This window comes from Amblyomma americanum, chromosome 7, assembly GCF_052857255.1.
Source record: "Amblyomma americanum isolate KBUSLIRL-KWMA chromosome 7, ASM5285725v1, whole genome shotgun sequence".
Lineage (NCBI taxonomy): Eukaryota > Metazoa > Arthropoda > Arachnida > Ixodida > Ixodidae > Amblyomma > Amblyomma americanum.
In genome coordinates, this window is record NC_135503.1 from 45,685,408 (window position 1) to 45,807,303 (window position 121,896).

General features: G+C 46.7%; 7 protein-coding genes across 9 annotated transcripts in view; 4 read left to right on the forward strand and 3 right to left on the reverse strand.

The window, feature by feature from the left end:
* S2P (membrane-bound transcription factor site-2 protease) overlaps positions 1–4,357 on the reverse strand; it is a 7,318-nt gene extending 2,961 nt beyond the window's left edge. Inside the window, exons 1-6 of one of the 2 annotated variants that reach the window (XM_077632013.1) lie at positions 4,171–4,357; positions 3,779–4,051; positions 3,155–3,258; positions 1,591–1,837; positions 845–1,028; positions 692–753 (exon numbers count right to left, since the gene is read on the reverse strand). In XM_077632013.1, coding sequence (XP_077488139.1) covers positions 692–753; positions 845–1,028; positions 1,591–1,837; positions 3,155–3,258; positions 3,779–4,051; positions 4,171–4,239 — 939 coding nt within the window. In that variant the 5' untranslated portion in view covers positions 4,240–4,357. Of the gene's footprint in view, positions 1–691; positions 754–844; positions 1,029–1,590; positions 1,838–3,154; positions 3,259–3,442; positions 4,052–4,170 lie in introns of both variants that reach the window. The other variant, XM_077632014.1, reaches the window with a different exon arrangement.
* Positions 4,358–4,602: 245 nt separating this feature from the next.
* Positions 4,603–18,922, forward strand: eIF2gamma (eukaryotic translation initiation factor 2 subunit gamma). The gene is made up of 13 exons (XM_077632015.1): positions 4,603–4,756; positions 5,190–5,253; positions 5,372–5,433; positions 6,355–6,420; positions 8,467–8,588; positions 9,117–9,211; positions 9,802–9,960; positions 11,334–11,468; positions 12,580–12,674; positions 14,509–14,653; positions 16,615–16,784; positions 18,490–18,662; positions 18,775–18,922. The coding sequence occupies exons 1-13, from the start codon at positions 4,688–4,690 to the stop codon at positions 18,833–18,835; spliced, it is 1,416 nt and encodes a 471-aa protein (XP_077488141.1). The 5' UTR covers positions 4,603–4,687; the 3' UTR covers positions 18,836–18,922.
* Positions 18,923–24,400: 5,478 nt separating this feature from the next.
* LOC144099020 (uncharacterized) lies at positions 24,401–52,872 on the reverse strand. Of its 2 annotated transcripts, XM_077632018.1 has the most exons (6): positions 52,704–52,872; positions 36,043–36,115; positions 35,917–35,982; positions 33,516–33,537; positions 31,101–31,149; positions 24,401–26,118 (listed from the first exon to the last, which is right to left on the reverse strand). In XM_077632018.1, exons 1-5 carry the CDS (start codon positions 52,870–52,872, stop codon positions 31,123–31,125), a joined length of 357 nt encoding a protein of 118 aa, XP_077488144.1. In that variant the 3' UTR covers positions 24,401–26,118; positions 31,101–31,122. The 2 variants fall into 2 exon arrangements, with proteins under 2 accessions (XP_077488144.1, XP_077488143.1); XM_077632017.1 differs by lacking the exon at positions 33,516–33,537.
* A 128-nt stretch (positions 52,873–53,000) lies between these two features.
* On the forward strand, positions 53,001–80,083 carry LOC144099019 (uncharacterized). Its single transcript, XM_077632016.1, has 3 exons — positions 53,001–53,914; positions 71,841–71,989; positions 78,817–80,083. The coding sequence occupies exons 1-3, from the start codon at positions 53,226–53,228 to the stop codon at positions 79,008–79,010; spliced, it is 1,032 nt and encodes a 343-aa protein (XP_077488142.1). The 5' UTR covers positions 53,001–53,225; the 3' UTR covers positions 79,011–80,083.
* Positions 80,084–84,488: 4,405 nt separating this feature from the next.
* On the forward strand, positions 84,489–94,053 carry LOC144099022 (uncharacterized). Its single transcript, XM_077632019.1, has 7 exons — positions 84,489–84,580; positions 86,738–86,837; positions 88,287–88,374; positions 92,219–92,304; positions 93,051–93,155; positions 93,762–93,815; positions 93,922–94,053. The coding sequence occupies exons 2-7, from the start codon at positions 86,763–86,765 to the stop codon at positions 94,051–94,053; spliced, it is 540 nt and encodes a 179-aa protein (XP_077488145.1). The 5' UTR covers positions 84,489–84,580; positions 86,738–86,762.
* A 6,023-nt stretch (positions 94,054–100,076) lies between these two features.
* Positions 100,077–101,307, reverse strand: LOC144097088 (metalloendopeptidase OMA1, mitochondrial-like). Its single transcript, XM_077629877.1, has one exon. The coding sequence runs from the start codon at positions 101,137–101,139 to the stop codon at positions 100,090–100,092; it is 1,050 nt and encodes a 349-aa protein (XP_077486003.1). The 5' UTR covers positions 101,140–101,307; the 3' UTR covers positions 100,077–100,089.
* Positions 101,308–102,189: 882 nt separating this feature from the next.
* LOC144099026 (uncharacterized) lies at positions 102,190–121,262 on the forward strand. Its single transcript, XM_077632025.1, has 3 exons — positions 102,190–102,369; positions 116,741–117,087; positions 120,844–121,262. Exons 1-3 carry the CDS (start codon positions 102,256–102,258, stop codon positions 121,187–121,189), a joined length of 807 nt encoding a protein of 268 aa, XP_077488151.1. The 5' UTR covers positions 102,190–102,255; the 3' UTR covers positions 121,190–121,262.
* Positions 121,263–121,896: the final 634 nt, after the last annotated feature.

Consider the following 121,896-nt stretch of genomic DNA (forward strand, 5'->3'; position numbering starts at 1 on the left):
TACTAAAGCATTCTGCAATAAAAATAAATACATTATGAAATGCTGCATTTATAAATTTCAAGTGAAAAATTTGAAAATTGTGGCATCACGACTTTTATACTTCACAAATCCATGCCCTCTTGTATAGTCAAGTGATACAATATATGTCTAGATTGCAGAGAAGAGTGCCAATAAAGGATTGATGAGGTGTTGTTGTTAAAAGTGCACAATAATTTTTCACCGCCATTCACTCTCTTGCTCGTGTTGTGGTTAGGATAATTTTTAAGTGTGAACTATGTCTCTGCGAGAAGGGTAAAAATGTGCCTAATGCACCAAGCAGCCATGCTATCCTTACCAGACAAAATAAACGAGGCTTTAGCTATCACTAACAACTTAAATGACAGTAATGGCATCAAAACAACATGCAGCTATAAGGCAGGCTATGCTAACCCTTAAGTCAGGCACTGAAAGCACCATCAGAGACACTCGTAAAGCACAAAAAACTAAAACGAAATGTGCAACTGTGAGCTGAGGGCACCATTTTAATATTACTACGCTGTATAAATGATGAACTTCTGGAAATTTCTCAAGTGGTAATAGTAAAAGCTATGCTCAGTGCATCAAACATTGCCAGCAAAACGGCCTTCAGCTATACCAACCAATTACTAATCAGTAATTGATGCGCTCAGAAGCACTTTGTATCAACTCTTACTTTTGCTCCGAGTTCCATGTAGGTGAAGCAGAGGCTGTTGTTGGATTGTCCATGGCAGCAATCTTCATACAAGGGTCACAACAAGAAAAAAATATAAGTACAAGCATAGCAAAATTTACGTGTGCCACAGTGCAGGAGACCTGAGAGTGTTACCTTTTGGCGACCATGTGCCTTCAGATTCGACTAGGGATTTCTTCTGGCAGTATCCATGCTGTGGAAGTAGCAGTGTCTGAACCAAGCAAGCCTTCCAGGAATCTATATCCCTGACATCACAACCATCAATTCCAATGATGTGGTCTCCTGGTAGCAGGCCACCAGGGCCATGTGCACCAGATTCCTGAAAGGAAAGCAGAGCCTTGTGCTTTCACATCACTGTGAGTCACATGGAATCTCGACTTAGCAGCGGTTTACTGCTTTCCATTCAAAAATATAAAAGCCTGCCCTGCTTAGAAGCACTGAAGTGAAGATTTACTTCTTAACCCCTACAACTGTGGCTTGCAGAATTTGAACTTCAATTCTGTCAAAAGCCCAGCCTGCAATGAGCAATTTACAAATCCCTTTTCATTTATGTGCATACTTTGCCCCTCACAAACTATCATGTAGTTGTGTAGTTGCAACAATCAATACTGAGTTATTAGAGAGCACCTTCGAGAACAGTGAAAGGACAAAGGCAATAGTAGCACAAATACAAAAGTTAATTTCACAGTGCCCCTTAGTTGCCTTTATAACTTCACTACAACAAGCATAACAAACTTCATTTGTCTTTCTCTCTCCTATAGACCCCTTTCTCACTAGATGCTCATGTTGCTCGTTTTTCGCAGCAAAAAATCTGGTCATCAAAGCTAAACACAAATTCTGCATTCAAAGAAGAGACCAAGAACAAGACACTTTTCCATTACCTTGAGCACTGAGATCACTGATACACCAGCATTTTCAGCATAAAAAGGTGCCAACAGGAACTTGTTTCCAAAGAGAAGCAACAATGCCAGAAATGCAGCAACTATGTTGTGCCACACTCCTGCACAGTATATCTTCAACTGCCTCCATGGAGACAGCACTGAGAGCTGATCCTTCGGGAGGTCGACAAATGCTCCAGGAAATATTCCAAGTACGAATAAGCCACAGCCTTGGATCCTCACATTCTCCCTGGAAAGCAAGAGATTCACTTATGAACATCAGGCACATGTGCATTTCATTATGGAAGCAGATGACTAATAGTCTGCTGTTAGGTGATGCTTAAAAGGACACTTAGCACAAATAAAAGTTGGCCTAAATCAACTGATTGCAGCAGTTTAATGGCCAGTAGGTTACTTTAATTGAAAATGCAGCTAGAAAGGGCCAAAAGATGAACTACAGGTATTGCCACCACACTTAGTTTTCACAAGCAAACTGCAATGCCGCATACTTTTGTCATGGATCTCTGAGGCTACACCTTGCCACCATCCAATCCCACTTTGCGATCACAGAGTTCCTAATTCTCTCAACACCATCATCAACATCACATCATCAAGTAATGAGAAAAAAATATTCCTTTTCCTACTCCAAACTCTTCAGTAATAAATGCGTCTTTTCCTGACCAACAAACACCAGTAGAGCCATAAAGTATATTTTATGGTCTGTACTATATGGGGACTGTTTGGCTTTTAAAGCCAAACAATTGGAATTTGCTAAGACCAAGAATTAATTGGATGGAGTTTGCCCCAGTGTAAAGTAACAGGCACTTTGCAAGTCTGGGGGAAAGTGGGTTCAGAGCTTATTGCACAAAGCCATAGGTAAGCATTATCTATTTTGTCTGGGGATACATATAAAGCTGCTATGCCAATGCTGGTTCAAAACTGGTTTAATATACTGCGAGACTTTGACGGAAAGCTTACAAGTCTTTGCCATAAGTTTATGTAAGATATCAATGCAAAGTTAGATTAAAAGCAATGGCAACTTGAGAAAAAAGCATTGGATGCTGAAGCTGAAAAGAAAAAAAAACATTGCAAGCATTTACATCTCTTCAATGATCGGTGTTTCTTCTAATTTTCATGGCCGTCTTCAATCAGACAAGTTGTCATCAAACACTTGACTTCATTGAATGCTTAGGATCATATTAGTCATACTAAAAGCTGAGTTGAAGATTTTTCCAGGAGAAAACTCAATAGGAAGTGCAAATCTGCAAATGTGCCAAAAGTTGAAGACACCTCATTCTTTTGGTCCCACTTTATTACTGTGGTCTCCGAAAGCCAAGAAATACCCAGCAAAAAAAAAATTACCACACCACAGACGATGCGGCTAAAAGGAAGCAACATCACCGGAGTGGTACACTGAAAAGACTGCAATAAGTTGGCATTATCATAATGCGGATTCAAAGCATATCATGTTCTCATCTTCGCAAATGGCAAAACGCCAACCTTGTACGGCCTACCATCATATTAAACACTGAGAAAAGAGTATATGAGAAAGATGAAAAGAACATACCTCACAGCAGCCAAAGCATGACCAAATTCATGGAATATGCTGCATACAATTAATGTTGCAATGTAGTAGAAGATGTCAGATAATGGAAGATTGACACCTGGCAGCTGCAAATGAAGACGTGAAAGTGAGCTGTGGGCAGAGCAATACAGACCTCCATTGTAGTTGTCCTTTTATCTTACTAAGAACGCATACAGCAACACATGAAAACTTAGTTTCTTCAGCCGAGTTTAACTATATGTACGCTTTCAAAAACAGAACTAGAAAAAAAGAGGAGAGAAAGAAACATACTTGCATTTATTTGTACTGCGAGGTTTAGTCCTGCAAGAAACAAGTGAAGAAAGGCCTGAAGCTAAGTGAGGTGCGCATTTCAGCCTTATCTCGTCCTATGTTTTGTGATGTTTAGCAACAATGAGGAGACGGACTTTACGCATAACTATCAGCTCTCTATTTTTACTCTCTCAAATTGGAATTTTGACCTTTTTGTTTACACTTCTGTGTGGAGCAATAAAACTCTATCGGGGGTGTAGGTTCCTGCCCTTTACAAAGATCGAGCATAGTGACAGCACAACAACCGGCTAAGCTTGAGCCCTGTGGCACGATCGTGCATGAAATTGAGACACTTGCGCTAGGTTCAAGGACTTGAGCCTCTTGCGTCCCGGTAGCGGCACTTCGTAACATTCCTGAGGCAGTCTTCACGAGAACCCAAACTGCGGGCACGATGCATATAAGGCTCGTCACTGTTCCCGTGGTGAACCACCAGTGCAGAAAGCGCGGCTTTTTCCGTCCAATCTGGTGTACGACACGGTTGAACCGGGTGAAGTAGAACTGCACGCGGAGAAGCTTCAAGCTCATCCCGCTTCGCTCCAGCATGCTGACGTACGGGTACAGCAAGCATGACTGCAAATGTGCAAGAGAAAAAGAGAAGACAGTACATGCGACCAACCGGCGGCTTTATTTTTCACGCCACAGTTACTTCGGCACGCATCCTACAAGGGAAGCAGCGGCTATCTAATTACCTTGAAGACGTAGTCGGTAAAATTTACTGCCGTCCAGAACAATAGTACACATATTACGAATGGAATCATATTTGGAGGATGATGCAAGAACAACTCAGGTCGCAACTTATGCCCTCATCAACGGGAGTCGCCCATCTTCGACTCGTTGCCTGAGCAACATGACTCTTCGCAGGTTCGCAGTAAACATGCAGACTTTCTGCATTTTCTTTTTCAAATGAAGTGACTAGAACAAAAACTGCAACTAAAAAAGAAACAAATTATCATAGTGCATGTCACTATTTTTTTTTACAAACTTAAGTGATGTGTGATGCAAGTGGAAAGTAAACTAAAAAAAATTCTGTTCTTTTGACCTTGTTACGGGACTTGGTCTTTTCAGAGTAAAAAAAAAGAGCTTGTTTTTATAAATATTACAATATTAAGTTGTGCTACTTCTTTTTTTTAGACACGCACGGCGACGTGCCTTTTCTGCCTCTTCCACCTTTTCTTCTCGCACTCTTCTGCTATTCTCTTTTCCAAAATGGCGGGCGGCGAGTGTGCGAGACCTCAGGGGCAACCACATTTAATGAAACAGGACCTCGATAAACTAGTAAGTGGAAGCTCTACAGCTTGGTAATTGTGAGCTTACATCTCCGCCTTCTAGTATCAGGTGTGATTGCCTGTTCTTAGTTCCGCGATTAAGGCGCACGTGTCAAGTGCATGTTGCCGGCTTGCCAAATGTGTCATCTGCAATCCGGCGTTTTCCGTGATCATATGTTTTCATTCTCTGTCTCACATGTTTCTAGCCTACAAACACTTAATGTCTCTAATGTTGCTTTAAACTGAACTTCAGTCAAGCATCCCTTTATGGCTTAACTTAAACCAGTTTTGGTGGCTGAGTGTGGGTGCCTTGACCTGCGCCTATGTTGATGCCTGGCATTTAGGTCACGAATCATCTAACATGTTAGCACTGAAGCGGTTGTTGGACCCTTCTGGATCACTGTTTCCATTATGCGTTTCCTACATCCACCATACTCTTTCAGGATATCAACAAGTTGACGCCATTCACGCCCGAAGTTATCAGCAGACAGGCGACTATCAACATCGGTGCGTACGGTCCGCTGTCGTAATAATTTAGTGGCAGCTTGTCTAGTTTTTGTGCTTATTATTGATTGAGCAGGTAACTTGTGAAGGGCTTCTTAACACACGAGAAATTTTGTTACAGGAACTATTGGTCATGTAGCTCACGGTAAATCGACTGTGGTGAAGGCGATTTCTGGTGTACAGGTAAGAGATATAATTAGTTTGCCGCGTAGAGGTCGGATTTTTTTCTTATCGTTGTGGTAAACGTTTAGTGGACGGTAGTATAGAAAGTATGGTTGTTACCTACTGTGCCCACTGTGGCTTTTTCTAGCCCGAGCTCAGTTCACTCTCTGACTGCTTTGTGGCTTTTGGTTGCAGGCGAATTTTATAAAGGAGTAAAGAATGCTTCTCTGTTTTGCTGCAAGTATAAGTATGGGGACAGTACAGAATTTATTGATGTTTGCAGAGTAGTGCTATAATTGCATAATATTGTCAAGAGGAGGGGGGGGGGGGGGGGGTGGAGTGAGTGTCTCAGACCTCCCGCCAGTATTGACAATTGATTGTAGGTAGTGTAGGGACTGCATGAATCCGAAGCAGGCAACTATTTTCTATTCTTGTCAGGGGTGGTCGACATTTCTTCTCTATCGCTTCGAAAATTTCACTGTGATTTTTAAAGAAAGTAACAAACATTAGCACGTTTTCTAAAATTGTAAAAAGTCAGCAGCACTACCCAGAGGCTGGGATAAAAGCAGAAACTCGGGTCCTCACACCAGGAGTCAGTCCACAGCTGGCCTCTCTGCTCCAAGGCTACAGAACAACACGCAATGACAAGCACACTGGCAGAGCTCGAGGATCGCTTCTTTCAGATCCTTGCCATAAATTGAGCAAAAATACACTTTTAAAAATGAGTTCTCCCCTTCGTATGAAACGATGTGCAAAACAGGCTGCCAGCCACTTTCACTTTCTCCCCCCATTTCTCTCTGCACCTGTGCTGAAATCACCAGAGACCCCCTTTCAGTGGAGCCAGGCTTTCAAAACTGCATTAGTGCAAGCAAAGTTTAAAAAGCATATTTCGAGGTCTGCATGTTTCCCTTCGTTCAAAATTCTTTCTTCATTCTCGTGCAGACTGTCCGATTCAAGAATGAATTGGAACGTAACATCACAATCAAGCTTGGTTACGCTAATGCCAAGGTAAGTTATTCTGTATCTTCAGCCTCATATTTAGTATATTCCTCTTTGTCTTGCACTGCCACTGGTAGTAGTTTGTAGCTCAGTGACAACCACTGAGGCGTTAATATTTCGCCAGAGTAGTAACTTTAGTTCATTTCCAAATTGCACGAAATAACAAGGACAGAGGAAGGACGAGAAACACACACACGGCGCTTTCCCACTCTTCGTGTGTGTCTCCTCTTTTCTCTATCCTCGCCTAGTTTGAAAATGAATGAAATGCACCAACTAGCCCGCCAGAAGACACTTCTTGAATATATTTCTGGCTATCTTAAGTGGCTTAATTAGCATCAAGGGGCTCAGTGATAAAGAGAATAAAATTCAAAGTAAAGAAAGTACAAAATAAAAACAGCCACTTTCCTAGGCTAGGTGGCGATCACTACCATCCTGATTGAAAGAAATGCCATAGTATCTGTCTATAATTAACTATTTATGCATTGTTTATTAGTGTGTACACACCAGTAGCATGGTGGTAAATCCCTAGACCTTCTAGCACTTGTTGCAAATAAATAAAATAAGGTGTCAAAATATTTTATCTCCTGTTACAATATTGATGCAGCCTGTAGTGCTGTGTCTTGGAATGGTTACGATGTCCACACTTCATTGCCAGGTGCGATATTGTGTAGTTCGAACAGGACATCACTGTTTATGTAGTTAACAATTTCAACCACCACTGTCACAACAGTTTGTGATATTGTGACATACTGCTTGTATTCTAGATGGCCTGCTGTAATTATACCTTCAAAGGCTGGGGTTTCATGTGTAAACAGGACACAGCTACTTATTAATTCATGGACTTGCTCATGCCAGGGTGGCACTTTTGACCATGAGACATGCCAGAATGGAGGGGTTTGGGAGAGTTTCGACCACCTTGTTCTTTGACGTGTATAGAAGTCTCAGCACGCAAATGTTATTGCATTTTGCTTATGACTGCCAGCATCTTAATCATCTGTTTCCATAGATGCCATTTGTTATTTTTTTATCCCCTCTGAATTTTCATAATTTCTCTTGAACTGCTTTTCTGTGTGCTTCTCCAATGCATGCGTATTTCAGAATATTTAATTTTCTTCAAAGATCCCCAGGTGGTCGAAATTATTCCAGAGCCCTCCACTACCCCTCCACTACAGCACCTCTTTCTTCCTTTCTTCTTTCACTCCCTCCTTTATCCCTCCTCTTATGGGGGGTTCAGGTGTCCAATGATATAGGTTCAGGTGTCCAATGATATATGAGATGGATACTGCGCCATTTCCTTTCCCCAAAAACCAATTATTCACAGAAGACTACCCGGCATAAGTCTTTGCACTCTGTATATAGTACTACAAAGCCAGGCAGTGATGTCTCCAATGGCCTCTCACTGTTGCACTTTATGACCACGCTGTACACAACTTGAGAATTTGTACAGTTGGTGTGTTTCTTGTGCCCCCACCTCCTTTTTTTTTTTTGCAATTTGGTCCTGTAGTTATCAGCAAGTTTAGAAGCTCTCTGGTCAGGACATGATGCAATTTGTTTTAGTGCTCTACATTGGCTCACTTCTGTCCCTTTTGCTGTCTGTTGCTGGTGTTATACAAAACTATTCTGTCTGTGTTATGTATTATCGACTACAAATTAAGCGTTATGGGACATTCAAATGCCAGCACAAAAACACCAATATAGTGAGCGGCGGATAGGAAGTACAAATGCAGACCAGTATTGCTTTCGCAGTTTGCTCATCGCACTCTAGAACTGGTAATTAACAATGCAGGATTAAGTTTTTTCATTTGAGAGATTTTTATTTTGCTGTTCGCATTTATACGATCTGTTCATGTTTCAAATGACACCAGTGCAGCATTCCTCAGTTTACTGTGTGTTTCCAAGCTTTCTTAGCTTCAGATGCCGCATAGAGATGTGTTCTTGGCTGCTCACTCTGCTTTGTTGTGTTTTGCTAGAATATGCATGCGATAGTTGTGCGGGGCCTGGAACCTGTTTAATCTTGTAATAGTAAAAAAAAAAACGTCTGTGCCTGTTATGCAGATCTACAAATGCGACGACGAGAAGTGCATTCGTCCAGCATGCTATCGGTCGGCCGGCAGCAGCAAAGAAGACGACTTTCCTTGCGACCGACTTGGCTGCAACGGTCGGTTCAGGTTGCTGAGGTACGTTTTTCGAGTTGCTTGTGGCACGCTGCTTAGTGGTGTATGCACAAAACAAGTCAACAGCCACAAGGAACACCAAAAGCGCAAGGGGAATTTTTTTTAATGTGCACACAGTAATCTTTTTGCGAGCATATTCTTTAGTGTCTGCAAACTGTAACTGCTACATCAAAAGATTATGGTAATACATATGTGTTTTGCATTTTCTTTCACAAATGGCAGTGCTTTCACAGAGCTGCAGTTTAAAAGCCTATGATAATCAAACAAAATTTCAGCAGAGGTGCGAATCCGCATTTGTGCTAGCTTATTGCTGTTTTTCTTTTTGTCATGTATTTCAACCAGCCTGCAGGCATTGTGCATTATAAATAGATTGCATATAACAACTATTCATTACAGCATGCAGCATGACTGGCAGCTGCGTGTCATCAATGAAGTCTTAATTGTTAGTCGCTTTTTGAATTTTTACTTGTTAGTGTGTGAGTGCCTTTGATGAATAAGAATAGCCTTGTATAACTCCTATTCTGATTGCAGGCATGTCTCCTTTGTTGACTGTCCTGGCCACGACATTTTGATGGCCACCATGTTGAACGGTGCAGCTGTCATGGATGCTGCCTTGCTTCTGATTGGTTGGTTCCTTCCCACTATTCCTGTTCAGATAACTTGCCCCTTTCAAAGGCTACTGTCTGCAGACATGATAGTAAAATTATCTTTTGAAATGTTTTTGAAGGAAGTGTGTGCTCTTTCCTCAAGCTTACATTTCACTTTTCTTAGTTCGAATATTTAAGTTCTGTGATTTATGTAAGCGTGCTTCTCGTTGCTGTCTCATGCCTGTCTAATAGGGTAGTGTGCAAATGTACACAAAAATGAGTGAGAACATGTGTGATGGAAAGAAAAAAAACATTTGCTATTCCATTCATACACTTTGCTGAAATCCTTTGTTCAGGGTGAGGCTGCTTTGCCTTTACAAGTTTGCCCTTAATCTGCTTGATTTAAATAAGAATATAGCTGGCTGTGGGCAGGATAGTAGAAAGGAATGCTGGTTTTAATACTGCATATTATTTTATGTGAAGGCTTTTCTTTGTAAAACCGATCTCTGTAGGCACTGCTTTTAATTACATTTGGTTTCAAGCTTAACTGGAACATTGAAGAATATTGTACCTCTGAGTAAAAAAAAAACAAAACATGCCGTTTCTTTACCTCTTGTTTTCTTTGACAGCTGGCAATGAGTCATGCCCTCAGCCGCAGACTTCGGAGCATTTGGCAGCCATTGAAATCATGAAGCTGAAGCACATCTTGATCCTGCAGAACAAGATTGATCTTGTGAAGGAGTCACAGGCCAAGGAGCAGTACCAGCAGATCCTAAAGTTTGTGCAGGGTGTGTATTGCATCTCTTTGTTTCTGCGTCTCGCTGTCACTTTTCAGCACCAAGCAAAATTATTCGGGGTTGCATCACTCAAGCTAATGTAGACACAAAAACGTTCCTTCTCGTTTAGTGGTTTTCAAGCTACAGTATGGGGGCCCTTTGCAGTAATTAAAGGCTGGATATTCTAAAAGGTCTCGCTTTTAGTGAAATTATATTTCTTGGCTGGACAACTACACCCAATCAGCTGCTTTTTTTTTTTTAATTGAGCAAATGAACTTAAATGTGTCTATTCAGGGGCTCGTTTAATTTTAGAGAAATTTTTCAACATTGTAGTGTTACAGTGCATTGTAACAGTGCGTAAATAGCGAAGAGAGCCAGTGCAGTATTTCCTGCACTCCTCTCTCTCCTCTTGAACATACAGATGAAACAATCCTAGTTTGTGGCCGCAGCTAGTTACATAACTTGTTCCTTGTCATGCAACCAATAACCCTACCCCATTCTCCATTGCCCCTGAGTTGCCTTCATCAGTATACAGTAAATCACCAGTACTTTCATTTTTTTTTCTTAACCATTAAAAGAACACATTTAAAAGTGAGCATCGGAATTTATTGTGTAGATGCTTGTCACAGGCAGAAGTGAATATTGTAAAATAAAAGGAAAACTTTTGACATATCTTAGAACAGTAGTCGTCAGCTGTGAAGAAACTCCGTGTTAGAGAAACTCTGTGTTGGAGACACTCCGTGCTGGAGAAACTCTGTGCTGGAGAAACTCCGCGCTAGAGAAACTCCGCGCTGGAGAAAGTGAAGTGAATATTGTAAAATAAAAGGAAAACTTTTGACATATCTTAGAACAGTAATCGTCAGCTGTGAAGGGGTAGATGCTTGCTAAAATTCTGGATGGTCGTGTTCTTGTCAAAGACAGCCCTTTATTTTGCACTGAAATAATCTTCATTATTGTCATTAGTCACCAGTTAAACTGTAAGTTCCTGCCTGAACTGGTCATTTTCACTAGTTGTGATGTCACTGCTCTGGAAAAGCTCTCCCTGATGTGGATGTTTCCAGTGGAACCATAATCAATGTCCTGCACAATTTCTTCAAACTTCCCTCAGGTTTTTCTTTTTTTTTTTCTATCCTTGGCTAGTTGCAGGATAAATGCAGTTACAGTTAGAACCATTATGTTTTAATGTGTAGACAGTAATATGGAAGCAGTATTTATAAAATTATCCTTTTGTTTCAAACCCAATTACAACTTTCTGTAATTAGTAAATGTTACGTATTGACAGTCGGTGGTCAACAATACGGATCAAGATAAAGTGCTTAGAACTATTACGACATAGTTACTGCTTACTCAGCAGACTCAAGGTTGTTCTGTTCTCTGGCTTTCAGGAACTGTGGCTGAAGGTGCCCCTGTGGTCCCCATATCTGCACAGCTGAAGTACAACATTGAAGTTATTTGCGAGTACATTGTCAAGAAGATCCCTATGCCGCTGAGGGATTTTGTATCTGAGCCCCGCCTTATTGGTACGTTGCTGTTTATTTTTTATTTGCTCTTGGCATGCTTTTGCACATGCAATTATCTTTGAGCCTCAAGCCCACATGCTTTCGAAAAGGCGAAATCCCTACAAAGGCTGGCTGACGTGGCAGCACTTGTTGCTAATTGAAGGATAGACACACGCTGTAGAATAACAAAGCACGGGCAATCAGGCAACTTTTTTTGTGTTTCTAGTTTTGTGGATGTTGTGTCTGTTTCTGTGATGATGTGTCTCTCGTGCTTCGGTTGCTTTTGAGAATATGTAAGCTGTTTAAATGCTGCATGCAAAGCTGTTGCTGAGAGGTATATATTGCTGCACTGCCTGTGCGAGTCTCATGAGGCCGTTTTGCACTTTTAATGCCAGCACTTTGCTTTGCTGCATGTGCCATCAGCGTCAATCCAAAACGCGAACAGGAAAAGTGTTAACCGGCAAAACAAAAACGCCAAGATATTAGCTGCTGGAGAAGAAATACATGGTGGGCGTTTTAACACTTCCATGCAGCAGTCTTTATGCCGTCCAAGTGAAAATCAAACTCACTAATAGTCAGTCTGCCTCAATCAAGTAAAATCTGGCTTTGCTGCTTCCATTTCAACTGTCTTGTTCGTGTTTGATTCTGTGCTGGCATGCAATGAATTCTGATCGCAGCGGTCGCATTTCAGTGGAGGCGAAATTCTAGAGGCCTGTGTACCGTGCGATGTCAGCGCACTCTGAAGAACTCCATGTGGTGGAAATTATCCCCATCTCTCCACTACAGCGCCACTCATAGCCTGAGTTGCTTTGGGCCTTTAAACCCCATAAAACCAAACTAAGCCAACCAGATGTAGTTGCGTGTATTGATTTGCACCTGGGAGGGTGACCTGAAACACGAAGACGGCCGCTAGCCATTTTCTGATTGACTGTAGTACTATTATTTTTTTTTGAAGAGAATTCTTGTCTCTGATCTATTCGGGGATTCATTTCATATTAGTACCTATGTTGCGCACAAAACATGCCATGGTAGTCATGTTTATTATGTATTGTATTTTCTTGAAGGAAAATGGTGTCATGTTGCTTACTCCTCTGTTGTTTTTCTCTCCTTGTGCATTGTGATTTTTTGACAGTTATCAGATCATTCGACGTCAACAAGCCTGGCTGCGAAGTTGATGACCTCAAAGGAGGTGTTGCCGGAGGCTCCATCTTGAGGGGAGTCTTGAAGGTAGGCATCTTTGGGATATGTGAACAAGCAGTGCGATTTTAAAGCTTTATGTGATGTTAAGCAATAGCCATGCCTGGTTGTTTTTTCTTACTGAAATTCCAAGGAGCTGAGCCAATTGGAAAGACGTTTCTGCACACGCTTCTTAGCGGCTCTTTGGAAACTCCGTGGACTTGAGTGGCTGTTCAGAATAGGGCTGTTATTGTCGGTCATTTTATTTAGAGCAGTATAAGCAAGGCCCCTAGTTTCCCACGATTCCGCAAAAAATTACGGACTTAACCATTTTTCGTGGAATTATGTGTCAGCGGCCACTTTCTCCTTTGATGCTACTATTACGTAAATGAATATGACTGACAGTATGATGGAAGGGTACCTATTTTACTCTGTTTGCACGATTACAACACGAGGGGGTAGTCTGAGAACTCGGGAGAGTTTAAAAAAAGTATTTTTACGATTATAATGCAATCTCAAAACTATTCAGTCCAGTCATAACAGAAGGCCATCTCTCTCCAAAATAACACAGATGGCCTGCTAAAACGGAAGCTTCAGATATATTGATGTTGTTTAAGAGGCAATGCTTCTGTTGCGCGCGCCGCGATGGAGTGCAGCCAAGCCTTCAATACTTTAATCCAGGCAGCCTCCCACATAGCAGCAGCCGCCATCACCGCCATGCCACCGCTATTTGGCATCTTGAGCTGCTCAGTCTTGCTCCCGTTTTCCTTTCTTTGCTTTCCTTACTCCACTCAACTCTTTCAGTTGCATTCCTCTCTCAATGACCCTTGCTGCCTTTTATGTCCATCGTCACCTTAGCTGCACTTCTACGCTGCACGCTTTGCCCCAGTGTTATCGACAAGGCGACTTCTCCTGGTGGCTTTCAAGCCTGGTGTCGAAGCTCAATTTAGGTACCTTAGAATTTCATAAATTTTTTGTTCTGAGTTCACAGAACTAAAAATTTTCCTCTGCAGAAAATTTGGGGCCTTGAGACTTTGTGACATGCAAGCAACTCAGCAAATTGAGTGAGATTTCCCACTTGTTGGAGCCTTGTTGCTCTTACCGCTTTAGCCACCGTGGCCACTCAAAGCAGGATTTTTGCGCCGCGGTGGTAGAAATCGCGTGTTTTCGCTGGATTGTGAAACAGGCTTTAGGCATAAGTCTGTGTTTAATATATTGACCTGTAAGTTTTGTGGGTCAAAGAAAAAAAAATTATGCAGCTGTTATTAAGCTGCTTAATTAAACTGGCTTGACAGAGCTGCAAAGTGCAAGAGTTCACACCCCTTTGACGCTAGTTCAAAATTCACCCTTATATAGTTTTGGACTCATCTTGTGCTTCGCAAGTATGCTCTGGTACATTGACGCAGTTTTTTTTTACTGTAATCAAGCGTTCGATGAAACATCGTCTGGTCAGGTGGTGGCATAATGAAAAAGTATAGGGTCACTGACCAAGTCAAAGTTTAATGAAACATACTGACGTTTCAGAAGCCCTACGGCTTCCTTGTTCACAATGGGGAAGCCAGACAAAAAGCATGCGTTTATATCTAATTCAGAATGCGTCATAAGTTACTTTTTTTGGACTGCAGATCTGTGAGACACTGCCATTCACTTTGAAACAGTTATCATGCAATTCTTTTCGTTATTTGACAGTGTGAGTTTGAATTGAGTGACAGCGAAAAAGTTTTCTTAGCAGTAAACTGGCAAGACAAATATTGAATGGAGCTGTGCTGAACGTTCCTTAAGCTGTTTCTTTGCAGCCACAGCTACTGGCACAGTGCAGGCTCACAGTGTGACTTCATGTGCTAACAAGCTCTGTTTTTCTTTTTTTACGTCCTGGTGACATAAGGTTGGCCAGGAGATCGAGGTCCGGCCGGGCATTGTGTCGAAGGATGACGAAGGAAAACTGCTGTGCAAGCCCATCTTCTCCCGCATCCTCTCGCTCTGCACAGAGCAAAACGACCTCATGTACGCGGTGCCCGGTGGTCTCATTGGTGAGTCTATCCTGTTCTCTTTCCTGATTGTGTCTCACGGGTAGTAGTATCTCACATACGAACATTTCCAGCTCTTGTTTGGAAGACTGAACTCTGAAGTCTTATTTTTGTCTTTTTTTTCTTCCCCTGATTCCTTATTGTTATTTTTCTTTTTTGATTGAATGGTGGTTAGAACTCTTCTCTGATAGTACAGCACCCCACGATGTATGGTAGCAGGGATTTGAAATTCGTTAAACGTCTTTTGAAACCTGGATATCAGCTCTGGCTGAAATGAGGCCAACTGAGTCAACCTATTTTCCAAACAGTGTTACAAGATGCAATGCTTTGTTAATATGTGTGTATTGCTTCCAGGAGAAGCAGCTTAAAGGTGTAAATAGTGTGGTCAGAAGTCGGCCACCACGCAATACAGTCGAGACGAACGAGAGCTGCGCGACCGTCAAAATATACATTATTTCAATGGCACAAGATCACACGTATAACTAACGTCATTAAGCCCTGCTGATCGGTTACATCGAACAGACGGCGTAAACACGGTGCCGCGAAGCGAGATAACCTGCCTCCGACCCCTTTGTGCGCCCGGTGCGTGGCATGTTTTCCTGAGCCTCATCGCAGGTGAACTGCCCGCACCGTTTCGTGCCGCTTTCAAGCGAGCTACCCTTCCCCGCCGACACGCCTTCCAAGATCGCCCTCCCGCCCCTTCTCTCAACTGCGCTCCTTTCTCCTCACTCTCTTGCAAATCCACATGTAGCCTCCGCGATCAACCGCGCCGCCGCCGGTGCCGGTCGCGGAGGCCACGCTCCGTGAAGCAGGCCTTCCGTGGGAGCCAAGAGAGGGCTGCACTGATGCTCACGGACGCCCCTCATTGGTCTCTCCGCTGGCACTGTGCGTTTGTATCTTCAGCTTGACTGGCTTGATTGCCGCCTGTGCACGTTGCACGTTTACCCCATCGCGCGCTTTTGTCACTCTTGTTGCGGTGCGGGCTTTTCGTTGGCTTCGTTCCAATCTCGGGGCCCTAGTTTTAATTCGGGGTGGTGGACGGGAACACCGTGTCCATTTCCATTGTATTCAGCAGTAGAGAGGATGAAAGCGGTCTGGGCGGAGGTGACGGCCACTGGCGAGCCAGACATCTACCGCAAGGCCGGCTTCGTCGATGCCGAGCGTGATGCTTCGGAAGATGACCAGCCCGGCAACGATTTATGGCAGCGCGTCGTCGACTCCGACATGGGGGGTCATGACATTGGTTGGAATGATTTCATTTCTGTCGATAATGACGCCGACACCGCGGAACCATGCACAGACGAGGGCATCATTTCTGAAGTGCAGGACGAAAGGGACGCGGAGGAATCAGATGAGGGTGAAACTTTGGAGCCAGCACCCATAAGCGCGCCTATAGCAATGAGCAGCTACATAGAGAGCTTCAGACAACTTGTCTATGCTAAGGGCCTCGGCGATAGCATGCTTCTGCGTAAAATAAACTGGAAACCTCCCTCATCGGATCTGCGCTGCAAAAACAGACGTCCATAGCGGACTTTTTCCCAAAGAAACAATTTTTTGTTTTGACAAGCAACTGTCTTTAAAGCTGTGGTCCACTTACTACGAACTTCGGGATATAACGAACAGACACCGCGTGACGCTCATGTTCGTTATAAGCGGGCTCGACTGTAATGTCATGCTTGAATAGAAGCATTTCTTGGCCATAAACGTTGGTGGCGAGACCAGACAGCAGTGATCGACACTCAGTGCCAGTTACTGTGTGACACCTATCTTTCCTCTTTTTTTTTTTGAGAGGGCAGTACTGCCTTTTCAATCATAAGCTTACACAGACAGTGACTTCCTCAGCAGACTGTATGAGCTTTTTTAATAACTGCCATGGGAGTTGGAGGCTTGGATGAGCCAATGTTTAGTGACATGCAGGGCACCAGAGGGAGGGCCTTCCAGCATGTCCTTTTCTGCCTCTGCAGGTGTGGGCACCAAGATCGACCCAACACTGTCGCGAGCTGACCGCATGGTGGGCCAGGTTCTGGGAGCTGTGGGTGCCCTGCCGGACATCTACATCGAGTTGGAGATCTCATACTTCCTGTTGAGGCGGCTTCTGGGAGTTCGCACAGAGGGAGACAAGAAGGGTGCCAAGGTGCGGCAATGTGCAGACATCTTGTGCAGTGCTTTAGGAGGGGCATTTTGACTTGCATTTGTGATGTTTGTTTGCATAGTGCTCGTAGCACTGTTAGTTGGTGGAGCATGTGTTTGTGATTGCGTGAGTGCCATGCATTGCAGCTGTGCATATCACACAGCACATGCGTAAGGCGACAAAAACTTGAAAAAACTAAATCTTTATTTGTCTGAGATGCGGTGTAATTTGAAGTGTTGCTTTGACTGTCTTGACATTGTGTGTTTGTAGAATTGTCCTGCTTCCGATAATGTGGGCGTCGAGGTTAACGTCGTGTAATGGCATCGAAGTCTAAACAGCCAGCTGACACCATTGCTAGAGATAGTGCCCCTTTCGCTGGAAGCCCAATGGTGATAGCACTGCGTAACAACAAAACTGGAATTGCAGATTTAGGCAAACATTGTTTGGATTCGTATGCAGTATACTAGGTGGAAATTTGATGTGCTAAAATCTGGAAAAAAATCTTTATTATACGCATGTTTTTATGGTATGCACATAAAATTTTTCATTTTATAGCTTAGCGCCAATTGGTGTCATGGGATAACAGTGCTTTTTTTTGTGATCATGCTTTTCGTACTTTATTTTTGTGCTGAATTTTTCAAATATGCATCCACTCCAGCTTACCCAAATCAGCATTTTCATGTTATGGGGTAAACTTGCATACTTTTTACTTTAGTAATTTTCATACTTGCATTTCTTTGTAGATCAACTTTCTGTTGCATACAGGCTTGGGGTTCAACTCCAAGACCTGAATTCTTCCTTCGCATGACTGTGAAAGCCCGGACGTATTCTTTTGTATCGATGTGGAGCTCAGTTAAACTTCAATAAATGCGTCAAGCCAGCAGACCATTTAGTGCTTGAGATGGCCATTTCTTGGTTAAGGAGAATCCCAAAAGTGGAATAGATTTCTAATAAAGAAGGAAATACTCATTAGCATCCACCCAAGCGCAGCCGTAGGGCTACAAAGGAAAGCTTTACAAATTCCACAGAAACGTTGTAGTTGAAGAAAAATTTGTCCTGGTTGGGGAATCAAATCCTTGATCACTGCCTGTTCGGGGCAGTTGCTGTACCAACTAAGGAAACCAGGATGATTGGGAGATGATAGGGGGAAAGTAAATGATCAGCAACTCAAGTGTGAGCAGTGATAGGCCAATGTTTTAGGGGAATCCCAAAGGTGGAGTGGATTTCTAATAAGGGATCAATTCTTCATTAGCATTCTTCATTAGCCTACGCATATGGCTACAAAGGAAAGCTAATACAGCTCTTCCAGAAACCTCATAGTAGCAGAAAAGTTTGTCTTGGTTTGGGGATTGAACCCGGGGCCACATGGGTTTGATGTGCTTGGGTGGATGCTAATGAGTAAATACTGCCTTATTGCTAATCTACTCCACATTGGGTGATTTTCCTAGAATATTGGCCTATTGCTTTGGGTCTGCTCAATTGCAAATTGCTGTGTAATCTCATTAATTCAGGCTCACTTAATTCGAACATAGCACATAATAAAAGTGCTGTCCTTAATTTTAATTTTGTATAATTAAAAACTTTTTATCCTTTTCATGTTTGAATGCTAGGTGTTGACTGTACAATGAAAGCCTCAAATTAGCACTCCTACAGTAAGAGTGTGAACTTCTTGTACACTTCTGACCGTGGAAGCCTGTTGTGCATGCAGGTGCAAAAGCTGTCGAAGAACGAGGTGTTGATGGTGAACATTGGGTCACTGTCCACGGGAGGTCGCGTCCTGGCCGTCAAGGCTGACTTGGCAAAAATTAGCCTCACCAGCCCTGTGTGCACAGAGATTGGCGAAAAGATTGCCCTGAGTCGGCGTGTGGAGAAGCACTGGAGGTAAGGACGAAAGTATCATTTCATGCCCAACAAAAAAAACATTCTTTTAAAAGATCATTTTCAACTCTTAATGCCTTACATGCTTAGTGAGATGCTCATGTTTTGATTTCAGGTTGATTGGCTGGGGTCAGATCCGGCGGGGCATCACTGTGAAGCCAACTTCGCAAGAGTGAGATCAAACAAGCGGAGCGGCGCTTCACTATCAGTCGTATTATTTTCTTTGTTCACTAATAAATTGAAACGCCCATGTTGTTATTGTATTTAATGAAAGATTACTTATATGAATTCCAACTTATTAATTCAAGTTTTAGGATAATTCGAACTGTACAACTTTTTCCATAGCCTGTTAATTCGAACATGAGCTGGTGAGGCCACCTATAATTCGAACTGCACGTCACCCTGCCTGCTTGGCCTGGGCACGCGGCGAACCAAACAACGCTCTCGTGATGCTGCGCTGCCTCTTTGGATGAGCTGTGCAAAAGGTAAAATTGGCTAGGGAAGTGAGAGGCTGGATTGACGGGGAGGGACACACTCTTCATCTGCATGGAGACAGCAACCAGCTGCATGGCCTGCGAGATTTGTACCCGGCTGTTGCCTGTAACTGCTGATCTCGAAGGCCTTAGTGGCTTGCTTTGTTAGCGTTTGTTGTTGAGCGATCGGTGACACGACCAGCGGCGAGATGCCAATGTCTGTCAATGTCTGTAGGCACTAGTGCTGAAATGGCCACATCTAGGAGCCTCTTTCATGCAGCACACACAAAATTTAGGACTTCCATCAGGTTTTGTTCTTGGGGCTGCAAAACAAGTTTGCTTTCCCGCCTGTCCTTCAACAGCACCATCACCACTACCCGCCAAAGGCATGCAGAAAACAGCTTGTATGTTTGGTTAAGTGTGAGCACGAAGGCAAGGCTTTCTTTGCAAGCAGCAGATCTTTCTTGTTTCAAATGCCTCTAACTTTACTGTTTGTCTGCCGCCGAGTCTACTGGGTGGTGCTTTCAGGGCCTACTAAGAGGCGCTGCGGACAACTCGGTGCAATTTTTGTTGAGTAAAAAATCAGCTCTATGGCTCTTTCTGGCTGCGTTGATGTTTGTTTGGTAGCAAAAGACTCGTTTATCGTTGCAAAAATTAGTTTTAAAAATTTTCCTGACACTCTATTCAAAACCGTGACACCAAAAACGAAAGGAACCACCTGGGGGTAAGTGGTGGTATAGCCTGGCATCAAAGATCTGCACGCGAGAAACTGTCTCGTCACCACAATTTGCTTGCAAAAACAGCCAGTGGTGGCGATACCTGTGTTTCGCGATTTTTTCTAGCTTATAAAAACTCAATTTTCGGTGAGAGTTGTCTCTTTGGGGTTAAAAGGTGTTAATCTATTCATAGAGGTGGATTTCAGTTTGTCCTCAGTAACCCTTTCAATGATATTTAGAGCTGTGTGTATAGGGTTCAAGCCTTGTGAATTAGTGAAAAGAAAATGTATTTCAGTATTAAACTTATCCCAGTAAGTTTATTTTTGTGGTCTCTGCAGACTAATTCACTCTGGCCTTATATTAATTTGAATAATCACCCGCTTGCCTACTTTTTTCTTTTACTGTGCTCAGCCAGCAGCTGCCTTTGAAATTGCTCCCCATTACTTTCACGGAGCTGGTGGACCAGGCTAGAAGTGCAACTGGTTCACTCGTGTAGCATGCCAGGAGGCAGTTGTATAAATTTTGTAATAACCGCGAAAAAATTTTTGCAAAAACTTTAATGCTTAAAACAATTGGATTTAGTATTTGCAAGCTCATCCTAGCCACGTGGATGCAAAAATACCTAGTTCTTTAGCAGCACGGTTGCGGACTGTGGTCAGGTTCAGCCGTAAAGCTGTTCCTGATCGCAATGAACTTCGTATTTCATTGCGGATTGTGAACGTTGAATCTGGCAGGTGCAGGTCTGAATAGTGTCAATTCCTTGCTTCCGGGTGTTCTGTTGTGAGCAGATGAAGCTTTTCGCACTGCACTCTAAACACGAATATGCCTAAATGGGAGCGGTATCGTACGTATTGACACTGTTTCAAATAGTATTTGTGAGAGCTGGCAAGCTTCCATTGGCCACAGTCAGGAACAATACGTTGTGGGGGTAGTGCTGCGTTGAATGGCCAATTGTGCTACATGGTGCTTCAAAATCCAGCCTTCATTCACATTTGCGCCAAAAATGTCATTGAAAAATGTAGTCGGCTCTAATCGAAACTGAAGCCATGGCGCTTTCAAATGGCTGCACCCACCTTCTGTGACAGTGTCACAGAAAGTAGCGATATGAAAACATTCGAAATTTCGAATAGTTGATAAAATTTCTTTGATTTGAGTTGCAATGCGCATTTTCTATCTGAAGTGCCGAACGAATATTCGCAAATCACGGTTTTTCCTCCTGCCTTTGAACTTTTGGTCAAAAATAGTGACGTTTTTAAACGGTGTTGATTGCCTAGATATGCACGGTCTCGTGCTTGCCACATAAATGAACCTGCATTTTTCTCGTGTGGCCGATCGCCAGCACGCGCGGCAACGCTAGGCTTTGCATAAACGAAATTCGTTGATAAAATTCGAAATTCGTGGAAAGCTGCCACTGCAGCTCCACGCCCGTGGATCGGAAAACGATGTGCAGCACCACGCAGCACACCGACGCAGCCGAGAGGTTTGCCGTGAAAGGGCTGACGAAGAATGTGTACAAATGCCAGTGCTTCAACCGATTTCGATCTCCACCATATGCGACGTGCTCAGTAGTTGCGTGCAGAGGAGGGAATGGGCGAAGCTGCGCCATGCCTGCACTCCGTCGGTGTAATCGCGGTGACCACTTTCACCCCTGCGCAAATGTCTGTTGTAATGGTTCATTAGGGAGTATGAGACAAGATAAACCGAAAGGTTGAAACAAAACTTGTGGAGCTAAACACGAATACACCTATATGGGAGTAGAAAGGGTGTAATCTGTCCTCTACACTCTAAACATTAATACACCTCTATGGGAGTAAAAAAGAAGTAAGCTGTCTTCTAGCACAGTCCCTTTTACAAGGGAGTGCACCAGAGGACAGCTTACTCCCTTTTTACTCCTTTCTGTTTAGAGTGCAGCACCCTCCCTTTTATAAAAGGGAGTGTGCTAGAGGACAGTTTACTCCTCTCTGTTTAGACTGTAGGCTGCGGAAGTGCATTTCATAGAGCACTGCCTGTGCGATGTCGTGTGGTATAGTATAGAGACAGTACGAGAACAAGCCATGAGCAGTGTAAGTGGATGCATCTCAACACATTAAAGGTGGAACATACGTGGCATGTATGGCTACTCCGCAGTGAACCTTCATTAATGCCACAACCTTTCACGCTAGCTCTGGACGGGAGGCAGAGGAAGTAGCTATCGCTCCGGCCATTGCGGATCCCTGCACCAAAACTATTGTAAGCGACTCCAAGAGCACCGTTCAAAATTTTGCCAAAAACTGGTTAAGCACGCTCGCAGTGCGAATTCTGCGCAACCAAACTCTCGATCACAACGTCAATCTCGTGTCGCTTCCGGCTCACGCGGGTAACTCCGGAAACGAGGGGTCGACCGTCTAGGACCCCTCTCTCGGGAACGGATGCGCCCGCCGAGGCCCCTCGCTCGTACGTGGAGATCACAAACTTTGTCGAATTCTAACCCGGGAACTCAGGCTCAGTGCCTTAACCACTGAGCCACCGCGGCGGGTCACAATTTCTGGTTTTCATATATCAAACGAAAAAAAAAATCTGTTTTGGGGAAAAGAATTGGCGCAGTAACTATCTCACATATATATATATAGCATTTATGTTTCCGCAAGCATCTGAGTGCTTCACTGGGACCTTTATGGACTCTACTTTTATGGAATCAGAGCTCGGAGGCACGCCTTTGTTTCATTTTTTTAGTGCGCAACCTGCGTCAAGGTCGAACGCTCACGATGACGCACTAGTGCTTTCGCTTTCACAGCACGTAAGCTGTCTTAAGTGCCCTTTGAATTTTTTTGTTCTTGAATAGAAATCAATTTTGAGTGCTCGTGTGTTCGTCCTCATTGCTTTTGTTTTTAGACTAAATTGCTTGTGTTATTAGTGACAGCCTCGCAGTTTTCATAAGGAGGCAGACCTCGATACAGCGGTGAATGCGACGTCAGGGAACGGTGCGATATTTGAAGTTATAAATGCGGAGGACACAAAATGGGGAACGCAGAACTTCATCTGAGCCAGTTTCTCACTGCACGCTCAAGTCCTTAATTGTGTCTCACGTTTCTGTGTCTATGTCCTGAGCCCTTTGTGTCCAGTGTTGCGCAAGGTCTTCCAGCTTCAGGCATGTCAGTCCGCGATACCGAAAGGATTGAGGGGAATGGGCACTATTAACTGACTGTCTTTATTTAATTTTTCAACAACCTACGATTCAAAATACGGCTGAAAAGTAAAAAAGAAGGTTTGCGATAAATCCCAAACCCGCAACCTAAGCGATGGGAGGCCTTTCTCTCCATTTCAAGCATTGAGGACTAAAGACAGCTGGTTCAGCGGGCGCAGCAAACAGCTCAGGTCATAGGTCCCCTGGACTGTAGGGCCCCTCCCTGTTCGGGAGGCACAAAGCTCTTTACTGAATAATGTTTACCACCACTACCGCCATCACCACAAGCGCCGACACACATTAGTGCGTCATTAGCAATGTTACTCAAAAACTGAGCCTATCTTCATATGAAGCATAGAATTAACTATGCAGCATGGTGGAGTTTCCTTTTAATTTTTATCCTCTTTCTTCCTCTATATGCTCCGCTTGCACTGCGCTTAGTGACGCTGGGCGACGCTGTGATTGTGACTTGCTTTGATTCGCTAGTAGGTACACGCTACAGTGTTCTAGAAAGCCTTCCAGAACACTGTAGTACACGCATTCGTTATGTCGGGAAGACCTTGCTTGACCCACGGACTGACTCGACCTCCATCTTCACCTGCTGGCACGTTGGCGATGCCAAGATGTCAGGAAAAGGCTACCCGTGAAGCATGACGTGCTTAGAGCCATCAAAAAAATTCTCTGCAACTCTGCCTCAGTGTTCGACTCTTGAAATGTTTATATCGGTGTGCTCAGCAAACTTGGAGAAGACCAAATTCAAACATCCCACTTCGATGACCGCTGTACTGGCTCATATATAACGGATCAAAAAGGATAAGTTTCAAATGAGGTGCTGCATGGCCACTGTTGCTAGTGGTATAGTGTGGTCACGTGGTTACTGTTTTGTTCAATTTCACCTTCATTGCAGACAGACACGTCCTTGACAAACGTAAGTAGTAAGAGCTAACCCTCTTAAAACAGCTTTGGCAAAAGGTTCGCATGTGTTTCCAGCACAAGTTCGCGGGTGATTCTGGCCGTACTTTGATGGAGGCGAAATTTTAAAACGTCCGTTTGCCCTGACCTGGGTGTTCGTAAATCCAGCCCGGAGTACTCCATTGTATGGCGTGCCTCTGAGCCCATATAGTGCTTGTCTGGCATGCTAGAATCTCCTAATCATCCAGTGAATTTTTTTTTTGTCTCTTTGCATCATTCGTGGCTTCGGCTCAGGCATCACAAGATTTCGCATGCCTTCTGATGCTGCACTGAAAATTAAATGCACATATTCGCTGCCTCCCACATACACCGGTATACGGGCGCAGGCTCTTGTTTCTCCTCCAAGCAAAAATTGAAACACCGCATTGTTGACAAAAATGCAGGCAGTAAAAGCTTTATTCATGAGTTAGATACTTATACAGACTATAAAGCGTAGCTTTAAACATTGCGCACAAGAAGTATATACAGCACTCTCGGCTTTTCGTAACGAACACAACAAATCCGGCAGCAACGCGTGTGTAAAGCTCCCGAATTATTAGTGTGTATATTATAAAGCATCAGCATTCCGCAAGTGATGTCGAATAGCTGTCAAGCGGTTGTATAAAGAGCACTACCGAAATCGCGCGACATAGATCAACATCTTTCTTTCTTTTTTCTCTCTTTTGATGTCAGATGTTGCAAAGAGAGAGGTTAATGTATTTCTTGGAATAAGGTTGTGTGCATATAGAGGAATGGTGCCGTGACAACAAGGGTGTCTATGCACAAGTGCCTCTACTCCCTCCTGGCAACCTCACAGGAGCTACTGAGTACAAACAACACAAAACCAGCTCTATTACTAAAACCAAAAAAGAACGGTGCAGGGGAAAAAAGCAAAAAGGGAATTAAAACCTATGGCTAAGTTGTAATTCCGGTTTGCGATTGGTAAGCTCTCGTATTTGCTGACCAATAGTTATATCCGACGGAATAACGGGCTATACGCGGCCGCCAATTCGCGATTCTCTATCTCGCATACGATTTCTAAGACCTGTGAATCCGGCTCTCGACGGGCTGCCTTTGAAGCAGTAGCCAAAACAGTTTTTTGTTAACGGCACTCTAGTCGGCCTTTTCCACAAGATGTGGCGCCCTGTGGGGAGTGGTGAAAATTCGTCTGCTACTGATTGGAAACAAACGCACGTTGGAGGTGCAGGCGCGATCTGGTTCCACGAGGAGCCAGCTGCGCCTGCGAAATGGCAAGTGTGTACATGACAGCTGCCCATCTGTCGCATGCGCCTGTCACTAACATGAGCTGTGCAGTAGGAGCAGATGGTTTCATTTTCAACCAGATGGAGCTGTAGAAGAGGCGCGCATGCGCAGAGTGGCGTTGTGAAAATGGATTCGTCCCTTCCCTTACGGTCAGGGCGCTCGACTACTGATCCGGAGTTCCCGGGTTCGAACCCGACCGCGGCGGCTGCGTTTTTATGGAGGAAAAACGGTAAGGCGCCCGTGTACTGTGCGATGTCAGTGCACGTTAAAGATCCCCAGGTGGTCGAAATTATTCCGGAGCCCTCCACTACGGCACCTATTTTTCGTTTCTTCTTTCACTCCCTCCTTTATTCCTTCCCTTACGGCGCCGTTCAACGATATATGAGACAGATACTGCGCCATTTCCTTCCCCCAAAAACCAATTATATATATTCCCTTACGGCATGGTTCAGGTGTCCAACGATATATGAGACAGATACTGCGCCATTTCCTTTTCCCCAAAACCAATTAAAAAAAACTGAAGTTAGCTGACTGTCTCGCCGCTCGCGGTATCCGTATGATCTCTCCAGCACTGCTCGATACATGGATATGGTGAAGGTAGCAGGACACGCACTCGACCAGTTAATGTTTTGCCTGACAGACACCGCCACCTTCTTTTGGGTCCAAATTTAAGTTCCGAGTTTCGGAACTGTGCTACTAAAAAACTCTTGACACAAAGTGCACGCGATAGTACGGTAAGTTTCGTCTGGTAAGGATGGCCTTGGTTCTTCAATCCATCCATGCGCCTTGCGGGTCTACGGTTTCTTCTGTTGTGAAGTAGCGCACTCCATTATTTCGGTTATCTTCTCTATCAAACGCTTGCCGGCGTCTGAAGTGAGGAAACTCTCTATTGCCTGCGATAAAGACAAAATACAGGAAAGGAAGAAAGGGTAAAAAACATTTGTGTGCCCAAGCCCGGCCAAAACATGCACAAAACGCTAAAAACTATTGTACATTTTTAAGACGTTCAAGATGGCGTTATCAGGTGCTAGGCTAGCCCCGGTCAACTATCAACACCTGAGTCTTATGGTCAAGGATGCTGTGCCACTATCCTATAATTTTCCTTTTAAAAACTGCGCTTTATATACAGGGTATCGTGGGAACACTAAATAATTTTCAAAATACACTTTTTAAGGTCAAAAGATGGCTTTTGCGGCATAGGGTTACCAGTGTTGGCGGACGTCGGAAAACAACTGAATCATGTTAACTAGTAAGCTGGTTAGCTAAATTCTGGTAATTAACAGATAAGTGCCTCATTTCTATTAGATATTTTTGGGCGACCATTAGTAAGAGCCATATTTTAAAATTTCGAAAACTCGCACAGCAGGCGCACGATTTTCGAATTGCGCGAGGAGTGACCAAAATTTATTAAGCTGCAGCATTGACGGTAATTGCAGTTTCGAAATTATAAAAACTGATATGGCTGTTACTGGTGGTCAGGTATAAATATCTCTAACTGTGTGCCTTTCCGTAAAAGTTATAAAGTTCAAAACATCTTTTTTCCGACTTACTGGTTAACGTGATCCACCTCTTTTCTGGCATCCGCCAATACTGGTATTACTCTGCAACAAAAGCCTTTTTTTTTGCAGCTGGCTTCGCCTAACCAGAAACATAATTAGTCAGCTAACTGGTTAAATAATTCGCGCTCACTGCCCAAGTCAATGCCATTTAATGATGGGATCGAGCCTCTGTGGTCATTAGGACTTGATGCCAAAATGTTTCTGTGAATGGCAAGCTGCATGGACAGCTACGGAAGGCAATGAAGCAATCTCTACAATGACTGCCAAAAAAAGGCTAACTGCATCGCGACGTTCAAACTAAACATATCAGTCAACAACTGTGAGTACTTGAACACACGCCTTATAATGTATGTGCCCTGAGTAATTTCTTAAAAGACCTCAAGGATCATCATCATCCGTACCAAGATATTCCGGACAAGCACATTTTTCAACGGGAAGTTTCTGAACGCAATCTTTCTCTTGTATCCTAAGATTCCGCTATGACAATAAATATATAGGCAGATCTACCCTCGGGAGGCTTGCATTTTTTTTTTTTTTTTGCTAGCGTTGCTGCTGTCGTTTAAAACTATCCCCATTGGTTTTCTATGGCAGTCTACTCGATGTGAGCGATGGACAAAATATATAAAATAAAGATTTTGCTAGGTATTAAAAGAATAGACTGTTGCCTTTAATATTTCCATAACAGTACCTTACAATATTCCACATTTTCCTCACAATTAAAACTGATGTCCAAGGATCCTGGATTCGTTCTAGGACAAAGGCCTCTCCCATATCCCTCCACTTAACCCTGTACGAGATTCCATCTATTGCATGTGAAAATTAATATTAATAATTGGTTTTTGGGGAAAGGAAATAGCGCAGTATCTGTCTCATATATCGTTGGACACCTGAACTGCGCCGTCAAGGAAGGGATAAAGGAGGGAGTGAAAGAAGAAAGGAAGAAGAGGTGCCGAAGTGGAGGGCTCCGGAATAATTTCGACCACCTGGGGATCTTTAACGTGCACTGACATCGCACAGCACACGGGCGCCTTAGCATTTTTCCTCCATAAAAACGCAGCCGCCGCGGTCGGGTTCGAACCCAGGAACTCCGGATGAGTAGTTAATAATAATAATAATTGGTTTTGGGGGAAAGGAAATGGCGCAGTATCTGTCTCATATATCTTTGGACACCTGAACTGCGCCGTAAGGGAAGGGATAAAGGAGGGAGTGAAAGAAGAAAGGAAGAAGAGGTGCCGTAGTGGAGGGCTCCGGAATAATTTCGACCACCTGGGGATCTTTAACGTGCACTGACATCGCACAGCACACGGGCGCCTTAGCGTTTATCCTCCATAAAGACGCAGCCGCCGCGGTCGGGTTCGAACCCGGGAACTCCGAATCAGTAGTCGAGCGCCCTAACCACTGAGCCACCGCGGCGGGGCAGGATCAGTAATTGAAAATTGGTTTTTTGGGGTTTTGGGCAAAGGAAATGACGCAGTAGTCTCACATATCGGCGGACACCTGAACCGCGCCGTAAGGGAAGGGCATGCGTTAACGGAGATTTCAAGACAGCACAGTTATTTTTCAAGTAATATTAACGCTGCTATTCCAACTGTTTTCTCGAATAAGTAAAAAAATAAGCTGTGCAATAGGAGGACGTTTGGCTTGTCTGGACGGCCTTGTTGTATAGCTCCTCAATGTCATTTAACGATTCGGGGCCTCTGTGGTCATTCAAGTAAAGCATCAGTACCACTACAAATGATTTCTTCAATCTGTAATCGTTTATTGGTCGGTATCATGGTCATCTTGGGGCATATTTGCTTGACGCAATTTGAAAACGGCTTGCGCCGCGGTGGCTCAGTGGTTAGGGCGCTCGACTACTGATCCGGAGTTCCCGGGATCGAACCCGACCGCGGCGGCTGCGTTTTTATGGAGGAAAAACGCTAAGGCGCCCGTGTGCTGTGCGATGTCAGTGCACGTTGAAGATCCCTATGCATGTGGTCGAAATTATTCCGGAGCCCTCCACTACGGCACCTCTTTCTTCCTTTCTTCTTTCACTCCCTCCTTTATCCCTTACGGCGCGGTTCAGGTGTCCAACGATATGTGAGACAGATACTGCGCCATTTCCTTTCCCCCCCAAAAAAAACAATTATTATTGTGACGCTTCCAGCTTACGGCTCGAAGAAAAAGGAGCTGTGCAAAAGAGGCCTCGAAACGCCATCCAATATTGTTTGAGCAATATAAACAAGCTGGTATACCTGCATTCGGGTAATGAGAAGGCAGCGCAAAAATACGGATTTTTAAACCTGTATTCGGGTAATGAGAAGGCAGCGCAAAAATACGGATATTTAAAATGCCCGTTGTTTTACTTGAATGACCGTTCACCGCAGTTTATTAGCGTGGGTTATGTCCCCGATTAGCCCTCGCCAGCTTCAACTTCCGGCGCGGTTCAGGTGTCCGCCGATATATGAGACAGATACTGCGCCATTTCCTTTCCCCAAAAACCAATTATTATTATCAGCTGCAACTTCTTATATTCTGTACTGTTTTAGTAACAAGGCTTGGACTGACGTCGTATTTGGTAAAAGGAATGTGCTACATCAAACACCCGTCATAACTCTCTCCCTCTTTCTCCTTATCCGGATCCCTTTCCAAGTGTGGGGTAGCAGGTCAGTGCCGCATGCTCCTCTGATATTTCCTGCTATCAAAGCACACACACTCTCTCATTCTGACAGCTGCAAGCACCGGGCCTCTATCCGAGGACACCCGGCCGCGGTGTCCAGGCGAAATGCAAAAGGCGCCTGTGTGCTGGGCGGTGTTAGTGCACGTTAAAGATCCCCAGGTGGTCGAAATTATTCTGGAGCCTTCCACTATGGCACCTCTTTCTCTCTTCTTCTTTCCCCCACCTTCCTCTCTTCCTTCACGGTGCAGGTGTCCATCGAGAAGTGAGATAGTTATTCCCGCTTTCATTTCCTCAAATCCAAATTTTTTCTTTTTTTATTCTACCGGAGAATGCAAAACATTTGACATCGAAGCTGCTGGTGGCTTATTTAACTGTGGCGTGAGCAGCGCCATTGGAGTAGCACATGACATCGCCTCATGACGTGACGATGACCATCACGACTCACGAGACCGGTCGCATCACATCGCGTGACTGTGAAGTCGCCGTCACGTGGCATCACGTGACAGGGTAACAGCGCGTGACGCCACCGACGACGACGACGGGATCTCGCAGAACTACACCCATACAGCTATCGCAGGAAACACCCACACCAGCTGCGCTGCAAACACGCATTACCGCGTACGGTAATCGTCCTGCGAGTTTTTTTTTTTTTGCTAATAAGTGATCCCCCATAAGTCGGCAATTTGAAAACAAGGCGATACGGCCGTTGATGTTTGCTTTAAGCGAATTCTGGCCGGTTAGAAGCAGTTGGTGACTGAGGACGTCCTTATATCTGCATAAGCCTACAGTACCTTATTTTTGTGGTGTTTTTTTTTATTATTTCTCGCCTTTCGTCTGCATTCACAGGGGTAGTGCTATTCTTGTGCCCTTTGGCTCCGCATATCCAGTAACAACTAGCCTCCGTCGTTCGTTCTGCGTGGGTCTTTCGTTCGAGCTTCTGATACGCTTCTATCTCCCTTTAGGTGTTTCTCTGCAACGTTCGCCAGCAGTGCCAGCGAAGTCGCCTGCTGTGCTGATGACTGTCCGGAACTGCCTCTGCGATTTTTCTCAAAACTAAGCTCGTTTCGTGGGGCTGGCGCCGGGATCACTAACAAGGGAGGGGAGGATCCTCAAAGGGAATGGAAAGGTGAACAAAGGGGAAGGGAAAGGTGATAAAAAAAACCAGAAGGAGGCAGAGGTAATGTATCCCCCCCCCCCCCGCCTCCCTTCTTAAATCTCGCCCCCTGATCACAAGAGTAACAAATGTGTTTTGTATAGCTCTGTTGAGGTATACAATGAAGTTTGCCTTAGCGGTTACTCTCAATGCATTCTGATTGCGACACTGTAAGATGCTGCAATGGCTGCTGGCCTTGCAAGTGACCCTATAGATAGGGCTTCATGCGTCAAAGGTTAATCTGCACACAAAAGCAACGTGCACAATCGCGCAAAGACTCAAAATTGACAGGTATAATCGCTCTATGTTGTGCACAGGCAGGGTGTACCGCATCAGTGATAGCACACTTCCGTAAGGAACGAAGTGCAAAGCAGCAAAGCACTTGCACAGCAACGCACATCCTCACATTTCAGATGACTGAGGAAAAAAAAAAGATTTAGCAGCTTAAGACATTTTAGGTTAGAATGCAACTGCTATAGACTCTACTTTCGAGTAATTACATACCTTTCTAATTATATCGCTTATGTCACGATCCCCGGACCCAGGTTCGGACCTGCAAGCAGCGAAGACGTAAAGAATACGACGTCTAAGTTGTCTGTATACTGACCAACAAATTAGGAGTGTGCTATTATTCGAACTTTTCGAATAGCTAATCGAATAATCTCCTATTCGATTCGTCAAACGAATCAAATAGTGCATGTTCAAAAGTGCTCGAACCAAATCGAGTATGTTCAGTTTTCAAATACTTTTCGACTATGTGGCACGAAGTTCGAATAAGAAAAACTGCCAGCCTCTGGCCCTGTGCTTTGGCTATCGTCGTCTTCATCAACTTTCATCCGTGCGCGAGTCAGTCCAAACGCAAGAGCACGTGGGCATTTGGACCCCAAAAAGGTGCAAGGAAGCATCATATGGCGAGCATGCATGAGCAAGTCACACAGAGCGGCGGGAGATTTGAACCGCCGCAGCACGGTAACAAATAACTGAAGTTGTCATTGTGTAACTGAAATACAAGGCTCTAAACAAATCGGAGCCCACATGTTAAAGCATTCTCCGCATCAGTCGCATTGATTGGCCGTTGATTTTTTTTCACGAATATTTGCGCAAGTAGCGAATTTTCGCTATAATTTTCGATTCTATGCACTTCGGTTCTACCGCTATTAGATTCGTAATCAATTCCGTTTTTAGCTACAGCATTCGTATTCGATTCGGTACTTGAAATGATCGCACTACGCTACAACAAATACAATGCCGGGCACGCTCTCCTGTTAGGCTTAGTTATAGTTTATTTAAGTAGTGCTCCGTACTACGGTTACTTGAAGACTTCTTCAGGTGATTTTTTTTAATGCAAACAGATGGCTGCAGTGAGTTGGCAGACCTAAGGAAGGAGGTTAAATGAAATGCCGCGTGCTTCATGTAGACAGTGTAAGAGTCTAAACTAACCATCCGCTAATGACGAGTGTGTTCTGCCTGGCCAGCCGGACAACAGCACGGGGCCAGTATGCGTAAGCGTTTCTTTTTTTTTCCTTTTCTGTGACAGGAATAACAGTTGCCAGTCTCAACTTTAAAAATTGGGAAGTGCGACCGCATAATGGTGATACGTGAAACGGTCTGCTGTACAGTATTTCTAGGACTTGTATTTTACTTCAGTTAATGCTTTACTTTAGTTAAACTTAACTTCAGTTAGTAGCAAAGGTAAGTGCTCGATACTGTTATTTGCAGTAAAGACTGCGTAGTTTTCTAAAAATAGAGTTGTATAGTGTCGTAATTACTTTCAAGCAAGGTATCGCATTTAACTTTCAGAAACTAAGAATTCCTTCGTTTGGAAATCACAAGAACGCACTGTCATGGCGGGATAATAAAGATGATAAGGTTCGTCTTGGGTCATAAGCTCTATTTAAAACAAGGAGCCAACGGCTATATGTTAGTACTGTATCTAAATATGCACTGTCTTTAAACCGTTGACACGCGGTCACTTGAGTCAAACTACGCACGTATAGGTAATTTAAGAAAATGCGATCAAAGGGTATGCGTGGGCAAATTGGTATGACATTATTGACAGAAAACGTCGACGTCCAAAAATTTCACGCAGAAATCCCAGAATTAAAAATTGCTCTATATCCGTGCAGATTTTCCACGTGAGAGCTTGGTTAAGCGTTAATCGATCATTACTGCTCATTGGTAATTAAGAGCGGGAAAGCGCGACTTCGAACGTCTAAAAGAGGTCATCGTCAGCATCATCATTAAACTAAATACATGCACTGGAGGACAAACTCCCATATCAAATTAACTCTGCCTTGTGCTAACTGCGGCCACCTTATATCCCCGCAAGCTGCCTCATCTCATCCGGCCACCTGACTTTCTGACGCAACCTGCTACGATTGCCCACTCTTGGAATCCACTCCCTTACCTTAGTGACCATTGGTTATATTAGTTGCATTACGGACATGCCCAGCCCAAGCACATTTCTTCTTCTTGATTTCGACTGGATTATGATTAACTCGCGTTTCGTCCCTGATACATTCAGCGACAAAAAGAGAGATGTGGAAATCCAAGTAGACGCCGTTGTGAAAAACTCTCTGTGCCCCCCAATTCTTGGCCAATCCCCCTATGTAGGCGTGTGCCATTGTATGAGGGTAAAACAACAACAACAACTCATGTCTACGATCACATATGTGCAGACTCAGTCGCAGGTGAAAGAACGTCTAACGGCATGGCTTCGCGGTAATTATATGATCTACGTTCAAAGGAACAGTGCTTAAGAAATTTGCAGAGGTAGTAGCGGAAAACAGCGAGAAGAATAACAAGAAATTGACGAACCACAATGATAGTTTGCATTTTTGAAGTTCAGACGTTCTCGTGTTCGCCAAGCTGCTCTGTACTGGTACTTACAAGCGTAATATATAGATAAGTTATACTCACTCTTTCGCCTGTCTCGCAGATCCTGTAAAATGCGCAAAATGTTCGATGTCGTCCGGTTTTACTCGCACTTTGGTATTATTGCCTGCTTGTACAAACAGTACTCAAAATGCATAGAAGAAAACCTGTTGCCGAACCGGTGAAAAACGTAAGGTGAAGAGTTATCGACTGACGGCAGCGTTAATTAATTAGTAAATCCGCAGGCACGCTCGGTTCAAGAAAAAATTGCACCAAGAACGCAATACAATTATAACCCATAAACCGTACTTTCGAAATAGCAGTACTGAAGCCAATACCAACGCATCTGAGAATGAAAGAATGCATGCGTCGATGCGGTGGCCAATTAGTTGTCTGCAGTGACGGACGACTATACTCATTGCGATTTTTGTTTCTGGTCATACCACTTCCTTTCTTTTATTTGCTCTGTCTTCATCTGGCCTTGTCTCCTATTTTTATTTTGATCTTCTCTTATCTCATTGTCTTTATTTGATCGGCTAGTTTTGAGAACAAGGTATATTGCCGTCTCTCTTTTTCTCACTAAGAACTGACCCCGGGATCACAAGGGACAGTTTTGTTTCGCACGTGTATGGCGAGGTGCGGCGCCAGGTTCGCGAGAGCGATTTGGAACCACCCACGCACTCCCGTCTTTCACTCCCTTCACACTTTCCCTCATGACGCGGCTCAGGCGTCCTCCCAGTGAGACACCTACCGCGCCTTTCCTTTTTAACGCGATAGCGTTAAGGAGCTCGTGTCGCAGAAAAGCCGGTGTCGTCGGCGGCGGCCGTGAGCGAAAAATCCCGCCTCCTCCACCTCACAATGTACGCCACTTCCCCAACAGATTGCGCGCGACGGCAGCGCAGGAGAAAAAAGCTGAGCATGGTGGCAGCTGCCACCACCCCGTTTCAAAGGGGACGCTCCTATCTTCCATCCATCCATCCTCTGCCCAAAAACATGCATCCACACACACTAAGATACGGACCGAAGAAAGGCTAGGGCAGAAAAACTTCACGAAAGATTTTCTGTTCAGAAAGACACGGCGCATGTGGACGTGACAGAACATGCGGACAGAGACGCCTTTTCCCTGGCAGTTATCGATCATAGAGGTTCTCCCCTCGCATCGGCGACAATCGATATAACAAAATTTCCGGAGGAGGCCGAAGATGCTGCCATAGCTTTAGCCATTACCTCCATCACTGCCAAATACATCATCAGCGACTGTAAAACCGCAATTCGAAATTTTGCCAAGGGAAGGGCCGACTCCGCAGCCATCAAAATATTACAAAAAAATCTCCAATACCCGCCAGATCAGATTGATCTGGGTCCTTGCCCATTCGGGCCATCCTGGAAACGAGGCGGCACACCAATTTGCCCGAGCATTCGTAGTTATATAGCCGGGAGGTGCGCTACCCCGAGCCCAGGCCGGCCAAGGAGCGAGTGACGACCTACAAAGAAATTACTACCCACTTCAAGAAAGAAAGAGAAATCTTCCCAGAACCACATAGATATCTAAGTAAAACACAAGTCAGCTGGCGGCAGCTCCAAACAGACACTTTCTTTAATCCGTACACAGAGCAGTTTAGCCCCGTCTGTTGTCTCTGTGGACACCATAAGGCAGACACACCACACATCCTATACTCATGTAATCAAGGCAAGCCGTCGAACAGTCTGCTGCTCTCTACCCAATCGCAGTGGGAGGCCGCGCTGCTCAGCTCGGACCCGGAGGTTCAACTCCGAGTCATGGAGCGGGCCGAAGAGGTCGCCGAACGACATCGTCGCTCGGCCACCTGGCCTCCCACCGCGGGGAGGGGAACGTCACCTCAACCCGCGCCTAAGACCTCTTCTTTAATAAAGTTTACCTCCTCCTCCTCCATCCCTCCATCCCGCTCGTCTCGTTCGGGCGCAGTGGGGCCGTGCGGGCACGCAGGAATCACGCGGTGAGCGGCGAACAACGCAGCGCACATCCAAAGCGCGTTCACCGCGAAGCTTGCAGATTGCTGCCCGTTCGTTCGACGCGGAAGCTATGCTGGCGTTCGTGGCATCGGGTATGTCGAGAACGATGTGCCGACGAACTACGGCTGCAACGAGTCCCGCGCGTTTCGGCAAGGCGCCTGGAACGTGGTTTGCCGCTCCGCGCGTCCGTTTCTCCCTACGTAGCAGAGCCATTTGTCTAACGGGCAAGGCGTCGCGCCGAACGGGCGATGGCGTTCCGTGGACTCCCTGGCAGTACTGCAGCACGCTGTCGCGTTCCACTCTTAAAGGCGAAGCTTAAGCGTCCTCCAATTTTTTTCCCAACCTATCCTACCTCCTTCTGAGGAACCCCAGAGAGTCTACAAATTAGCCGAACAAGAGGGCGGCGCTTACTCTCAAGCGCAGCGGCAACAGGCTTGATAAAGTGTGCACTTACCAGGCCTGAGGTGCATAGCGACAACGATGCAGACGACCATGAGACACCAGGACAGCTTCATTGCAGCTGCAGAAAACGAAAAATGTGTGCTCACATCGTTCGATTTTATTGGATCAAGAGGCTTACTTTCTAAGGTTGTCGCGTTTGCAACTGTAACTTCTGTTACTTCCAGTATTCCGTTCCGCGATCTTAGCAGTCTCTGAAAAAAGAAAAAAAAAAGAATGCGCAGTTCAGATTGATGCGCCGGAGGATCAAATTTTTGCATGAGGTGCGTTTAGTGGAAATAAAACATGACGATTTCAGCACGACTGCAGAAAGCATCTGTCCACCATAATAGTTGGCGATGGTGGTGCGTGGTTGGTTAAAACGGTGATAACAAGACAGAGAGGACGCATTCTGGGGACCGAAGGAAGCGTGCTTTGTTGGGGGACGTTGTTTCGCACCGTTATGTAGCTGCACATGACATTGCGTATCATAGCGCACCTCCTGCTCTCTTTCTTCTTCCTTCGCATTATCGTATTTGTCTGTGCGGTGTCGTTATTGCTGATGAGGGTTTTTCACTTCTTCCTGTCCTGGAATGCCTGCACTGGCAGCTTCTCCCGAAGTGCGGTCTCCACTACTTCCCTCCACTTTCTCTTTATTCGTCCCCGTGACACCATTTTTCCGATATATTTTTATCCTTGCTTGTTTCATGGCCACATCAACAGAGCCTTGGCTCCTTTAGACTCGCTCATATGCTTGCAACCTTAACCGTGTCACTTATGTGGTTATTCCGCGCTCGATCCTTCCTGGTCACTCCGCACACATATCTAAGTGCATGCTCTCTACGTACCTACCAAGCTGTAATGCTTCCTATAATACCAGTGATGGGTAGTTCTTCATTTTCGGATGTACTAAGCCCCAGCGTGTTCGAATGGCCATCGTTTATATCAGGGTGCTCGGCTACTGATCCGGAGCACCCGGGCTCGAACCCGACCGCGGCGGCAGCGTTTCGATGGAGGCGAAACGCAAATGCGCCCGTGTGCTGTGCGATGTCAGTGCACGTTGAAGATCCCTATGCATGTGGTCGAAATTATTCCGAAGCCCTCCACTACGGCACCTCTTTCTTCATTTCTTCTATGAGTCCCTCCTTTATCCCTTCCCCTATGGCGCGGTTCAGGTGTCCGCCGAGATGTTAGACAGATACTGCGCCACTTCCTTCGCCAAAAAAAACCAGCCAATCATTTATTTCAACTAGCGCAGTAAATACTCGTTTCCTGTTAAAGGGGGCCAGATTGATCAGATCATTTTCCTTGCAGCTGTGGTTGTAGCTTGGAACGAGCAATATTACGTTAAAGATCAATAGCAAATTGCTTCAAACAATTCACTCCCATTACACGACCCACAAATCTAGAATGTGCCGCATCGTAATGTGCTGTCACGCGAAACATAGTTAAGCTGCTATCGACGTGCTTGCATGCAAATGTGGGCAGAAGATCCGGCTTCTGCGAAAACGTTGCCGCTCTGAAAAGACGGCAGATACGGAGCCCAGGTGCTATACGATTGAGGACAAAGAGATATCTCGCATTGAAGTGAAGACTGCAGCAACGCCTACTACGAATTTAGGGCTCGCGCACACGGCACGTGACCAAATGACGCCGGATTCGTCGAAATTGTGTAGGCGACAGGAGAGCCTGTTGCCATGGAAATAGACTTGAAATCGTGCTCTTTCATACGGGATAATACGTGGTTCCATTGGGCCTTTTGTGAGTGCACATGTAGGACAGCGTCCGCGGTCACCTCTAAAGGCAAGAGGTTTGCTTGCGAAACCAGCGGTCACCGCTGCGAACGATATTTATTTTACTCCGCTATCGAGCCCTGACCTACTATATCATCAACTCCAGCTAGTTCTTTGACTCCCGATGCTGTCTTTCCAACATAAGATGCGAATTGTATACGCCATAGCAGTTTCTAGGGCAGTGGCGATTAAACTGAAGGCTTTTTCAACTATTGACGTTCTAATAAACCGACATATGTATATGGCTCACATAATTCTCGCGTGTTCTCGTTACTGAGGCTGCTGAAGTTACACGTCAAGTTATCTTCAAATTCTACCATTTTAGTTGTTTTTTTTTTTTCAAATCAATTGAGCGCCAATGAGAGAGCCCAGTAGTCTCCAACTTTTGTTCAGGTTCGTGCCAGTTCTGTGTTTATTGCCGTCGACACCAATTGTGATATTCTTTTCTCCTCTGTCCTATGAAGCTGCGTGACTTTTTGCAGCTGTCTGCCTCAGGCCAACCTCTCTATACAGTTCCTCTTACAAGCCATACCTACTTGTTCACTCTGGAAGCTAAAGTCGGAATTCTGCTTTAACTTTTCTCTAGAACCTCTTTACTTAGCCACCGAAAAATACTTTCAAATTGCTGAAGCATTTCTGCGTTCTCCCGTTTATTCGAATTCAGAACTGGAGTTGGGACGAGCGAAAGCTGCTTTTTTTTTTTTTGCTAACCATATGCTGGAAACACCATAAGCCGTTCTTATCGATTCACTTCAAACAGACGTTCTGAAATGGCTTCACAATATCGACGAAGAATTGAAAGCACCCGGGAGAAGTCACGTGTGGTGCAACAGCTGCATTACTTCGAAGCTGATAAGTCGGAACAAGGTCACCAGAGAAATCTGAGCGCATTCCTAACGTACGCCTTATCTGCCACTTTACTCGAAAAGACACGTCGTTAGTATTACGCAAGAGGGGGCGTCGTCGACGTTCTGCTATTCCGAGCGGCACTACGCTGTACGTAGAAATTTCCATAATAGGCGCACCGTCTGTTCGACCTTTAATGAATTTCTCGGGTAGCATATGCTGTATCACGATTTCTTCGCTCATCTGCTTGCACAACACAATTTCTCTACTTATTCTGTAACTTGAAATTTCTCGTTATTTTGTTGCATACCTTTGATTTGATAGAATTTGTTATGAGCTACTTCGCCTTCGCCATTGTTGTAACACGTGCCACTCGCATTATGACAAGAGGGGCCGATGCATTGTTTTTCAGTATGAAACCTGTTTCTCTGCATTTTGTTGTACATTGTGTTGGTATATTACGAACAAATTAATTTTATGCCATAAATGTTCTATATACCTTCTTTTCCCCCGCCCCCCAACGTTCAGCGTTAGTCTTTCTCCAAGCATTACTCACTCCATGTTTTTATAATTATCTGTGCCCCTTGTTAATAGGCCTAGAGTGCTAAGAACCTTTTTAGGAATGTCTTTTGGGGTTGATTGAATCCTGGCGGCGGCGTACATCACGGTCGAAAGTTTACGCGGTGGAGACTCAAGGAAAAAAAATAATTCTGGGTTTTCTCTCTAGTCACTCAACTGGTGTTCTTCCAGAAGAATGCGGACGCATGTCCCCTCATACTTCAATGCTTTTCATTGAACTGCATTGCCGGACCGCACGGAAATAATTTTTTTTTTCGCGAAGCCGCGTCCCGCAAACCTTTGTGCATGACTGTACGTCTTTGGCTGACGTCAAACGCGCACATCTTGTGTCGCGGGCCTCCGTCATATAAGGTGCGAGTGATCGTGGGGCCGGCTCCTTTCAAGCCTTGCAGAGCAGCTGTGCTGGTGAATGGTATATAGGTGTGTGGATTTGTGTTTCTGATAGTAAGCTCACACCATCTTTGAGTGCAAAGCCTGATTATAGCACTTGGGTTGCTTTTGGGAGATATGTTGACGAGGGATCTGTGAGTGCAAGTAATGTGGAATAAAGCATCCTTTTACACTCCTACTTAAAAAGAAAATTATAAACTATTTGAGTGCTACGAACGTGATGGGGACGATGATAATTCTCAGCCCACTCCCCAGCCTACTAACAGGCAATACAGCAATCCTAAAAAAAAGTTTTTTCAGTGCCCCTACAAGGAAGCGTTTTACGTCTTCTATGGGAGCGATTAAGCGTTGGTAGAAACACAAAAAAGCACTTTCGTGCACAGAAACAGTCCCTGACGAATAACAATGCGGGCAGTAGATGCTTGCCAAGTTAATCTAAAATTACGGCTTCGCAGTTAAGAATGAAAGGCTGTGTACGAACCTGAATGATGCGTGCCGGCTCTCCACTGTGCCTAAATGTGGCTCATGAGGGATCCGAGCGCTGAGGTTTTATTGTGTAGTGAGAAAGCGGTCACGGTGCCGTGACCTCCCGGTGCGATCCTATAGCGCTAAAAAAATTTAAAAATAAAAAACGAGCAAGTGTGACAACGCGTGTGTTCCGAATTTAAGACCGACGTACTGTGTCCTATTTCGGTGGGACAGAAACCACCCTGATATGGAGCACTAGAACGCCGTTATACGTCCGGGTTTTCAGTTTTGATGTTACTGCCCTACACAAGCCGCCACGTGCTAGTGAGGTAACATCCTTTCACCCTGTCTGGATCATTTTCTTAATCAAATAAAAAATGAGTGTGACAACAAGCGAGTATTGAGTACAGGGAACCATTCATTCAAACTTACTCACCTAGTAATCTTGCCCCTGCGTTATCAGTGGGGTAGGGGCCATTCATTCAAACCTACTCACCTGGTAATCTTGCCCCTGCAGTTTAAGTGGGGTAGGAACCATTCATTCAAACCTACTAACCTGGTAATCTTGCCCCTGCGGTTTCAGTGGGGTAGGGAAAATTAATTCAAACCTACTCACATCGTAATCTTGCCCCTGCGGTTTAAGTGGGGTAGGAACCATTCATTCAAACCTACTAACCTGATAATCTTGCCCCTGCGGTTTCAACGGGTTATGGACCATTCATTAAAACCTACTCAGCTGGTAATCTTGCCCCTGCGGTTTAAGTGGGGTAGGAACCATTCATTCAAACCTACTCACCTGGTAATCTTGCCCCTTCGTTTTCAGTGGGGTAGAGACCATTAATTCAAACCTACTAACCTGGTAACCTTGCCTCTGCGGTTTCAGTGGGGTAGAAACCATTGATTCAAACCTACTCACCTGGTAATCTTGCCCCCGCGGTTTCAGTGGGGTAGGGACCATTCATTCAAACCTACTCACCTGGTAATCTTGCCCCTGTGGTTTCAGTGGGGTAGGGACCATTAATTCAAACCTACTCACCTGGTAATCTTGCCCCTGCGGTATTAGTGGGGTAGGGACCATTAATTCAAACCTACTCACCTGGTAATCTTGCCCCTGCGGTTTCAGTGGGGTAGGGACCATTAATTCAAACCTACTAACCTGGTAATCTTGCCCCTGCGGTTTCAGTGGGGTAGGGACCATTCATTCAAACCTACTCACCTGGTAATCTTGCTCCTGCGGTTTCAGTGGGGTAGGGACCATTCGTTCAAACCTACTCGCCTGGTAATATTGCCTCTACGGTTTCAGGGGTGAGCTAAAAGGAGATAGTGACAAAATGCTAAGCAAGAAAGGTGATGAGGTTTAAAGACGCGTTGACAACACGCTCTGTCATGTTCGCTTGCCAAATATGAAAGTATCGGAATATCGGTATCGAAAATACATTTTCAGTGTACCGTGTATTTTAACGATACTCGATACTCGAAAAAAAAAGGTGTGTCGCAGATTTTGAGGCTGCTGCTAGTCAGGCTCTGGGCCGGCGGCGCTCGCTCAGGCGGCAGCGCACTGAAAAAAAGCGGACGATTTGGAAGAGGCGATGTGAATGCCGTCGGCCCGTTCAGTCGTATTGTAGCGATAGCTACATTACGGTAGCATTTCGAGCCTTCAGCGTGGCGGCGCCGCCACGCTGTCACGTGGTTTGTCACGTGGTGCGGAGCAGCTGCCGGCAGCGCGGCGCCGTGGCTGATCACGTGTTTGGTCACGTGACCAAGTTCCACTCAGCCAGCTGTAGCTATCGCGTCACTCCAGGTTTAACCAGAGCTAAACCACCGCCATTTTTTTTCTTCCTAAGTTCGCTGTTTGGCAGACAGATGACATATATGTCGCACTTCTTCACACTTTGTGACTGTAGGGACAAGGAGACAGGCTCACCGTTATGGTAGAAACACACCCCTTCACCCCTATTTCAGGTTGCGATGGTTGCCGACATAACTGGACGACTTCCACCTTCATGCTGAGTAGCGAAAAAAAAACATTCGTTGTTTACTTTTTAAGTACGATAAACGTCACGAAGTGTTCCACAGGCGGGTCAATGAGGTCAACAGCGCCGGCAGCGTCAAATTCATCATCTGAAGCAACCCTGAAAATTCGGAGGAGCACCACTACAACAAGCCTTAGTTCTCAAGGTGCGCTAGTGCAACTTGAGCTTCTTAACTATATTTCGAGGATCCTCGAGTCGACGTGGCTATGCTTCACTCTTATCCTTTGATAAAAGTTTGGAGGGACATTTACGCTGCGTCTTAAGGGTGTGACGCGACAGTGTCAATGGATCCCTTCGGCGGCCTGTGGTCCTCTTTGCGCATCTCTTCGCAGATACGGACACTGTTTGGTGGTTTATTTTTATATTTTTATTTCTCATAAGGCCTCCCTTTACCCAAGTCGAACGGACGTTTAAAAATCCATGATTTGATGAAGGACAGAGACTACGGTGATGAAATTGCATGTATGGCTGTTTTGAAATATAACACAACTGAAAAAAAGTTGGAATGTTCACTGCCAGCTTGGAGTGCTTCAGTTTTGTAAATAACCGCCCGACTCCTATTTCGTTGTATTCCCACGTTTTTGAAGGCAATAAAGAAGAAAAGTGTTTCAGTGGTCGAGGGGTAGCGCACCCGGCTCACGAGTCAAGGGACAGCGGTTCGAGTCCCGGCTCGACTGTTTCACATTTCAGCGCGATTGTTTTTGTTTCTTAGGTACTACGTAATGACAATGCAGTAACATCACGACCCTGCAGATCAATGAGAAATTCCGTAGTGATGTCATCATTGTTGTGTTGTGCAATCGTTGTGGGGTGTTTTAATTACCCGCGCGAGGTCGTGTGGTTGTGACGTCACTACCTTCTCGACGAATCCCGACCTTTACTGCAACGCGCTCGTGTTCTCCTTTTATACAGAGGCTTTTATCATTCGATTCGCTTGAAGCACGGCCGCATCGCGATCGGAGCTCTTTCGGACCGACGGTTTGAGGAAATGCTGTTACTTACTACCGCTAAGTAAAAACAAAGTCTAAACAACACTGATTACCAACGTATGCTTTGCCGTAATAAAAACTTTTAGCCCTTTTATTCTTTGTTGTTTTCCTGCTAGCCTTTTGCGAAGAAAGTTCAACTTCAAACGTCATTTAAACACAGTGCTGGGGAAATAACTGTTAGCTTTCCCAAGCGCACAGAGCTTGCAGCTTTTAGCACAAGAAAAAGGCAAATGCAGCCGGTAAATACTGCAGTAACGAAGAGCATCAGAAACTGTTTCAAATTTATTCGTGTGTAGTCAACTGATCAGAGACCGGTTCGCATGAAGAACATTAGCATTAAACAGATTTTGCTAAGCTGCTTATATGGAAGTGATCGTTTCAACGTCACCATGGTGGCTTCGTTCCAATACTAGTGTTTTAACGAAACCAGGTGTGCCGACAGTCGAGCTTAATGAAATTAGAGAAATCCGTGCGGCCCGATTCGTTTAAATCCTTCCAAATTCAGCGCCCTATATCAAGTGCACTAAAAATTTCAGAAACCACGGCGATATTTCTGAACTTAGCAAATCATATTACCAGCTTTATTAATACTGGCGATTTCAGTGGTGTATCGAAGTATCGACGTTATATATTGAGTTTCAGTGTCGGAAATTAATTTTGGTTCGGTATCTTGCATCGGTATCGGAAATACAATTTTGGAGGGTATCGGGTATTGATACCGAAGATATTTTTTTTAAGTGTCGTGCCCGGCCCTGTTATTTTCTTTTCCATCCTCGATACCCTGCCATCAGATTACCTTTAGATCTCTTTTGATAGCAAAGTTTCGGCCCCATTTGTTAGTGCTAGCAGGTTAAGTCAGTAATATGTTTTCCTTTTCAATGATACGGGTCAGCTGCTGTTCATAATGTGGCAACCCTTGCCGAATGCGCATATACTAATATAAGGGGTATCAGAAAGAGCGCTGTCGAGCCTATTGTGTGGTCGCTTCTGCAGAGCAGCTGGCATCTACAAATTGTTTTTCTGTTTAGCTGTGATAAATATATATGTAAGCTCTAGACAAAATTAAAAGGCGCGCATCGCTTGTGAAAAAAAATGGCGGTGGTTTAGCTCTGGCTATACCTGGAGTGACGCGATAGCTACAGCTGGCCGAGTGGAACTTGGTCACGTGACCAACCACGTGACGAACCACGTGATCAGCCACGGCGCCGCGCCGCCGGCAGCTGCTCCGCACCACGTGACAGCGTGGCGGCACAGCCACAGGGAGGAGGCGCGGCCACAGGGTGGCGGCGCGGCCACGCTGAAGGCTGGAAATGCTGCTGTAATGTAGCTATCGCTACAAAAAGCTGAAACAGATGGTGCCGTTATCGCGCGCAATGTGCGTCTCAGTATCGCTAAATCCGCATCTTAGAATGTCACCTAGACTTGGAACTAAGTGATACAAAATCATGAGGTGAGTTAATCCGGCTTTTGCATGTTCATTAGTCGAACTTGTGACCTTGAGAACAAAAGAAAACTAAAAACGCTCGCTAAGCAGAAGCCGGCATCAGAATGGGCCGACTCTGTCGCCGCATTCTCTTTAAACGTGACTCGGCATATATGCGATGATTTCTCGGATACTCAAGGTGGCGTGGGGCTGATTTAAAGAAGTCTCGTATGCGGTACTATACTGATAAATTTGCCAGTATTCACTTCGATCCGCAAAAAACATGGCGCACAATAAAGAGCTTGTTGAGACAACCTGCTAACTGTATGCCTAATGAAATGAAGTTAGGAGAGCCACCTTTTAGTAGCGTAAGCCTTGCAAATGAATTTAATCGGCATTTCCTAGATTTTGGTGCCACGAACTCAGCATCATCTCTACAAGCTACCACATATATTAAACATAGCATTCAGAACACCATGTTTTTAAAACCTGTTACTCCCGTGGAAATTGTCAGCATAATCAGCGATATTAAGAACAGCTCTGCGTCTGGTTTCGACGGTATCAGTGTGTTACCAATTAAGGCTGTGGCAGATCTGATATGCGATGTGCTGTGTCGATTGATTAATCTGGTGTTTGTGACAGGTGTTTTTTTCTGAAAAAATGAAAATAGTGAAAGTTTCTGTTGTACACAAAGGAGGAGCTCTGAATGATATAGGTAATTATAGACCTATATCAATTCTGCCACTATTCTCAAAGGTAGTAGAGAAAGCTATTAACATCAGATTGATTAATCATTTAAATACACACAGCTTGTTATCTGAGTGTCAATATGGATTCCAGAAAGGCAAATCCACTGAGTCAGCACTGTTAAAAATCCGAGATAAAATTGTCAATAATATTGAGCAACAACTTTACACCATAGGTATATTTTTAGACTTTAAGAAAGCATTTGATTCCATAAAACATGACATTTTGTATAACAAATTACCTCATTATGGTATAAGAGGCCTTCCGCTTAAACTGATCCGCAGTTACCTAACAAATCGTAAACAATATGTAACTATAAACAGTATCGTCTCAGACACCGGAGCAATAAGATTCGGTGTCCCTCAAGGCTCCATTCTCGGCCCTGTAATTTTTCTCTTATACGTCAATGACATAGTCTCACTTTCCAAAACGACCGCAGCGGTGGCCAAGTGGTTGAGCATCCGCCTTGCATGCGGGGAGTGCGGGGTTCGATCCCCAGTGCCGCCGGGTACCCACCGGTGATACAATGGGTACAATCTTTCCCCTGGTCTGGTGCTCGGCTTATTTAGGGTGAAATGCTTGGGAAATGGGTCTCTGACCCCACCTTGAGAAAAAGAAAAAAATACCTTGTGACATGGCGCTCTTTGGCCATAGCTGCCCTTGCGCCATAAAAATCCATAATCATCATCATCACTTTCCAAAACCCAAGTTATTATTCTCTATGCGGATGACACAAATGTTTTCTTTTCTGCTGATGATTTAACATCCCTGTGCGTAACCGCAAATCTGTGGCTTAAAAATCTGTCTCAGTGGCTTCATGCTAATCAACTTAATTTAAACGTGAAAAAACAAAATATATTTTATTTGGTCCTAAAAATAAGCGGACTAATCTTGCGCATGCACTGAAATTTAACCTGCAAACGTTAGAAAGAGTATCTGAGCATAAATTCTTAGGGGTCAATTTTCATGAAAACCTTCTCTGGTCCAACCATGTGAATTCAGTAAAAAGCAGTATTGCTCAAATGCTAGGGATGCTAAATAGAATTCAAGCTTACCTTCCAAGGAACCTAAAACGCCAGCTATATTTCGTCTTAATCCATTCACGGTTGACTTATTGTCTGCTTGTTTGGGGTGTAACTTCAAAATCAAACCTTAATAAATTATATCTGATACAAAAGAAAGGTTTAAGATTTATTCATGGCCTATCGTCTTATGAACACGTCTCTGAATTTTTTGTAAAAGATGGTATATTGAAACTTGAAGCCTTGTACTACCAGTGGCTTTCCGAAGCTATCTATCTAGAGGTGAAAGCAAATAGCGAACTTTTTCTTTCTACTTACACAAAGAATTTACCTTATTACACGTTCAGACACAACTCCTTCTTTAAGCCTTTAATTAGAACGAATTATGGTATGCAATTGCTTAACTGGCAAATTCCTAACTGCTTGAATCTTTTCCCGCCTTTAATCGAAATCATTAATGGTTGTTCTTCCCTGATTTCCTTCAGGAAAACGGGGAAAATTTATTTTCTACATAACTTGTAAGCATACCTACAGGATTTGGTCAATGACTCTGCGTACGAATAGCGTATCATAATGCAGCGTTGTCCTGTGTTTTTATCATTTCCCACTACGTGAATTTATGCCCTCTGATTGATTCTATATTCTACTATTAAACTCATTCTGTCAATTTATTTTGTGCTTAGGCTACACAACTGTATAATTTGACTACTTAGTACTGGCTTCAATCCTGTTTTTTACTAATTTCCTCTGTAATCGACAGATTGCCTCTGTTCATGTGCAAGTTTGCCTTATTTTCATTTCTATGTGTATGCTGTTTGTGCTGCAAGTTTTTGTAGGGGCATTGGCCCAGTCAGGCGTTCATTGCTATCGCCTTTTGCCTCTGCCCCTTGGCACTACTTCTGTACTGTCTTAAGCACAATAAACTACTACCCAAGGTAGTCAATAGCATCCTCTCCAGGGCATCCTACAAGGCATACCCATATTTTCCGCGACTACACATATGACAACAAACCTGATGTTAAATGGATACTTGGGCCTAGATGGTGTCCCTAGTCACTTTTTAAAATGTCACGCTCCTTGGGTCTCACTTATTTGTATCTTTTATTCTCGAGATACATGTGCGACGGCCAGATTCTGGGCGATTGGGAAACAGCCAGGGTCCGGCCTCTTCAGAAGAATGATAACAGGCAGCACATCATAAACTATCGTTCCAAACCATTAATTTAAACATCATGTAAGCTTCTTGAGTACATAATACGTAAACAACTCCCTGAATTTCTCGACAGGTTCAATATTTTGTCGAATGCCAACATGGGTTTAGAAAAGGCTTCTGTGCATCCACTCAGTCACTACTGTACATGATTTCGCAGCGTCAATAAATTCAGGCAAACGAGTCGATGCAATATTAATGGGCTTAGCAAAAGCTTTCTACAAAGTCTGAAATAAAAAATTATTATTTAAATTAGATATGATTTTAAGGAACACCCAGCTGGCCAGTTGTATTTCAGCCTATCTTTTTCAGACAACAGCACGTTTTCTTCAATTATCATTGACCTCATAACCCTCCAGTCGTTTGTGGCGTTCCCCAAGGCTGTTCAAGGACCACTATTTATTTATTTATTTATTTATTTATTTATTTATTTATTTATTTATTTATTTATTTATTTATTTATTTATTTATTTATTTATTTCCAAATACTGCAGGCAGCAGTGCTGCCCAGACAGGAGAGGGTTAGAAGAGGTGAGTTTGCAAAGAACGCTCAAAGGTATTAATTTTAGTACATTCATCAACCGATGCAGGCAGGCGATTTCATTGTTCGATTTTGCACGGGAAAAAGATTTTCCGAACTGCTTAGTCCTGGCATTGTGTGGCCTTATCGCTTTTGTGTGGTTCAGCCTTGATGATCTTTGTGGTGCAGAAAGTAAATACGGTTCACGTGCCAATCCTATTTTGTTATGATATAGTAAGTGCAATAATTTTAATTTGAAAATCTGTCTGTGCAACTGGAGCGGCTACAACTTATGCTGCCTCAGCAATTAGTAACGTATGAACGTTTCCGGCAATCGGATGAGATGAACCTGGCTGCATGCCGTCGTATGCGCTCCACCTGCTCGATGTTTTTTTACATGGTACGGATCCCACACAACGGAGTCGTACTCTAGGACTGGTCGAATCATAGTGCGATATGCTTCAAGTTTTACGCTGGATGGGGACCCTTTTAATTTCTTGCGTAGGTAGCATAATTTCCTGGATGATTTGGAGCATATATAATTAAGATGCATATCCCTTTTAAGACGGGTAGTAATTGTCAGGCTTAGGTATTTAATGGATGTGACTGTGTTTATGCTATGATCTCCAATTTTGCAAACATATTGAAGGGATGTTTCTTAGTTGTAAATGTCAGTGACGCGGTTTTAGAAAAATTGATTTTCATCGCTCTTTGTTCACACCAATCCGCGAGTTTGCATAAATTGGCATTCAGTAGCTGCTGACAGGAAGAACTCTTAATGACGGAATAAATTACACAATCATCGGCAAACAATTTCACAGTGATACCTTTATCAGCATTTTGAGCAATATCATTAATACAAATGAGGAACAAAATCGGTGATTGGTTTGGTTTGGTTTCTGGGGGTTTAACGTCCCAAAACGACCCAGGCTATGAGGGACGCCGTAGTAAAAGGCTTCTGATAATTTAGACAACGTGGCGTTTTTTAACGTGCACTGACATCGCACAGCACACGGGCCTCTAGCATTTCGCCTCCATCGAAATTCAACCGCCGCAGCCGGGATCGGACCACTATTGAGCTTGCTATTTATCAATGACACTCTGAGTAACGTTTATGTAGTGATTAAGTCATATGCCGACGACTGTATTATTCGCTCTGAAATTAATAGCCTTCATGATCTAATGAAATTAATAGCTTTAATAAGTTGATAAAATTTTGCGGAGGATATGAATATGGTCAAAATTCACTTGAGGTGCCTCGAGAAAAAAAAAACATGAATCTGTGGCTTTCTAGAATATGTACCGTTGGTCGGATACTAAACTTTGAGCTCATGCTCCCCAAAAATCTGCATGAAGTGAATGACGCCAGAAGTCAAGCAGCACTCGAGCAGCTCTCCGCGAGGCTTTTACAAAAGAACGGACTTGGGGCACTCCTCTTCTGATTGAATGCTTGATGGATTTTTTTTATGTGCGTGGCAAACTTGAGCGGAAAGCTCTGGATTAATTAGACTACCTCTAGGTTGACCATCAGTTACGCACCTCCCTTCCCTCTTGTTGTTGTTGTTGTTGTTGTTGTTGTTGTTGTTGTTGTTGTTGTTGTTGTTGTTGTTGTTGTTGTTGTTGTTGTTGTTGTTGTTGTTGTTGTTGTTGTTGTTGTTGTTGTTGTTGTTGTTGTTGTTGTTGTTGTTGTTGTTGCAGTGGAGGTTTAACGCCCCATTGAGAATGATTGCAGCTCACCTCGCATACATCCAGTGCGCCCCCAAAATTACATCCTCAGAGCAAGCCTAAGCTGCTTTGATTGACGGAATGAAAGAGGGATAAAAGGCGGGCGAGAAAGTTTCGCCGTAGTGCAGGGCTCCAAACTGATTTCCACCGCCTGGCGTTCTTTAACGTGCACGGACATCGCACAGCACATGGGCGCGTCTTTCGCATCTCACCGCCACTGAAATGCTACGAACCTACGACCTTATGCTCAACAGCCGAGCACCAAAGTCATCGAGCCGCTGTGGCGCAGGGCTGTGAGAGCACCACGTGGGTTCAGTTACATTACGAGAGGTGGAGGTGGATTTTGCTTGCTGGAAAGCGCTTAGGCGGCAGGCCTCATACACAACGTTGCTACGGAACGGAAGACCTGGCAGCGAGTTCAACCGATTCATTCATTCATTCATTCATTCATTCATTCATTCATTCATTCATTCATTCATTCATTCATTCTTTTGTGTGTTTGTTTATTTCCTCGTTCTTCGTTAATTCATTACTTCTTTCGTTGGTTCATTAATTCATTCATTCCTCATCCACTTGTTCGTTCCTTCGTTGGTTCGCTTACTCACTCATCCGTGGCTACTGTTGCGTATGGTAGATAACATTTTTTGAAGCGGTATTTATTGCCTCAGGACATAAAAGAGGACGGTTAAATGAATGAAAAAGGTTTGCAGGCGTCATTAGTAGACATCATTGTTTTAGATTCGCCGTCAAACGCAATGCTCATGTGAGTGATCAAAGGTTGTGAGCTCCATCGCCGACTTACATGTGAAAAGTTGAACAGGAACTTTTGCGAGCAGTTGGAATTCTCGTGCAAGTACGTAAGTTACCTCTCACAGAGCAACTCTTTTGTTGTGAGCGGCGCTCACAATCGGCTGTACACACTTAGCGACGCCGGAAGTCTATTTTAAATGAGTGGGCGGAGGCGGTCAGCTGATCACAACTGATTAGTATCCTCCTCCCTTCAGAACAAGGTCGGGGCAGGTCGACCCATCCCCTCCTCCCCTGTTGCAGAGCCCTTGGCAACAGTCATGCCATAACTGCCCCTTATGAGGGGCCGGAGGGCACAACTTTCTTCGAGATCAAAGATCATGAGTACAAACTATATCCATCTAAATATCTTGAATTTCACTCAAGTAGCAATGCTCCTTATAAGTTAAGACACAGCAACTACCGAATGCCACTTGTGTGAACGAACTATGGTAGCCATGCTTTCCATTTAATTCCCAGTATTCTTAATAAACATACACAGGCCATGGAAATTATTCAGAAATATGGATCCGAGAAATCTTTAAAAAAAATGCTTCATATTACCTGCTTTCTTGTTCTAGCGATTAATGGGTTGTTGATAAAAATATTCATTGTTTCTGCAGTTTCATTGACTGTGTAAATTTGCTTGCTTTTCTGACTCTATTCGTACCTTGTAACTATTCAGTGCATAATTTAGTCATCGCAAAAGTATGCACTTTCCTCATTGTTTACTTTGTTTTAAAAGTGCGTTCTATATGTAATATGTGCATGAAGTTCTTGTTTGTTTTTTGCTTCCTATTCTAAGCTGTGCGAAGGTTGCTTGGGCCCCGTCAGGCAGATCACGTCTGCCTTTTTGTCCCCGCACCCGAGACCTTGCTGTCTGAATAAAAAATATCTATCTATATCATCAGCCGCTGGAGCCTCACTACCCCCACAGAAGGACAAATGCATCTCCTATATCCCCACAAACAACCCGGTCCTGTGCCAGCTGCGGCCACCTCAAACTTCCTATGCTAATATTACGCCCATTTTACATTCGGCCACCCTCTGCTACATTTGCTTTCTCTTGGAATCCAGTCCGTTGCTCTTAATGATCATCAGCTACCACGCTTTCGCACTGCATGCCCTGTCGATGCCCAGTGCTTCGTGATTTCGATTATAGGATGTCATTAACTCGCGTTTGTTCCATGACCCACTCTGTTCTCTTCCTGTCTCGTTAACGCTGCACCTATCATTGTCTTTTCCATAGCTCGCTGCGTTGTCCTTAACTTAAGCTGAACCCTTTTCGTTAACCTCCACGTTTCTGCCTAAGAGGTGAGCAGCGGTAAGGTACAGCTGTTATATACTTTTCTCCGAGATAATGAATGAGCTATGTCAAACTAGAATTTTGGCAAAACAGGTTGATCAGCTCCGTCTGTGGTTTGAATGTGGCGTGGTCGCTTGGGCGGTGACTTCAACATTTGCTAACCAAGCGTTTTCAAATTCACCGTCATATACGAAACAAACAAAGAGACACTTTTTTAAAAAACTGAGCAGAGCACGTCGGCTATCTGCCGTTGGCAAAATTTCTTGGGCGGCAAAATTTCTTGGGCGTCTTTATATAAGACGATTATCATCCAGCCCACCCGATTACAAAGGGGCTAGGGACTTATTGCCTCTACAAGTTCAGTGGCCAAACATGAACCGAGAAGCGGCAGGAAAAGAAGTTCTTTAACCACACAGAATCGTGTATCTCGGTGCCTGTTGCCATAATGGCTCGTTGATGACACCCATATATTCCTAATGAGAGACCGCATGGATTGAACTGGGAGAACAGTAAGACACCACTAAAGGACACTGTTCCACGTTTAGAGGAAGCTTGTAGCTCAGAAGGCGGTTAGGCCATCCGTTCGATGTCACACGGAAGGAGAAAGAAATGCACGGAAGGCAGCACGGGAATGCAAGACACGCAAGAGAGAGAGACAGATAAGAAAACTAAAAAGCAATAACAGAGAATGCCATCAAAGATTCTCAACCCCTTCGTGCGAAGAACCTGTCCTGGCCGTCGCGCCACGACGGTATAGCGAGCAGGGTCGGCTTGTAGAGCACAATAATTGCGCGCAGGTCCCGGTGGAAATGCCGCCGACCGTATGGCGAGCGAGCTCGTGGGAATGCGTATCTCAGTCACGCTCCGCGCTTTCTTTTCTTGTCCCAGCAGCAGCGGCAGGAATAGCTCCGAGCAAGAAAGACCTCAGGAACAGCGAACGACAAGTAACAAAAGGAGAGGCCCGACCTTTTATCTCGGGCTTGCCCGCTGGCTTTGGAGAGGCCTCCGTGTGTCCGCAGGCTTCCGCTACCTGGTGTCGTATCTCCGAAATTCGGTTCTCCCTTATCGGACGCTTCGGCGATGTTAATTCCCGGCGTGGACATTGGGGGCGACACACTCGGCCGGTACGCCGCATCCGAGCTGCCTCCCGAGAGGGATAGGCACAAAAAAAAAACGGCAGAAGAGAAGAGACAAGATAGAATGGAGGAGACGGAAGGTGGCGGCGTCCAGCAGGTGAGGCATTATCAGTGAGGCCCTCCGGCAGCGCCAGTGCTTCGGACCTCGTTGGCGGTTCTTTTCGGTCCCGGCTGTGACAGCAAGCGCAGGCGGCAGCAGAAAGCAGAAGCCGCGGGCAGCAGTACCGGCGTGGCGAGCACAGCGGAGCGGCGGCGTTGAGGACGACGACTTGTACGGAAACGGCGTTTGCCAATCCACGCTATCTTTATCCAAAAAAAAAGAGAAAAACTACCGCCACTGCATCGTGCACTCATGGCCGCTGCTTCTTACTCCCTATCGAGCCGGTCTGTTGCTACGCTGGCCACGCTGTCCCTGCTCATCGTCGTCCAGCTGTTCGTCCCGGCACGCGCTCCCTGCCCCAAGAAGGAGGCGCTGCGACCCTGCAGCTGCTTCAGCTTCCACAACTACGAGCGAGTCGAGTGCAAGGACGTGGACCGGAGAGCGCTCAAGAACGCGCTGAGCGCGCTCCGTGGCTCGTTCGTGTTCGAGTTCGAGCTGTCCAAGTACAACCTCAAGGATGCGCCTTCGGACGTCTTCCGAGGGGTGCGCGTCACCGAGCTGTACACGTACATGGCGGACTTCTCGAACGTGTCCAACGGCAGCAACTTGTTCGACGGCTTCGACGACACGCTAACCATGGTGGAGATAAAGAGGGGTAAGGGTCTCGAGTACCTGCACTGGAGCGCCCTGGGTCGACTCAAGAACCTGCAGCGGCTCCTCATCTTCTCGACGGACTTCCCGAAGCTGGACAACAGCTTCGCTCTCATGCCCAAGAGCCTCACGCATGTCATGGTGCAGGGGGGCAGTCTCGAGTTTGTCGACGAGGGTGCCTTCGTCGGCCTGGAGATCCGAGATCTGGAGATCTCGTTCACCAGGTTGGAGAAGATCTCGAGGAACGTCTTCCCAGTTCCGGCGACCTGCCTCAGCGTGCTCTCACTTAGGTACGTTGAGTATCTCTCCTCCTCGATAGTTTACAAGCACTTTGTTCTTTATTCACGGACACTATAGTGCCTCGTTTTTCCGTTTGAAAGTGTGATTCCAGGCGTATACGTCCACAGTTTCAGATTGTCGCGGACAAAGATGAAGTCCAGCACTTCACTTCTTGTTCTGTCAAACCACCTGGGGCACAGATAAACATGCTGAATCCTGGGACAGTGGTTTGTGCCACCTCTTGTTTGCGAGGACGCTGTGTAAAAGGAAAAACAGAGTGGGACCAGCAAGACCAAGTAGTGCGAATGCGACTGCGATTTCGGCTTTAGCGCTAGGTGCCTTGCTGATTCCATCCTCTGTTCAATGCTAACGATTCAAAGCTGCATCGTTAATTCGTTTCTGTTTAACCTGTAGCACCTGTGTAATAATATTTTTTTTTCTCGTCCGTATGCAGTTCAGAGGTACCTTTTGTGTGTGTTGCAGAGAAAATGACACGACTAAATGCAACATCGAAGGGAGTAGACAAGACACGCGCGTTTCCCTTCTGGAATGTCGTACCAACTAGTTGAGCTTTCTGCTATACTTCAGAGTAACGTAGGACTAATCCTGCTTGCTTGGCACCTATACGAGCTGCTATGCCCATTGCTATGCGTGCTCTTACCTGTGCTTGCTGCATACTGACGACGGAAGACGAAATCAGACAGTTTTGTATCGCACAAGTCAAGATATTTTCCACTATAAGAGGCATGCCACTAGCGGCATACATCTCTTCTGCTGGAATATTTTTTTAATCGTGAGGTTGGATTAGGTTGAAAGTTCATCTTGCAGGTTTTGGCGTGAGTAATGGGTATTCGGCGTCTGTTTATATAGCCTAGTATCTTATTTCTCTCGATACTTGTTACGACTGCAAACAAGTAAAATAACAACACATGTCAATAAGCCCTATGAAGCGACTTCCGTCAAGGTCCGGGACAGAATGAGAAAGGAAATACCGGGAGGTTTGACTGGACGTCATGCCCTGTTGGCTAATCCGCACGTGGAGAGGAATAGAGGGAATAGCTTAGCCGCTCGTTTTCACGGGTAGCCAATAACAGCCAATAAAGAAAAGAAATAAATGCCTGAAGCGTCTGTGTATATAGGTTGCTGATCAAGTTTGCATATGTTTCGAAATACTGCAGTAGCGCTTTGATGGCCCTCTGGACTGGCGAAAATTGGGGGCCATGGCCCCAGAATCTTGGCCTCCGTAGCAGAAAGACGGTTCAGTCAGCGCAGTTCATCCTCTAAAGAACAGGCACTAAGTGTCGAAGTGGAGATGGACAAAGACATCGTCTAACCCAAAAGTCCAGAAAGACCGATAGAGAGGTTATATAGTTTGTGTAGTCGGGCACAACTCATGAACGAAGCGGCAGGTGACCCTCAGAGAGGGATTCCAGCCAATGGCGTCGACCATTTGTCATGACGTTGATGATGATTCTGTTAATCCGTGGTTAATACCCCGGCTCCTGCCAGCCCCTTGCTGTGTCGCGCTACGGTATTAACCAGGACGTCGTGATAATCGGTCGGCGCCGTTGGCTGGAAGGTCTCCTTTGAGGGGCGTGGGCCGCTTCCTTCTTGAATTGCGCCCGACTGTACAGCTATCGGGTGGCGTGTTTTAAGCAAACCCGCAAATGACTACGGTTGGTGGGTCACAGACGCCGTGCTCGGGTGCTCGGCCACCCACTCTCGAGAAGTTTTTGTTGAGCGAGATGAAGCCTTCTCGATGCGCGCTAACTTTCACTCGGGTCGCTGCCACGTGCGCGCGATAGCAGTTTCGTTTCTCGCATGGCCTGCCGTCGTGCCACCGGCGTCTTGAGCAGTTCGCGCGCGCGCGCTCTCGAAGAGGCGGGCGTCGTGCTGTATGGCGCGCCGCCGATAACGCCTACAGCGGGTACTTGACCTTTTTCGTTTGTTTTCCGCACTTTCGCTCGAAACAAATATGCCCCACATTGTTCGATGCCATGCGAGGAAGCGCTTCCCGGTTTCCTAGATGGGGTGCGCTATACCCTTTGTTTCTAATAAGGGAGTGATCACTCATTGGCATCCACCCAAACGCAAGCCATACAACTACAAAGGAAAGCTGTATACAGCTTTCCTTTACAGCTTTCCTTTGCAGCCGTATGGATGCGCTTGGGTGGATACGAGTGAGTAATCACTCCCTTATTACAAATCTACTCCATTTTGGGGGACTCCCCTTGAACATTTGACCAACCCTTTCTTTATCTTTGTGTGGTCAGTGATGTGATGTGAACGGTGGCTTGCCGGCCATCAAATATATGTATGCTTGCTGGTAGTGAAATGGATGATGCCTTGCTGATAATGAAAAGGGGTTGCTTTTAAAAGGTGAAAGGTCAGTCTCTTATCGAGTTCATCAGTATAATGCGGTGATAAGTTGCGCTTGGAACAGACATGATTGCGTATAAAGATAACATTACCTCAAGCAACACGTGGGCACTATTTGAGTGTTCTCTCCTCCCGCACCCTCTCCTGCTTTTTTTTTCCTTTGCATACGATAGCAGGGGTGGCTGCGGGCGCGTGATCTAACAATACGGGTCACTGCACCACGTCCTGACTTTGCCCTTGAATTAAGAGCGTTATCTCTGGGGGCGTTGATTAGCGTCTTTTCAATGCGAGGCTGTAGGGTCTGTAGGCACACCTATAGGTACACATATAGGTACACCTATAGGTACACCTATAGGTACACCTCTATAGGCACACCTCTATAGGCACACCTCTATAGGCACACCTATAGGCACACCTATAGGCACACTGGTCTATAGACACGCCGAGAATGTTGTACAGCAGCACTTGGTTACACCTGCCGCTCAGGTGATCCATTTAAACGACCCGGACATGCGCATTTGCGAATCTCTGTAGGCATGGTAGCCGTCAGAAGAGGAAAAAAGTACCAAATTATTTGTTGCTTTCTTGGCACATTCGGCATTCTTTTTGACTGATTTGGTCTCGCCATTCACTTAGCTAGCGCACACCTTCTAGCAATGGCACCTAAGTCACCATCAAGTCAGGCAGCCACCTGCAGGTCGGGCTCGGTTCTTTGAAAAGAGTTCGAATAGCAACCAGGAGAACTTAAATACGTCAGGGGAGGGCGATGTAGTTTCTATGATAACCTCGGTCATGCTTAATAACGAGTTGTTAACTACGAATAGCACAGTGTATACGGCCAGAGCATGGGATCTCTCTAACTAAGAACTTACCTTAGCATTGGGTTGGTTCTTTGACCAAGAACAAAAAACCGACGAGCAAATACTGAGGGTCATAGTGACCTGTGTTTTCCTCTGATGCGCGTACTTTGGCGATATACCTTTACACGCAGCAGTTCTAGTCCTTGACCTCGACCAGAGTTTGACGCTTCACTTTTCAGTTTTAGTCTTATACTTTTGTTCCTTTAACACCGCGTTTGTTCGCGTAGAATATGCTGGTGACGATTTCACATGGAGTATGACCGGTGTGGGGAATAAATCGTGGACGCATCGCAATATTGTAAAATCCGTTACTCCTGAACTATTTACGCGACTAACGTGACTAACAGAACGGTTTATCCCAAACAGTGTCAGAAATTTACAAGGGTACGAATTCGGGTTATTTGGTTCTTGACAGCAACGAACGGTGGGGACGGAACGCAGACCGGGACCAATGGATTTACCCGGTCTGTGGGCCGTCCTCGTTGTTTCTACTACTTCATAGCCAGTGTCGAAAGAATAGTCGCGGGAAATAAAGCGCCAGTTGTCAGTCGGCGCTGGTCCCGTTTCGCTCGCACTGTGTATTTTTCATTAGGCTTCACCAACCCCCTTCCCGCAGCCCCCGACCTGCCATGATTGCAATACTAGCCAGACGAACCGGTTACGTCAATTCACGTCCTCTCCTACTCCCCTTGCTTCGGTTTTCCCATTCGTTACGCTCTAAACAGAACGGTGTAAAAAGGGAGTAAACTTTCCTCTATCGCACAAGTGCGCAAGAGGACAGCTTACTCCCTTTTTACACCCATATAGGTGTGTTTTACTTCCCATAAAGGTTAGCCTTCGTGCCGCTGTGTTCGCCTGGACTGTTAGTGAAGCACCTCGTGAAAGAACACTGCGCTACGGGGCAGTAGAAATGGGAGGAAAGTCCTCTCCTACACCCTGTCCCGTAGCGTAGTTTTCATTGTCGAGGTAATCCTGACTACTCATTGCCGTCGAAACAATGAGCGATAAGCGCCGGAGGCTCATTCAGAACGTGTTTCCCTGTGGCTGTGGTGCACGGTGCTCGATCGAGGGTCAGGCTGCGCCTTGGGGGCGCCGGCCGCCCAACCGTAGACGAGGGTGGAGCTGAGTCGGACGGTCTGGCCTTGCCAGCAGCAGCAGCTGATAGTCGCAGCGCGCGACCCCTTGCCGCGCGCACTCCAGAAAGTGCTGTCGGCCGGCAACACGGTCAACTGCTCGAGTGCACACGGGCACGCGTTGCTCTATATAGCACGCACAGCCGCCACGACTCGAGGTGCAGCTGTACACAAACACTATGGGCCTGTACTTACTACTTTGAAAGTCACTGTGCGAGGAATATGGGGCGCAACCATAGAAATCACGAAGGAAAAAAACAAACACACAAAGGCGCTACCAACAATTGAAGATTGTGTTTGATGGAACGACACAAAACTTATACAGAACTGCAAACGGACATGCAAATCTCACTAAGACCAGCGCACGGGTGTTCTTTTGTGTGTGCGCTTTTTGCCGTGGTGCGCTTTTCAAACGCCTCTGTAGCCCCGTTTATGCTGTGTCGTTGAAACCAAACCTTCAATCGTTAGTAGCGCCTTTGTCCGTTTTAATGAGACCATATTAGACATCGCAACATGCGATTTCTCGTCCTGCGTTAGCCATAAAAGTCGCTGATCGATCGAAAAGGCGATTATGTCACAATGTCACGTGAACTTGTGCCTTCATCATAAACCTGCCCGCCGTGGAAGGTGGCAATTGAATGAATTCAATTAAATTCAATATACTTGTCACCTGGCCTCCATGGCACTTTGCATCATACGATTTCGCGTCCTGCGTGAGTCTCAAAAGTCGCTGATTGGTAGAGAGGGCCATGAAATTACATCCACGTGACCACGGCGCGAAAATTCAGTACTAAAAATAGATTAGAGGGGAACGCGTAACCAGGAAAAAGCACGAAAGTTAAGCAGGTTGGAGCAGGCTCGGCGGACACACTCAGCGTATAATTATGTGTGCGCGAATAAAAATGCGATGACAGTGACAACATTGTGTTATGCGGTGAAAGAAATGACAGACAGTGCATGAACATGTAGCAGCAACGTTGCTTCTAATGCTGCCATGTTCCACTCTTACGGTGACTTGCGCGTTCCCGTCGTTTCTTTTTCTTTCTTCGTGCTTTTTTTTCTCGATTTCGCTTGATGTAATCCTGCACACAAGTAAAAACCAACTCGCCCAACTATAGATCCTTTCGACCACTGTACTATAAAGAAGGACGAACAGGCCGCTTTCAGCACGTATCAGTGTACTATAAGTAGTCATGAGCAATTTCCCAGTAGCCCACAGAAGGAAAGCATGTGTATAACCGATGTGCACTCTGCCAGTGCTCTCCAATGTTAACTACACTTGGGGACTGACTTAAAAATGAAAAGGTCAAAATTAGGCTGTTAGCTGCGCAGCGATGTACGGAAGGATATTTGACAGGGGCAACGTTAAGGGACAGAAAGCATGGTGTGTGAGAGAACAAACTCGAGTTGCCCGTAACCGAAATCAACAGGGAGAAATGGAACGGACACGTCATGCGCTGAACAGACAACTGGTGGTTTAATCGGGGACTGGGCAGGAGAATGGATTACAAGAGAAGGCAAAAATAGTAGGGGGCAACTGATATTCAGATGAGCGGATAAGATTTGGAAGTTTGTGGGGATAGGGTGGCCACTCCTGGCGCAGGACAAGGCTGATTAGAGGGATGGGGGAGAGGTCTTTGTTCTGCAGGGGGCGTAACCCGCCTGATGGACGACGGAAATGGTGATTATATGTGACAAAATATAAGCAAATCTAAACAAAAACAAATGCAAACGAAGTTGTAGACGCTAAAACTGATTGTGACCATCGTCACCTACAGCAAACCAGTCGTGTCTATTGTAGGGAAAAGGACTCTCCCGTATCTCTTAAATTAGCCCTATCCTGAGCCAGCTGCGGCTACTTTATCCCCGCATATTTCTTTATCGCGTCTCGCCATCCAACCTTTTGCCGCCACCTGCTACGCTTTCCTTCTCTTGGAATCCACTCCGCAACTTTAAAGAACCATTGTTTATCTTGCCCTCGCATTTCATGCATTAACCGTGCCCATTTCTTCCTGATTTCATCTAGGATATAATCAACCCTTGTTTGTTCCCTGGAAACTCTGCCCTCCTCTCGTCTCTTAGCGTCATCCCTATTATCTTCCTTTCCATGATTAGGGGACAGGATTCCAGGATTAGAGGACAAGAGAAGAACGAGCTGCACCGCTTCGTTCTCCTACTGTCGGCGCGCGGGGGGGGGGGGGGGGGGGTGCAAGGTCGCCTCGCCAGGTAGTGCGCCAGTGGACAAAGCCTCGACATAGGATTGGGAGTGTGGGGACATCCCACCTCGCAAGCCTGAAAAGGAGCCTAAATCTATTCGAGCTGTTAAGTCAAAAATCTCACTGTCCCCATTCACATCCCAATTCTTGTAACCTGTACCTTACAACCTTTTACCCTGTATCCCGTCTTACCACATCATCCCAACTTTTTCCATGAAAGATCAAGGCACTCTCCCCTGAGTTTCTCCCCGGAGGTGGTCCGCTGAGTAGCTATTCTTCCCTTTTTCATTTATTTTCACTCACAGGTGTACCGAATTCTTCCTTGCCCTCCCTTGGGCCTCTGCATTTTTATTACATTTGACTCGAGCCTGTCATACGTTTGGGGTGCATGCTGAGGCACTTTTTTTACCGTTTATTTCATATTTGCCTCAACAAATTGGATATGAAATGTTACCTTCGAATGATGCGCAGGTGTCTTCGTTGTCAGAACTGCATTTTAAAAACTCCTGATTCTCTTTACAGTTTGTATTACAATCAAAGTCCCTAAACTATGGCTCTCTTTGGCCGCGTGAGCAGCCCGAGTTTTAAGTATACGCCTAAAACAAGCGTGCAAAAAATTGCCTCCACTCACGCTTGGCTAGCGTTACTCCCTCTGTGAGTCATGCTTAGGAAGCGTGATTTCTCAATCGTCACTCATGCTTACTAAGCGTGAAAACACATCACGCTTAGAATAAGCGTGCAAAAAATCATCGACACTCACGCTTGCTAAGCGTGAAAATTTTTAGATTGCATAGGCGTCTCACAACGATTCAGTTTCGGGTAGTTCGTAGTGATGGTAGTTTATGCCGCTCTATCTTTAATGCGTTGAACATCACATAACTAGGAAGGAGCGTTTGAATGACTAGTATCTCGCTGCTGCTCGCCCAGTTTACAATGCGGCTTCCGCGGCCCTAAGTCCACCTTGGAGATCAGCGCTCTTGTTGCGCTAAAAGACTCCAATGCTCGTTGAAGCTTTGGTGTTCTGCACAGCAGCGTTTAAAACGGTCACTCTTAACCTCTGACCAAACAGTTGTCGCCAGCCGTTTCCCGAAACTACGACGTGAATACTAGAGGATTAAATCAAACTTACATTTTACTTATCGTTTCCATCAAAATGTCTCGGCGGGAGAAGTGCAAAATACTCGGTCACGCTGTATGGCAACATGAGTTTCTGTAATTGTGGGGTGTGATTTCATTGCTTTTTAGCGAGAGAGGGGAGCGATAGTGAAAAAAAAAATGGCGATCGATTTGCGTAGTTAGGCCCAATGCGAATTAGGAACTCTAGCACCTCTCGCCTACAACTCGGTGAGCAGGTGGGAAGGCTGCCACAAAGCATGCTTCAGACAGACATATAAACAAACAAACAACGGCTAAATGCGGGGAATGGCCACTGTAGTGCTAGCGCAGTAAAAATGAAAACGTGTGAGCAGGTGCTTTCTTCATAGCACTGCTCACAAAATAGCTCCCAAGCTATTGATACTTGAACTGATTGATACTGTTTGATGAAGTGACACTTCATCCTTGAATCGCACAATTTCGGATAAATGCAGTTCCTGATAATTCAGAAGAAATCTGTTGCCCCGTGCAGCTTTGTATCAAGGGAAGTTGATTGCAAATATCGAGACTGTTCTTCATTATCAGTGCAGTGCCTGTCGAGGAAGAAGCTTTGTTTCAGAACCTTTCAGCTTTATCAAGAGCTTAAACAGAAAAAAAATCCAACAAAGAGATATATGTGTGAAAAATGTCCGTATCACAAAAGCGAAGACCGCACTGATTTGGTCGCCCGTCAGCGTATACAATTAATGAAAATTGTGCAATCTCGGCACTGTCACGCATTGTGAAATTTATTCCGCCTTTCCAGAAAGTTGCAATGAATCACACCCGTTGTCACGATAGTTTATCACAATTAGTCTTTTAAAGCGAATATCAGTGCCGAGAGCAGTTCCTGAATGATATGCTGCTGTATAGCATTAAGCAGAACGTATCGGAAAAATATACTGAGTGGAAAAGTACTAGACGGATGAACTTACGCCCCATTTTTTTTCGTACTATTTTCGTCTTTTTTTCCTTATATCCGTAGTAATGAAAGCTTAGCAATCCACCCTGCCCACTCTTTTGCTCAAATTAACGTTGAATGCGCAACTTCTAGGCAAACAGTTACTAATAGAATATCCATCTGAGCACTGACATGCGGCTGAAAAGGAAAGGAGGAAAGGTACACAGCGTCGTAAATCTTTGCGTTTTGAGAAAAAAAAATGATGCGAGATTCGAACCCGGAACTAATGTCAGTCCGGGGCAATTGAGGCTGGCAAGGCAATGCCGAATTTATAGCTCGAAATGAGAACGGTGTACACCTTTCCTCGTTTCAGCCGCAGATTGATCAGAAAAGGATTGGTTATCAGGAAATAACTGTCTCACCTCTCGATGAACACCTCAGCCGCTCCCTCGGGGAAGGGAGGAAAATAGGCGTGGAAGAAGAGAGAGAGAAAGAGGTGCCGCAGTAGAGGGCTCCGGAATAATATCGACCGCCTGGTAATCTTTAACGTGCAGTAACATCGCACAGCGCACGGGTGACTTTTGCGTTTAGCCTCCATCAAAACGCAGCCGCCGCGGTCTGGTTCGAACCCGAAAACTCCGGATCAGTAGCCGAGCGCCCTAACCACTGAGCCACCGCGGCGGGTAAAAGCCCCAAGTTGCAGATCGGTTCGAGTTGCATATCCGACTTAAGCTGCAGATCGAGTCGACCTCGGGTTTTGGATCGGTTCGAGTTGTAGGCGGATAATAGATGGTTTTGTTTCAACAGGATATATTAAGGTGTCAGTTTTAATGGCCCCGTTATCCATAAAATCCGGTTTCGGAGTTGTGAGCGAAAAATTACGAACATGACTTTGGCAGCTGGTGCCCAGAGAGCAACCTAGGAGGCAGGTAGGCCACCTAGGTCACGTGACCTTATGGCGTCACCACAACCTGCCCACCGGATAGTGAGCAAACTTCCCGCGTGGCAGGTGGCAGTTAAATTATTGGCTGGTCGCTCGGGAACAGCAACCTGGGCCGTACATGGCCAATCGCTGGGAGCACCTGCCACCGCGGGACATCGTTTAACCGTTGCACCACTGCACCTCTGCGCCGGGGGGGGGGGGGGGGGGGGGGGGGGGGTATGAAGACTCCCAGAGATATATGAATGTAGAGAATGACTTCTGCATATATGGAAATTAATCCAATACGCTGTAGCGTCATACCCTTAAGGCGGTGCTTAAGCGTCCCCTACATTTTTTTTTTATAAAGTGCACATCTCTCTTATGTAACGTCTTCTACGTCCTCCAACAATGTGCGGGCAAGGCAGCATCATTTTTTTTCCTTTTTCTTAGCCCATTTAAACGAATGTCCTCTGACAACCCACTTTTCCCTATACCGGAGCACAAGCTCAAAAAAAAGGGGGGGGGGGGGGGGTATGTGGTGCAACAAAGCTGCCCAGCTGTCAAGAATTGCTTTCCTTGAGAAACGGAATCGCTGTTGAGGGAATAAAACGACATTTCACGCGAAATTTGCCCCTTAACTTTGTATACAACCATCAGTTAAATTTCAGGGCGGGACAACAGGAAGCGTTTAAGGCAGCAGGCCAGCAGCTACAGTCTAAACACGAATACGCCTATATGGGAGTAAAAATGGAGTAAGCCGCCCTCTAGCGCACTGAACTAGATGACAACCTTTTTGCTCATTTGTATTAAGAGTGTATGATTTCCTTTCCAATACGAGAAAGCAGTCAAGGTCTTTGTTGAATGGTTGATTTCTTGCCAAAACGGGTACTTGTTCTTTCCAGTGATTTTTTCACGCTCCATCCTCGCGACCAGCTTTTAAGGGCTTTTCAACGGCTATTTAGACTCGCAATTTGACGCCGTGTCCGTTAGAATGCGCATTCAGTCTTCCGCGCGTATCAATGGCCTTTGCGCTTACGCCGGGGCTTGCGCGACCTTTATCGCTGTACGCGGGCTGTGGCTTTGGGTCGAAAACGGAGCATCAGCACAGGCCGCAGAAGCCCTCGAGAGGGTCCGCAGTGCGATTTGAAGTGTTTTCAGTGCTGGAACCGATTCTGTTTGCGTCCGAGATGTGTAAAGCGCAGCACTTGATTGTGACGTAAAGACCGGATGGCGATGGAAGTGATCGTTACACCCGTGGGACGCTGCAGATAGTGGGCCTGAATGAGCCCGTCGTTCCATTCATGCCCATTCGTACGACTTCTCCGTTTGTACAGCGATGACAAGTGGAGACGTGCATCGCTTTGACGCTGTTCCCATCTCTCCTCCTACTTGCGCAAGTCGGTCTTATAAATTCGAAAGTATCTTCCGGGACTATCTGTTTACAAAGTGTCCCTGTGCTGTGCGCGGTTGACGACATCGAGGTATAAGTCCGGACATTGAAGAGATTTCCAAGGTTACGAGTGACGACTAAAAGGCGTCTAACTGCAGCGAATGATAGTTAGCCATGCGTAGAAGTTAGTAATAATCATTAGTTATTAACGTTCGCATCATAGTTTTGATACGAAGGTCTGGGAAGGCATACAACTGAAGGTGCATATGTCGTCGCTTCGAATGCTTGTCGCAAGCTGGCCCACAACTTGACTAGTACATGTAAACTATATGCAACGAGAAATTGTGCAACACAACCAGAACGCTGTACTGCAAACGGTTGCGTTGAAATTTTGGTACGAATGTCGGGAAAATTGGCGTCACATGGAGCAGCCAATGACGAGTATATGTAGATGAGAGAGATGTATACGATTGCCTGAAGTTGCTATGCTCGGTTTGCTGTGATAATCATGCGGCCACTTGATGACGTCTTCCTATTTTTCTTGCCATCTCTGGAATTTTATGGGCCATCTGCAAGTACACACACGCCACCGGCTTTTCTCGTAATGGGACTAGCAATGCTTTCGCATTAAAATATTTCAACTTTAGCTTCAACTTTCTCAGCAATAAATGCGTCTTTCTGGTGTTGAGCAAGCGCCAAAAGAATCAAACTATCGGATTTTAGTAAGAACAAAGAGTCAACGGACTGTTCCTCAGTTTCCTTTTAAGGACCCTGCACTGTGATTATTCTGCATTCTAGGAAGAATCAGCAAATTTTTAAAACGCAGCTGTTCCTGCGAGTGCCAGTGGGACACTCTTTGCAGGTTCAGAACAGAGATTTCGTTGTAATAGGAGCAACTGTTTACGTCACAGCGGATGCAGGTGGCGGAGGTTTCATGCCATGCAACCTTGTGTTTGAAGCGTCGACCTGTGCCCAAATTATTTAGCAAAAGCTGCAAACGCGAGGCAGCGCACCCCCCCCCCCCCCCCCCCTCCCCAACCACACACACCTTTTTTTTTTCTCCTGTCCTCATTGCTTCAGTGAGATATTTCCTGTGCAATAATCACACTGACACCCTTTTATAAGAAATTTTTTCAATGCATTGTGCATGGGGGACTGCCCCTTCTTGCAGTTAGCAGTGTGAGGAGAGAATATTAGGAAATTTGCTTGCATAAGGTTGGCTGGCGGAGATCAACGATAATTGGAGATGAAGAAATAGGCTTGGGCAGGGCATGTAATGCGAAGGCAAGATAACCGCTGGTCTTTATGGGTAACGGAGTGGATTCCAAGAGAAGGCAAGCGTAGCAGCGGGCGGCAGAAAGTTGGGTGGGCGGATTAGATTAGGAACATTGCAGGCATAGGCTGGGCGCAGCTGGCAAAGGACAGGGTTAATTCTAAAGACATTGGAGAGGCCTTCGCCCTGCAGTGGGTGTAGTCAGGCTGCTGCTGATGATGTGTTGGAGAAGCATTTGTCATTTAGCGGGCGTACCCTGGAGGATGGTTGTGGTAATGCTGATGGTCATTACGTGTAGCCCTTTTCATGTCCAACATTCTCGTACAAAAACTTTGAAAATTGGAAAATTGTGAGATACTCTTATGGAAATAACGAAGGCAACAGTCCATTCTTCTGATGTCTAGCAAAAACTTTTTTTAAAGTATTTCCATCGATCACGTCGTACAATTAAAATTGCCATAAAAAAACAATGAGGAAAGCTTTTGATGACAGCGAAAGCGTTAACAGAAAAAAACACTGGCAGATTGCCGTCGGGTTATCTGTAGATATATTGATTGCTTTAGTCAAATATTACATATGAAAAAATTTAAAAGGTTTCCCGCTCAAAAATGCCTTTGTCCAGACCTGTTGGGTATGAGTGGTTCAATGGCCCTGAAGACCAATTGCGTCTCCATGAGCAATGGGGGAAATCTAGCCACGGCGTGTTGCAGAGTTTGCATCCTGAACAAAAAGGCTTTGTGGCCGTGATTTCAAATCGGGCAACTGTAGTGCGTTGTTTATCTGCGAGGAATAGGCGCGTAGAATCAGGGATACAGGCCTTGGTGATATGTACATAAGGGGCGCGTTGATTGCCAATCAGCCTATATATGCTCTGGGGTTGATTGTTTTCGGTGCTCTGCCCTTCGCACTTGGCACCTTGAAACATCGGCACACAATGCCATGGCTTTACTTTCCTTGCGTCCTAGAACCCCGACATGTGTGTGTGTGGTGATAAACCTTTATCTTTGTGCATGGCGCCACGGAGAGCTCAAGGAAATCGTCGTGTTCCTATGATCAGGCGGCTAGAAAGGCTTTTCCCACGGGGTACAGCCGGAGTGTGTGCCGTAACCCTTGCACAATCAACAGAAAGCTGAGCCAGCTAGGGTCCTTTGACAGCTTTTCTGCATGGTGGCTAAGCTCCCGTCAAAGTTTAGCATAGTATAGGTACAAAGCTATACCCTCCGCGGCGGCTCAGTGGTTAGCGCGCTCGTCTACTGAGCCGGAGTTCCCGGTTTCGAGCTCAGTAGACGTCTACTGAGCCGGAGTTCCCGGTTTCGAGCCCGACCCGCCGCGGTGGCTCAGTGGTTAGGGCGCTCGACTACTGATCCGGAGCTCCCGGGTTCGAACCCGACCACGGCGGCTGCGTTTTTATGGAGGAAAAACGCTAAGGCGCCCGTGTGCTGTGCGATGTCAGTGCACGTTAAAGATCCCCAGGTGGTCGAAATTATTCCGGAGCCCTCCACTACGGCACCCCTTTCTTCCTTTCTTCTTTCACTCCCTCCCTTATCCCTTCCCTTACGGCGCGGTTCAGGTGTCCAACGATATATGAGACAGATACTGCGCCATTTCCTTTCCCCAAAAACCAATTATTATTATTATTCGAGCCCGACCGCGGCGGCCGCGTTTCGATGCAGGCGAAGCTCAAAAGGCTCCCGTGTGCTGTGCGATGTCATTGCACGTTGGAGATTCGCAGGTGGTCGAAATAATTCCAGAGCCCTCCACTACATACGGCACCTCTTTCACTCCCACCTTCCTCCCTTCCCTTACCATGCGGTTCGGGTGCCCACCGAGATATGTGAGACAATTAATTACTTGGTTGGTAACAACTTTATTAAAAAGTCCTGCAGACTTTTCGCCGACGGGGCCTACGTGGGGACGTCGAGGTGTTGCCTCGCCGTCGCCTCGCGGGCCTGCTGGATGGCCCAGAGTTGGTCACCGAGGCTGGGGCTGCGCAAGGCAGCGGCCCACCGCGGCGGGAGGGTTCCGGAGTTAGCACCGTCAGGGTTTTTGCTACAGTCCCAGAGCATGTGGGGTAAAGTTGCTATAGCAGTGTGGCAGACCTTGCATATATTCGTCGGGTATGTTCCGGGGTAGGGTCTGTGGTATTGTGCCGGGTTGGGGTACGTGAGCGTCTGCAGTTGTCTGAGGGCCACCGCCCTGTCCAGCTTGTCGTTGGGCGGAGGGAAGGCAGGCAGAGGGCCTTGGTAATTTCGTTGTAGCTGGTCAAACAGTCTTTGGTGCTGTCCCATGGACGACGGTCGCCGGCGCGGTTCGCGAGCTCGCGCGCCTTGGAGTGTGCCGTCTCGTTTCGGTTGCGATACAATTAATTGCTGCGCCATTTCCTTTCTTCAAAAACCAATATCTTTTGGTACAGAACCAGCCACTACGAAAAGCTCCAACATCAATTAGAGGGTAACAAGCAAGTTGTCGTTATGTCACAAAGGAATCCTTGCACATGGAGAAGACAACCCATGTTCTGTATTCGCAGAGTGAAATACAATTAAGTAAAACAGTGAATAATTCGCTTTTTAATACAAAAAAATGAAAACTAAATACAATTACTTCGCTTTCATGCAGCTTTTGCTTGTATTCTGCGAGTTTTAAAAAGGTTGGCTTAGCTTATGTCGGCCATGAGTGAGAAGGGGCATTCCTCGCGTCCTCGTTGTTGTCGCTGTCAAGGCTGCCGAGTATACGTCGTAGCCTTGAGATATTTTTCTACTATGTATTCGGTGCACAAATGCAGAGATATGCACGCGGTGCAAAGGTGAAGACGTCAGTTTTTCCGCATGAGATTTGCGCGCGATCAGAGAAAGTTAACTACAAAATTTAGAAAAAAAATTCTTTGTTGTCTTCGGACCTGTGTGGTTAACTGTCGCCCCAACTTTAGAGTTTTAGCTAATATTTGTAAAACAAGCGCAATAATTATATGATGTCATGCGACAAATCCGCTTTGGCAGTTATTGGTTGTACTTTGAGCTTTTACACTGATTGCCTTCTCATTGCGTTTTTGAATTTGATTTCAGCGTCACTTTTTCGTTCTGCTGCTGCATGGGCCTCTGGGGGTGGAGGCTTCGGGAGGGTGATGTGGGTTTTGAGTGGAGGCTTGTAGGCGGGAGGTGCATTATTACCGATGGGTGCCGGGCGGTGTACGACCGGAAGGTGCTCCGGAGGAGGCACCTTCCGGACCCGGAGGGTGCCCGCAAATAATCCGCTAGGGGGCGCTGGGAGAGGTGGCTTCACGCAAGCAGACATAGGCTTTTTTCGTAGAAAGAGGATAAAGCACTGGACTGCTGAGGGCGAGGACACAGGTCCTCGATAAAGATCCCCAAGTGGTCGAAATTATTCTAGAGCCCACCACTACGGCGTCCCTTGTAGAGCATGGTAAAACTTTTGTCGGACTAGTTGCTACATCGTTTTGAAAAAAAAAATGTAGTGGGCTAAAATAGACGGAATACATAAAAAATGCACAACCGGACAGAAGCACATCTGTCATGTTGTGTTTTTCCTGTATCCGTCTTTTTAGCTCGCGACATTTTTTTCCAAAACGTTGTAGCCCATGTCGCTTTGGGATGTTAAACACCATACCATACCATACTGTACCGTACCGTACCATGGTATACCTGTCTGGTGGCCAAGAGCACATTGTTCGCGTCTGCACCGTTGCACGTGCAGCGTCAGGACGAATCTTGAGGTAATGGCATTCCTGCGAGATAGCGAGACGGCGCTGCCTGATAACAGGCGTCAAGCAAGTGTTGAACCGTGAAGCAGCGGCACGCCGGGGAGAAAGGCTCGGCCAAGGAAGTGGCCGATAGAAGGCCACTCGAGCAAGCTTCTTCGGATTCCTTAGTGATGGGAGCCAGGTGATCTCCGTCGGCGCGCTGTCTGCTATCAACTGATACGGGGTCTGAAGATCGGCTACTGCAGCGATACCAGAATAGCCAGGATTCGGCACTGACGCTAATGGTATACCAGTATATGCTGTGATCTTTTACGTCACGCAAGATGGTGGTGAGGATGTCGTTGTACTATAGTTACTGGCACGACACTGCCTCCTATTGGTAATTATCATCCAAGAATAAAGAAAATAAAATGAAACACGAAAAGAAAAGCAAAAAGCGCCCTCACAGAATAAATATATATATATATATATTTTTTTTTGGGGGGGGGGGGGAGGAGGAAATGGCGTAGTATCTGTCTCATATATCGGCGGACGCCTGTACCGCCCCGCAAGAGAAGGGATAAAGGAGGAGTGAAAGAAGAAAGGAAGAAAGATATGCCGTAGTGGAGGGCTCCGGAATAATTTCGACCACCTGGGGATCTTTAACGTGCACTGACATCGCACAGCACACGGGCGCCTTAGCGTTTTGCCTCCGAAAATTATTATTAATTATTACTAATTGGTTTTGGGGGAAAGGAAATGGCGCAGTATCTGTCTCATATATCGTTGGACACCTAAACCGCGCCGTAAGGGAAGGGATAAAGGAGGGAGTGAAAGAGGAAAGGAAGAAAGATATGCCGTAGTGGAGGGCTCCGGAATAATTTCGACCACCTGGGGATCTTTAACGTGCACTGACATCGCATAGCACACGGGCGCCTTAGCGTTTTGCCTCCGAAAATTATTATTAATTATTACTAATTGGTTTTGGGGGAAAGGAAATGGCGCAGTATCTGTCTCATATATCGTTGGACACCTAAACCGCGCCGTAAGGGAAGGGATGAAGGGGGGAGTGAAAGAGGAAAGGAAGAAAGATATGCCGTAGTGGAGGGCTCCGGAATAATTTCGACCACCTGGGGATCTTCAACGTGCACTGACATCGCATAGCACACGGGCGCCTTAGCGTTTTGCCTCCATAAAAGCGCAGCCGCCGCCATCGGGTTCGAACCTCGGAACCATGCCCCTACTTTTCTTTTACGGAATAAAATATAACAGTGCGAATTTTTTGTCTCTGTCTAAGCGGGGATTCATTCGAAGGTGTCTTGAAGTTTGGCGACTGCTTTTTTTTTTTGCACCGTTAAACTAGCTCCTGCTCAACGATACTGCAACAGCCAGCCCAAGGTTCATATCCGAAAGTATGCCTCACCACATAGGCATGGTTTATTGCTATAGTCGGATACAACTCAGGAACGAAGCGGAAGACGTCCCTCAACGGAAGTCCCCCTGTCAAAGCGTTCACCGGTTTTCATGATGCTATTTTTAATCCGATTAAGCCGTCATTATTTCCCTTTCATCTCCCACTTCCTGCAATGTCACGCTAGCAGTAAAAGGGGAATAACCATGCCGTCATGAGAATCGGTCGACGCTTTTGGCTGGAAGGTCTCGTTTGAGAGCATTTAATTGCCGCTTCGTTCTTGAGTTGTATCCGACTGTAGAAAGTATCAGGTCGGCGCCGAAAGACCCATGACCCACAACTTCCCTACAAAGTACAATGCAAACTGAGGTGTACGGTTTAGAAGGCTGGTAGCAAGACAACATGGTTTAGATTGGGAATAGGCACGACACAAAAAAAAAAGGACAGCACCACTGTGCAGTGCGTGTGTCCGTTATTTTGCCTCGCCCTAGTCTCTATACTTGCAGTCTATGTATGTGGGCAAGTACGCACTGTATTGTGCCGTGCAGACGAAATGCAGGCACAGGCTTCCTTAAAAGGCATGGACTAATCCATCGCCCTTCGCTCTTCCATTTCGTCCAGGCACAACAGGATTCGCTCTCTGCCCGAGGACATGTTCAGCGAGATGCCCGCCCTCACCTTGCTGGACCTGAGCAACAACGGCCTGGTGACGCTGTCGGAAAGCTCCATGGCGCCCGTACTGCGCAACCTGCGCCTGCTGGAAATGAGCAGTGAGTGTACTGTAGTGTAATTTAACACCCAGACAATGAAAGTTTGTAGAAACGTTTGTAGTAACGACAGAATTTTCGGCACTGCTGTGCTCTACCTTCTCGTAGCGACATAAATGGAGAACAAGAGAGAGAGAGAATGAAAAGAAAACGCAGGGAGGTTAACCAGATGTGAGTCTCCGGTTTGCTACTCTACACTGGGGATGGGGGATAGGGGTGAGAAAGATGACAGAGAGGAAAACGCAAAAAAAAGGAACGTGCACACATGGAGGCACACACACACAAGGCGTTCCAGTTAAAGTCTTTCACACAGGCCGGTAGATTGTAAGAAGCGCAAAAGCGCTTGCACGGCCTTCTTCTGCGACGGTAGGTCCTTTCGATGTTGTAGAATTCTTTTTTCGGATAGCGGTTGGTCGTCCATTTGGTCAAGTTCGTGGCTAAGGCATGCCCTCTGTGGACTGTACTGCGGGCAGGAGCACAATATATGGCCAATTGATTCTTCATGGCCGCAGTGGTCACAGGTTGGGGTGTCGGTCATCCCTATGCGGAAGGCATAGGCTTTAGTAAAGGCAACACCCAACCAAAGTCGATATAAAAGCGTGGCGTCTCTACGGCGAAGCTGTGATGGCGCTCGAAGACTTAATGTTGGATCAAGTGAGTACAGTCGCGTATTTCTTAAATGTGGCTCATTCCATTACGACTCGGTGCACTGCCGAGCAAGTAGGCGGGCTTCCGTGCCGCGTCAGTTCTAGAAAGAGGAATTGGGACGTGGCGCTCCTCAGTATGGGCTGAGCGGGCAGCGTGATCCGCCCGTTCATTGCCGATAATCCCGCAGTGACTTGGAAGCCACTGGAACGTTATGGCCGGCATCACTTATATGGTGTAACGTCTCTGTAATATGGAAGATTAGTTGTTCGTGCGGTCCGCGTCGTAGAGGTGACAGTAGAGACTGCAGTGCCGCCTTCGAATCGCAGAATAATGCAGAAAAATGCTACTACAGAAAGGTACTTCAAAACTACATAAAAATCCGTCGTTACGGCAGAATCACAAAGCACTTTGCCATTATTTTGAGAACGATTCCGTCGTTTCTTTATTGTTTTTTTTTCACCTGGGTGAGGACAAATTGAAGTGCGCCTGTATCGGATGATCACTGTGTTTCAGTGGCAAAGAAACTTTTTACTGCGAACGCAGCTTTCATGAGCTAGAATAGGACAAAAATAATACAGTGCACGCATGGCCGCCGCAGGCTATTTTGACGAGTAAACTGCGACGACGTTAAGCTCTTTTTTGCTTAATTACTATTTTTTGTTTTATCCGTGCACAAAAATTAATGCGCTCGACGTCATCATCGACAATGCGTTTGAGTCGAGTGACTGAAAAAAAAAAGTCTGTATTTAACTCTCAATTTCTCAACAATAAACGGGTCATTTCCTTCCAAACGAACGCCAGCAGAACCACAAAAGGCTGTGCCGGATAGAGTAGTGCCCAGTGTCCTATTAATTACTTCCATAGTGCCCCTGCACTGAAGAAATTACTGCACAATTCAAATGACCAAAATTAGGTGATTCTCTGGCCGTCTCAAAACTTCACGTCCAAGGCCCTAAGCACAAGTTCTTAACATGCTCGTTTCGTCTGTCATAGGACGGCGGTTCAATTCCTGCCGCAGGATAAAAGGACGAGGCTCACGAAGCGTTATTACAACAGATGGCGCACTGTGTTTGGAACGTATTCCGCACCTTGCAGACTGCCAGAGCTCGGTTTAATCCTGCTTGGCGGGACCAGACAGGTTTCATTCTGATCATCTCGTGCTTAAAGTCGAAAGAAAAAAAAGATATATACATCACAGGATGAGCTCAGTGGTCTGTGTCTGATTCCCCCTATTGTTTTTGCCCCTGTTACGCTGTCAGTTTCTCTGCTACCAGCTTTTTACAGCTACAGCTCTACTTAAGACTGCGCTGGATAAACGGGCTAATTAACTTTATGTCGCAACCGAAAAATGCCTTGTGTGCTTGCTGGCCTTATAGGTATATCGAGCCAGGTATATCCGATGGAGAGCGGGGCCATGCTCCAGCGAATATACTCCCAATTGTCCTCAAATCGCTGCTTAAAATTACACCCTATTGTCGTCCCATGCCAAAGGTCCATCCATTTTTTCCCCCATTTCCCTCGCTTGCGTCTCCCGCCTTTCGAGAGAAGAGCTATAAAAACGCATGCTTTCATGGGAATTTGTAATAAATAAGTAATAAATAAATAAATAAATCAAGAAGCAATCAATCAATCAATGCTTTTTAATTTTGTACGTAAGAACCGTAGAGGACACCAAGAAAAAAGCTCTGGCGAGCTTGGCAAACTTCTGAGCGTTAGGCAGAAAAAGGCGTAATAATAGGGAACTACAGTTCTCCTGCGCATTTCTTTTGTTCACTGTTGTAAGGGCACTTGCCGTATTTCCTTGTAAGCCACAGGACATCGCGCAATGATCATCTCGCTTGTCTGGCCGGCCTATCATGTGATGTTCTCACAAAGCGCTGCAATTCTCCCATCCCGTAGAGAGCATAAAGGCCGGATTTCATCACTGCGAGCTGCAGACGAAGGCCATTGGAGACGTCTAATTGCTCCGGGTTGAGATAGGAGGGTCTTCAGCGCTGGGCGCGTCAGGGAAATCCCATTGCTGTATATTACAACACCACGTAGAGTCACGAGCGCGGCGGTGGAGTGTTTTTTTTTAATTTCCCGCGTTATAAGTGGTCTCTCGCTAAAAACGATAATGCCCGATAATGAGCAGCCACGCGCGCGAATGGAGCGCCCAGGGGGAGTGGGTACGATTAGGCCGAAGTGCGGGGTCTCCAACGCCTGGAGCGTCCGCTCCCAATTAGACGCGAGCCGAGGTCATTTGCAGTGCTGCGCGCATTGCAGCGACACAAAGCTCCGCAACCATTGTCAGCTTATCTTATCAGTGTAGGGCGCAACAATGCCAGTCCGGGCACATGCCCCGACGTCTTTCTCTTTTTATACATTTGTGTTATTTTCTTCTTCTTTTTTTGTGCTAGGGAAGACATCTAATGGCCATCCTCGCTCGAACAAGAGCCCCGCGAGGTTTTTTTTTTTTTTTCCAGGGGATACTGAAAGCGAATAGAAGTTTTTTCCCGTATCGATGGGGTACCATGTTATAATCACGAAGAGACCACTCCCACCAAAAACGGACCTTTTATAAACTAGGAAAAAAAAAGCGAAAAACGAAACACAGGTGTCGCCACCATGTGATTTCGCAAGTAAACTGCATATACGTCCATACCAATTTTTTCTCGGATCCCGGAGACTATGCTGCACTTCCATTAACTGTAGAACAACGGCAACCAGTCGTTCTCGGTGTAGACTTCACGAGTTCGGATTTATAGTTGCGGGAATTTTTGTTTTTCTTCAATCTTCTCAGCCACAAAAAGAGTATTTTTCTGCCAGGCAAACGTTAATATACCCAGAAATTTTCAGAGAATAAATTTTTATTGTACTATCTGTCCCGTTAAATGGCTTGCAGGTGCAACGCGCCGGCAGTTCTTATCGCCGTCCAGTTATGTAATCATTAGGAAGCAGGCTACTGACTAGCCGGTCTTTAAAGTTTCGGCGAAGCACTTCGCTCTAAACACGAATGTGACCATATGGGAGTAAAAAGGGACTAAGCTGTCCTCTAGTGCTAAAGGGAGTGCGCTAGAAAGCTGCTTACTCCCTTTTTACGACACTTGCCTAATATTTGAACTGCGATTGAATGCAATGAATGCAATGGGAAGACGGCATTATGTGTTACAGTCCCGTTGCGCTGCCTGATTCCTCCTGTAACACACCTGACGCCACTGCGATACACCCGATATTAGAGGCACCGTATACCCGATATGCTTGTCAGCATACTGTAGCTATATATGGCCTAAAATAGAAACGATTCTTTGCGCAGATACTGAAAGGCAGTATCATGGCCGTGATGGTCGTTGTGATGCAAGTTTCTGGTGAACATCCTCAAACAATATGATTCGGCGTTAGACTGCCGCACACATTACACTCTTTGATCAAAGGATGTTGGCCTCGCAGCTGAGACCGCCTGATGAGCACTTCTTGCCTTAGGTGATAGAGGTTTTTTTTTTTTGCTAGCTTACTTTTCACTTTGTCAATTCAGTCCCAATACAGCCGCTGTAACGCAGCTGTAGAGCTGCTGCATGGAGACTGAACTGACAAAAAAAAGTTAATTGGTTTTTGGGGAAAAGAAATGGCGCAGTATCTGTCTCATATATCGTTGGACACCTGAACAGCGCCGTTAGGGAAGGGATAAGGGAGGGAGTGAAAGAAGAAAGGAAGAAGGAGGTGCCGTAGTGGAGGGCTCCGGAATAATTTCGACCACCTGGAGATCTTTAACGTGCACTGACAGCGCACAGCACACGGGCGTCTTAGCGTTTTTCCTCCATAAAAACGCAGCCGCTGCGGTCGGGTTCGAGCCCGGGAACTCCGGATCAGTAGTACTGTTCTTAAATATTGAACTGGTCGTACTACATGCGAGAACGCATAAAAATTATGCTCTGTTCGATTTTAATTCGTATAATATACCGTTAGCGGCTATCTTAAAGGGTAAGTCGTTAGGGTGCCTTTGGTTTCTACTTTCTTTTTTCCTTGAAAGCCTGGGACGCATTGATTCAGGGAGCGAACGTAGCGCACATACATTAGTCTACGTGACAGCTCAACTTATGTACATTTAAAGGACACGGTCGTAATAAGCCGGGTTTACATGAATGCGACAGAAGTCGACTTCAGTCCACTTTTTGAGGGAGAGTGCAAAAGCTTCAAGGAAGAGAGTAGAGGACGATTCACGCCTTCCCTCCACAAAACCTGCTTGCTCCCTCAAAAAGGGGGCTGGAGTCGACTTCTGTCGCATTCATGAAACCGAGGCTATACTCAATACTGACGCGTATGGCTATAAATAGTCTGGGGGTGATTTAACACCTCTCGCATGGGAGATAAAGTGAACCACATCTGAGCTTGGTGTCAGCTTCGGCGGAACAAGTGCGTTCAAATTTCGATCCGGAGGAGAGGGCGGTTACACTGAACGCCATTTCGCTTGTCACAAACGTCAGTCAGCGGTTGACACGTGAGAGTGGAGAGATTTAGCATAGCATAATCCGTGATCCGCTACAGCAATCCGCTTCAGCGGGGCAGCACTGCGCATGCGCAGGTCGCCTTGAGGCTTCAGGACCAATCAGCGCGTGCACACTGGCAGTGTGCGGAAGCGGATCACGGTAGCGGATCACGGATTACGCTATGCTAGGCCTAACCTTCGTTTTAAGGGATATTCTGATCAAGGAAACCAGCGGCCTTTAGCATGGAAAGTAATGTATCTTTTCGCAGTTTTCGACTGCGAAAGTGTTGAAAGACCTGCAGTAGATACGACTATCATTTACATCAAAAAATAAGGCTTTGAAACAACGTTCAGAAAAAATACGATATGTGAGGTGGAATCATTGACACAATGCACGAAATTGCTGTAGTGGCGCATAAAAATCGTGTTTGACTTCTACGCATTTCAGTGTTTTCGCCGTTGCGTCGAACTTTTTTGCCGAAGATGTGCATTCACAAAACTGCATATGCTACCAAAAGACAGTAGTTATAGGTTATTAGCCAAGTCAAATGTAGAAATCTGCTACATGCTGGCTATCTATATATAACTTTTACGGTTTTGTCACGACGATCCTCATTTGGCCCACTGCGCTGTTGTGTCACGATACTCTAGTCATTAACCAACATTCTTAATGTTTGCAACCCTTGAGTGCTTTCGACGCTATCTTACCCCGGAACCCAGGCACAGTTTTGGAACGTTGAAATACTACGGTTTCTGTATTTTCGTTATCCCTTCAAAAGTATTTGCTACTGAATCAGCTGAAAAATATGTTAGGGCACCGGTACTGAACTCGCCTTACATGTTCTTTTGTAATGTTTTCTTGGGCTTCCATCGCTCCCATTTCCTTTTCTTTTTGTTTCGAAAGAGAAGGACTGGTGATGTGCAGTGAGAATTACATGTGGTTTTTGTTAATACAACTACTAAGCGCTATAAACGCCGTCAACCCAAGGACACTTCACTACCTGAGTGATTTTACACGCAGGATCAACCATTGCCAGGAATTCGGGTCTAACGCTTCTATTTCCCTTTGCTGCCACCACAAGCGCATGGCTTTCAACATTCAAAAATAGCGCGTTGACGCCATCAGTGACGTAAGAAAGAAAGCAACCGGCGGAGTTGCTGTAGAAAATAATTGCCCCGCCGCGGTGGCTCAGTGGTTAGGGCGCTCGACTACTGATCCGGAGTTCCCGGGTTCGAACCCGACCGCGGCGGCTGCGTTTTTATGGAGGAAAAACGCTAAGGCGCCCGTGTGCTGTGCGATGTCAGTGCACGTTAAAGATCCCCAGGTGGTCGAAATTATTCCGGAGCCCTCCACTACGGACCTATTTGTTCCTCTCTTCTTTCACTCCCTCCTTTATCCCTTCCCTTACGGCGCGGTTCAGGTGTCCAACGATATATGAGACAGATACTGCGCCATTTCCTTTCCACTAAAAACCAATTATTATTATTAGAAAATAAAGTGATAGGCCGCTAGGTTTAGCGCCACTGGGTGGGCGCTGTCCCTAATTCCCGGTAATGCATTGGCATCAATGCAAGCAGATGACACTTTGGTTAAGCCCAAAATTTCGAAACGGACATCTTAGGGTTAGAGGAGGCCGGGTTCAAAGATTATTTCGTGTCAAGTGAACTGCATACCCACTTCGTTCTTAACCCTTGTCCACGTCCTTTTGCTGCACAGATAACCAATACTTCTGCGACTGCAACCTGACGTGGGTGGGCCGGGCGTTCACCAACTCCAACTACCTGGACCGGTTCTGGCAACGCAACGACATCACGTGCAGCGCGCCACCGCACCTGTACGGCACGGACGTGCTGACACTCACCGACGAGAACCTGGGCTGCGCCAACCTCGTCCCACTAAGCATGCACTGAAGGCGCCCGACACAAGAGCACAGCTAGTCTTTCAGAACCTCCGCTCGCCCCGCCACAAAGCCAAGACGCACCCGTCGAGCGTATTTATGAGCTGCAGCAGCGCCTACTTTGTTGCTACCTCTCCGACTTTCTTGGCTGGGACGCGGGAATGGACGGCGAAACAACCTACGCCATCACCCGTGCGCTATGTCGACGTCGGGTTAAAAGCTCACCCGTAAAACGAGGAACTGATGAAGTCGCGATGGAGCGGCTTTAACTCGGCCTCCAACAGCGGCGTCTGCCTGCATGTCGCTCACATTCATGGATCTGTGATAGATATAGGGCACTACTGCGACCACCACTACACTGGTATATAAAATCGCACGTTGTGCATGCATAATTGTCGCAGTGGTGCAGTCATGCCCGGGTACTTCCTCTTCGGGTCCTTCTTTTCCTCGCGGACATCGCGATAGGTTTGTGCTTGTGTATTTCTTCTTTAATTCGCGCTCTTCGACACCACGTGACGCTCGGAAGATGCAGCGTGCGTGCGTTCAACCCGGGACTACGTTGACAGACATGCGTCGAGTTTGCTCCGCGACGTCGAAGAGGAGCAAGCTGTGCTGTTTGCCCGGCGTTCGTTGGTTGAAGAGGGCCGCCGTGCTATGGCGCTGTGCCTTATCCTGTGCTGTGAATCTCGCGTTTGTTTGTCAACACGAAGGAACACTATGTCATTGGGTCGTTCATGTGTAGCCACTGGATATTACTGCTACTTTACAGGCGAAGTTTTTAATGAGGTAGTACCTCCGAGCTTCCAGGCGACGAGCCGAAAGAAGCCAAGTAACTGGGACTGAAATTTTGAGCTCCGAGAGAAAATGTTCGCCATGCTGTGAATTCGTCTTTGTGCCCCGCGCCTGAACGTTCGGGCTCTACTGAAATCTAGTAACCTTGAACGGACTTAAAATGAAACCTAGGAAAAACGCTGTTCTCTCTTTTTTTTTTTTACCCAGGTCGAGAAATTTCTGTCGCTCTCTCAAAGTTACGAGGTATAACGCATTCAGTTTAATTACTGCGTCTAATAAACAAGGCATCACCCATCTCAACTGATGTACGAATGCGTTTTTTTTTGGCCTTTTGACCTCACGTTGTCCAAAAATGCCCCGAATGCTTGGCTTAAAAAGGACGCAGTTCTTTATTTAAAATGGGGTCAACCATACCATACTACTCCATGCCATATACTATTCATTAACGTTGTTCGAACCGTATTGGACCGTACCATATATAATACCATGCCATACACCATACCATACCGTACAATACCATACCGTACCATACCATACCATGCCATACCATGCCATACCGTACCATACCGTACCATACCGTACCATACCGTACCATACCGTACTGTACCATACCATATACTATTCCTTAGCTTTGCTTGAACCGTACCCTACCATACTATACCATATACTATTCCCTAACGTTGTTCGAACCGTACCATATCATACCATGTACGATATACTATACCACACCATACCATACCATATACCTTTCCTTAGAGCTTTTTTCAAACTATTTGAAAGTACAGGTACATTCAAACTACTGTGCTTGACGCCATCCGTGGTCCACAAATTTAGTTTCCGAATGTACACGACGACTCGAGCGTTCAAGGGTGGGCACCATTCATACGAGACCCGTACTTGCAGGATGCAGTGAAGTGAATGAAGTACTACTTCTTGGAAAAAAAGCACGCTTATAGGCAACCTCCGGAGATACACACGGTTATCAATACGTGAACCAGATGTATCATTGTCGGAAAGCCTTACGATTGTGAAGAGAAGCCAACTCGTTTCACTGCGGTCGGTTCGCCCTAAAGAATCGGGCAGTTTCGATTGGCTCGAGTAAACGGATCGAATATATCTTTCCCTATATTCATTGGACCGTAGGCAGATCCTTGCGTATTCTGCCGTTTAAGCAGCAAGACGAAGTGCACATCAATGCACATCAGTGCCGAATCAATTTATACCTCGACAAGAAGTTTGCATTAACATAGTCTATAACTTCAATTCCGGTCTTAGACCCGTGCATAGTCGCAGTAGCCTGGTCCTGCGATTTGATTCTTAGCTCACGCGGAAAACACGCAAAAGACACAACAGGCGCATAGAGTCCTATGTATGGTTTTGGTTTTGTGAGGTTCAACGTACCAAAGCGACTCGGGCAATGAAGGACGCCGTAGTGGAGGGCTCCGGATAATTTCGACCACGGGAAGTTCTTTAATGCGTATTCACATCATACAGTACACGGGTCTCTAGCATTTCGCCTCCATAGAAATGCGACCGCCGCGGCCGGTATCGAACCCGCCCGCGTCTTTCGAGTCAGCAGCCGAGTGCCATATCATAACCACTGAGTCACCGCGGCGGCTTCTGGCGTCCTATGTACCGTTCTTGTGTTTCTACAAAGTTTCTATGAGAAGCTAAGCAGTTTGCATGCATCCCTTCCTCGGACGCCATTGTCTCGCATAATATGAACTTCTCTTCGGGAATATGTACTCTCCCAGCAGTTCACATGCATGAGAATAGAAAAAAATGACAGGAAAGTTACCACTCGTCAACGCGAGATTCAGCGACAGCTGTTAAGGTATTTGTACTTTACGATATGTTGTGGTAGAGAATATGAGAGCGACCTCACCATCTGTGTGGTTCTAGGGCGCTCTTTTCAGTTTTCCACACATAGTCGTTTTTCGCCTACTTCTGCTCGGCAGTCCGCCCAAGGTAGATGTACACTGGTAGCGAAGGCTCCATAGACGCCCATTGGTCCAAAAAATGGTGTCTCGTGGGCACTCCAGCGCCCCCTGGATTTTGGGGGCAAACTACGCAAACGTGACGTAGAATGATGTCACGCATACGTATGCTTTTGGCGCGAATTATAAAGCGGTCTTTCTGTAGAATCCGCGTTTTCGAGCCCGTACCTCTCGAAGGTTGCTGCCTTTCAGCGCGCCCCAACCTTTGCCAGTCAAATGTGCTCGAGTTCCTGCTAGTTATGGCCTTGTTAATGTGCAATTGGGAACGCAATGAAAGTGACTGGTAAAGGAGGGGCAGCATAGAAAGGCAGCAACACTTCCAGACACTGACGTGGCCGGATTAGCCGGGTATCGAAACAAGGCCTGCAAAGACGCGCTGTAATGCACCGCACACTCATGAATAGGGGGCAGGTCAAGAGTGTTGCAAAAATACAAAATTTGCCAGGTTTTAATAAAATGACTTACCTCTTTCATAAAACAAGGTGCTAATATATTTTTTCTTTTCTATTGGCAGATTACATTCCAATTTTGTAGCTTTATCATTTCTTTATATGAGTGTTTTGCCCCCCATCCTCTGGTTGTGCTGCAGTCGCGCTAAACCACTTTTCGGCCCAGCCTTCGCCACCACTATAAATCCGCCTTGGTCCGCCGCTCTAGAAGAGCAGTGCCGCCGATGATAATCTACTCGGACGGAGCGTTTCGCGGCAGCTGCCGCTGATGGACGCTGCTATGGCCACACCCTCCTTTCTCCTTCCACGGTAACCATGTTCCGGACGGTTACCGTGATACGCATTGCTACACTGTCGTCATACCCTCCTCCTCTCGCCGTACCCTCCTTCTACGACAACCCTCTTTCTCCTTCTAGGGTAACTACCCTCCGGTTGGTTCCCATGGCAACCGCGTACCGGTTGCGCCTTCTCACGCTATCGCCACAACTTCCTCCTTCCTCGGTAACCATCTTTCGGACGGTTACGACTTCTTACGCTCTCGTCATAAAGCCTCTTCCCATGGTAACCCTCCTGGTCCCTCCGGGATAACTGCCCTCCGGGCGGTTTCCGTGGCAACCGCCGACCGGTTGCACCTTACGCTCTCGCCATACCCTCCTCCTTCCAGGGTAACCATCCTCCGGTTGGTGATTTCTCTACTTTCCCGATACCTTCCTCCTTGCAAGGTAACCACCCTCCGGATGGTTCCCTTGGCAACGCACCCGCCGGTTGTGCCAACTACGTCATACGACGCGAAACTCAGGAACGGGCTTTTAACAGCTGTCGCTGTAAAAAAAAAAACGTTCAGCGTTTTCTTTGTGCAAAAATGGATTCCACGCCAGATTTCAGCGGCAGCGCTTTGGCGTACGAAGGGTACGCTCTCCGGAGCTCACTTGAAAACTAAATATAAAGCACCCGTATGTCTGGCTGAAATTATTTTCGAGCCCTCCGCTATATACCGCGCCTCTTTGTTTCTGCCTTCCTTCATCCCCTTCTCTCCTCCATCAACCTTTCCCTCACTGTGAGCTTCAAGTATCCAACGAGAGTGCGGAAGTTGCTGTGCCTCTCCCCATAAACATTTCCACTTGAATTTCTTTTTAAACACTGTATGCGTGGTCACGTATAGCATACACTGCATGTACAGTCTCTGTCAAAAGTATATACAGCCCAAAGGGTCTCCTTGTGAGCCCTGCAGCGCGGCTCCCCTGGCATACTCAGGGGCCCTAATCTCACGAAGGCGGGTTGGAACTTAATCCTCAACTCTCTCAAGCTTGGACTGTCAAATCTTCTTAAGAGCACTGCTTGAAAAGAAATCCCTTGGGCTGTATATTTTGACAAATTGTACAAAGCCGCGTAAGTAGAATATAGGTTATCCAAATTATACAGGTGACCTTGGAAAAGGAGGAAGATGTAGAATAGAATAATAAGATAACTTGCTCAAAATCTCTCAAATTTCGTTATTCGTTTTTCCAGATTCCTCAGTTTTTGTTTATGAACCGCTTTAGATAAGTGCGGATGAATTTTTCTCCTGTTTGGATCTGTACTAAACTCGGGCCAATCCCCCACCGTGGGTATGTGCCATCGCTTCAGAGGCAACAACGACAACCTCGCTCGAATACACAGACTTCTATGGGACCTCCTGTGAAAAGAGGAAGATCAGAGAAAAGGCACATTAATCAGACACCAATCTCCGGATTCGATCGGCGGAGATTCATTCCTGCCGCAGTGTCATTCCTGGATTTGTTTGCAATTAGTTTTTTTCCTTCAGAACAACTTCGGAAAACGCCGAAGGGGTAGAAGTTGTCGCTGTCTCTCGCAATAACTAATCGAACGTGATGGGCTTTACCGTGCGCGAAACATCTCCACTCGTTTCGAATCCTTGAGAACAAAACGCTCATAAAACCAGTGCATATGCAAAATCTTATTCACTTATATGCCAGTTTTACCAGAAGCGTCATGCCCGAGAGTGAAGAAGAGCTTAGCATTCCAGCGAGCGAATCTTCCGACACGTTTGTAGACCGTGCCGGTCAAATTTTACACAGCTTGCTTTTCGTTTCTCTTTTTTTTTTAATTTCTCCCTCTCCCGGGTCCGAATGAATCATTGCTGCGCAGCGGTTCCGGCCCGAGGGTGCGCACGCCCTATCGATTTGAGGGAAGTGGGGCTATTTTCGGGAACCGTGCGAAGAGAACTCATCCTTCGCTCCCCGTCAAAAAGGGTGCAACACTCGGCGGGCGGGAGGCGAGTCGGAGACCGTTGCCGCCGCTAAGGCGGCATTAATTTCCGGACTGCTCCATCAAGGACAGAGCGGGTGAGTTGCACTGGTCGTGCTAACTTTCAACGACCGCGACTTACTTTATTTCCTCGAAAAGTGTTGAGATGGAAGAATAATATTTTCGAGCACAGCCCTTCCACGCACTTTCCTAGAGAGTTCGAGTGGCGCACTTCACAATGCGCTGACGTCATTTTGTGTGTGTTCAAGGGCTCGAAACAATTAGGTATGGTACAGTCGCCTGCAAAAGTTTACGGGATACGTGTGCTCGGCAATAAATTTTCTGTGGCGCTGCCTCACAACTCAATCGCTTGGTATCAATACCAGCGTAAGGAGCATGCGCATGTCCTCATACTTGCAGACATTTCAGGTGACCAGGTGGTCAAAATTTCCGGAGCCCTTCACTGCGGCGTCCCTCCTAGCCTGAGTCGCTTTTGGACGTTAAAACCCCATAAACCAAACCGTTTCAGGTGAAGTTGGCTTGCGCGGCTACGTTGAATTTTTTTTCCGCACACCCGCATCCTGTAAACTTTTTCTGCCCGCTGTAATATCAGCAACGAACAAAACGCGAACACTGGAACTAAAGTGAAGCACAAAAGCACCAGCACATTAGCTCGTGGGGAGGAAATACAAGTGAGATTGCTTAACAGGTCTCAAGACAGTCTTCGCGCCTTCTAAGTGAAAGGGTACTCCGCTAGGAATGAGGCTCCCTCGGCTAAGAGCCCAATTTGCTGTTTGTGGTTCACTTGTATAGTTTGCGTTTCATTTGTTGCCGAAAGTACTTATATGCACTGTGTGCATTCTGCTCACATGTATTGCTAGCGCAGGGAGTGACATTACGCAGACAAATAAATAAACCGCCGCTTTGTTTCAGCGGCTTTGACGATCGACTTCCGATCCCAACGTCGCGGGAACGAATCCTGATCACGGGGAGGCGAAATGCGAAAATACCTCTGCTGTGCGATGTCAGGGCGCGTTAGAGAACCCCAGGTGGTCTAAATTAATCCGCTTCCCACTACAGCGTCCCTCATAGCACCATGCTTCACTTGGGGACGTTATACCCCTCATTCCATACCCTAACAAGCAAAGAAACAGAAGATCATTGTTGCTGGAGAAATTAACGCGGCTATGCGGCTGTAGTGGTACACCAGAGGTAGCGGGCTTCATCTACTGACGAGTACGCATTACTGTGAGTCGAAATAAACAGATAAATGCCCCGAATTTGCACTTTATTACACGAAAAAGCAAGCACTCACATTCTAAACTGAAGCCTGTCCTTCAGTCACGAGAGATAGAGGCGAAACGGTGCGAAGAAACCAGCTGCAGAGGAAGCGGGAGAAAAACAAATATGAACGGCGCTAAGTAGTTTTATAGTAGTACAGTCAAGTAGTATTTCAGTTTGGGACGGTTCCCCGCAAGCGCGTGAGTGCTACTGGCGATGTCGAAGGCTTGACTGCTCACGTAACTCACATGCGCAACCAGCAATGGCAGATCGCGCGGGCCCGCGGGATAGCCGAAGCTGCACGAATACTGGACTGAATATCCCGCCCATGAGGCCCCAATTACTCTTCTTTTTAAATGAACTAAAGTCTTTCACCAAGTGCCGCAAGTGGCTCGAAATATTCCGCTTTCTTCCCGAGGAGAAGTTAGGCTTCAAAAGCAGCTGCTTTTCTTCACATGAAGCTGATGTTACGAATGAGGAGCAAACACGACCGCACAGCCGGTATAATCTCTGTACGTGTTTGCGAGAGAGAGAGAGAGACAGACAGAATGATAGAGAGGAGCGCTGTACCAAGAAAGGCAGGAGCATGGTTCTCTTGACTAGCTCCAACTGGACCACACATTCCTCGTGCGAATCGAAGTGAAAGAGTACCCCATGCCTGGGGGTGTAAAAACCTGCAACCTGCCTGCCCACCTGCTCACCTTCCCTCATGTGTTACGTGCCGAGGAAAGTCCAGCACTATTTGCATCTCCGACCGTTAGAATGCAGCTGCCTTGAGCGGGATCATGCCCCCAGTACACGTACGGCGGCGTCACTTGACAACTGCGCACGCGACGCTAGCCACTGCCATACGCTCCAGTTAAGCCGCAGTGCGCCACGTCAAGAAAGCAGCAATATTTCTTCTGACACGCACTTGTCTTGTGAAACTTGTCCTTCCGCTGCGTGTGTAAATCGACTTAATTATCTCGGTGCAGGCACTCACAGGGCGTGTGGCCCACCATGGCGCTCCTCAGCCGATCGTGCTGCGTGTGTTCGCTGAAGACAGGCTCGCGATACGTCGGCATCTTCTACATCGTGAGTGAAGCTTGAACTCAGTTAAGCAAGTCAGGCACTGTTAACAGCAGCAAAAAGAACAATGGTTTAAAAATTAATGATAAGGAACAACTGAGCAAAAGTGGGAGTTGTAAGAGCGCCGTGAATGATACAATGATACTCCGAATAAAAAAAACCCGTTCACCCACAAGAAACGGTACACATTTAAACTTCAGAACCTAAAATGTTCTGTAAACGATAAAATCTACACGATTACGAGCGAGAGATCGTCTTATCATCTTTCTAGAACACTGATAAGCAGATTTCACAAAGAACAGAATTCTGTTGGATGATAAAGTAGCCTAAGCGTCAAGCAACCATGGCAATAAACATACACACTCTTGTACAGGAAGTAATGGAGAAAGTGCGTTCCTTCCTATGACTTTTCCTCTCTACAAAACATAACAATTTCTAGACGAGCAAGCTTATTTGCTGTGGCTCGTCTAATCATCATTAAAAAAATAGCAATGATTTAATGATAAGACGAGCTGTCTGGTTCTTGCTGGAATTTTTTAGAGGTGTGTTTGAGCAACAGAGCGCTAAGTTCGAAAACCATGAGAGAACACTGTGCTTCGGGAGGCCCCCTCCTTGAACCAGTGGATTTTCACACACTAAGCTTTCCTCTAGAGTTTTCTTCTCGTGCTGGCGCATGTGCAGAGTGCACTGGCGCAGCTGTAGACCATGCTTTTTGTGTGCCATCAACGTTCTGCAAGCTCAACAGCTTTTCTGCTGCTTGTCGCTCCCATTAGAGAGCTTTAGTATAGCGCGATCCGCCGTCGCGGCCGCTTCCGCGCGCCGCCATTGCTCAAGCGCAAGCTGCACAACTGGCCGGCACCTGGCGCCCTCTGGGCGGCACGCGCAGAGGCTCCCCGAGGAAGCGGATGGCGGTAGCCGATCGCGGATCGCGCTATGCTAAATTTCTGTATTCGAGCGTTTTAGGATAGGGGGACCCTATCGGTTACGAGGATAGGGGAATAGCGTGGCACCAGTGCGTATGCGTTAAAGCCCCTCTAACAGCCCCTCTGTCTAAATTTCTAAGAAGCAGTAGTCATTTTTGGTATTCATCATAACAGAGGAAAAAAAATGGCTACGAGTTAAGGGGGCGTCTTCAAAAAACAAATGGGCGTGTACAGCTGACCTAGGGGGGTGGGCAGGGAAATCACTGCTGCACCTTCTCTCCCCAGCATTCGGTTCTACAGAAAACGTACCAATTTTTAAGAGGGCTGACATTTGGGCGCGCTGTTACGTGTTCCAGGCAGCTATACGTTTGCTTACTTTAACGCCATAGTGTAGGGCATAGTGGTATAACACGTGGTTGCGATAAAGACAGCCACAAGGCGTAAAAAAATGCCGATATTAGCATATACCGTCCAAATTTCGAGGCAGCTGTGCCAGTAAACCTGCTAACGAACTCGTACGGATTCCGCGCAGGCTGTCAGGACATTCATGCTTCTCCTCTACGTGACCACTTTGCAAGATCCCAAGACCTTTGCTAAGCCAGCAAGCGGAAAAATTCAAGGTGAGCGACACAGGGCTTCCTGCGAAACAAAGCGAAAATGTATTTCAACATTCTCTTCTATATCAGGATATCGCTCCCACTCTCACCACGAGGACTCTCCGGCTTTAGGAGTTCCATTTCTGAGAACCAGGTCGCGTGTTCGACTCCTGGCAGCTGGTGTTGCGTTTCGGTTGAGGGGACGTGCGAAAGAGCTTGTATCATTGAGACAGGTTGAGCGTGTTAAAAGAGGCCAGATAGTCGAAATTAATTTGGGGACTTCCACTATACTGCCTCCTTCAATGTCCAGGAATAGATTTGTGACATGAAGGACCCTTGTTAATCTCATTTAAATCATGGCTGTTCTCAGCTAAAAGCAGTTGTTCTACGAGCCGCACGCCGCAGAAAATCCGCTCGCAAAACTAGCAAGTAAAATGCCTTCTTCCTCCAATGTTTCATAGGCGTGCGAAATTCTGCGATTAAATGAAAAAGTGAGGAAACATCGCCTGACGCTGGGCTCTTGTCGGGGCGAGGTCGCCTTGGTACAAGCGCACCAGTACATTGAGAGATCGGGTACAAAAGTGAAAGAACGAACAAGGGGTATGAGTGATAAAAAGATAAAACAGCGCCATTATTGCGTTCGCGCAAGGAATAAGCCTTGACAATTTTTCAGCCCTTTCTGGGCTCTGTACATACTGAGGCAATAACGCGAACTCTACCCATGTGAGGAAACAGCTCTAGAAGCCAACGATTGTCTCATTTGCTATCTTCACTTTGAAGCGATTGTGTTTTCAGGCACTTATCAACAAAGCCAATTCTTTCTCACGCGTTTATTTCGTACGATTTCGCCGGGCAGAATGCTCACAATACGCGGAACTAGCGCATTTGTTACGCCAAACAGCTCATGCTCACCGTCGATACTCACGAGACCGAGGGCGCAAGTGCTTGCACAAGCATGAGCCAATCGCCAAGCCCGCTGTACGCAAATGCAGTGAGAGGGAAATTTTGTATCATGAATGAGCGCATGAGAATGCATTGATGTCCACATGAATTTGCATTGTGTGTTTGCGTTTGAGAACGTGAGTGAATGATAGAGGCAGCGAGGGTGGGTTAGGGAGGAAGCATACGCTTGCGTTCGAGCGCGTCCTTGAGCCGGCCATGCTTTTGGTCTCACCGCCTTGAAACGGCTCGAAAACGAAGAAAAGACACTCCTTACCAGCTAGGATGATTATGCACTCCATTCTCAAGCACATCTCAGATCGCAGAGTCTTCGTCAACTGATTGCGGTCGCTCGGCCCACTTGACTAGACAGAACATCGTGCCCTGTTTTCGAACGGCATGTCAGAGACTATATGTGCCTGTTAGAAATCCTGGACTGCACCAGGCTTGCAATTGCAACTGCGCTTTAAGCCGGCCTCTCCCCCCCCCCCCCCCTCACTTCATTACACTCTTACCCACTCCCCCTTTTACCCCAACTCCAAATAGGCGCGGACCAGTGCAGTGAGCAGCAATGAGAGATGATGAAGGTTCTGGGGGCGAAGGAAGGGGGCGGTGGTTAGGAAGGGGTGAGCCAGCTTTCGCCAGAGGTAGGAGACAAATATGTGGGAATATAGGAAGTGCTTGAAACTGAAGCGTACTATAGCGCAACGTATTGACATGTTGAACTTGTTTCGTTGTTTTCTTGCAATCCAACTAAGGCGCCAGCTTTACTTCGGTACAGTTTGTTTGCTTGTCTAGTGAGTAAATTGGTACAAATAATCTTTACAGACCCTTGCGGGTAGATCAGTTAATACACTTTAGCAGCCATCCGGCCTGGACGACAAATTTCAACGGCGCGCTCCCCATCCCACCACCTTTTCCACATCACACCCTCCTCTCCCACCAAAACTTCCTCCTCGAAGCGAAGGACCTGTGTTACCCCCGCCAATGATGAACGCTTTGCCCAGACGAGGACAAGTCCTCTTGTCGAAACGATGGCTAAGCACCCTGAGGCTTCTCCCTCTCTTATTCACTTAATTTGTGTTTTCAAGAAACCCATCCTCCTGCTCGCTCTCTGCCATTGAGAATTTATCAAGGTATGACTATACATCCTCCTAGTTCAGGCAGAACCTGTACTAGCATTGTCTCACGAGCGATTGTTTCAGGTAGTATTCTTAAAACCCGAAGGCATTCCACAACAATCTTTTTTTCTGAATCCAAGACAGACCAACACAACATGAGTTTGGACTCACAAACTTACTGAAACCAAGAAACAGGACTATGACATATAGTCGTTGAATTGGCAAATTCCAAACCTTTTGATCTGTCATCTCGAGTTAGCGGACGTCATTTATCTGTTTTTCGTAAGCACGTGAAAACTTACTTTCTGGAGGATGTAAAACATACGTGTTTTCTTACTGTCACGGTTGTCAGTGATTTTCTACATGATCTCTGCTTACTTCGTCACACAGGTCGGCACTTGTTTTGTTTTGCAGCTATACTATAATGTTTTGTACTTGGTTATGATCTGTGCCGCCAGTTGCACAGTCCTTTTTTGTGAAATATTGACGTTATATCCAAGTAACAAGGATGTTATGAACATTTAATATAGAATGCTATATGTTGCGAACATTCACACTGTGGTAATCAGAATGCCTTTTTTGTGTGTGTATATAAGTGCTCCTTGTAGTTGTGTTCGAGTGGTTCTTACGGCCCAGTAAGGCAAATTTTATTTTCGACTCTCGCCCTCTTCACCAAGGTATGGTGCTGTCTGAATTTCTTGAATGAAATATTAGCGGCGTCGTGTGTGTTGGACTGGAACAAGATGTGACTAGATATGTGTGCCCGTGACTGAGTTCGCGTCACGGAACATTAAGTATGGTACGGCACGGTGCGGTGCGGTACAGTACGGTACGGTACGGTACGGTGCGGTGCGGTGCGGTGCGGTGCGGTGCGGTGCGGTGCGGTGCGGTGCGGTGCGGTATTGTATGGTATGGTATGGTATGGTATGGCATGGCATGGTATGGTGTGGTATTGTATGGTATGGTATGGTACGGTACGGTACGGTACGGTATGGTATGGTATGATATGTGGGGTCTAACATCCACATGTTATACGAAGGTTATGAGGGACGCCGTAATGAAGTTCTCCGGACTAATTTCGACCAGCCTGTACGCAAAGTGAACTTTCTTGTTGATACTTGATTAAAAAACACGAATTAGCTTCGTATCTATATTTTTTCACGTTTGGGCCACTGGTACTGACGTATAAAAAAAGGACTGAAGGCTGTAAAATCAGCACGATGCGATTCTGCCTTTATTGAGGAATAGAAGGTTTTGCCCATGACCTCCTGTGGCAACAAGGCTCTTTATTTTGCGCATTATTTCACTACATATACGCTGTGACAAGGGATTCTAATAAATTCAGCAGTGCAGTGTCTGTGGAAAGCGCTCACCCAAAATTCTTGGCTACAGTGCATCGGAGTTTATTATAAAGGATTAGGGTGCACGTAGTCCGCCCCTTTTGGTGCATTTGTTAACAGACTCGGTTCAGTTGCCAAACCGTTTTTACCAATTAAAGTCACCTCAAGGCCTCTAAATTTAGGCTTTATTTTCGCTAACACAAAGTACGTGTGTCTTTTTCTTCATGCCTTGTCACGTGCTTCAATAGGCGGAGTGAAGTGTTTAATCTTTTGAATCAGGTTCAGAGAGATATCATTCCCTCTCCAACTCACGTGTCTGCGCTGTGCTTTGTTAATTTTTCTGGTATTCTGTTGATGTTAGCTTCTTTGCTCTCGTATTCTTTTTATCTCCCTTTATTCGCCGTCATTAAAAGAAGTAGGCCTTGCAAATGTACGAGCTCACATCTCGCTTTCAATTTTTTTTTTCAGCATTCCGCGACATTCTTATCCTGCTCAGCTGCGAGTGTATCATCAACATCATTGTGAGCGCTATATTGTTTGCGTCCACAGTTAAGGTGAGTAATGCGTAAAAAATTGGATTTCCTGCTATTCAATAGCCAGGATAATTTTCAGAATTCCAGCTCCAACGCGCCTAATTCTGCCTGTGACTGTTTCGATGACTGACTGTGCAAACAAGCTGGAAAAGCTTGTGACATTCGTTTCAACTGAGCTAGCTTGTTAGGTAGACTTGTGATGGCTGATGAATAGGTATTCAACCTTCCAAGGTTGTAGACCTATAGGAAATATAGCAATGCCCGACACAAGCTTGTGACATTCGTTTCAACTGGGGTAGCTTGTCCACTAGACTTGAGCTGGCTGATGAATAGGTATTCAACCTTCGAAGGTGGTAGTCCTATTGGGGATAAAGCAATGCCCAACACAAGCTTGTGGCATTCGTTTCAAGTGAGCTAGCTTGTCCATTAGACTTGAGCTGGCTGATGAATAGGTTTTCAACCGTCGAAGGTTGTAGACCTATTGAGAATAAAGCAATGCCCAACACAACCAAGCAGTGATTATTTTTGCTCCGCTGTCTTTCTCGGCGTTCGAAGCGAAGAAAGAATTACAGCACAGTTATGTTGGGCATCGCCACAGTCTCAGGCTCAGAAAGATTATCGATTATGGTGACGTGAGCCTTTCAGTTTAGGCTTCCCCGCTATTACGGAGTGCTGTTACGGCTGAGTACTACGTGCCTCGGCTGATTGCTCTGTTTGCGAGTGCATACATACTATCAACTTCTTTTGTACCTTCACTTTTAATGCAGCCTAAACGTTACCTGGTCTTACCTTGGCTCCTGTGGAATACTGTTGGGGTGCTCGTAGTCCAAGTCGTATGCCTTCACCTAGTCACGGAGCGCTACCATTTGGATGTAAGTTTTCGTTTGTCCGTATGAACTCATCACAGCGACTATGGATATCGTAATGCTAAAATTTACCGTGAAAGGGACAGTACATCTTGCTGAGAACCTTAGACAAAAACAGCGCAAATAGACGAGACGACGAAGATGTTCTGTCATCAACTCGCCCAGCATTACACTTTGATTTTGCTGAAATTTGCCCGTGGCTAGCGTTTTTATTCGCCTTAGCAGCAAAGGTTATAAAACAAAAAGTAGAACAACAATGTCCTTGTGTGACTATAGCATGAGTCCGAGAAAAAAAAATATGTATCATTTTGAGCGTTATGTTTAAGTGCCTCCCCAAGTATGGCAGGCTACAGAAATTTGTTGGCGTGTAATGCAAGAAAATCAGAATCGAAAGCATGCTCAGCGTACATCAGACGACGTCATTAAAAGTGCAGAAGTAAACATTGCATTTTGAAATATTTCCCCCTATCTGCACATCGCGAAAATTTTGACAGCCTGTTTTGATGCCATGGGGCATATTCGTCATTTTCCAGCGTATAGACTTGGGATGCATACAAATTTCAATCTCCTTCTACTCATTTCTTGCTTACCCTCCGCCTCCTGATGCAGCAGCACGGAGAAGCCCTTGTATTCGGCATTATCTTCACATTGGCTACCATTTCGCAGGTAGGTATGTCGTCACCCCCAGACATGTGAACGATCATACGTCCATGTCCATACCCCGAATGCTAATCGTCATGTGAGACAGCTTAACTCTTTATCTAATCTGCAGATCTACTTCGTATGCATTGTGGCTTCCTTTTACCAAGAGCTGGAATCACCGCACAACCAGAGCCTGTACGACGACATGGACGACCAGGCAGATGTCGACACCACCAGCTTGTTTTCCATGCGATTAAACTGAGCCCATGGAGTCTGACTGGATCTCGACTTTTTTCCCGCGCAAAACTCGTAGTACTTTCCAGTGTCAGGACGCTATTTCAAGAGTCGTTCAATGCTATGAGTTTCCAGTCATTCGCGCTTAGGAGTTTTGCGACGCGACTGAGCCCCGGGCGAACAGTAGTTGAAGTAAAAGGTTATTTTCCCTTCTGACGTCTTCATATTGCCACCTGGTGTTCTCAGGTGGCGCTGAAGTGTCTTCGAAGACGTTGAAGTGTCTCGCGCTGGCTGGCTGGCTGCTTGCTGTATTCTGCTGGTTAGCGACCTGTCTCCCTGTTTTCCGTTACATATTTTGGTGTAGGCGCTGGGTAAAGATCCCTGTATATGTCTCATACTCCTCCGGATACCCTGGGCTCCAGTCCTTCGCTAGTGGACACCCCCGTGCACCGTGCTAGCCGGAGAAATCAAGGCCTACCTCCCGAACACGGGCTTTTGGAGTCTGCCAGAGCACCCACCCATCGACCTGTCATGCCAGCTGCTGCCTACTACACCTTGCAGAATCCGCGACTGCCCAAACCATTCCACGGCAGTCAGCTCGAAGACGTAGAGGACTGGCTTCTCGAGTTTGAACGCGTGGCCTCATTCAACCAGTGGGACGACGCCGCTAAACTTCGAAACGTCTTCTTTAGTCTCGAGGATGGTGCACGTACCTGGTACGAAAACCGAGAAGACGCCCTAACATCATGGCACGAGTTCCGCCGACGCCTGCTGGAGACCTACACCAGCACGGATCGTCGAGAACGGGCTGAACGGGCTTTGCAGTCTCGCATTCAGATGCCGAATGAGACTGTAAGCATGTACGTGGAGGATATGACTCGGCTCTTCCGGCGAGCTGACCCGGCCATGCCCGAAGATAAAAAGGTGCGCCATCTCATGCGCGGCGTTAAAGAGCAACTTTTCGCTGGCCTCGTGCGCAGTCCACCTGGGACTGTTGCTGAGTTTCTCTCGGAGGCGGTCACGATGGAGAAGATGCTCTTGCGGCGGTCTACCACCTACGACCGGCCGGTACTCGCCGCTTCACTTACAGAGCCGCTTCCTGCCTTCGGGGCTAACCCTGGTCTTCTCCGCGACCTGATCCGCTCCGTTGTGCGCGAAGAGCTCCAGGCGCTTTTCGGTGCTCCCCTGCCGACGGCCGGCTCTCTCGCTAGCCTGGTCCGCGAAGAGGTTCAAGCCTTGAGACCTTCGTTCCCGTCCGTTGACCCGCCGCCTTTACCAACGGAGTGCCGTCGTCCAACGTACGCTGAAGCCTTGCAACGTCCTGCGCCCTCTTCGGCGCAGTTTCCCCCGTCCAATCAAGGCTCGCTGTTTTCCGCACACCCTGACACGTACTACATCGACAATCGACGATCACCCCAGCGGAAGACGGACCTGTGGCGTGCTCCGGATCGGCGGCGTCTCTGCTTTCACTGCGGGGAACCCGGTCATCTGTATCGCCAGTGCCCGTATCGACAGCTTGGGCTGCAGGGGTTCCCTATCGACATGCCCCGTCCACCAAGAGGTCAACGACCCCGGGAGATCGAGGACTACGTAGCCCAGCAGCGCATGGCGACAATTCCCCAGCGGCAGTCTCGGTCTCCATCACCACGCCGACCTTCGCCACAGCCCCAAAGCTCCTCCTGGATGGCGCAGAGACGGTCGCCAAGTCCCCGCCGGGAAAACTAAAGAGAGCGACCTCAGGGGGCGAGGCCGCTGGCAATCGATACGAACAAGACCCCCCGACAACGCGAACAGCGACCGACCGCGATTTAAAGGCAACGACTGCAGTACCTGAACTCGGAGATCGATTCTCGTTGGATATACCCGTGCTTCTCGATGGCTATAAGGTTAGTGCTTTGGTGGACACTGGCGCTGATTTCTCGATTTTAAGCGGAAAGCTAGCGGCGCTTCTTAAAAAAGTAATGACACCATGGTCCGGCACGCAGATTCGCACGGCTGGCGGACATGTCGTAACTCCGCTTGGCCTATGCACAGCAAGAGTCCAAATTCGCAGCTCCACATTTGTTGTCAGCTGCCTAGTTCTACCGAACTGCTCCCGTGACTGTATCCTTGGCGTTGATTTTCTCCGAGAGTATGGAGCTATTATTGACCTCCGAAAGCGCACTGTCACATTTTCTACCGAGAAAGCTGATGTTTACTCCGAGGACTGTCCACGCCGCGCCGCCCTTAGAATATCCGCCGAGAGCGTTTGGATTCCGCCACGCGCCAGCGTTTTTGTGAGTGTTCACTGCGACGGACTACGTGAAGGGACAGCGGTCGCAGAGGGCAACCTGTCCCTTTTGCTCACCCACGGCATCTGCTCAGCGCGAGGTCTCATCCATCTCCGCGACGGCTGCTCTGAGCTCCTGGTGACTAACTTCTCTAACGAGCCCCGGCACCTTTTTCGTGCTACTGCCATCGCATTCGCCGACCCCTTAGCGGAGGTTTCTGAATGTTTCGCGTTCGAAGCTGTTAGACCTGTGCGCCCATCCCTTGACATCAGCCCGGACCTTTCGGTGACTCAACAGCGAGAACTACGTGCCCTCCTACTTGAATACTCCTCCTGTTTCGCTTCTTCGTCGAAAGTCCGGCAAACGGCTCTTCTCAAGCACCGCATCATTACGCCCGACGATGCCCGCCCCATCCATCAGCAGCCGTACCGTATCTCACCGAAGGAGCGTGAGGCGATCCAAACGCAGGTGAAGGAGATGCTTTCAGATGGAATCATTCAACCTTCCAGCAGCCCCTGGTCTTCACCTGTCGTGCTGGTGAAGAAAAAGGATGGGACACTCCGCTTCTGCGTGGATTATCGGAAACTGAACAACATCACCAAAAAAGACGTCTACCCGCTGCCTCGTATCGACGACTCGCTCGACAGACTTCGTCGCGCCCAGTACTTCTCCTCCATTGATTTAAAGAGTGGGTACTGGCAGATAGAGGTCGACGAGCGGGACCGCGAAAAAACGGCGTTCGTGACACCCGACGGACTGTACGAATTTAAAGTGCTACCTTTTGGGCTATGTTCAGCGCCGGCGACTTTCCAGCGGATGATGGATACCGTTCTCGCTGGACTAAAATGGCAAACTTGTTTGGTTTATCTCGATGATGTCGTCGTATTTTCCGAAACCTTTGCCGAACACCTTGAACGCCTGAGGACAGTATTAGATGCCCTCCGATCGGCCGACTTAACGCTAAAGCCCGAGAAGTGCCACTTTGGGTACAAAGAGTTGAAGTTTCTCGGTCACCTCGTGAGTGCCGATGGCGTTAAGCCCGACCCCGAGAAAACTGCTGCCGTCGCCAACTTTCCTGTTCCTGCAACAAAGAAAAGTGTGCAACGTTTTTTGGGTCTGTGCGCATATTACCGCCGCTTCATCGCCGACTTTTCAAAGATTGCCGCACCCCTGTACCACCTCACGCGCAATGATACACAGTTCGTGTGGGCTGCCGAGCAGCAGGAGGCTTTTGCCGAGCTGCGCAGACGACTGCTAACATCCCCTGTTCTTGCGCACTTTGATGAAGAGGCTGAAACCGAAGTCCACACCGACGCGAGCAACGTCGGCCTCGGCGCCGTACTCGTCCAACACCAAGGTGGCGTGGAAAGGGTCATCGCGTATGCAAGCCGCACGCTTTCTCGCGCTGAAACAAACTATTCGACCACAGAAAAAGAATGCCTTGCGGTTATGTGGGCAACCATGAAATTTCGTCCGTACCTCTACGGCCGCCCGTTCAAAGTAGTTACCGACCACCATTCGTTGTGCTGGCTTGCAAATCTTCGCGACCCATCGGGGCGCCTAGCCCGATGGAGCCTCCGCCTCCAAGAATTCGATTACACCATTGTGCACAAATCTGGCCAGACGCACGAAGACGCTGACGCACTCTCTCGCGCGCCCGTCGGGTTAGCGGATGATAGCATAGAGGACGAGAGTGGTTTTATTGCAGTTGTCAGCGCCTCAGACCTAATGACCCGCCAGCGAGCTGACCCAGACCTGCGACCTATCATTGATTATCTGGAGGGCCGAGCTTCTGTCGTACCCCGACAATTTTCTAGAAACCTGCCGGCCTTCTGTCTCCGGAACGGCATTTTGTTTAAGAAAAACTCCAGCACTGTTGACCGAGCGCACCTCCTCGTCGTTCCGGCAGATCTCCGCGCCGATATCCTTCTTGCTTGTCACGATGAGCCGACCTCCGGCCACTTGGGCTTTGCCCGCACACTTGCACGCGTGCGCCAGGCGTATTATTGGCCCAAACTTTCTCACGCCGTCCAGCGTTACGTCAGAGGCTGCCGCGATTGCCAACGTCGTAAGGCGCCTCCTCACAAGCCAGCGGGCTTGCTCCAACCTATTGAACCCCCTCGGACGCCTTTTGATCAAGTCGGCATCGATCTTCTGGGCCCATTCCCTGTGTCATCGGCCGGTCATAAATGGATCATAGTCGCGACCGACTATTTAACAAGGTATGCGGAAACTAAAGCGGTGCAGCGCGGTACGTCATCTGAGATCGCCCAGTTTTTTATGCAACAAATCGTGCTGCGTCATGGCGCACCGTCCCACGTAATCACTGATCGAGGTACGGCGTTTACGGCACAGCTCATGCGCGACGTGTTCGAGCTCAGTCACACGAACCATCGCAAAACTACTGCCTATCACCCACAGACGAACGGGCTCACAGAGAGACTCAACAGAACGATCGCCGACATGATCGCAATGTACATAGACTCGCAGCACAAAACCTGGGACGAGATTCTCCCGTACGTCACATACGCTTACAACACGGCCACCCAGGAGACGACCCGATTTACACCATTTCGTCTGGTCTACGGACGTGACGTTCAGACGATGCTGGATGCAATGCTTCCATGCAGCACTGATGACCACCCACTCACGCCAGACGCCGAGCAGTTCGCTCAGCGCGCCGAGGAAGCACGTCAACTTGCCCGTCTTCACATTCAGCGGCAGCAGGGCACGGATGCACGCCGCTACAACCTCCGTCATCGGCACGTCGAATACCATCCGGGAGACCAAGTTTGGGTGTGGACCCCGGTACGCCGCCCAGGCTTGTCTGAAAAACTGATGTGCCGTTACTTTGGACCGTACCGAGTTTTGCGCCGCGTCACCGAAGTGACCTACGAAGTTCTTCCTGACGGGACTGTGCAGCCTCAGCGTCGTCCACCCCGCTCTGAGGTTGTGCACGTTGTCCGCATGAAACCCTACTTCACGCGGTAATGGATAGTACGCTCAGTGTTCTGCTAGTTTTCGCGTGGGACACCTTCGCCCACCTCCCTTGTACATTTTTGTGTGCTTGTGCTGTTTTTTTTTCTCTTTCCACTGCCCATACTGCAACCCCGCTTTTGTTTTTCTTTTTTTTTGGAGGGGGAGTAATGCCACCTGGTGTTCTCAGGTGGCGCTGAAGTGTCTTCGAAGACGTTGAAGTGTCTCGCGCTGGCTGGCTGGCTGCTTGCTGTATTCTGCTGGTTAGCGACCTGTCTCCCTGTTTTCCGTTACAATATACTGTCGCCTCACAGAGTCAAGCGCGCTTCCACTCCAGCTCTTCCTGCCATAGTCCCCCAGCTACAGTGTCATAGTCAGCTTTAAAAACCGCTGCTTTTTAACAGCTAGATTGTTTATCTTGCCCGAAACGCATTGAAGTCACGCAAGTTAGACGCTGACTTGGCCCCACTGGAAGTAGCTAGATGTGTAAGTTTCGGTAAATAGACGCAAACATTTCGGGCTGACGAAGCACAAATTTACTCCCTGTGTGGTCGCTAAATGCATTTAGTTTACAACAATCTACATAGATGCGTTTAATCCGCCCGAACGAACTAACGCAGTCCAACGCAATAATCGCGGTCTTCTAACAAGAGCCGAGTGGCTTCAGTCAAGATGCCCAGCAGCCGATTGCCGAAGTCATCTTGTGGTCTGTTGACTTTACATGCGACCTCAGCTAACGTACGCTGTTTTCCCAACCCTTGAGCGCCTTTTGTGCAAGAAAAGGATGTCTCGAAACAATAAACGCTTTCCTGCTGCTCTCATTTATTCCTGCGCCCGATGACTTCGCTAAGGAATGTCGCGATGCGAGCCTTGTCGTTTTTCCTGAGCTGAGGAAGCGGGGGACAGTTCCTGGCCTTGTGGAGTTCCATGGCCTTGCCCATCTGACTGTAGAGGACGCGAACCCGTTCCCGACGCGTCGGATGCGTCGACATGAGCTTCCTCGTCTTCCTCGTGCGCATGGTCCTCTTCCTCAGAGTCATGGCGTTGTCGAAGTAGGCTATGCTGTAGCGGAAGTCGAAGCAGGCCTTGGCGATCATCTGCAGCGCAAGCGTGTCGGCCTCGATTTCCATCGAGCGGCTTTGCGGCAGAAAGACGGCGTAGTGCAGCGTGCGGCTCACGAACCACGGCACCAGGGTGGCCTTCACGTCTCCGCGGACCAGGGTGAGCGAAGAGATCCAGACGAGCGTGTTGAGCTTGTCCAGGAAAAAAGATAGGGACTCCTTCTCCAGCGTGTGGTCCAGAAGACAGTGCGCCATCTCGTGGGCCACGACGAAGGAGAGCGTGTCGTCGTTCTCGCAGATCTTGAAGAGCCCGTCGAAGACGTACGTGCGGCAGTTGGGAAGCACGAACGCGCTGGGCGTCATGGAGCGCACAATGACGAACGACCACGTCCTGTTCGCTCCGCCCGGCAGGTCCTTGTTGGCGTCTATGATGGCTTGCGAGACACGGTTCAGCCTGCGGTAGTTACCGTGCTTGGACGGCTTGCGCGCCGCGAGCCAGAAGTAGCGCTGGATCATCTTGATGTCGGTGCTGACGTGCGCGCTGAACTGCTCCGGCGTGTAGGCCACGAAGCGGCGCCGGTTGCTGATGCACTGCTTCTCCAGGTGGCCGACGTAGTAGCACACAAGGCCAAAGAACATGACCGTGAGCACGACGCTCGCCCTCCGGGCGCTGAACTGCAGCGTGTAGGTGCGGACCCATTTCAGCGCGATGCAGGTAGCCAGCAGCGTTGCCAGCTGCGCAATGCCTTCGAAGGTGTTCAGCAGGCGGAAGGCACCGCGCACGAAGTCTGGCGCCGCTGCATCCATGAAGGCTCGGTCCGCATGGTGTCCGGGATGACGCCTTCTCAGTTGAATTTTGCGGTGCCCGGTCGCCGGACCTCGGGGGCGCGTCGGCGCCCAAGGGTCGGAGCCCTACCATGAGTCATGGTAGCTGCTGTACTCCGACTGTCGGCGCCAGGCGTGGCGGTGGATCACGTGGTCTGGCGCACGCCGCTTCCTCTTCGCCCTCTTAGATCATTGTGCCCACGCATTAAAGTCATATGGATGTCGGAAGGAATATATGCGTGCGTAAACTGTTGCTGGCCGTGTGTGGAAAGAAAAAAAACGCTATATTATTTCGTCCATCAAGACATAAAACAGTGTGGAATTTCTTCTTGCCTGACACGGTTCTCTTGCATCGCGCGCGCCTTCCTTTGTCTTTAGACGCGCACCGGGTACTTGAGTCGGTCCAGTGCAGTCCATCTTCCGTGATATGTTTTTCACTGCATACTATCCAATGATAGGTGTAGAGACCGGAAGCGGGAATAATGGGCATAGTAACAAACGCGGGTTAATGACATCCTAGTCGAAATCAAAAGGAAGAAAGGGAAATGACCAGGGCATGCAATGCGAAGGCCAATCCCCCACCGTGAGTATGTGCCATCGTATTTGAGGCAACAACAACAACAACAATGCGAAGGCAAGATAACTGCTGGTCCTTAAGAATAACGGAGTGGATTCCAGGAGAAGGCAAGCGTAGCAGGGGGCGGCAGAAAGTTAGGTGGGCGGATGAGATTAATAAGTTTGCGGGGATACGGTGGCCGCAGCTGGCACAAGACAGCGTTAATTGAAGAGACATGTGAGAGGCCTTTGCCCTGCAGTGGGCCTAGTCAGCCTGATGATTATGATGATGATGATGATGACTATCTAATGGATGTTAGATTACAATGATCGTATCCCAGGAATAGGAAACTTTTCCAAAAATAACTTGTCTTCACTGCATAGTTGTGTCTTCTTCGTCTGACATCGAACGCAACCCTTCTTGCACGTTGCATTAGTCTGGCTTTGGTTATACAGCGGTGCTATGTGAAAGAAGAAACCAAAAATTGCGTGAAGTAAAGGCATACGTGAGCGCTTCTTGCGGCCCGTCTTCCTTCGCTGAAGATGCCAGTCATGTGCACCCTGATCCTCGACTTGATGCTCGTGACGTCCTTGGTAGGAGTTTCGATGGCTCGAAGGCCACAGATCGCCATGGAGGAGCTCTCCAAAAAGTCAGCAGTGAGTCACCTATAAACATAGTCACTTGAGTGGCATGTAAGCAGTGTTTGTAACAAGTCCCAAGCAGTATTGCACAGGAAGCTAAGGTACAGTGCGCGATTATCATCGCCGGCAATAGTTTGCATTTACAACTAAATATACGGTATACTATATGTTTGGGTGTATGCAGAAACACGAGTGGGTGCTTCTGCACTGACGACATTATGGAATCTTGTTGCTCAATTTTACGTCAGTCGCGTGTTCGGATTGCAATTACTTTTTTCTAAACGTGCAGCAGGAACGGCTGATGAAATTTGCTGGTAGTGAAACCGTAGAGTTGGGGTCCGGGGCCCGTACCTGGAGGAACAGGCAGGAAGCCTATTGGTCGAGTGATAACGGGGAACTCTTTATTAGACCTGGGCACGGTAACTTATAAGATTAAATCACGTGACACTGACTATCCAACTACGAAGCACATATACACAAGTGAAAACACTAGACAAACCAATACACGGACACTGAAACCAATACCTACGTTACAATAGATGTTGCTGTGGTTTACCGTTTGAAAATACTCCTGCCTATATGTTAGATGATATGTGTACGAGCAATAAACCTAGTAGTTGATCCGATGTCTGCGCTCATCGTTTGTTGATAATTCCGAAGTGATTTTACGCAAATTACGTATAGCAGGCGGATATGTGCGTATTATTCTTGAAGACTATTTTCTATACAACCTTCTTCTAAGACAACTTTCTGCGTAATTTTGAAAAAAAAAATTACCCTGGGAGTAACTAGAAAGATCAGCACCTTGTGAAATTCACTTAGAGTGCGCATTTACTCAATGCACAGATCAAAATCTGCGAGCTCCCATTTAGAGAAGAGCCGGCATCAGATAATTATCTCTCTCATACAGTAACAGCTGTTAGTGCCTCAATTTCACGTAGTTGTAGTAGGGCTTCCGCGAAAAGGAGGTGAACAGTGAGTGGAACAGAGGGGAGGGACAGAGATTGGGGGGGGGGGGGGGGGGCGCACCGAGGCAGCGTCGGCGGCGGCGCAACATGTAGCAAGTAGCGAGTATTTGGGGGGTTTTAGTAGCGAGGAGCGCTGAAGCGAGTTTGATGTGTTGCGAGGGGGGTCAAGGCAGCCGCGGCGTAGGTGCGGAATATATGAAATCACGAAAAAAGAAAACAGCGCCTCGCTGGGCGCCGGACAGCCGCTCGTGCTCTTCATGCACCTGTCCTTCGAAGAGCCCGTTGTACCATAGGCAGTGCGGTCAGGACCCCGCTATATGTGTTCCTTTCTCATTCCTCTCTTAACGAGTGGCCTGCGAAAACCATAAGAGTTCGCGTCGTTGACGCGAGTACCTCGGAGTAAGCGCCGAAGCGCCACTCCCTATGTCGTGTGAAAACACAAGCTTAGTGCCAGGGGAAAGTCGGTCTGCTGGAACCTGGCTTGAGGGAGAACTCCTCAAATCATGGTCCCTGTTCGGGCTGCCTGACTTCGATGGGTCAGAGACCCCGGTAAACGTTCAGCGGTGCTGGGAGTACGCCTTAGGGTCGAAGTCTGCATATCGAGCAGAACGCGGGCACACTCCCTCTACATGCGGCGCCTCTTTCCCTTCTTCTTTCACTACCACCTTCCTACCTTCCTTTACGGCGCGGTTGAGGTATCCGCGGAGAAGTGAGAGTTACTGCGCATTTCACTGCCTCAAAACCTAATCTCCCTCTCCCTTGAGACCTGCAAAGGAGCTCGATTCAATCAGGGTCATTTACCGAAAAACTCTCTTTCCCCAATACAAATCCAATTCCATAACCATTCCCTACAACTCAATTCCATTTCCTGACATCCCATTCTAACCCATCTTTCGCTGTGGAGGTAAGGAGAGGCACCCCAGCCCGCCCCCCGGCAATGCTTTCACTAATTTAAGATTTTGGCGAGTTCTTGGCGACTAGCCTATTTTGTCGCCAGCTTCATTTGCTAAGGCAAACAGTGAAATGTAACGTATTCAGGGCTCTCCCGCGTCTGAATCGAAGCTAGTGGCAATAAATTTTCGCATAATAATTGCATAATAATTGCTTGCTGTAGTTAACGTCCGTTACCATGATTAAGAGTACATGCTCATTGCGCATGCATGCATTCATGCATGCATGCAAGCACACTCACTGTCTTAATTAAAATCGTCAGGCCGCAGAATTTGCTATCGAATTTTCTGGTATGCGGCACACTCTGAGTTGTAAGTTATCGAAGAGATAGGAAGACCCTCAATGCTTTCCGAGTTTCATGGATGCGTTAAATGTCCGACTATACTACCTAAAAGGAAACCCCATGACCTGAAGAATTCCAGCCAAGACTGTATGTATGTTAATTTATTTACTTCGAATACATAACAGCGCAGTTTGGAATATCGATTGAAAACGGGGAGTACGAAGCTGGGTAAGTAAGAGAAGCGGTGCCTGCAGGAAAATAATACGTTTTTAGCAGCGTGCCATTGATGAAGGAAAATTTGCAGGAGCCGTCTTGACTTGTCGAAACCTTTTGACGCCATTAATCATCCAATTTTGTTCACTAGGCTAGAAGAAATTGGTATTCCTGCCCCCCCCCCCCCCCCGTTATTATTTCTACAAAATTACTTGCAAAATAGATCACAAACTGTCACTATTTCAGACGTCTACTCTGATGTTGTGTTTACGAACTTAGGCGTACCACTAGGTTCTATTCTGTGTCCCCTCTTATGTTTAATTTATATTAATACCTTACCAAAGTGCCTCGGTTCCTCCAACTGCATATTATATGCTGACGTCACCACAATTTATAACTTAGATTAAAGCGTTACTAATCTTATCAAAACTAAATCATGACCTGGACAACCTTCCATCTTGGTGCAATCAACACAGTTTGACCATCAATTCTAGCAAAACGAAGTTCGTTGTTTTCAGATCACATCAACGCCAGTCGATCACTTTCCATTCCTCCTGTCTCAATTGGTCAGTATCTCATAGAAGCTAGCGATTTCGCCTCATTTCTGGGAGTGTATTTGGCCAGCAATCTGAAGTTTCATAAACGCATAACCAATTAATATAAAGAAGAAATTGGCATACGGTTTGAGAACCCTTATTAAAGCCCGTCCATACTTTTCTGACAGCACATTAATATCCTTATATTACGCATTTATACACTCACACTGCAGTTACTGTATAGTATGCTGGGGAACCACGTATGCTACTCATCTAATATGATTGCAGATAATTCAAAATCAAGCCATTCGTATACTTACCTACAGTTCTTATTACATCGATCTAGCATTTATTCTTCAGGATCATAACACCCTCTATCCATTCGTATACTTATCTACAGTTCTTATTACATCGATGCAGCATTTATTCTACAGGATCATAACATCCTCTCCGTATCACAGCTTTTTAGATACTCTCTTGTCATTCTCATGTACAAACTTGTCAACAATATAATCTCTCTTCCACTCATACCACAGTGTTATCTTGTAAACGACAACATAACCCGGCTTGCACTCAATAACAATATTGCCCTGCCTAAAGTACGCACCAATTACGGGAAACAGGCAATTCATTTCTTATGAGTTGCTGTCTGGAATACTATACCAATAGAACTAAAAAAATGCTCATTCAATCTTCATCTTTTAAGCACACTTTAAACCATCAATTTTTAGCCAAGAGCCCTTATCGTGATTAATTCGTTTCCTTTTCTTATTACATGTACTTTGCACTGCCTCCTAACCTTTGTTATAATTCAGTATGTTTCAGTGGTCCTTTGTAATAGCTTTTTAATAGTGTTTATTTCTCTCCCATGCATCTCTTTTTTGTTGTACCTCATATGTATATATTCAATTTCTCATATTCATCTGATCTGTCGCAGTTGTTAAATGTTTTACACGATGTATTTGATTAGGAGTTCCCATTACAGTTTTTGACTTCGGGACCTCCATCTGCATGATATACTGTACGTATGAAATATATTAACAAATAAAGACTGATTCTGATTTTGAAAAGAAATTTGCTAGCATTCTGTATGTAGCAGTTAACAACATAATAACGACGCACGAAAAGGTCAGACAAGTATTATGACATTACGACATACTCATCAGCAGCAATTACATACTAGTTAAGAAATTATAAATATAGTTAAAATATTTAAGATCTAATCTGAAAAGTTGACAGGAGCTATCCTGCGCAAACAGGGCATTGGTAACATGATGCCCTATGAAAACATGGCAGAATTTTCTTTTTTTTTTCTGAACTACAGGATGATGGACACTTAGTGAAGTGCCGTGAAAGAGCTGAGAAATTAAAGCTCTTTGTTAATTAAAAGACGTCCATCATAGCCTGAGTGTCGCTTTGGGACGTTAAACCCCGATAAACTATAAAGGTCTTTTTTGGAACAGAAAAGGAGGAAAAACATTTTAGAGCGGTAGTTGTTTAAATTGGAGCAGAAATAACTACCCTTTGATATGAACTTGGGAGCAGAGACCATTCTTGCCGCACAAGCTGCGCAACAGTATGGGCGTCACACGGACTGTTTTTAGTAACCGCCGTCGATACCATCTAAGGTAAGAAGGGGCTAGATAATGTAACACTTTTTTTCGTTTTGTTTACTTTCACCCTGCCCATTGATAAGGACGAGGCAACAACGCACGCGCCGCTCATGGTCATCAACAATGCCAGAACCAGGATAAAAAGCTCTTGTTACATTATCACCTTGTCATTAAAAACCGACTCGCCTCAAAACAAGGTCATAGATGCAAATAAGACAAGTCTAAACAAAGCAGGGCACCCGAGTGCAGGGGCCTCGCAGGAGCATTCCCTAGCTGCTCCGTGCGCTGCAGTTTGGCGCGCGCGAGTGGCGCCACCTGGTTAACAGCGGTGGCGAAAGGCGGACGCAGCCAATGCAGCTCTCTGGTTCAGTTTGCAGTGAGCGAGGCGAGCGGTAAGGTGTTTCGTCCGAAGGCGAAAACAAACCTGGATAATTATGGGTGCTTTACCTACTGCTGTGTTTACCCAATGTCATAACAGCTATAAACACACTGCAGTCAAGGTACTGAATATATTTAAACGCTTTCCTTGGACATCGTGCATGCTCGCTCATGCACAGAGGGTCTGCTAGAAATGAATGCACTGTGGAATTAAATTCATATGTGAACTGGGAAAGGGTTTACATTGACTGGGGTGTTTTGAACGTGCCATCACTGGTAGGACAGGAGCTCCTTTGTCTTTATGTAGAGCGAAGGAATGCGCTCAGTCAGTCACAGGAAGTGGTCTACGATGAAGTTCTTGGAGCTAGCATCTGAAGTTTAAGTCTTCATTTGTTATGCTCATCGGTGGTTCAGCGTGTCAATTTTATTTCTAGTTTTTTTTTTTCGTGTGTGTGTGTATGCTGTGGGAGCGACGGCGTACTTCTGAGAGTGCTTATGTCGTTTTTCATATTGTTTTAGCTAAGCTTTTGTGTATTTATTTGCATCATTTTATTTCCTTCACTGGTTTAAAATTCTGTATCTTTATTTGTTGCATTTATGAGATCTCAGATCCTGTTCTGGACGAATAAAAAGAAAAATAGAGAGTGGTTCAAATTTCTCTATATATATATATATATTTCTTGGATTTCACAACATCACTAAACCCTTAATTTCGGGAATTAATCTCTTGATTTTAATTGGATTGATCGTCCCAATGCAACGCAGACTATAAGGGGCGCCATAGTAGGACGTTTCAGATAATTGCAACCACTTGGGGTTCTTTAACGTGCACTGACATCGCACAGTACGCGGGCCTCTAGAATTCTGCCTTCACCAAAATGCGACCGCCACAACCAGGATCGAACACGAGTCATTTGGGTCAGCAGCTGAGCACCATAACCCATGAGCCACCGCGGCGGCCTTTCTATAGTTTAGTATTTACCAAAAGAGAAATACGGCCAATTAATTTATGTAATTGGTGCCTTCATGAAATTCTTGAGATGAAAGTCCTGTGGAAGATACTTAGGAAGAAACTCATCGTCTTTTTGTATGCTTAGAGCTATGCTTCTCTGAGAGGAATACAAAAAGTAAAGCAGTGTCGACCCTGCAGGATAAAGAGCACTATCATCTGATATATATGTGCTGTAAGTTTGCGTTTTTCGCCATTCTAGCCGACCATTCATATAGTCGATGTCACAGTGGATGTGAATTACATAGCTGAATTCATTATTTGAGTCAGAGCCTTGTTTCTCAAACTGTAAAGGTACATAATTAATCTCAATAAGCTGAACTGCACTGCCGGATATTGCAGAGCCGTCGGGAATGCAAAACAATCATTGTTGCTTGGAATGAGTAATCAGCCCAACCTGAAAGCAATTGAAACGAAATGCAGCAGTGGTGGCGTCAAGGCTTTGAATGCGTTGAAATCCGCAGAGAAGCAGGCGTTCACTCAGAATGGCATCGCGGTCAATGCGCGTCTCCGGGCTGGCGCGAACGCATCGGGCATGGAGGAAGGCTCAGGGCCGCCAGGGACAGTCTCGAGATGGGCGCGCGCGCACTCCCTTCGAGAGACCGGTCGTGACTGGGCGTCCGGTTAACGCGGCGAGTGCCACGAGCCGGCGCTGGCGACGTGGTCGCTGCTGGCGCCACCATACCAGCGCACGGAGCCCATACCGGGTGTTTCATCGAACACTTTCAAAAATTCCTGAAAATATTGGGTTCAATATAGCAAAAAAAATAGGTGTAGAATCACACTCTCAGCGCCGGCGGACACAATATGCTGCAAAACCCCTCTATTTATATATTTATCTAGATAATTAACAAAACCCCACGAATTTTTTTTTAATTATCGTAGCAGGGTGGTTAGTCAGAATTGGAAGTTGGATGCCGTGAACAAGTCGATGTCATATCAGTTTTTGAAACGAAGAAAAACTCAATTGCTAGAGCCCTGCAGCGACCGAAACTGAGCGCACGCGGAGCGCCGGAAGTATTGCGTAAGCGAAGCGTCCGCTGGTCACGTGTCGTAGTGATTGCAGTGCCCGATTCGAAACGCGCGTGCTAACTTTCCTCGCTTGAGAACCTCGGCGCTCAGCCTAGACTGCGGCCGGCGTTATCGACTGCTTGTCGCTCGGAGCAAGGAAAACTATAGTCATCGTCAGTTACGGGAGCGTCCATTCTGAGAGCCCTGATGGGGGAGCATCTGCAGTTTTTTTTTTATTTGTGTGTGTGCGCCACTTCTGGAATGGCTGTCCGACGGGCTCGTTTTTGTGCGTCATCATGAATTTGTTGACTCACTAGGTGATCTTTTGTTTTCTTACAATCGCTGCGCATCAGGAACCACTTCCGAGAAAGAAAAGATTTGTCAGCGTGGCAAGGAGAGCTTGCACGGCAGTGACTCTGTGCTATCGGGCAGTTAGTTGTTCTTGCGGTTGTGTTAGCGCGTGCTAGCTTCAGTTTCCCGATAGAGCGCAGCCGTTTGCACTTCAGTTGCTTGTCTTGGAGGTGCGCGTGTGTCAAGGCCATTGCAGTGCCAGTGTTTCAAATCACTTGAATGTGTGGAAGTGCCGCCTAGGATTGAAACGTCACGCCACATTGTGTGAGTTGTGGGAATGGCCGCGCCAGTGCAACCCCAATGCTCCACTGCTGAGAAGGTGGACATTGTGATCGCTTATGTGAGCGCTCAAATGGACGCGGAGCTGGCATCCAGACTGTATGCTGCCCAACATCCTGGTCATCGTGTGCCGACTCGTCCCACGTTCGTATCGATATTTAATCGATTTAGGTCTACTGAATCAATTCATGTTCAGAAAAGGAAGAGACCAGAAAGCGCAACCGCCGATTTTGACATTGATGGATGTCCTCGCGTACGTTTCTGTCAGGCCAGAAGCAAGTGTCAGGGAAATCGCTAACGCGTACGCAGCCAGCCCGGCATCAGTTTGGAGGTCACTATCAAGACACAGCTACCACCCCTATCATGTGTGTCTTCACCAGGAACTGACACCGAATGGCTTTCAGTAACGGCTTGATTTTTGCAACTGGTGCCTAATTAAATGTGATGAAGACCCGGAATTCGTGCACAAAGTGCTTTGGACAGACGAGGCCCAATTTTGCAGGGACTTCAGTGTCCACTTGCACAATGCGCATTATTGGTCCGACAAGAACCCACATTGGCTTCGCAAGCACAAGCACCAAGTAAGATGGTCAGCGAATGTTTGGTGTGGCATTTATGACGGCCGTATTGTCGGTCCTACTTCATCCACGGAAACCTCACCGGGAAAAAGTACAGAGACTGCGTCATAAAAGGCACCGTCTCTGAATTTGTCTCAGAGCTACCACTGGTCGGGTTGAAAAAAAAAAGTGGTTTCAGCATGACGGAGCCCCGCCACATTTTTTTCTGTTCTGCAGTCCATTTCCTGGAGAGCACCTTTCCCAACCAATGGATGGTTTCCATGATCGCCCGACTTGTTACCACTGTTACCTAAGGAGTGTATCAAGATATCAATTGAAAAGATTCTCCGAGAGATTCTCATTTATGCTGTGAATTCCGTCAAAGACTGCATTCTACTGTGCATCGCAATGGACGGCAAGCATTTTGAATACGTGATGTGAAAACGGCTTCTTTTCATCACATATACTAGTTCCTTCCTGGAGTGTCCAAGTGGGGCTGCAGCCGACTGAATCCATAAAAGGTACAGCTTTCATTCATTCCTGTTTGTTATACAACTAGAATGTGCTAAACATCTGCGGAAAAGATTTCCTAATTAAGTACTAGCACTTCTTACAGCACGGGACGTGTCTGATCCAGCACACGGCAACCGTAATGAGCCAGCCGGTACGAAGCATGCACCTTGGTGCAAAAATTGCAACATTTTCTGTTGGAATCTTTTAATCTACGAAGGCATTCTCATTTATTGCAGCAGTCAAGCCGATACCGCATAAAAGAAATAGATGCTTGACAGAAATAATGCCATGCATGTCGATATACTGACACTATTTAACGTTAAACAGTAATCTGCACACTGTCAGAGAAGATTACCTTTATCCCTTTCGCGAAGCTAGAGACGAAAATAAAAAAGCTTTTAAAGCTTTTCCAGAGTTAAGCAGGCAGGCAGAGCGCCAGGTGTGCTTATCAGTGTTCCCAAAAGCGGGGGCCGCGTAGCAGACGATGACTATAGTTTTCCTTACTCCGAGCGACGAAGCAGTCGATAACGCCGGCCGCAGTCTAGGCTGAGCGCCGAGGTTCTCTAGCGAGGAAAGTTAGCACACGCGTTTAGAATTGGGCTCTGCGTTCACTACGACACGTCATCAGCGGACGCTTCGCTTACGCCGTACTTCCGGCGCTCCTCGTGCGCTCAGTTTCGGTCCTGTGCGGGGAAAAAGCGTCGGATTTCTTCGCACCGCAGGGCTCTAGAAATTGAGTTTTTCTTGGTTTCAAAAACTGATATGATATCGTCTTGTTCACAGCAGGACTAGCCACCAAGCTACGACAATTAAGAAGTTAGTGTGATTTTGTTAATTAACTGGATAATTAGAGGGTTTTGCAGCATATTGTGTCCGCCGGGGCAGAGTGTGATCCTACACCTATTTTTTTTTGCTATATTTAACCCAGTATTTTCAGGAATTTTTGAAAGTGTTCGATGAAACACCCGGTATATTGCTTTAACCTTCATATTGCCTTCCATGTCTTTCGTTTCTTGTTAGGTGCATCGGCAAGTGTTCTCCTGAACCGGCATGGATTCAGTCAGTTGCTATGCTCCTGTGAGCCTGCTGTTCTGCCCCAAAGCAGAGCAATGCACCGGGCAGCAGCGGATAGTCTTTCGTTAACTGCGTAGCTAGCATCATATGCTGCCTGAACACGGGGGCCACATCTTTACATGCTCATTGACTATATTCAGCCGGCTTTTCTGACATCGAATAGAGCAAAACCCGGTTAATTCGGATTTCACGGGATCGGGGAAAATGTACGAATTAACCGAATGTCGAATTATCGGGGTACCGAAGAGAAACCGTAACAAAGTGTCCCGCATCAACGTGCCTTTATTTCATAGAGGAAAAAATTCTGTAATCGTAGATCGCTTGATGCGAGAAATTTGCGAGGCAATCACCATTTTTCTCAGTTCCGCCAAGTGGTACAGTGTGAGCACACTGTCGGATGAAAGAGCACAGAGACACTCGGAGCATCAACGCCCTCCCCGTGATAAAAAAGCAAACCCTGGTTATAGGCCGTCGCGGTGGCTCAGTGGTTATGGCGCTCGGCTGCTGGCCCGAAAGACGCGGGTTCGTTCCCGGCCGCGGCGGTCGAATTTCGATGGAGGCGAAATTCTAGAGGCCCGTGTACTGTGCGTAGTCAGTGCACGTTAAAGAACCCCAGGTGGTCGAAATTTCCGGAGCCCTTCACTACGGCGTCTCTCATAGCCTGAGTCGCTTTGGGACGTTAAACCCCCATAAACCATGAACCAAACCAAACCCTGGTTATACTTTAGAAGAACTTCTATATGGGCTAGATGGTTCATTTCGATCCAGAAAGGAAAACAGTGGCGCCGAAAAAACACGCACACACACGGCAGAAGAACGAAGGACAAGCGCTAACTTCACCTGACTTTATTCTCTGGAAAGCGAGCAAATATACAGATCACCTAGGCATGCGCCGACAGAAATCTCACGTGGTTATACGCACACGACGTAACGACAAGAAGAACGCTAACAGAGCAGTATGCGACGCAACGAAAACAAAGAAGAATTTGATGAAGAACAATACCCCCCCCCCCCCTCCCGCCGGTCGAGATCTTCTCGACTGATGATCACAGCGATGAGTTGGGCCTTGGAACTGTTTGGCTGAACACCAGCGCCACTTATGTTTTAGTGACCAGACTTTTAAAAGTCGGCCACTCACCATCGTGATCACCTATACACTCTGGCGTCATGGGTACATGTGATTTCCGTCGCATGTCCGAATTAAACGAAGAGCGGACAAATTCGTCCGAATTAACGAACGTTTCATTGCATAGAGTAGAACGTACGCTTGACGGCACAGCACGGGGTGTCCGAATTGCCCACTTTTACGAACTAACGAGGGCCGAATTAACGACGTTTTACTGTATATACAGGGTGTCCACGCTAACTTTAGCCACGTTTTAAAAATATGCCGCGGCACTCAGACGACGCGACCAAATGCATGTTGCTGGCTATTGTATGGAGCAACTCACACTATTTTTTGTGTTGTGCTTAATTGTATAATTAGTCGATACTAATTAACCAACTTCACAAGCAATGAAGATACGCGAAAAAGTCCAATGAGAAAGTTGTAGAACGGTCCGCGAAACGTCCAATTGAACAGTTTCTTACTGTCCATCCATTACGTATTGGCTTTTTTTCGCTGTCTGCAGATGCCCGCGAAATACAAAAATACCACGTGACATGCCCGCTTGCGCGCCGCGATTGCAGTGCTCTCAAACGTTCCGCGTAGGAACGAACAGAACATTTAGCCCGGTGTGCTGCAGCTTAAAAGGTGACAGGGCTGCGACGCAACAGCTGGCTGTGCGATATAGGCAAGCGGTATGCTTCCCTTGTGGCGCTTGATAGCGACAAGCAGACGCAGTCCTTATCGCTTGTGCTCGCGTAAATCGCGCACCCAGCGCCTGCGTCGCAGCCCTGTCACCTTTTTAAGCAGCGGCACACCGGGCCAAATTATCTGTTCGTTCCTACGCGGAACGTTTGAGAGCACTGCAATCGCGTCGCGCAAGCGGGCATGTCACGTGGTATTTCAATTTGTATTTCGCGGGCATCTGCAGCGAGCGAAAAAAAGCCGATGCGTAATAGATGGAAAGAGAAACAGTTCAATTGGACGTTTTGCGGACCGTTCTACAGCTTTCTAATTGGACTCTTTCGCCTATCTTCGTTCCTTGCGAAGTTGATTAATTAATTATTCTCTACTAATTATGCGATTAAGCATAACACAAAAAATAGTGCGAGTTGCTCCATGCAGTAGCCAGCAACATGCATTTGGTCACGTCGTCTTAGAGTGCCGCGGCATATTTTTAGTCTGGCGAAAGTTAGCGTGGACACCCTGTATACAAGGGTGTTTCACCTATGACTTTCCAGTTTTAAAAATAGGCTTTTTGAGTTAGAAGAGCGCTTTTTTCGGCATAACATTGTCAGCGGTGTAGTACACCAGAATACAGCTAAGATGTGCTAACTAGCAGGCTGGTTAACTAATACTGAATTGTTAACTTTTTAACTATTTCTTGTATGCTCCCTAGTTATTTAGAAGCGTGTAATTCACCGTAAGTAATATTCATATAAGTTTTTTATAATTTCAAAAACGCGGTTACCCTCGGCGCTGTTGCCAAAATTTGCCTATTTCGACGATTTACATGCACTGGAGAGGTTGCTTTGCCTGCAAGCTTCTCGAAAGCGCATGTATTTTGGTGCGATCTAGCAAAAATTTCTTGGGCCACAGCGCCGAGGGTAACTGTGTTAACGAAATTCTAACAACTAATATGGATATTACTTACGGTGGGCTACACGCCGCTCAATAATTAAGAAACCTAACAGTAATAGTTAAAAAGTAACAACTCAATATTGGTTAACCAGCCTGCTAGTTAGAGTGTGTTAGCTCTGTTCTGATGTACCACACCGCTGACAATGCTATACAGAAAAAAATCTTTCTTCTAGCTCAAAAAGTCTACTTTTTAAAATTGTGGAAAGCCTTAGATGAAACACCCCGCATACTATCCTTTGTATGTGTCAAAAGAAACACTTTTCTTAATGGAATGTTGTCTCAACTAGAGTTGTAAAACATGCCCACAACATAGCTTTCGTGTTTTGTGTTTTCCTCGTCTGAAAAGCACTGTTGTTAATATTCGCCAACTCGCCTATTCGATATCTTTGTCTTTAAAACACAACCAACAATGCGGCTCATCGCGTGGGATATCGACTAATTTCGACGCGGCAAGAGTGGCAATCTATACCAGCATTGCTCGTTCATGATTATGTTTTACCTCCTCACTTCAACACATATCGAGGTACCGGTAGCAATGAGAGGTTCATCTATTTATAGGCCAGGAGTGACCATAGATCTGGATGATAATAATGAAATTCGCATTGAGAAAAGAGTAGGTTAGAGTGCTTTTAGCAGGCACTATCAGGCTATGGACAGCTCAGCTTACCAATGTCCTTGAAAAGAAAAGCCTGCAAAAGTTGCATCCTGGAGGTACTTACTGAACTGTCAGACACTTAAAGGCTAGCAAAAAAATTGGAGGGGACGCTTAAGGTCCGCCTTAAGGGTATGACGCGACAGCGTTTATAGGTTAATTCCCATATATGCAGAAGTCATTCTCTGCATTCATAGATCCCTGGGAGTCCTCATACCCCTCCTGGCGCAGTGGTGCAGCTGTTAAGCGATGCGCCACTGCCCTGCAATGGCAGGTGCTCCCAGAGGTGGGCCTTGTGCGACCCAGGTTGCTCTTCGCAATCATTAACTGCCACCTGCCACGGTAGGCAGTTCACTATACGGTAGGAAGGTTGTGATGACGCCGCATGGTCACGTGAACTAGGCGGCCCACGTGCCTCCTAGGTTACACCTGCCGGATCCATGCTCGTGATTTTTCGCCCCCAACGCGGACGCCGGATTTTCTGGAGAACGGAGCCTCTAACGTTGTCGCGTTAATACCAAGGTAGATGTACACTGGTAGCGAAGGCTCCATAGACGCCCATTGGTCCAAAAAATGGCGGCTCGTGGGCACTCCAGCGCCCCCTGGATTTTGGGGGGCAAACTACGCAAACGTGACGTAGAATGACGTCACGCATACGTATGCTTTTGGCGCGAATTATAAAGCGGTCTTTCTGTAGAATCCGCGTTTTCGAGCCCGTACCTCTCGAAGGTTGCTGCCTTTCAGCGCGCCCCAACCTTTGCCAGTCAAATGTGCTCGAGTTCCTGCTAGTTATGGCCTTGTTAATGTGCAATTGGGAACGCAATGAAAGTGACTGGTAAAGGAGGAGCAGCATAGAAAGGCAGCAACACTTCCAGACACTGGCGAAGCATGCATGTTTCGTAGTCCACTGTGGCCGGGTTAGCCGGGTATCGAAACAAGGCCTGCAAAGACGCGCTGTAATGCACCGCACACTCATGAATAGGGGGCAGGTCAAGAGTGTTGCAAAAATACAAAATTTGCCAGGTTTTAATAAAATGACTTACCTCTTTCATAAAACAAGGTGCTAATATATTTTTTTCTTTTCTATTGGCAGATTACATTCCAATTTTGTAGCTTTATCATTTCTTTATATGAGTGTTTTGCCCCCCATCCTCTGGTTGTGCTGCAGTCGCGCTAAACCACTTTTCGGCCGAGCCTTCGCCACCACTTTAAATCCGCCTTGTTAATACTATGAACGCTACGTACCGCGCAGTCCACGCATTCGGAGGTCGACGCCAACGGCGGGGGAGGACAACCGGCGCCTCTGAAGCCGGCCGCCGTGTCATCCTGCTACTTCAACCGCGACTGCAAGCCGCGCGAGATGTGCGTGAAGCCGGAGGGCAGCGGCGCGCTCACGACGGGCGTCTGCAGCCTGCGCTCGTCCGAAGTGAAGCCAGCCCGAGCTTCCGAGCACGGCCTCGACCTGCACTACGTTGTACGCAACCGAGTGCGCCGGAGCGCCGCAGCCTCCGGACCCCGTCGGAGGAACGATCTTCTGCGCCAGCTGCTCGGAGAAGGCAGCCAGCTGTCCCGCGCCCTCAACGCCTACGTCCACGCAAAGTACGCTATACGCTGACGGTCTCTGAACGGCACCAATATAGAACCTCTCTAACTCAAATCCGCTTAATTCGAATCTTCGGCTTATTCGAACTAACGCTTTCCTTTCGTCAACATCAAGTGTAGACACTGTAAACTTATAGAAGTTGACCTGTATCAATACAGTAGGACAGGGTTAAGTGGAGAGATATGAGAAAAGCATTTGTCCCGAAGTGGGTGTAGTCAGGCTGATGATGATGATGGAGTACCACGTTATAATTGCTGGGATGTCTTTTTCACAGAAAACAGAGCTTTTACAAGCTAGAAAAGAAAAAAAAATAGAGTCGCCATCACCAGCCGATTTCGCAAGTAAAATGCGTTCGCCGACATCGAATTTTGGTCGCGGATCTCAAAGGCTACGCTACACCAACATTCACTACAAAACAGTACAATCCGTTCTTTTCCGTAGCGACGTCACGAATAGATTGGCGGGAAAATTTTTAAATCAATTTTTCTCGCCGTTAAATGCGTCTTTTGCTGCCGGGGAAACGTCAACACAGCCAGAAAGACTCAAAGAAATGTTTACTGTGAACAATAATTGGATTAAACTGTCCTCAATGTCCATTTAAAAGGCGCTCCGTAATTCGAACGTAGCATGATTCGAACACATTTTCAGTCCCCCCCCCTTCCCCCCAGTCATCGAGCGTGATAAGCTTCGCAAGGGTAGCTCTTCCCAGACGGAGAGACGCCCACTGTTGTCTGCTCAGACGCTACCGCGCTACCTTGCCAATTGTTCCAGTCAATCACACTCCACGTCTTCTACAGTTTAGTATGTGTACTTGATTGCAACTCCTGTAGCATTTAGAGCGTAGGAGAAAAAATGGGGTTGGCCACGACATGTAATTCGAAGGCAAGATAACCGACAGTCGTTAAGGGTAACGGACTGGATTCCAAGAGGAGGCAACTGTAGCAATGGACAGGAGAAAATTAGGTGGGCAGATTATAAGGTGGGCAGATTAGGAATAGGGTGGCCGCAGCTGGCACACGACAGGATTAATTGTAGAGACATGGGAGATGCCTTTGTCCTGCAGTTAGCGCAGTCAGGCTGGTGATGATGATGATTATGAAGATGAGAACACCTTGTTGAATAGATTTACCTTGTACTGAAAACAAAAGTGCAAAAGAGACCCAAGCACGGGAAGAAGAGATGGACGGGGCGCTTCCCGTCTGGTCTCCTCTTGTCCTCGCGGCTTTCGCGCTCTTCGATTAAATTTAAAGGGGCTCTGAAGGAAGGAAAACGTTTATTGAGTTCTAGAGAGTAGGTGAGCAATTTGGCGGAGTCAGGTGTGTCGTCCGTCTTCTTAGCAATGATCGTCTGCCCCTAGTCCAGGGCTCCGCTGGATGTCGCTGCCAGCTGTGCTCGCCGGATCAGCCCAAGTTGCACGTCCTGACGGTCGCTGGAGAGCATTCCTTACCATTGCTCCGCACTCTGGTATTTTTGGTGCCACCTCTATTTTCTGGCAGGCCCACGTTATGTGATAGAGCGTCGGTGTTTCATGGCACCATGGGCATTTGTCTGTGTATTGAATGGGTTGTATTTTGTTGAGTGTATTTAGATTCGGGTATGAGCCCGTCTGTAGCAGCCTGCAGGCGACGGCGTCTTCCCTGGAGATGTATGTGGTGGGGGGTACCGTTTCCTGCAGCCCTTGTAGTGGTTTAAGATTGCCGAGTAATCTCTAGGGACAGGTTCGGCTTCCTCGAGGTCGCTTGTGGGGGGAGCTCGGTAAAAAGTGTACCCTCGAGCTACCCTGTCGACCGCTTGGTTGCCTTCCACTCCCGCGTGTCCCGGCGTCCATACCATCATATGTTTTATTGGTTCTTCTTCTGTGCTTTGTTTGGGTCGGTCCCCAGAGCGGAGTATGCGGAGCGCTCTGTGACCTATTCTGCCTAACATGAAGTTTCGGCATGCCGTTTGAGAGTCGGTTAGTATTGTTAAGGATCGCTTAGTCCGGTAGCCCTCCGCTGCCGCTAGAGCGACGGCCACTTCTTCAGCCTCGACTACCGTGCAGTCCCGTAGCGACGCGCTGATGATTTCCCGCATGTCCGAGTTTATCACAGCCGCTACCGCGTTGGGGTTGTTTTGTCCCGTCGTTCTGTGGTATGTGGCTGCGTCCACATACACCGTTGTTGTCTGGCGGGCTAGTGATTTTTGGATGTAATCGGCTCTCGCCTTTCTGCGTTCTTCGTGTAGGTTGGGGTCCATGTTCTTGGGGATGGGGGTCACTCTAATTGTGCCCCGTATGCCGTCCGGGATAGTCGCGGTTCGCTGGATTTCTTGTATTTGTTCGTTGCATCCCAACTTCTGCAGAAGCTCCCTGCCAGACGGAGTCTGCTGTAGTCTCTGCAACTGGGTGCCTCTCTCAGTTCTTCAAAGTTGTTATGAAGTCCTAGTGCTAAAAGCTTCTCTGTGGATGTGCATTGCGGTAGGGGCTCTGAAATACATTTCCGAGGGGAGCGCATGAACTCGCTCAATCACTGCGTTGTGTTGTCATGAACACCTGAGCCAAATTATACGCTTCTACACGCAGCGGAGAACCCGCAACCACGCGCGAAAGTTAGCGAGCCCTTACCGGCGACATTTTCATGCTCGCACCCTCCTCCGTTGCTCGCAAGACTATTGGTTAGTCGTTCAAACGTCGGGCAGCTACCACGGCCGCGGCCATTGAACCGTGTAGCTACGGCGGGTCAGGGTTCCGCCCCCGGAGGCGGGGCTATCGGAGGAGCGCCGACGTTCCAGCGTGAATAAAAGCAGCGAGAGGAGAGGGAAAGGCGCGAAGACGCTGAAATTCAAATTTTGACTACAGATAATTCATTTTCTACAAAGCGCAATAAAATTGTTGCTCGAAAATATTCGTGAAGCGACGTGCTTTTACATCCCAGGCTTAGCGCAACTTTATTAAAGCCCCTTTCAGAGCCCTTTTAAAGCGGCCATGAAACGGTATTTACTGGGTTAGGAAAAGCGCGCGAGCGATCGACATTCTGTCACTCGTCACAACACCGCAAAAAAAAATAATAAGCTAGCTTCATTAACGCCGAAGATATCGGCGATTAAAAAAATTATGGTCCTCCTCTCAACTCATACTCCACAGCGCCCACGTCAATTAGGCACGACCAATGAGAAGGCTCGCCCAGATTGTTATTCATGTCATCGGCGAGGCTAAGGACGCGCGGTGAAGTGTCGCCCTTATCGGTCACGAGCAGGAACTTGTAAAAATAATTGGTAAATTATATATAAGGTCCATGCATAGATTTTAAATTTGGCTCGAATACTCATGAAGACAACCTGTAGATTTATTGCATAGGAATATGAACATCAAAATCATTTCAGGGTCCCTTTAATAACTTGGTTTCAGTATTCCGGTCGTGCTCGATAGCGTAGTGCCCTCGTGCAGTAGCCAGCGAAGCTGATATGATCGCGCCGCCGCGGGTTCGAAACCCTGTTGGGGCGATATTCATTTTATTTCTGCATGGACTGTGGATATTCTAGATTTTGCCAAGGTCACCTTCAAAGTCTTCACACAAACTTGGTGAGCTGGTAAGACGTCGTGATGCACTACAAGTGCAAAGGTTAGGAGCGCAACTCCTTATTGCCCGTTCAAAGCGGCTACGAAGCAGCTGCTTCGTATACGTAATGCGGGTATACCTATTAAACAAAATAAATAAAAAAATACTAAATGTAAGTTAAAAGGACTAGCTCCCAACCACAGTACATCCATGCAGATATCCAACTGAATGGGAGAACGCCAAAACTGACATCAAGCAGGAGAGAACGGGCAAGGATTCCGCTTCTGCGAACTTGGACCCCACGGGAGGCACGGCAGACCCAGACCTGCTGGCTATTTTAGATGTGGCACACAATAGGATCCTGGAATCATCTTCCCAGTACGAGATGTCCGGCGCTTCAGGCGAAGTCAAAGCCGCACCAGAAGTCGGTGGAAAGCATGGAGCCGCTTCCAGCTCGCAGGCCCCGGTCAAGGTGGACGATGCGGTCGTTGATGTGAAGGAAGACGACATGGCCAGTGGACCCAAGAGGCGACGCATGACGGAGCCCACAAATTATCTCTAATGGCAACGAGTGAATTGGGGCGGAGCAACCAGCACTGGTCAGGTAGTGTCTATATTGCGAAAGTAAACGAAGACTTCTCGCATCAAGCCTTTTCTTTCACCCGTAATATGCACTTTAAACAGAAATACACCTGTACGAAAGTAAAACAGGATTAAGCTGTCCTCTAGTGCACTCCCCTTTAGAAAAGGGAGTGCCCTAGAGGATAGTTTACTCTCTTTTTACTCGTTTGTGTTTAGTGTGTGGGAGCTCGTAACCGACTTTGCAAAGAAACATGCCGTGCATACGCAAGGCCTACACACGGAAGTTTTTTTCCCGGACATACATTTGAAGCTCTGGGTTGAATTCGCACTTCAGTTTGCAGAGGCAGTAGTGCAGGATAAACTATAGGACTAGATTTCGAAACATTTCAATGAGTGGTAATCGTGTTTCGGTGTAATGAAGTGCTATGCACAGCAAAAAATTGAGGAGCGATCACCTGGACTGATGCAGAGGAAATGCAAGAGCATTCTACTTTACCTTCTGTTCCTTTGTGCAATCAGTCTGCAGCCTGGAGCATGAACTATGCCACTACAACCACTACTTGTAACTTCACTAAGACGCTGTTATCACTAGAGCCCACACACTATCACTGAAGTGCCCTTACCAAGTTGCTATCACTGGTGTTTCATTCGAGCCGGTGTTTCTTCCCTTACAAAAACTTCTTTAGA

What these genes read in the sequence shown, in the direction of transcription:
- LOC144099019 (XM_077632016.1), top strand. Translation starts at nt 53,226, where the DNA reads ATGGCCGCTGCTTCTTACTCCCTATCGAGCCGGTCTGTTGCTACGCTG. An exon ending in CTCAGCGTGCTCTCACTTAG is followed by an intron (nt 53,915 to 71,840) that starts GTACGTTGAGTA and finishes CATTTCGTCCAG; the next exon opens with GCACAACAGGATTCGCTCTC. An exon ending in GCGCCTGCTGGAAATGAGCA is followed by an intron (nt 71,990 to 78,816) that starts GTGAGTGTACTG and finishes TTTGCTGCACAG; the next exon opens with ATAACCAATACTTCTGCGAC.
- LOC144099026 (XM_077632025.1), top strand. Translation starts at nt 102,256, where the DNA reads ATGCCAGTCATGTGCACCCTGATCCTCGACTTGATGCTCGTGACGTCC. An exon ending in AGCTCTCCAAAAAGTCAGCA is followed by an intron (nt 102,370 to 116,740) that starts GTGAGTCACCTA and finishes CGTACCGCGCAG; the next exon opens with TCCACGCATTCGGAGGTCGA. An exon ending in AACGCCTACGTCCACGCAAA is followed by an intron (nt 117,088 to 120,843) that starts GTACGCTATACG and finishes ACATCCATGCAG; the next exon opens with ATATCCAACTGAATGGGAGA.
- LOC144099020 (XM_077632017.1), bottom strand. Translation starts at nt 52,872, where the DNA reads ATGCGGCGTACCGGCCGAGTGTGTCGCCCCCAATGTCCACGCCGGGAA. An exon ending in GGGCAAGCCCGAGATAAAAG is followed by an intron (nt 36,116 to 52,703) that starts GTCGGGCCTCTC and finishes TTCTTTTTTCAG; the next exon opens with AGACTGCTAAGATCGCGGAA. An exon ending in AAACGCGACAACCTTAGAAA is followed by an intron (nt 35,983 to 36,042) that starts GTAAGCCTCTTG and finishes CGTTTTCTGCAG; the next exon opens with CTGCAATGAAGCTGTCCTGG.
- eIF2gamma (XM_077632015.1), top strand. Translation starts at nt 4,688, where the DNA reads ATGGCGGGCGGCGAGTGTGCGAGACCTCAGGGGCAACCACATTTAATG. An exon ending in TCTTGAGGGGAGTCTTGAAG is followed by an intron (nt 12,675 to 14,508) that starts GTAGGCATCTTT and finishes TGGTGACATAAG; the next exon opens with GTTGGCCAGGAGATCGAGGT. An exon ending in GGTGCCCGGTGGTCTCATTG is followed by an intron (nt 14,654 to 16,614) that starts GTGAGTCTATCC and finishes CTGCCTCTGCAG; the next exon opens with GTGTGGGCACCAAGATCGAC.
- LOC144097088 (XM_077629877.1), bottom strand. Translation starts at nt 101,139, where the DNA reads ATGGATGCAGCGGCGCCAGACTTCGTGCGCGGTGCCTTCCGCCTGCTG.
- LOC144099022 (XM_077632019.1), top strand. Translation starts at nt 86,763, where the DNA reads ATGGCGCTCCTCAGCCGATCGTGCTGCGTGTGTTCGCTGAAGACAGGC. An exon ending in TGTTTGCGTCCACAGTTAAG is followed by an intron (nt 92,305 to 93,050) that starts GTGAGTAATGCG and finishes CTTTTAATGCAG; the next exon opens with CCTAAACGTTACCTGGTCTT. An exon ending in CGGAGCGCTACCATTTGGAT is followed by an intron (nt 93,156 to 93,761) that starts GTAAGTTTTCGT and finishes CTGATGCAGCAG; the next exon opens with CACGGAGAAGCCCTTGTATT.